The sequence below is a fragment of the Carassius auratus genome, unplaced genomic scaffold (assembly GCF_003368295.1).
Source record: "Carassius auratus strain Wakin unplaced genomic scaffold, ASM336829v1 scaf_tig00215205, whole genome shotgun sequence".
In the NCBI taxonomy this organism is placed as follows: domain Eukaryota; kingdom Metazoa; phylum Chordata; class Actinopteri; order Cypriniformes; family Cyprinidae; genus Carassius; species Carassius auratus.
This window is the reverse complement of record NW_020527982.1, coordinates 1,035,678-1,179,856: the sequence shown is the minus strand read 5'-3', so window position 1 is coordinate 1,179,856 and position 144,179 is coordinate 1,035,678. Positions and strand designations below refer to the sequence as shown.

Below are 144,179 nucleotides of genomic sequence, written 5' to 3'. Positions count from 1 at the left end.
TCTTCTGTGTTTCTCATTTAAAAGTCTTCATTACCATGTTGACCAAACAAGCTTTTTTAAAAGGATGTGGAGTTTTGCCTTGTAAGTGGAAGTTATTCAACTCTCATTGGTCTAAATGGAGCCTTTCACAAGAAAAGCAAAGCACTGACTACCAAACAGTTTATTTATTCATCAAGAAAACCTGCCTCTTTTAGAATACACCCACATTTATTACTGCCACAGTACAGCTCAGGTATGTAAAAAAATAAAAAATAAAATACTATTATAGCCGGCAGCCATATCACCCTGGAGCTTAAGACCGGTTTCCCACTGAAGCTAAGCAGGGCTGAGCCTGGTCAGTACCTGGATGGGAGACCTCCTGGGCAAACTAGGTCGCTGCTGGAAGAGGTGCTAGTGACGCCAGCACGGGGTGCTCACCCAGGGGTCTTTGTAGGTCCTAATGCACACGATACTGTCAATAAGTACCCGTCCTTCGGATGAGACGTTAAACCGAGGTCCTGACTCTCTGTGGTCATTCAAAATCCCAGGATGTCTTTCTAAAAGAGTAGAGGTGTGACCTTGGCATCCTGGCTGAATTCGCCTATTGGCCTCTGACCATCATGGGTCCTAACAATCCCCATATCTGTTGATTCTCCTCTCCACTAATAAGCTGGTGTGTGGTTTGCATTCTGGCGCACTAAGGCTGCTGTCGCATCATCCAGGTGGATGCTGCACACTGGTGGTGGATGAGGAGATACCCCTCTGACAATGTAAAGCACTTTGAGTGCCTAGAAAAACGTTATATAAATGTAAGGAATTATTATTATTATTATTACTATATTCAAGTATATTATTAGTATAGCTTGCTATTGTATTAGCGAGGGAACTTCCAGTAATTGTGTTGCAAAAAGGAAGGTTATATAAGGCTGCTGGTTGTGTTTGGTTTACATAATGTTGGAGGTAAGTTAACTGAAATGAATTGCCACACACAAAGACGCACAGAAATGGCAAGTTCCTGTTCTGGTTGCTGGAGGCTGGTCTCATTCTGCTGCTTATGTTTTTCTGCTTCACACGAGCTCAGTTGATCATGTCATGTAGTGAAGTATCAGTTTCCTTCCTTTAAATAGTGTGCTGTGTCCTCCTGCAGTCCTGCTGGTGCGAGTGACTTCTGTTGTGATGCCATCATGTGGTGGAACTATGTGAGTGCAGCATTAAAAGGGTATTAAATGCGGCCTGAAACGAAGAGATTTTTCTTTTGCAACAAATCGTTGGTAAAATGTTGGTTGTCAGCCTCAGGAGGACAAAGTAGATATTATGTGAGCTGTTTTGTATTCTATTTATTTGATCCGAGGTTTACAAATTGTGCAACCCTGTGAGGCCTTTTTGTTAATGGTTTTACTTCTTTCATTTATTTTTGCTTTTTATTTAGCTTATTTTTTATTAAATCTTCAGTAATATTTTATTGGTTAAGCCTTTTTTTTATATATACACCTTGTTTTTTTCAAGTTGATTTTTGTAAAAGCATATCAAATGGACATTGTCATATAAAATGGATAGAATATTAAAAGAATTTCTAAATTGTTACTCATTCTGGTGATTTATTAAATTGTATTTATCTAAAAAAATGAGTACAGTTTAAAGCATTTATTTTCCTGCTTTCTAAAAACTGAATAAACATGAATTAAATGTAAAAAATATCCCAATGGATAACAGGGCTGCATATTAGGTTTTAGTTTCTTACTTTTTTAAAACTCACCTGTTTTCTCTTTAGGTTTTCAAGCTTTCAAAAAAAAGAATAGAATATAAAATAAGAATTATTAAATGATTACCATTCTGGTGTGTTTTATGTTTATTATTTTATTTTATTTTTATTTTTATTTATTTATTTATTTTTTTTAAGCTATGAATAAGATTTTGTTTTTTATGTGTGTGTGTGTAATTTTTTTTTTTTTTTTTTAACCAACCTGTATTCTCTCAACAGGACCGATCAGCAGTATTCTGGTGAATAAGTATGGTAGTCGGCCAATCATGATTGTCGGGGGCTGTCTGTCTGGCACAGGATTAATCGCCGCATCCTTCTGTAACACAGTGGAGGGTCTTTACTTCTGTGTGGGAATTATAGGTGGTAAGTACACTGAATGACATGCATCATGTGGGTACAATTAAATAGTGAAAGTGTCTGAATCGTTTTTCTGAATCTGTTTTCTCCCGTTACTAGGACTGGGTTTGTCATTTAATCTGAATCCAGCATTGACCATGATTGGCAAATACTTCTACAAGCGCCGGCCAATAGCTAATGGCATCGCGATGGCGGGCAGCCCAGTGTTCTTGTCCACCCTTGCCCCGCTGAACAGCTGGCTGTATGATCAGTTTGGGTGGAGGGGCAGTTTCCTCATTCTGGGCGGAGCTTTGCTGAACTGCTGTGTTGCGGGGTCACTAATGCGACCCATTGGACCAAAACCACAACCTGCCAGTCCAAAACAGAATGGAGAGCTCAAACCCCAAGAGAAAAAAACATGCATTCAGACCATCAACAGCTACCTGGATCTGACCCTGTTCACTCACCGAGGCTTCTTGCTGTACCTGCTCGGAAATGTCATCATGTTCTTCGGCCTCTTTACACCCCTGGTGTTCCTGAGTAACTATGCGAAGAGTAAAGAGATTTCCAAGGATAAGGCTGCGTTCTTGTTGTCCATCCTGGCCTTCACTGACATGATCGCTCGACCGTCCATGGGCTTGGTGGCCAACACTCGCTGGGTCCGTCCACGTATCCAGTACTTCTTCGCCGCATCTGTGCTGTATAATGGCGTCTGCCACTTGTTGGCACCAATCTCCACCGATTTTGTGGGTTTTGCCATTTATGCAGTGTTTTTCGGTATGGCATTCGGCTGGCTGAGTTCCGTGCTGTTTGAGACTCTCATGGACCTGGTGGGCACTCAGAAGTTCTCCAGTGCTGTCGGGTTGGTCACCATTGTGGAGTGTGGGCCTGTGCTGCTGAGTCCTCCGTTACTGGGTAAGACTGAGTGTAAATCCTTTTCACTTCATGGTCCACACAAAGTTGGCAGTTGACATTACCTTCATGTCATTCCAAACCAGCATGACTTTACTTCCACAAAAAAAAAAGAAAACATTATGGTTACCATTGACCATTTTATGTTCCACAGAAAAGTCATGCAGGTCTTTACATTAGGGTAAATGATGATAAAATAAATAAAATAAAATGCACGTTTACATTTAATATATAAAGTGTTTGAATATTCAGTTTAATTGAATTATTTATGATTAAAGGAGTGTCATTTTAGTTGAACATCAACATTTTTAAGGATACATTTTATATTTTCTTAAATATTAATATATAAAATGAAATATTAAAATGAAATAACAATAATAATTTTATCATTTATAAACAATTTTTATTATTTTATAATGTGTAAAATGCTTGAATATTTGGTTTAATTTTGGCTGAATTTAAAGTAGATTTTTGTGAAACATATTGCTATATAACATTAGATACCGTTACATTAATATTAATAATGTTAATATAAAAATGAATGAATGAATTTCGACATGACATTATTGACTAAATATAATATTTATAAAAAACATATTAATATATACAAATTCATATTAAAATGAAAAATAATCAATATTTTAAAGTGATTATTACTCAAATTACATATGTAAAATGCTTAAATATTTGCTGTAAAATGCTAGAATACCAAAACTAATAAATATGACAAAATATTGACTAAATGTAAAAAATACCCTTTTATCAAAAATATAAACATATTTGATTTTATAAAGTTGTATAATAAATATAGAAATATATTAAAAGTAATTTTAAGATTAATTAATGTTATTATTACTGTTAGAACCTACTTAAAAGTTACATTTAAACTTCAATTGAATTAATCACTGAATTTCATAATATATCCTGTTCCAGTTCATGTGTAAAAGAGCCTGACAAACCTGTTTGTCCTTGACTTCTATTTCTGCAGGAAAACTCAATGATGATTATGGTGATTATAAATACACATATCAGGCTTGTGGAGCCATCCTGGTGATTGCCAGCGTATTCTTGTTCGTGGGAATGGGAATCAACTACCGGCTACTGGACAAAGAGAAGAGGGAGGAGGAGAGAAGAACTAGACAGGAAGAGAAGGATGAAGAAACCAACATAGACAATGTCCTGAACGAGAAGGCAAGGGAGGTGAATGGAGGCGCACTGGATGCTTGATCTGACGTGGCCAAATTGAGAAGCACACAATATTATGTGGACAAACACCAACAATCCATGTCTTTGGGTTTTGGCCATCCATTCCCCCTCTAATGCATTACTCAACGATTCAACCAGTGTTTAAAACAGCACACAGGACTATGATGCCAAGAAATTCTCTTTATTCAATCCCACACACACCTCAGGCATTACTTTCACCCTCCCGAGATTCATATGAGAGTGTCTCTGTACCTAATGTCACAAGTCACCTTTTTGTGGTATATATTTTAACCATTATGAGAGCGCTCCTAGTTTTTGACTCCAGAATAACAGAGGTTATGCACTGTTAAAAGAAGCCACAAAACACACATTTCAAAACTTTTAGAGTATTAATGAAACATGCACACATATAGTTGAAGACATAGAAGTAAGAGAGATCTTTGACTCTTCTGTCTGTCTTCCATCTTAGAAATATAGTGTTTTTGGACTAAAGGTCATTATTATATGTAGGATACACGTTTCTTTTTTTTCTTTTCTTTTTTTTTAGTTGTGTGTGAAGTTGTTTTGCTTTAGGATGTCTATGTAGTCTTTCCTGTTCTGAATGGAAATACTCCCAGGCTTTGCTAGACTGCCATTTAAAGGCAAAACACAGAAATTATCAACTTTTGTGCTCTGAACATAGTTTTGGAAATCTAGTCTGTTACGGGACATGTCAAAAACTTGTGAAAATAGGGTATGAAATAGGGTAAATGCTTAATTACTGTTTTTTGCCTTTGCATGGCAGTAGAATTTATGGTTTAATTCAAATGTTTAATTTCTCTTTTGACAGGCTGCTTCCTGCTCTGGTGATATCATGATTTCACTTTGGTTATCAGACTCTCTGTACTGTAACATGAAGATTTCTGTGGTTACAATTTTTACAGACACAATATTGCAAATGTCTTGTTTTCATTCGAGACACTTCGCATGAAAAGTCTGCCAGTGATGTGCTTCAGCTTCTCCGTTTCATGTGGCATTTAGTGAAGATGATGATGATTTCACTAGGTTACACTACATTCCAACAGGGGATCCTTTTAAAATTGTGTTCATTTGTCTTTTTGACCACATTATTTTTAAATGTCTAGAAACAGTTTTAATATGGTTGCCATTGCCTACAGATCCTGTGCCTTACTTAAGTGCCTGTCTATCTACATGCAAGTATTAATATTTAACAGCCATACATGTAACAATACAACCCCTGACCTTTTTTCAGGAGGATGTGTAGTGTCTGCGATTAATTAGCTTTTTTTCTTTCATACCAAGAAGAGAGTAGTGCTTCATTTTAAAACTGAGCCAGCAACAAAAACAGCACTGAATCTGTGTTTGCTAGAGATAAAGAATATGAATATAAAGTTCTGCTAGTGTTATCTGCAAACGCGTTTATTTGAAAAACTAAGGTTCTTATTCGTTTTACAAACTCAAATAGGTGAAGGAATATTTTTCAGCTGTTTCTCAAGCCATCTTATTCTTTGTAGATTCTGAGAACAAAACAACATGACTTTCTACAGCGAGCCAATTTAACTCGAAAACATTGAAACAAAAGGGAGGAAGCACCACTACCTTCTGCCAGCTGTCATTCATTGTGATGATAAGGTCAAATAAGTGAATCAAAGATGCTGGTTCACAGCAGTTTCTGCAAAGGAGTAGATCTGTTCAAGCGTTGTTGTTTAGTCACCTAAGATGGCAGTTTTTTAATGTGCACTTTAATTCTGTACATTTTAAGGTCAAATTCACACTCTTGAGTTCTGCACATGCAGCATTCACAGTGTAAGGCTATTTACTTGACCTCTTTCCTAAATAGAAATGTATCTGTATGGTCCTGAGGGATGAATGCTTGTATACAGTTCTCTGGTGATGTGATCTCAGAGCTCTGCCGAATAACAGCAGCTGTTAGACAAAACAGCAGAAAGAGAATCCGAGCAGTGTTAACAACTCGTTTTCAGTATCTCAGAGTAGATCAGTATCACTGCTCTGACTACACTTCTCTTACAGGATCAGAGCCGTCTGAACTCCACTAGGTGTGCAGGTAGATTTCTTATTAGTGTTGGTAATTGTGTGAATGAAAATACTGCTGTATAGAGAAAATGGACCACCCTGAGAAAAAGGGGTAAAGCTTTTCAATGCATTTAAACTCTTCTCATTTTTCCATCAGTGTATTGCCAGAAGTGACACTAACCAGCGTGCTTTTAAAATGTCTCCTGTCAGAAAGATTGAGGTGAAGAGAGACAGGGGTATGTACTTGTGTGTGTTTGTGCACAGAGATTTCCATGCAAACTCACAATTTCATGATTAATTTAGGAGAGCGTGTAGAATCTGGCCCTTACAAGGCATTCAGGACAGAGGAAAAATAAATTCATCTTTTAGGTTTCTTTTTTTTAACCATATCACGTGTGAAAATTTGTATGTTTTGAATTTGTGTGTGTGTGGATGAGCAAGTCAATAAACTTTTTAAAAATATAAATGTGTTATTACTGTGAGAAGTCTAGAAATTCAGAAAAAAATAATTCCTTGGTGCAGCTTATAGGTCATGAAGAAGCTGAGTGACTATATTACTTTTAAAAAAATATAATAACTAAAGTCAGTTTCTATGTAGACATGTACCTCTTAAGTCTTAAAGAAAGTTATCGAAAATTTCCACTATTATTTCCCAGGGTGTGGATATATGTATAATGATAATGAAGCATGTGGTCACTATATGGGTTCACAACAGAAGGTGCCAATAAACCCAGGCATTACAGCTCAGTTTTAAGTACAGCTAGTACTTAGTCGTGTGACACTGAAGACTGGCATAATGATGATGAAAAATGCAGAAATAAATTTCAATATAATATAATTTTATTAAAATAGAAAAACAGAATTGTTTTTTATTCTGTATTTCTGATCAAATAAATGTGGCCATGATGAACAGAAGAAACTTCTTTAAAACAAAAAAAAACAAACAAAAAAAAAAATTAAAATCTGAGTGATGCCAAACTTTTGAACAGCAGTGTATGTATATATTTTTTATTTATTTAAAAAAAACAATGCACTTACCCATCTGCTGTAGAATGTTTCTGTTATCTGTGGAATTCATTTTTTATGGTACCACTATTTGTATAGTCTTACTTTAACTGTTTCCACTTGTATTGTCATTTGCAAGTCGCTTTCATAAAAGCTTCTTATGAACTGAATGTAAACTTAGAGTATTCATAATATTCGACAAGCAATATTAGCATGCCTGAAAACCTTTATTGTACAGATGGAGGACAGCATTTATGTAAATGTATATTGTAAGATTTGAAAAACAAAGTCAATGCTTTACATTTTAATTGATCGTTTGACTGAAAACTTCAAAGTACCTACCTGACAAATAACCCTTGTAACAACTAACCCCGGTCTTTCAAATGTAGTGGTCAAGAGGGGAAAACTTTTCAGTGAAGTTTCCAGACAATAGCCTATGTACAATGCAGTTATATATATAAATTCAATAATAATGCTATTGTTACAAAACTACACATCGTGTATATAAAAAAACGAAACAAATATAAAACATAAAAATCGCAGGTGCAGACAAATCCTCGTCAGCTGCCCCGAGGTCGTCTCCATGGGAACTAAAATGAAAAACACAAACTCAAACACAAAGGAAGAGTTACTGCGTGAGCCGACTTGTAATGAGAAAACTGTTGAAACATCTTGTCTGAAAGAAAAACTGAAGTTCTTAATAAAAGTATTAATATCAGCACATTTTAAAGGCTGAAACAGCTGCGAGTAAATTTATATGGGATGTCGGCAAATATTACCCCGCTAGCAAATCCTAAAGGAGTAAAGAAGCTGTGCGAACTTTGCCAGAAACCTGCGAAACTGCAGTGCACAAGATGCCTGGTCACCTTTTACTGGTGAGTCTGGAGCCTTCGAGTTATTCAGTTAATTTATGTGTTTTTGTCTTACAATATTAACCAACCGACCGCAGTGCTAACTGTGTAACTGCGCGGACAGACAGCAGGTGGCGCCAAACACGTCACGCTCACATTCTTGGCCGTGTTACTGCAGAGATGGAAAGGTTGAACGAGTTCAAACAGCTGGAGGAAAAATTATATGCAGGGAGAAGAGAATAGCCAGCCACGCGTGCTTAAAACCAACCAGGAAAAAGGGAAAGAAATATGACTGGGAAAATGTGTGTTTTTTGTGCATGCTTGGAGTTTTCACTTGCTGTTTTTAAAGAAGCCACAATCCTCACAACGATCTACAGCAGGTTTATTCAGTTCCAAGAAGTCCGGTCTCTGTTTTTCCTTCGTAAAGGGAGAAAAATAGTAATCAAAGATGAAGACATTGGGTCCTCAGAGTCAAAGGCTTCTGAGAGTTTTCTATTTAAAAGAAATAAATGTTTTAATTCCTCAGTTAATCCCAATTAGATATAAATATTATAAGATCAGATGCTTTATCTGTTTTATACATATGTAAGACAGGAGGCAATTTGCAGAAAAAGTTGTTACGGGTAATGTTTTATCAAAAGTATCGATCTATTTGGCTAGTGTTTTAAATAACCGCGTCTTCCGCAGTGATTAATGCTTTTAGTGACTATAGAAGAGAAGCAACGCACACGTGTCACGTGAAGGGCTTGAATGAAGCACGTTTGACCCTCTCTCTCTCTCTCTCTCTCTCTCTCTCTATCTCTCTCTCTCTCTATATATATATGTTTTATAAGATAACACCGGCAGATCATTACAATAATATATTACACTTTATTTAGAAATGGTAAAATGGTGCAGCTGTTGCCATTATGTCTAGCAGTCCTGTGTCAACATGCAAATATCTAAATTCTTTCTTTGACGGGCAGCTCTTGATCCGATAGTTAAATGAAATATGAAATATGTTCCAAACCTGTATGGCTTGCTTGCTTTGTTTTGTGTCTGTTTCACAAAAGTAGATTGTTGCCAATATCAAGTTTGTTTTATGAGGACACAAATGTGTGTGAATATGGTTTTATAAGTATTCTTCTGTGAATGACCAAACCTGCCGAAATAATAAATAAATAAATAAATGACTTAATGAAAACAAATTTAGTTAATTTATAATCAGATTTAACCTGGAATTTATTTAGCTTCCCGGAATACAATTTTTACATGCTTTATGTATTTTTCCTTTGTATTATATTTTTAAAATTTTATTGACTTATTCATTTATTTCAATATTTAATTTATTTATTAATGTTTGTATGTATTTATTTTAAAATACATTTATTTATTTCAGTTTAAGTAAAAAAAAAAGTTAAAATAAATAGAAATAAATACATATAGGAAAAATGTAATAAAAAATTTGAATTAAATTTTATTATAGATGTACTAAATTTGTTTATTATGTCATTTATTTCTTTATTTTCCTGTTATTACATTTATTTATTTATTTTTAATTCTTGCAGGGTTGGTGCTCTATTCATGTGAGCTCCTAAACCAAATGTCATACTAAACATTGTTTTGAAAATCAAAAAATGCAGGAGGTTTTGTGTGGGGGGTGGGTTTAGGGTAAGGGGACAGAAAATACAGTTTGTTCAGTATAAAAACAATTATGCCGGAGAGTCTCGGTAAACCACATATACCAAAATCTGCATGTACACGTGTACCTATTTATATCTTAAGGACAAATTTGTGCCTAGAAATTAGCTAAATCTGACAAGAGCTCCCAAAAACCAAAACTATTTTAATTGTAAAATTGCATTAAAGGGTTAGTTCACCCAAAAGAGTTCACCGATCACCCTTATGCTGTTCCAAACATGTAAGACCTCCATTTGTCTTCGGAACACAGTTTAAGATATTTTAGATTTAGCCTGAGAGCTCTCAGTCCCTCCATTGAAGCTGTGTGTACGGTCTACTGTCCATGTCCAGAAAGGTAAGAAAAACATCATCAAAGTAGTCCATGTGACGTCAGAGGGTCAGTTAGAATTTTTTGAAGCATCGAAAATACATTTTGGTCCAAAAACAGCAAAAACGACAACTTTATTCAGCATTGTCTTCTCTTCTGTGTCTGTGTGAGAGAGAGTTCAAATCAAAGCAGTCTGGATATCCGGTTCGCGAACGATTCATTCAGTTCACCAAAACGAGTTGAATCGTTTTAAACGGATTGCGTCTCTAATGCGCATTAATCCACAAATTAATTAAACTGTTAACTTTTTTAATGTGGCTGACACTCCCTCTAAGTTCAAACAAACCAATATCCCAGAGTAATTCATGTACTCAAACGGTACATTGACTGAACTGCTGTGAAGAGAGAACTGAAGATGAACACCGAGCCGAGCCAGATAACGAACAAAACATTGACTCGTTCACGAGTAAAGAACCGTTTCTGTCAGACGCATCCGATTCTTGAACCGAGGGGCTGATGATACTGCGCATGTGTGCTTCAGCGTGAAGCAGACCGACACACAGAGCGTCTGAACTGAACTGATTCTTTTGGTGATTGATTCTGAACTGATTCTGTGCTAGTGTTATGGATGCGGGTAAACCGAAGGCGTGAATCAAGGGCAATCATCGCAAATGACGCCATTACGTCGAGCGCAAAAGATCCGGTGAACCGTTTTCCTCAACCGGTTTATTGAATTGAACTGTCCGAAAGAACTACTGGTGATCCGAACACCAATGCAACCGGTTCTTCACTCGTGAACGAGTCAGTCTATTGTTCGTTATCTGGCTTGGCTCGGTGTTCATCACAGCAGTTCAGTCAGTGTACTACTGTTTGAGTGCATGCATTACTCCGGGATATTGGTTTGTTTGAACTCAGAGGGAGTGTCAGCCACATTAAAAAAAGTTAACAGCTTAAGTCATTTGTGGATTAATGCGTATTAGAGACGCGAATCATTTAAAACGATTCAGTTCGATTTGGTGAACTGAATGATTCGTTCGCTACCGGATATCCTGCTTTGATTTGAACTCTCTCTCACAACAGACACGGAAGAGAAGACAATGCTGAATAAAGTCGTCGTTTTTGCTATTTTTGGACCAAAATGTATTTTCGATGCTTCAAAAAATTCCAACGGACCCTCTGATGTGACATGGACTACTTTGATGATGTTTCTCTTACCTTTCTGGACATGGACAGTATACTGTACACACAGCTTCAATGGAGGGACTGAGAGCTCTCAGACTAAATCTAAAATATCTTAAACTGTGTTCCGAAGATAAAAGGAGGTCTTACATGTTTGGAACAGCATAAGGGTGAGTTATTAATGACATCATTTTCATTTTTGGGCGAACTAACCCTTTAAGTTTTCTATTTGAGTTTGGTTATAACTAGCTGTATAAAAACAATAAAAATCTCTGGAATGTATGTGTTTGTGTGTGTGTGTGTGTGTGTGTGTGTAGTAACTCTGACCACCAGCAAACTGATTGGACCAGTATTCATGGAAAAGTCTGTTCGTTGCTGGTATCTATCCACACACCTGCACCATTCGGCACACTGCAGTCCGACAGAGAGCATCACCACAAAGAAACACTGAAGAAACAGGTTTGAATGTACTCCATCAAGTAAACTTGGTCATATGTTATGCCAATAGGGCAGATGTGTAATTAGTCTGTGTTTTGCATGTTTTTGACACTAGAAACATCTAGTAGAGATTGCTCATTTAGAGTCGCAGAGGTGGGTGTCCAAGAAGAGGTTTCAAGATGTGTTACCAGCCGCTCTCCTATTCCTGCGCTGGGCCACGCGAGTGCACGGATCCTCTGCTGTTGAACTGGTGCCAGCTTATCTACTGCTCGCACAGGCTAATATAGGTGAGGCATGCATTGAAACACAGATGCAAAAATCAACACAGTGCTGTGCTATAATATTAAATCTCTCCAAGGTATTAGATTGTTCCAGGTTCCATTAGATTGAGAGCCACTGATAGTTCTAGAACCTCTCTAGAGGCTGACCAGCAATAACTTCCACTTTAGAAGAGAATGGAAACAAACTTTTGCTAAAATCTGAAGCTGGCAGAGCCCGGTTTACTTCCTGTGGGATGGTCTATGGATAGGCTCTAGGGCGGTGCTTGGACATGAACTGAGTGGAAAGGCAATTGTTATGTAATTCAGCATGTGGCAGACTAGTCATGCAGATGTGTTCTGTCTCAATGAGAAACTCTTGCATTGAAAGCTCTTCGTCGTGAGCTCCATCTCCATTTCTGTGACAAGAAAATCCAAAAGTTAGTTTTTTAAAATAAAAATGAATACTTTTATTCAGCAAGGATGCACTAAATTGATCAAAAATGAGAGTAAAGACATTTATGACATTATAACATTTCCTTATAAAGATGTCCATTTTCAAACAAAGGCTGTTCTCTGAATTTTCTTTTCATCAAAGAATCCTGACCAAAAACCATGGTTTTCACTAAAATATTAAGCAGAACAATAATCATAATAATAAATGTTTCTTGAGTATCAAATCAGAATATTAGAATGATTTCTAAAGGATCATGTGATGCTGAAGACTGGAGAAATGGCTGTGAATTTACAGACCACAGGAAAACCACAGACCACACAAAATTGCAGAACATGCATAAATTAACAAATAAATAAAAAAGATCTATTAAAATAAATTAAAACATTTTGTTCAATTAATCTTATAAAAACCCTTAATTGATTTATAGTTATTAAAAGTTTGCAGGACTGTTCCTTTCCATGCATTTTAGGAATACACTTGCACTCATCTTCTCAGAACTAGGGGAGACTGCAAACATGACGGCATTTTCAGTAAGTAAATATAGTGAGCAACTGATTCTCTCTGTATTTTTTTGACTTTGATGATGAGACACCCCTTAGAATGGCCAACTCCCTGGGAAGTGCACTATTGAATTAGGGAGCGGATCGAGACACACCTCTTATAATTAAGCTTCTGTCTATATGTGTAACATGGGGAGTATGACAGCAGAGATGAGGATCCAAATGCAAGCTTTATTCTAAAGACTGGTCAGAACAGACAGGCTCAAAATACCAGCAAACAGTAACATCCAAGGCAGATGCAAAAGGGTAATCCAGATAACAGGCAATAGTCAGGGCAGGCAGCAAACGATCAAAAACAAATAAACAGTCCAAGGTCAAAAACAATAGGCAAGGACAAAAACATGAAGACACGGAAATGAAACAAGCTAAACAATAATCAGCAATGTGAGTGTGGATGAGTGCAACCCATATAGTGTCACTGATAGGAAACAGGTTTGGTGTGATAATGAGTTTCAAGGCAGGGGTTTTGGGAAATGTAATCTGGGTTAGAGTGGCAAAATTAAGTGATGGCTTGCCCTCTAGTGGAGCTCATGAGCACTCCAGCTGGTGATCGTGACAATATGGATAGAATGAGAATTCACTGTGGCTGCTTTCAACTTGTTGGACAGATGAACAAACCAGGCATGAATATTTAAAACATTGGATGTGTCTTCCAACAGAAACATCAAAGATGGCTGTATTGAGTAGAGAGACCTTCTAATAGGCAGGCTCACTAGAAATCAAGAAGCATCAAGGACCCTTTGTTCATACATAGCGATTGTTGTTTGTGTGTGTGTGTGTGTGTTAAGGTTTAGGTTCTCTCTCCCAAGCACATGAGTATCTGTCAAAGGCCGAGTGGACAGTAATGAAAACACCAGGCTGCAGTCACACTGTCCTTCATCAGCTACACAGGACCCTGGGCCGCCTGCATGCTGCCATGGGAAAATACACATCTGCTCTCACTCACTTTGCTAATGATGTAAGTACTAAAATGTGTGCATTTGGACATAATTGTACAAGAACATAATCTTCTGCTATGACTTATTACTGATGCGTGTTTGTGTGGTAATAAACATTAGGATTTTGTAGAAATATTGCAAGGCCCTTTGAAACAGTTAATTATGATTGGTCAATTGTGGCGTACTGGCATGAATAATTTTAACTAAAAATCTAAATTGTATGTTCATTTATTGATATCATTTGTTTATGTGTGTATTAATTAAAAAACTGACTGTACATATATATTTTTTCCTATGTGTAGGTGTACTATGCAAGTGAAATGTTTGGTTTGGGCAGTACTGTGACATCTGGAGGATATTTCCTTATGGCTGATGTGTTTCTGAAGCAAAACAAGCCTGACATTGCCCAGTCGCTGTACACAGAGGTGGGCATACCCACCCTCAGCACACAGTGAGACATCTGTCTCTGTAAAATATCTCTCATCACATTGCGTGCATGTGTACAGGTGGCAAATTCATGGCACACTCACCTGTGTAAGCTGATGGATGGTATCAGTCAGAGCAGCACTCATCCAGAGAAGTGTTTTGGTAAGACAGTAAACCTATACAAAGACACGTCCGCAAACATTATTCATCCAATCCATTATTCATTCAATCACCAATCAGTGAAATGTGTGTGTACTATTAAAGTCAGGTCAGTTTTTTTTTTTATGAGTATTTTAAATGTGCAAAGACACATTTAATTGACCAATTTGGAATAATAATACATTAATAATAACTTTTTTTTTTTTTTTTAGAATTCTCTTCGGCTCACCAAGCCTGCATTTGTTTGATCAAGCAGTAGCAGTAATATAGTGAAATATATTTACTATTTAATTATTTACTATTTAATTATTTGAATATATTATCAAATGTAATTTATTCCTGTTATTTCAAAGCTGATTTTTAGCGGCATTACTCCAGCCTTCAGTGTCACATGGTCCTTCAGAAATCATTCTAATATTCTGATTTGCTGCTCAAAAAACATTTATTATTATTATTATTATTATTATTATTATTATGTTGAAAATATGGCTCGGCTCAGAATCATGAGTTTTATCCCTGGCTTTTTTCCTCCGAATTGACAAACTCGCAACCGTTGAGTCAAATCGAGTTAAAAGTGAGAACTAGGAGATATAAAAAAAAAAATTGTGAGATAAAATGGGTCAATGTTATGTAAAATGATACAGGTTTAAATAGTTTTTCATGCTGTAACTCTATAATACAATATGTCCCCTATGAACTGCAAATGAGAATATTATTTATTTATGCTCTGAAAGTAGGGCAATCATAGCAGGTTTCATCCATAGTCTGTCTGTTTAAACCTGAGAGTCAATCCATAATCTGCTACAACATGCTGGAAAACAGGTGTGATGTCACATTAATAAATTAGATTTAGAATTTAATATATTCAAATAGAAAATAATTATTTTAATTGAATTGCATTAATGCCCATTAATGTTTAATAAATAGAATCAGCTTCTCAGTCTTCACACAAAATCTGTCCAAAGTGTTTTGATAATATTCAAGTCATGTGATTGAGCTGACCAGGGCAGATGTTGAAAATGCTTCCAGGTTTTATGATCAAGACAGCATGTATGTGAGTGTGTGTGTGTGTGTATATATATACACATATATAATATATATACATACATTTCCACATAGATGTCTGTGAGTAACGAGTAACAAATTGCAGCTTTTTCATGAACGCTGGCTTTGTGAAGTTGTCTGTGGTCGGTTTTTTGCGGAAACAAGGTTCAAGGTCTTAAAGGAATATTGACATTTGCTGTCACTTTGCAGAAGTAGTTCTCTGTTGTTTGAACACAGTCCTTCTTAGTGTTTCTCTATCTTTCACTTTCACTGTTCTTCTTCTCTAATGAAGGCTTGTCATGCTTTCTGTATGTAGTCATAATCATAAGACTGTTATTAGGTCATTATGCTCCTGTGGATTTAATTTACCATAAGCTTTTAAATCAGCCTGTTCCGGTTATGACATGATTGGATGTTTATGTATTAGTTTGTATGAAGTAAGCATTATATTTAGAGTCATAAGGTTGTGTCCTAGAGCAAAACCTAGTTGATTCCACTGATAACTAAGATCAAACATGACACAGCCGTGAGGACATGGAGCACTCCTGTCCTAGTTCTCTCTCTAAGCCAATTAACCTCAGCTGTGTTTTGGCAGAGTCTTCCAGTGACGTGGATGGCTTTGCTCAGTGTGGCTGGCTGGTCAGTGGTCAGTACGCTTGATCCTTTCTGTTGTCTGGCCTCATACTGACTGACCCGAGGTCAGTAGACTGGCGCCAGTACTGCCCTCTGGCTAGCCACATCATATTATAACTTCTGAGCAGATGACGCTATAGCAGGAAACAGCTCAGCCAGCCCTGCTCTGCATGTCCCGGTGGATGCGACTGCACAGAGATACAACAACAAGCATGACCTGATATCAATCAAGGACACATGACTAGCCAGACTTTTATTCTTTCTGTCTCTGGAGAGCAGACAGTCATATCGTGTCACTGATCAGTGAAGTCAATCATCCAACTGTGCTCACTGTTCAGTCAAGCAACTCAGTGACATATACAGTTGGAATTTGAATGGTCGGTAATGCAGTAGGTATAAGCAAAAAAAAAAAAAAAAATGTATAAATGAATACATTAAACGTTTAATAAGTGCAATGCTAATTGATAAACATTCTACTGTTTATTGTGCATTTGTTTGTTCGTAACTCATACAATAACAAAAATGAATGATATGAGCTAATACTTTTAATATTTTAATATTCGTATTTTAATAATATTATTACCTTTTAAATTTATAAAGTATATTAATTTTCTTTTTTATTATATCCTAAAAATGATTTGTTCCTGTGCTGGCAAAGCTGAATTTTCAGCAACTGTTACTCCGGTCTTCAGTGTCACATGATCAGAAATCATCCTAATATGCTGATTTGCAGCTCAAGAAACTTATTAATGTTCAAAAACCTAATACATTTTTTTTTTTTTTTAATTTTTGATGATTTTAATTTTTTATTTAAAAATGTATAGAACTATTTATATATATATATATATATATATATATATATATATATATATATATATATATATACATTTGTCACTTTTGATCGGTTAAATGTGACTTTGCTGAAAAGTAATATTGATTTCTTTTTTTTAAATCTCACTAACCAGACTTCTGAACAGTAGTGTAAATACAATAAAATAAAATGTTATGCAATAAAATGATTTGCAAACAAACTATTCATTGACTAGCTTGTTGGTGGAATTCTGAACTGGCACTAGGGAGTGTAAATGCCTCTCCTAATGGACCAAGCTAGCATGCTTATAAGCCGATTCATCTCAAAGAGTGGTCAAATATTGGTTGAGTTATCAGTCTGGCCAACAATGTCAGATAGGAGCAATTCCCTACAAGGGGATAGGTTTCAAAGCACTAGATGCTAGATCATGCTTCTCAATATCTTCTAGAGATCATTCAACAGAATTCATAATTCAGCCTCTTTCACAGCTAGATCTGGTTTCTCAGAACCAAACTACTGCACTCACCTGTGAGTAGCTATTATAGCTGACATTGATCTTCCTCTTTTGTGTGTAGATGAGGCCCAGTGTGTGGAGGCTGATCAGATGTTGGGATGTATCTTAGAGTTTGAGGAACAGTGTGTGAAGCCTCGCCCTGAGCAGTCAGCCATGTTGGCACATTCTCTGGCTATGCTGTGGTTACTATGCAACAACTACACCAAGGTAAACAATAAAGATTGACTCATTAAAATATTCCACTCAGATGCTTCATGAGATGCATTTACATTGTTCTCCTGAATTCAACACTCACCTCACCAGTGATCTGCAAAATCAAATCATAGCGAGTAACTAAACCTTAACCAAAAGTCAAATTAAATTCTTGCTATGAACATTAAGTTCTTTTGACTTCAGTGCAGCTTAACACTAAAGACTAAAGCCATGATGGAAAATGACAGTCAGACTGTTGCACTGCTATTCTCGTTGTAATGGGATTCTCCTTTAGCATTCCTCCGACTTCGGTTTAAATCCGCAGTTCTTATCGCAAACTTGTTCAACCTCCCAGCTCTCATATCAAACTACAACAAAACCCTCTACTGTATCACTTCACAGCTCCTCAGCTTTTAGATCAAACCGGTAACATCCCATTATTTGTAGTGTATAACTACACTACGATCCCCGAATTAAACCCCTAAACTTACCACACTATCATATTAAACGGGTGTTATTGTTCAGCTGTTCATGTGTAATGTGAAAATTAAGTTTCCTTTTTTTGTTTTTGGTATATATTCCTTTTGTTTTTGTGTTTGTGTATATAGGCATTGGAGTATGGGAAGAAGGCTGAGGTGTTGATCCAGGGGTTACGTGAGCAAAACAGACTGAGAGAGTCGATCCATAACCTACTACAATATGCTGGAAAACAGTTGGAATGAGACTGGCCTCTAAACTACATAACACAAACCTCCACAAAACAAAACAAAAAGACCACAATATACAGCACAACAGTCAAACTTTGTATTTACACTGTACAGTGTTCATATTCATTCATTAAAACCATGGATATTGGGAGATATTGATGTATAATTAAGGTGCAGTCAGGGCCAAATTTCATGGGCAAAAAAGGTCCATTGTCTTGTTCAACAGTGATGTATGAAGCACAGCTCACATTTAAGTTACTTTTGAACCAAGCAGCTGTCTCTTGGTCAACAGTCAGTTTGTGAACTCCAACCTGTCGTGAAATCTGTGTGTGAGGAGTTATTTTACCCTCATGTAAAATTCCTGAGCGATTCCTACTGAAATAACTGGATTTTGCCCATGAAAATTCGCTGAACAACAGTATATGTGACAACACCTTTAGTGAGGCAGACCACAGCAAAAATCTAATAAAAGACCAGTGGAGAAGGCCTATCAACTGTGATGTGAGATAAACAGACAAGCCGACACAGTTTCATGTTCTGGACATTTTTAAAATGTCTTTATTGGTATTATTACGTAATGACACATAACATCAATGTTAGCGTTCTATCACTAGTAATTTCTTGTTTTAAATTATACAACATTGCTTGGTTTTTGGCATTTAGGTTCCCACGAAAAAAAAGAAAAAAAAAAGGCAATGAAATGACCACATGGAACCTCAAAACATTTCCCTTTTCCATACCAGAGAGATAGTTGTTCATTAGCAGCAACTGTTGCTTTTCATTTTTAGTTATGTAATGCTACGTTAATTGCCAACTTGCTCAAGTCAGAAGGGTACAGTGGTAGAGCTCATCAAATCAGATCGAGTACTACTTCATATAGACCGTGTTTTCACGGTGTCCAATCTGATGATGCAATTTTAGCTCTCAGTTCAGAGGTGTGTTTTTGAACTGCTGTCATGGAGGTTTGACCTCTCCATTCTGAATTAGCATTTTATTACGTTTTGAAGTCACACAGGTTCGATAAGTGGAGAAGAAACTTCCTGTTGTATCCTTGAAGTGGAGGCAAAGCTTGTAAGTCCGACAACCATATGGTGTGTTATCGCAAAAACACCGAAAAGTGTCAGGAGTTTACAGGGACACTCGTTCTTGCGTGGGAAGAGGTGGAAGGTGCAAGTCTCTGGTTGCATGGAATGATGGAACACATCACACACACAAGATGGCAAATCACAATGCTTGAGAAGAGTGTGTGCGAGTGTGTATCAGGTGGTCAACAGCTGTTCAGTCAAACTTGCACTAAAACCCTTCATCACTCTTCAGTCTTTCTCAAGCAAGATTATCGCATATAAACCAGTTTGACCTTTTTCTCAAAAAAAAAAAAAAAAAAAAAAAAAAAAGATAAATTAGGAAAACAATAAGACAACAGAACACCAAATATTATAAAACGCACAAGAAAAGAGTGTAGTAAGCATCAGGTCTCACAGCATCCATTTCTTAATATTTTATAACGCTTTGTTCTTTTGTTTATTGATACACATAGGCAGAACTGTCTAGCATGAATGTGTCACGTTACCACGGAGAGGAATTTGATCAAGGCTGCTTCCCTGAGTTGACTAAATTTCAAATCTATATTGCATCTTAATGTAAACTATTTATCTGAAAGTCCGAACTCACATTTAATAGATCTAAAAACTATGACGTCTAACACTGTAAACCATTCCGAGCTGGTTTGGATTGTGAGCTTGGTCCACTTTAGGTTTGCTGTATGGAATCCTGAAGACTAGATGTGGCTTGCCTTCGATGACAATATGCTGAAATTAAGAATTTTTGGATTTTGAGAGACTCCCAGAAAGAGACATTAGAGATGCTTAACTTTAAATAGAAGAATTAGACTTGTAAGAAATGTGTTGTGTACAGATATAACGGAGTACAACAAATACATGTCAATTTAGCTCAAATCAATACACTTTTCCTTCAGGTTCTCATTGGCTTTTAGACCACTGGGCTGAATTAAGAACAGTTGTAGCACCCGTTTGAGTTGACACTTCAGTTTTATTGTTGCAGTATTTTTGTACAAACAAGTCGTTGAAGACAAATAGCTTATTCATCATCAGCGCTTAGTGTTGGCAAAACGTTCAGCCCTTGTGGTAAAAACATTAGTAGTTAAAAGTCTACTCGCTCGGATTCTCTGCAAATCACTGTTCAGACTCTATGTGGGAAATTGCTTTTGGGGTGGCACACATGCAGATTGGCGTATGGTCATTAGCCAATTTGAGTAGTAGACGTTGGTATCTTTTTCCCGCTCACAATATCTTCCATACAATTGATCCGCAAACAGATTGCTTTAACCAGTCCAAAATGGAGGATTTCTAAAATGGCTGCCTCATCGCAGAATTAACAGACAGAAGATGCCTGAGAGAAAGAAGTTGTTCCTATGGGCCAAATCCTCGCTTTCACATTAAGAAAGGTAATTCAAAACGGGTCCCACATCAGTCATTCAATTTTACTGACACCGGCAAAGCAAATGAAACCTTTACGCTTGTCTGATCGTTAGTAATTAATTTACTACAGGCAGCAACTGCAACAGACTAAAATAACTCATACTCATTCATGCTTTTAAAAGAGTTAGGATGGATAAGAATTTTCACAGCTTTCCAGTTTTTGTTCTTGCTTTCCCTCTATGTGTCTGTGTGGGCTTTTCGAGGGCAGAGAGGTATGTGCCTTAGTATCCTGGTCCTGTCCATTCAGTTTCCTCTTTCTCGCCCCATGCATGCGATGCATTATACCTTCAGCCAGGCTTTACCACAAGGTTTGTAACAGACAAAATTTATTCATTCTCTCTCTATAATACAGACTTTAATATGTCCTTAAGTGTGTGTCAGTATGTGTGTACCCTAACCCAGAGTATGTACATCAGAATCCAGTTGGTAGCTGAAAGGTTACATTTGGGAATCGCGTCCTGGTAAAACCACTCTACAGTGCATGCACCCTCAAATTACAGTGACAAACACATATCCAGCTGGTGCACTACAGCCAGGCTGGAGTGTACACTAGCTAGTGCACTTCCAGCTGCACTGTACACTTGTATAATTCTATAGTCTGTCAATGGAGAAGAAACATCAGGGGAGCAGCCTCAGACGGGGGTTTACAGGGAGGGTTAGTATGATTACATGTGTGCATCTCTGTGTGTAAAATGTCCACTTCAGTATGTTTTCGCTCTTTGATGTTTGTGTATGTGTGTGTATGTGTATATGTAAGTGTGCGTTTGTGGCTGTAATTCCAACTCACTCAGTCAACAGTTTTATCTCACTCGCGAGAAGGGAGTTGATATTGTAGGCAGGATCTGCAGTGACGGGAGCGGGGCCTGTTTCTGTTAGATCCACCTCGCTCTCGCTAGAGGTGGAGCTTGTGCTCATGGTGGAGACGGCGTCAGTGATGGCACAGGTAGCGCCGGGTGGGCAGATCTCATTGGGAATACACACCTCCGTGGGGATTATCACCTCGGTTGGGATACACACCTCGGGCTCGCTGCTGGTTTCGCTGGTGCTGGAGACCACAGAGAGCAATGACATCTTCCTGCTGAGGCGGCTTGGCAGAAGGGAGAGGATGTAGTCAGCCACGGTGCCTGCCACGTCCATCCCACAAGCCTGGTCGAACGCGATGAAGCCCACGTTGGCGTTGACCTCGCACACCACAAAGGAACCGTCGTTCAGCTGCAGCAGGTCGACTCCGCAGACGTCCATCCCCAAAATATTGCACACCTGCACAGCCAGCTGCTTCCCCTGCTCACTGAGGGGGCACATCATTCCCACCCCACCTATCAAAAAATAAAAAGAGCAAAATCATGAGCAGGTAGGCTAATGGGAAATAACGGGCAGTGTTTTTGTGTGTTAAAACTAAAACAATAAAAAATGGTAACTGAAATGAATGAGAAATCTGATGAAAAACTTTAATTACTAAAAATGCAATAGATTTTTTTTTTTTTATATTTTAGAGGAGGTGAGTGTACGATTGCATACCCAGTGAGCAGTTGCTCTGCATGCGTCCGTCGGTAGAGCAGCGCAGCATGGATCCGATCACTCTCCCCCCGACCAGAACCACTCGCACATCCCGCCCATGGCTCTCCTTGACATACTCCTGAAACAGGTACGGTGCGTCATGGCGAATCAGATGACACAGGTCTGAGAGGTGGGGCTTATCCCGGGCCAGGAACACAGCTTTACCTGTAGATCCAAATGTGGCACACTGTTAAAGCCCAACTATGATCAAGTACAAATTTATCAAAAGTAAGGTTTTACCAGAAAAAAAAAAAAAAAAACGTGCACCAACTTACTCTACTATTCACAGAATTAATTTTAGGAACTACCTAAAGCAAAATGTGTCTTCTGCTACTTCAGGAAGTTATGAAACATTTAAGTGTCATTGCCAAAAGCTCAACTAATGATTGATTTCTCTGCATAATGACCAAACAGAACAGGAGCAACCTGTAACAGTCCAGGGTTAAATGCATGAAGCTTCATGAGACATTTTACACTCTTGATACACAGCCAGGTCGTAGGATGTATTTGTACACATGCAGAATGCCCTACTTGTTTTCAATTAAGGTAACAAAAGTAGTAAGCGAAGGTAGGGAAGAGAATTGCATAACTGTCAACAAGGAGATGTGCAAGACACTAATTGCAGGGAGAGGCTCCCAAGAGCAACTAGGGGTTAAGTGACTCGAGTCGCTCAAGGGCACAAAGGTGATACAGCAGGGCTGTGAACTCTCCAGATGTTCAACTATCAGGCTGTCACCATTCCACCCAATTACCCAATGGGCCTTTTAAAACATGTCACTGCCTGACAACAGTCAACATTGTGCCAGTCAACAGGTTTTATTTTCATCTGTAGCTCATCGACCCAATACCCTTTTTAGCAAAGGTTTGACTGAAATGTGTGCGCACAAGACTTGCACATGACCAGAGTTTCTACACCTTTAAAAAGAGAGAGAGAGTCTAGCCAATGTTTTTAGAAAAGAAATAAACGCAATTCACAAGAAGAACTTATTCTTTATTACTTTTCTATTAATAGATTTGTATCAAAACATTGAATTAATATTCGGTTGTTAAACAGAACGATAAATGCCATTAGAATTTTCTATTAATAGATTTGAATTAATAAAATGGTAAATTAATATTATATTGCAAATTAACAGTACAATACATACTAATTAAATTGTTTGTTTTTTAAGTTCACAAGTTCTCACATTTCTGAAGAAACCTGCATCATGATGCAACACTCCATTTCACAATGACTTCACAAAACGATGAACGTGTAGACATGAAGTGCATCATATGACACTTTTTCACTGCATGATACGGCATGATATGGCACACTGAACTTGCGACATGAGACGCAACAGAACTGCTAGATTTAAATCAGCACAGTCAACGGAGGATTGAAACGCAACTGTTTTGAACAAGTTGAAAAAAAAACTTTTACAACCAAAAAATGGCCGTTCCGCTATCTGTTGAGGAAGTACATACATTCCTCTCGTTGATAGCAGAGGAGCAGAAACAGCGAGAGCTTGATGGTGCGACGGGGAACGAAAATGAGTCGAAACAGTAGAGGCGGCACAACTAGAACACCATGTGAATAATCCTGCCCGCTCTAAAGCGCTAAACTACTACACTGCAGTGTAAACACAAACCAAGCCAATCCGTACCAAACGGTAGAATAGAGCCAACACAGACCCGCTCCCGCAGGATTCGGTCCCGCTCCCACAGAAATGTTGTCTTGCCTGCAACATTCATGTTTTGTCCAGCTCCCATGTGCATAAATGTAGCGTATAGATTTTTTTTTAGTACATCCATAAAATTCACATGAAACATTAAGTTCCATCTTGCCTAGCCACAAAATCCCAGCATAAACGCTCCCCATAAAATATTTGTAATTAAAGTATCAACATTCATAAACCACTGTTTTTTTTTGTTTGTTTTTTTTTACAGAAAAGCAAACACAGGCTGAAATGCATGGTTTGGAATTGCAGAATGCGAGCAAAGAGCACTCCTTCATATTCACTAAAATGCTGACATCTGAGTTCAATCGCGATCTCACAAAGCTCTGTTATGAAACACAATACATGCACAATGAATTAGGGCTGAACAATTTTGGAAAATCTAACAGCGATAGCAATTTTAAATGCTATTTTTATTTAAAGTTTTATATGTTCTGTATTATTCAACAAACTAAACATCATTGTTTAGCATGACCAACACAATATTGGATAGATTAATCATAGATGTTCTTTTCTGTAGGCCAGGCTTACATGTTACGATGAAATTTAAAATCAAATCTGTTGTTTTACCACACTATTTTAGGCAATTAAAAGTCACCGTAATAAACGTATGTAAACGTGGACTGCAATTTTTAAACACTGTTAACTTTAGAAAGATTTTGAATAAATAAATAAGAATATGTATTAGCACGTGACCGACTGTAGTCGCACAGTTTTTTTTTTTCATATCATGATATTGACGCAAATGCAATTAATCGTTCAGCCCTACAGTGAATCTTTCATAATGTCTACGCTTTATGTGAGTTACAATAAAAGGAATAGTGAGCACAAATTTTCAAATTAAATTTGAACAAAATTTCAGCAGTTTACTAAAACTCATGTTGCTGTGTCATGTTTAAGTTGGATTCCAACTTAAACACCTCTAATTGTCTATGAGTCCCAGAAATCAACAGATATGTCTGACTGGCTACATTGCTCAATTCTGCAAACGTGTTATAATTAGAAACTCTGCCTATGTTTGCGTCTGTTAATCATTTTTATTTTGTATTAGTTATTGTTGCTTTTGTGCAATAGATGAATAACAATATATTTGTTTTTTAGATATTTCTATATTGAGGGAGTCTTGCAAATCATTTTATTCTCCCACGTCCTGTACACACAAAGTGTCTCCCCGCATCTGCCCATCAAGTCTCGCCCTGTGCGATTTTTCCATCACCGAAAATATTAATACAGTATTTATCATCATAAGATAATGACATTGTTTAATCATTTTCTTCAGGTGTGGCTGCTAGTCATCATAGAGAGTTCTTGTCTGACCGTGAGACTCGATTCAGAGCGGTGTGTGTAATTCTGTAAGATTGGTGATCAGAAACTACCATTAAAACAAAACAGTCGAAAAGAAAATTATGCTTTCAGCACACACACTTCACATGTTCTTGAAAAAAAAAAAACAGTGTGGGACAAAGATGCCTTATGTGCACTGGGAGAGAAAAAGACAGACAACCATTGTTTCCAAGGTAAAAGAGATGATGTTTCTAAGCTTCCTGATTTCTTCTTTTGGAGAGATCCAGTGTGCTTTATAACTTTGAGGCGTTTGTGTTCTCAGGGCTCCTGAAGGTTTGTCAGCACCCAGATCTGAAGTCTAATGTGGCCCGTTTCTTTCAATCCCCAAAGGACCCATTATGCACACCGGCTGTATTAGAATCAGTGATATACCTCGGTGTCCACGAGCATTCTTCACCACCACGGGGTAACCAAGCGGCTCGGCTTCATCGATCATCTTGCGGAAGTTGTCATGTCCTCCTGGAGACACACACACAGATTTTGGTTAGTGAATATGTAATGAATGTAATTAAAATTGAGATTTAATTTGAGTGCGAGATTCCTGAGAGAGATGCAAACAGCTCTAATGAAACAAGCAACGCTGAGACATTCAATATCCACATGAGAAGGACTGCAAGACTGACAGATTTTTTTGCCACGCACAATGTTTCCCATTTCCTGAACGACATTCTGTCCAACTGTGTGGCCAGTTTTTCAAGGTTAATAGCTCAAAGATGTTTTCGGAGAATGTGTGCTTAAGATGAAACATGACAGCCACATGTTTGACCTAGAGGCAGCACTATAAATTGTCCCTTTGTTTATAAAAAAAAATAGATAAAAAGTTCATTTGAAATTTTCCCCTGTTAATAATGTAAATATATGCTGTTCTGTTTTGTGTACATTTTTTATCTCCGTATAACAAATGTAAAAAAATTTAATTGACAAACAACAATAACCAGAGTACAGTAGGTCTGATATTCATGCTTTAACCCCATTTAATTTGAAAGTCTGTTTATGAATTAAACAACCTGAACTTGGCAAAACAAGCTACAGATGTTTAAAGAGGGAAAATAGCTTCAATGTTTTTTCCTGCCTTGTACTTATATTCAAAATCCTAGGCAACATTTGAAATTAACCATTAGTGTTTGGTTAATGACTAAATATTTTCATTTAACGCATCCTTTGCTTTGACCGAACGTGTCCAAGAAGAAACAAACAGAGAAAGCGTATGGAAAGAGTATAAGGAGAAGAGAGTGGGTGGAAATATAATTTAAGCTCAAACCCAAACCACAGTAAGAATAACTGCTGGATGTTTTTGTACCATCTACATGCTCAAAATATTCTTCATGCTTTTGAAGAGACGATTCTTTGAGATGCAGAATCTGTTTGGCTGGTTTGAGCTGAGCAGATGAGCTAGCATTCAATGGGAGGGGGCGCAATAGAGAAAATGCAGGGTATTTCAGACCGGCTCTGCCAGGACCACATCACTACAGCAGCTGGAAGTGCTGTTATACACCCCCTCCCCTTTCCACTCTCTAGGGTTTCATTTTGGTATTCTTTAGTCAGTCACAAGGGCTTCCCCTTTCATTCTGCAAACAGGAGACTGCCACATAAACAGCCCTTGTCTGTACGAATGAATGAGAAATGCAGGAGTGCACACAAACGGTTCAAAAGATTGTGGATAAAAAAATAAAAATAATAATAAAAAAAGATTCACGTACAAAAGGCTGCATTTATTTTGATAAAAAATACAGGAGGGAAAAAAAAACTGTATAATTGTGAAAATTACTACAATTTAAACCCACTGTTTTACATTTTAAATAAAATAATAATGCTATTTATTCCTGAGATGGCAAAGCTGAATTTTCAGCAACCATTAGTCAAAAATTTTCAGGACCCTTGAATGAATAGAAAGTTCAAAAGAAATGCATAAATAATGCCATATTTAAATGTTTTTCCTGTGACATAAGATATTTAATTATTATGTATATATAGATGTGTGTGTGTTTGTATATATATATATTTTTTTTTTTGATTAAGTGGTGGTGTGTTTCAGAGATAAAGATGCTCTCTCACCATAGGAGTACGTGTCTGGCAGAGGCACTCCATGCCCGGCGAGCTCTTGGAAGGTCCAGAACTTGTTGACACAGTTGAGGATAGCTTGAGGCCGGTTGACCAAACGACAGCCCATCTTCTCCAGGTGACGCAGTACAGTGATGTCGCTGTCCGACTGGACCCATGGGGTCGGAACGCGCATCACAGCAACTTGCGGGAATGATGTAACGATTTCCTGCCCAACCCTCAGACCTGAAAGAATGAAAGAAAGGGAAGATAAATCACAATGCTGCAGTAGGGTCAGTGCAGTCTGTGTTTTGGCCGGGACAGTATTGTGTGAAGGGATTACAATTGTTGTATCTGGGCAACCAATGAGAGCCAGACTTTCATTTGGATGTGTCTCCCATTACTTTCAGTAACACACATACACACACAGACACTCAGTATGACAGATGAGCTGGGCTTAGTTTCCAAAATGATACACACACAATAGCATCTCAGCAATACTGAATAGCTGATCTTCTTCTGAGAGCAGTTACACAACACTGCAGAATGTCGCTCGCTCGCTTTGCCTCCCTTTTTCGACGTTCATGCTGACCCACTAACCCAGTTTGCACTGCTTTCTGCTTTTAATTAAGATACCAGTTAGGTTTTATGCTCACTTAACACCAGCCTTCACTTAGTAAAAACTAAAATCAATACAGTTCTCATTGGATTTTACTTCACAAATCATCATCACATTTTGACTCGGATTATGAAGAGCAATCAACTTACAATGGCAAATATGTAATTTTGTTGTTGGGATGGAACAGAACACACTAAACAGCAGATGATGACACAAAAGGATTTTAGAGATTACATAAAGGCAAGCATGTGTTTGAGCATTCGTGAGATAACAGGAATGTAAAACAGTGGATATAAAAGTAGCCATGAAAGAACAAGAGAAAGACAAAACATGAACGCGTCACACAACTTCTAATATCTCCAGCTTCTCTGCCATCTTAGGATGGAGCAACACACACAAACCCACGACTCAGCATCTTCACTAGCAACTGCTACATCAGCACTCCCTCTTCCTCTCATCAAAGCCGGTGGGACTTAAATGGATGCAGTCAAAAACTGTAGGACAGGACTATACAGGCATGACAAGATGGATATTATTGATTTTCAAAAAGAAATGCAAGTATATAACATTATTTGCTGTATTGACTGAATAGACAGTTAGCTGCATTGATTTTTGGTATCTTATAGCTAGGGCAGCACGATTAAAGGGTAACTAAACCCCTGACTCAACCCACTGGTAATATTTGAAAAATGCTGAAAAGTGGGCAGAGCACAGCGGAGATAGAGGGGACAAACCGAGGGCGGGGCGTGAGACCCGCAGTGACGGATTAATTGACAGCTCCTGTCAGAGTCGCTAAAATGGAGAGTGACTGTAGTACCGCAAGTAGCTTTGCAACAGAGCATCCATTTGAAGTAGAGGATATTGAGGTGTCTGTGGACACGGCTAGGCTCAAACTGCAGTCTTAACTCCCGGATCGCGATCAGCACTGCGTCGCTTTTCATCGTGAGCTGTGTGGAGAAGCCCATTACCACCTCTATTGCGTTGGAGAAGCAATCCCGCGTAAAATGCAGTTTGCACTCTCCATCTCTAGGCGGGAACTCACGGCCTTTCAGGCCAAGTGCATGCAACCACTGGCGCCTAAGTTTAAAGTCTGCTTGAAAATTATGCAGTCCAGCAGTGCTTTTATAACCAGCAACACTACACCTACGTACCACCCTGACCACTGTAAATAAATCTACGCTAACTTGAAGCTATCCTAACTGATGCAATTCTATGCTGCTAACTAACTATGCTTCTAACAATACTAATGTTACGGTAACAACTACACTAATTAACTACATAGGCTACACAAAATGATCTAAATAACTATATAAAAGCAATGCTAATTGGATTCTAAAATAATCTATCCTGATCGTTTTCAATACTGGAAATTCCAACTCCTGACTCGCTACAGTGATTTTGACGGAACAAGATGGTTTTATACTGCCAGGGGTGTGGTAGCTCATACCAAGGGGCGTGGTGGGCTGGAAACTGCTTACGTCACCTGCCACCGCTTAAGTCACGTTCCACCGCAAACATCCAATAGGAAAAATCAATTGCAGTAGCCACCGTTCAACCTGAAGAGGGCAGCACTCAGACGTTTTTTACACTATATATTGTAGAATTACTCAATGAACAGCACTAATAAAGCCCCATTCTTACAGATCATTAGCAAAAAAAAAGTTGGTTTAGGGTAGGGCTGCACGATTATGACAAAAATCATAATTGTCGATTATTCCCTTGAAATTGTAATTGCGATTATATATTACGATTAGCACAATTTAGATTTAATGATTTTTTAAATAGCTTTATGCCATTGTTTGAAGCCACTGCATGCCATATTGTTATATCAAAATAAACCAGCGGAAAACACTCTTCCTGAAAAACTTTTTTTTTTTTTAAGCCTCAAATATCATATATATATATATATATATATATATATATATATATAATTATTATTATTATTATTTTATTTATTTATTTTTTCTGAGAAACCAAACCAAAGTAAATATATGCATGGTATTATGTTATATTAAAACAAAGAAATTCAAACAATTGGGAAAAAAACCCTTAAGATAATCTGTAGAGAGAACAACAACATATCTTATGCACACAGAATGATGTAAGTGAACTTTTTTTTGTGTAATTGTGCCTTTAAACGATTACATAATTGTGTCATCTGTAATTGTAATTGCGATTACAAATTCGATTAATTGTGCAGCCCTAGTTTAGGGTTTAGTTAATCTTTAATTAAACATGATTAATTGCAATTGCCATGTCCATTTAGTCAGTAAAGCCGGTTCTGTGATCAGCAGTAAATCTCCATCACCAGCTTTCAGGTGGAACAGCATTTACTACACAGAGCCGTAGTTCTCTGACCAGCTATGCAAAATCATGTTCGTAAGCATAGACAATATAATTGTATGATTTATGAGGTCACAAAATCGTTCAGGATAACAGCTGTTTGCGTTTCTTCTCAGTGAACTATGCCTCTGTGTAGTAATGCTGCTCCATCTGAGAGCACGTGACAATATCACATGTAATAAGTTTTTACTCCAAACTCACTTCATAACGTCAGTAGAGTGTTTAAAATAAATCCCTGTGTGAGATAATGTGGTTTATTGAACAAAATTATTAAGGCACACACTATTTTACTGTATTCTAAGCAGTGAAAAGGATGTCAATTAGCATTTCATTATAGATATACTTTATGATGATGAAATTATAGTAAGAAGAACTCTATAACCATATATTGCTTTAGTTGTCTGTTTATTAGTCACGTTGAATCAATGAAAGCAGTTGAATCTTCTGTTTATTCAGCTGCAGCAATAGGCATTTCCTGGATTTCTTCTTTGGGGCATATATTTGGATTTTCAGCACAAGGGCACCCTCTGGCCTTTGGATGGATAGTAATTTTACTGCTGATCACAGAACCATGCTTCACTGAAAGATACGCATGACAATCGCTGCTTCTGCCTAATCGCAATTTATTGCCTTTGCAATTTAATTTCAATTAATTGTACAGCCTAACTTATAGCCCTGTTCTAAAACTCCCTACATAGTAGGATGTTCCCTACATAGGCAGCATCCTAGACGTCATAGAACCTTGTAAGTTGTTCTACACAGACAATAATTATTCACGCTACACAAATAGCACTCACATCTGGAAACTCGGAATGTGTCATGATTGATTTTAATAGAATTCGCGTTTAGCCTTATTGCTAACCTAAAAGCATAACGCTTGAAAAAAAAAAGAATACAAAAAACACAATTATTGGGTGTATTACAACAAACCACGAAATAATGAAATATCTACACAATAATTGAGTGAAATGTTATTACAAGTTGAAATAAAATAAAAGTTATCTATCTTAATATATAAAATAATTCATTATTGTGAAGGTAAAGCAGAATTTTCAGCAGGCATTACTCCAGTATTCAGTGTCACATGATCCTTCAGAATCTAAAATGTTGATTTGGAGCTACAGTAACATCTTTATTTCAAACTTTTGAACAGTATACTCTTGCCATGCCCACCATCTTGGATGGTGTCAGTGGCTCACTAAATTTTGAAACAGTAGATTTCTCTTACTCAGTATTTCTAAACACTATTTAACAAGGCAGCACATTAATTTTTTTCATTGGATGGAATCATGCTATTTTATTAGCTTTTCACTTTTTTTTTACCCCACAACCTGGGGTAAAAGGTACACTAACACCTTATTGTACACTAACAAAAAGGTACACTGACAGATCAGGCTCATACCGGTCTGACTAATTTCCGGAGGAAATGACAGTCATACACTCACTGTGACAACAAGAAATCAGCCCTCAACCACTTGTAACTGTACACATCTTTGTTTGTTTTATCTCGCATGCATGAGTTACTAAAAGACAATCAAGTTTTTGTGGGGGTTTTTTTTTTGCCTGAGGGCTCAATCAGTAAAAGTATGCGGGTTAATAAACACAACTGAATCTCAAACTATATCCAGAGCAAGTGAGAATCTCAGGCTAACCTTCTATGTTAAGTACAGTAAAGACGCAGGTTTAACCTACTTTAGAGGAGTGCTTTGAGGGTGAGGTGAGCTAGTATTAGATACAGGTAGGTAAACAGACAAAAAAATTCAAAACTCAAATTTCTGTAATGGTGTAACAAATTTGCAAAAACAATCTAATTGGCTGGTGCTCACCTGTTATAGTCCCGGTTTAGATTTCAGCAAATCAGTTCGAGCGAACGCACACAACCTGATTAATATATTAATGAAATGAATCCACCAGATTTTAATCCTTGGTCCGTTTTATATTGTTCTTATTAGTAGAAATACATTTTACAAGAACACTGAAGAACCAAAAAAAGCAACAGCCCTCAAGTTAAAATGACTGATTTGTATTCATACATGGTTACAAAGTTATAATTTAATTTCTAAACTTCTATTATTAAATAATACTACATTATCATACTACAGTCCTTTACTGACTGATGTTAAGACTGTACTTTTAGATATTTAAAAAGCTGTGCCTGTAGCATTTTACAAACATATGTGTGTGTTATATATAGACAGACAGAGAGAGAGAGAGAGAGAGAGAGAGAGTAAAATATAGTATAATATTGTATTTCAGTCTAGCGAGTAAACAAAAAACAGATTACTAGCCAAATGACGATTCAATGGCCAAGGTGTCCATAGAGGGTTGATTATCAGTGTTAACAATGAATAAAAGTATTAGCCTAATATCTTACTAATTCCAAACTTTTGAGTAACAGTAAGAGAATTGAAAATTCATTGATTTGTTTTATTTAATTGAAATAAATTTCATTCAGCTGCCAATGAGAGCAGATTAACACCATTACATGCAGAACTACAGATTTTCTACCACAATTATCACACACACACACACAAAAAAAGTCAAGTTGGCCTTTCATTCATAAATAAGCTAGACTACAATAAACCACTCACATTTTAACACATACAACCTATTCTGTGTGCAATACGGGTTAGAACAGGCAATCATTCTTGTATGATTACATCACAGAAACCCTACATTCAGTCCTGAAAGCCAGTGAAATCACAACAATCCTAACGCACAACAGATACCAATGCCATTTAAACTCTACACCTCTCCATCCTCATCTAGATCTATAAACTTCTCCCAAGGATTTTATTTATGTAATGAAATGTCTTGGGAAGTGGCTGATTAAATTGTTCCCATCTGAAGATTCACTTACCGCCAATTAGTTTATTTTGTTTGCTTGTTTCTTTTAGCATGCTTCCATTTTGTGCATGTGTGAGACTTTAAATTGGTGTTAGATTTTGCATCTCTTAGAGGAATGGACACTTGACATCAAAAAGGAACACACACTTCAGGTCACACCATCAATGAAGTGAAAATAAAAGTCACAAGTCTTGAACCCTGATTACCTATTGATTGTTTGATTGCTGCATGTGGCGCAACACACACAGCAGGTGATAAGATAACTATACACACTCTTGCAGTGCCTGTCAACAGGTTCACGAATGGATTTGCAACAATTTACATAAAAAAATATTTAGAAGTATTAAGTTTTGAATCCCCTAATCAGAACTCTCCATTTGGTCTGTAGACTCTGAAGTAATTGCCTGCTGCTATGCTTGGCAAACTGTTGACAGCCTACATCCTTCATAGATGGACGCTCTTATGATTTAGGTTAAAAGTGCATTATAGAACATATCAGTACAAATTATCTATAATAACAGACAAAGCAATAGTGACCACATAATAAAAAAACAGTTACTCACACTTCTGTGATGCGAAATTACTGTTGGATCCAACATAGTCGACTCCGCACAGTATCTTTTACTTTCAATCTTTCTGAAAATCCTGTGTTGAATTGTGCCTTGTTTGTAAACAAATCCAAAATGAAATGAAGTGACCAAAGGACCAAGTTCTTATTGACGTGGTCTGGAACTTCAACAACAATAAAGTTCATCCACTCTTTCCTAATGTTGGGATCAGATGGAAGGCAATGCAAATATTGTACTTTTCTACAGCTTGGCACTGCAAAGCATTTTGTTGTCTTCAGAGCCATCTGTATCATTTGGTTTCGGAGTAGACCTGTGTTTGTCTCTCTCGTTATTTACATACTACATGTACAAATTGGTGGGCGGGGCTAAACAGGCAGTGATGTAGGAGCAGGTGTTGATCTGTAGTGGTGAGTTTAGCCACATTATTACGTCATAAAGTGGCTCTTTTGACAACCATTTCATTTTGACAGACTTCAATATAAGCAGATTTTAGACCAAGACATTTTTACATTCTGAAACATACAGGATGTTTTAATAGTACAAGTAACCGCTTATGTGTCAAAAGATCAAGATAAATGTTTTTGCCTTTTGATATGGCTGCATGTGCTGGTATTTAACTGCAATGTTTTTTCTGACACAAGAGATAATGATCAAGTGTTGACCTACACTGTTCCATGCGTCTAATATATTGATGATGTAACTCAGCAGAATGTCAGGATCTCTGGGGGTCAAATCCCAAAGCTGACCAACTGTCAACCACCTCTTAATCAGACCAAGACAGGATCCGGGCCAGCAGATTAAACACAAGCACACAAATATGACATGCCAACAACCTGCACCAGTTGTGCTGCTCTCCAGGCAGCGGTCTACCTCTGCGTTAAAGTAGGTCAATATGGTTTTGGCCTGTCTCTCCTTTACTTATCTTGCCTCTTTGTGTCTTCCTGTTAGACTGGCTGTCCTTCATGTTGTTAAGTCACACTACTAAACTTAAAGCAGCTGATTCAAAGCAAAGCTGCATTGGTGCATAGCCACTCCCTTTACCTCAGGTCCATGCAAAATGTCCCAGTCCCCATCTGCCGCCCCTAAAAGAAATGCTGTCACCTCAAAGCAAAACAGCCCCACCCACAATGGCAACACTGGTGTGAATGATTCCGATCATTGTCTTAAGAAATATTTTGCAACTTGCTGTTAGTTGAATATTAAAGGAACAGTTAAGATAAAAATGAAAACATCATCATTTACTCGCCCTCGTGTTGTTCCAAACCCATATGTCTTGCTTCCAAAAAGGCGATAAGCAGAATGACCAACTCAGTCACCATTCACTTGAATTGCATGGGGGAAAAAAAGATGCAATTAAAGTGAATGGTGACTCAGGCAGCCAGCCTCAAACACTATGCTTAACATCTCATTTTGCAGGACACTGAAGAAAATCAGCTTGGAACAACATATGGGCAATTAAATTAAAGATGTTTTTTTTTAACTGTCCAATTATTTAATTTAAACGGCATGACCACCACAAATGTTTTCTTCATATTCCAGTGGGTTCTACACACTCCAAATTCACACACTAGATCTTAGTCACCTGAAATCATCGTTGGTATAAAAACCACTGTTGTCTCATATGTTCAAGTGGTAAAGTAAATAAGGGGCTATAAAAACTAAACTGGTAAAACAAGATACATTTATCAATGACGAAGAGGATTCGACATAACGTAAGGTGTTTGTATCTTTTTGAGCATCCCAGATACCTCAAGTTCATTAGATAATATCTGTATCTTTAGTATGGCTACCAAACCGTGATGCTTTTACATTAAAAATCGTCTTAACGACGATACAAACTTCGTCCGACTGATTAAACGTTTTAAAAATCGTATTTCAGTCGAGGTTGACACGTGGCGAATCGATAATTTCGACGCAAGCTCTTTGTATGTGGAATCTCGCGCGAATGCGTCAAACATCTCAATTCAATCTACTGAACAAAATCCTGCGCATTGAATATAAATACCCCAAAAATCTAAAAGCTAAAAATCAAAAATGATCCCGTAAAATCTTAATATAACAGGTCTTTTGTGAACGTCGCGCCATCTGCGCTTGAGGCTTTATGTGTTCATAATGAACGCGCTCGCGCCGCACGCTCGTGACTGTGTCCCGCGCTCACATAGCTGCAACAATAAACACTGATATAAACACGTTTAAGTCAGTATTTTTTATTATATATCAAATGTTCAATATAATATAACGGCAATTTCTCAACGATTTTAAACTACCTTTCATCTATCGGCTAGGCTATGGTGGCTTACTGGCTGAAAGTGGGTTATGCGGTCACCCCACGCACATCTAACGTTGAACAAAACACGCTCACACGGTGATGTACATCCGCTCAATGCAAGCGCGCTAACCATCCACACTGACCAGCTATTTAGCCAACTCAACAGCTTAAACAACCACAATTCCCGTGCTCGCACAGAAGAAATGTGTATGTGAATATATATGTCTGTGTGCGGTTTTTACCGAGGTGTCCATCCGTGATGGTCAGGACGATCTCATCCATGAGAAGATAGCGGAATTCAACATCGTCCTCGGCGCAGCGCTCCTTCAGAGCTCGCAGGATCTGGACCTGCGGGTACTCCTGGCTGATCCGCCGGTCTGTGATAAACCACACCCTGGAGCACATGTTTTAGAGCTCGAAGTGCAGAACTTCTGGAAGCTTGCAAACAGAGACACGAAGCAGAAGCCACACAAAGAGCCACGACACTCCTTATTTATTTATTTTTTTAAATCCCAGGTAACTTAGTCCGGTTTTACCAGATGCGAAATTACGCAACAACACACCTAAAATCGATATTTAACGAACACGCTGTGAGAGGCTGCAGATTTGCCTCCCAAATAACCGAAAGATGATAACGCGCTCCCCCGCTGAGGGGCAACAGTAACTGGCCCCAACACGGGCTAACAAAAGCCTAGCTGCGGAATTCGGGCCTATCGCTTCCTACAGTTTAGGCTTCAACGATAAAAACGAAAAAAATCTCAAATAAATGGAGAGCAGGCGGATGGGAGGCTGGATGTTGTTAAGAGAGATGCCCCTGCTGGTCCCCGGTGCTCGCGCTGCTCTCAGCTCTACGCCTCGGCTTTTCCAGCACGCGCTTTGCGTTTACAACTCTTTCCCTCGCGCTCATGCACGGCCCCCACCAGCCAATGAGCGAAAAGGGCTCGCACTCGCATCGGCCAATGGCAGGACAGAGTCCTCACCGCGAACCAATAAGAGACAAGAACAAGAGGAGGCTCGAGATGTCCGCAGGAGCAATTGGGGATGCTGGGGGAGAGTGAGGCAGGTCTCTGCAGGAAAGTAATGGGAGTTACCAGATCAGGGTGTTTTTACACCATGATACCTGATTGGTTAACGTTATAGTGACGTTAAGTTTAGGGGTGGCGTTGGGTAAGGGGGATCATTTAGATTGCATGACTTAAAACGCCCAGCAGTTTGGAAACACCCACAAGGTGATAAACGCCCACTTTTGCACTGCAGAAGTCTCGAGCAGAGGGGAAGGGTGACGTATGCGCGGAAGCGCGCGCTCGCTCTCTCTGGTAAGCATTTTTTGTGTTGTGTGTAAGCGCGTGGCAGGAATTTCAGCAAGGGAGAGGGGAGGGAGACTCCAGGAGCGCGCACTGCCCCCGAACCGGTTCAGACCGGGCGCGGGGAGGTTTGGTTTAGTTTGGATACCAACGCCTCTCGCTCATGCTACGTGTTGAAACGGTTAAAACGGTTGAAGAAAAGAATCCATCCATGCGTCTGCGAAGCGCATCCTTGCTCTTTTGTGTAGCTCGATCAGCTTAGTGTCGTGGCAAACACAATAACAAGAAAACACCGAAGATCCTTTTCTTGTCAAGGCAGATGTCGGATATAGATGGCTTGTCGGTCGTCAGTCTGGAAATATGAGTCAGTGTACCACAATGCTTTGTTTAATTTCTTATGTGGGTTTAAGACCAAATACATCGACTCTGTACGTGATGTGTCAGTGATGCAGAACCTTTACCAGATCATAACATGACAAATGACCCACATCGGCTTTGTTTACACCCAGAGAGGCAAGGAGAAGAAGAGAAAACAGGCATCATAGATACAGATATTATCAAACTTGCAAGTAAATAAGGGAGCTTCAATCAAAACAGCCCTCTCTCATATGAATACGTGTTCAATTCGTTGTGAAATGTGCTCAGTGAAGTTCACAGAAATAATAACGATGCAGTAGATCCTAATTTCATCCTAAAGGACTGTTAGTCACACCCTTATCTCGACCGAACACGTCCATCAATCCCAGTGCCAAATTCCTTAACCAATCAGCTTTCAAGAAACATTTTCAGGGCGGAACCTTTATGGTGTGATTCTCATTAATTATTTCTTTTCTGTAGATAAACCTGTTTTTATACAGTCTATGGTCGAAACAGACAACATACATTGTGCAGCCTGAATGATGTTTATAAAACTAAGACTACGCGCTTTAATATGATGGATTGTTTTTTACTTTTCCTCCAGCAAAAGCTTTGCAAATTGCATTACTTCTAAACAATGAAAACTAGAAGACACCAGTGATGTCATCGACGGAGATGTTAATGTCGTTGTGATGCGATCGTAAGGCGAGTCAATGCTGCCATCCAGTGGTTATTATTAGTATAACATCAACACATGCTTTACATTACTGCCAGATTGAGGCCTATTAGCATTACAAAATTATTACGTGAAATATTTATTAATACATATAACATGTATTATCCTAATATTCATTGTGTGTTTATGAGGCTTGTGAGGGCTGTTGAAATGTCACTGAAATCCTTAACACTTGTGATGCTATTTTTTTGGGGGGGGGGGGGGGGTAGTAAGAAAATACATATTTTTTTTAATGTTTATGATATAGTGTCTGTTGTTCAGATTGTTTGGCTTGTACTGTAATTTCTTTCTTGTGACATCATGCAATAAGGCAAATTGAAAACGAAACAGATTCATCAAATGAACTTTAAATCAGATCAATTTATTAAATCATTCGAGAACAAGGTTTCTAAACTATACAGATTCAACTCAACCCTGGAGATGTTGAACATTATTTTACTAATTGCCAGACCACACACACATTTCACATTAAAGAAGCTTCTGATCCCATTTAATCCTTAATTTTGTGTGGGGAGATGAACAGTGGATTGAATATGTACATTTTAGCAAAGTTACAAAAATGATTTTTCCGTATGCCTACAATATTTCAAAGATTTTTTCCCCCTCTCTCTCTGCCGAGTATTAAGCCACACCATCATGAAGGTGTAAAAAAACTGCAGTGGAACCTCTATGTGTGATGGTTAATGACAAAATTTCTATCCTGAAGATAAGTTCTGATATTATTACTGTAAATGTCTCAAACGGGCATGCTTTGGTAACATTTTCAGTCACAACATTCAATCAAAGTGTAAACAATTCAGTTGTTCGTATTAGCCTTTTCCCCGTTAACTTTTTTTAAAACATTGGACCTAATTTAAAAAAAGGATTTCTAATTAAAAGTAAATATTATTCTGTAATATTTTTCCTAAACAATGCATCTTCATAATTATTTATAAATGATTGATCCTTTAAGGCCTTTTGCTTAATCTAAATACCATGTTTACCATCAGAATGCCACTTGGCAAGACACAAATGTGCAAACTCAAACTATTGAACAATCATCATTTTAAGCTACATTTCATCAGACCTGATGGCAAATGCTTTCTTATTTCGCAAATAAATATCTTCCCCAATGCTTCCTCAGCATGTGCATCAAAAATGAGACCAAATAAATATGATGTCTCATTTGACCACTAACCAAATATGTTTATATTACATAGGATGATTGCACAAAAAAGCATCAATGAGATTCATACAGACACTTTTGACAATAAGTCATGAATATTATTTGTGAACAGGATACACTTTACTTCTGCTCCTTGAGGTGTAGATGTTGACAGGTATGACCCTTCTGTTTCCACTTCTGCTGCTTTTTTGTTATAGTGCAGAGTCTGATATATAAACACTCACTCTCAAAAATGAAATCTCTGGCATGCATGAATAGTCAAGTCTGCATTTATACAACAAGTAAAACGCAACTAACACAGTCTACAAAAGTAGAAGTGAATTACCATTACAATAATACCTGTCCTTCAGTGATCCTCACTGAACACATTTACTTTTCAACACAGAAAAATTACATTAATAAATAATTACTTGTAATGGGTTCATTGTATTGCAATGCTTTTAAACCAGGTAAATATAAACTAAAGTATAAAGTGCACAAGTTCAGGATTTAATGTAACGCACCTAAACCAGCATTTAAATGTCATTTGAAAACCCCAGGCAGGTGTGTTAGAGAAGAGAATAGGAGCTAAATACAGATATCCAGCAATATCGCTCCCTGTATTCGCACATTAAAATTGTTCCAGACAGCAAATGCATTTACAAATGAGAAGTTGATATCTTGATGTGTAATGGGATTTCATAATTCTTAGAATGTATATTATAGCCTGCTGTGCTTAAGATTTAATGTTTTAGTTATTTAAATTTAAAAAGAAAACAAAAAAAATTAAGAGCTTTCTTATTTTAGCCATCATTTTAAGTTTGTTTAAACGGTGTCCAATATTTAGATTGATCATATTTACCAATAACTGTTGTATTGAGGAGGTATTTTAAGAAAACAGACGGTCAACATCAATAATCATTTTTTGTTTATTTCACGAGTCTCATTTCTTGAGTTGAAGAACGACAGGGCGCATGACGATGTTGTCACTGTCTGTTGCTGTGGTGCTGGACTGCTGCACACTGCGAGTAATGGGTCCTCCTACTCTCTCTCTCAACCTCAGAGACAAACGGTCATCTCTTCTGGGCTGTATCTTTATATCACCCACTCTCTGCTCCAATTTTCTTCCTAAAACATGTACTCGAACACCAGGCTCCTGAGAGTTTACCTGAGCGACAGGTGAGAGAACTATCTGTTTTGAAGCCAGCTGTGGCATAAAGCCACTCTTTGAAATAGGCTTGCTTTTTTTACTAGACTGAACCAAAGATGTTGATAGAACTGCAGATCTTTTAAGCCTAAAATCATGTGTGGTCTCAACTGCTGCATTTTGCTTGATGATCTGATTCTTTGTTATTGTTTTTGGCCCGTGGTCTGACCCTTGTGGCTTTGTGCTCAAATTTGCAAGTTGTCTGCGAAGGCTCCCGTTGTTCTCCTGTGCTGAAACAATGCTGAGTGTGCTTTTTTTGGAGTTTCTACAGGTTGGTCTCATAGGGCAGCTAAAAGCTACGTGTTTCTTTAAACTGGCATTGTAAGTAAACTCTCTCCTACAGTGAGGACATGCAAAAATGCCCAGGTCATCCTGAGCAAAAGCCTTTCTTCCCCCAGCAGGTCTACCCCTTTGAACCAGCTGAGGTTTCTTCTTATTCAGGATACGCATTTTTATCTTAATTGGTGATTCGTGAAAGTTCAATTTTTTTGGTTGTCCAACCTTTTGAGAGAGATTCTGCTTACTATTAACAATCCTTGCAGGTGATAACACCCCATTTTGCGCTTTTGCAAACTGCTTAAGTGGTATAGGGTTCTTTTTAGGAGTGTATCGCTTCTTGTCACTAGCATTAGCACAAGCTAAGATGTGCTTGTGCAGTTCAGGCATGTTGTCAAAGCTCTTACCGCACTTGGTGCAACGAATGGCTGTGCTGAAGGTCTGAGGGATGTTGTGGGTGGTAAAGTTGGTGGCCGATGCTGCTGTTGTCCCAGTTGGTGTGCGATTGTGGTATGGAAAAGGAGGCGGTTTAAAACTTGGGTAATGTTGGTTAATGCCTAGACGTACAACTTGGCCTTTTGATTTGACTCCCCCTGATGCCATGATTTTTATTGTTGTGAACAGCTGCTGAGAACTGTTGTCCAAGGCATCCTTCTCTGCTTCTGAGGTTGTGTTGTCAGATTCTTGCTTAATTTCAGTGATTGGGAGGCCTGGATCAATCATGTCAGTTTTGGGACTGTTGTGGTTTTCAGGTCTTAACTTGCCATGTACTGCTTCGGTGTGTGAGGACTCTTGACCAGGATGGAGATCTCGCTGATGCTGTTCCAAGTTACAGAGAAAAGCAAATTCCTTGGAACATGTTTTACAAACATAAATTTTACCAATGCCATGATAACTGGATCGGTGCTCCAGCAAACCTGTGTCACTCTCAAACAACTGCACACAAAATTCACATTTAAAGGGCCACTCCTTTGAGTGCTCACCTACATGTTGACTAAGAATCTTCATGGACTGGAAAGACTGTTCACAAACATTGCACATGAAGTTCTTGCAAAAAGGATGCAAGGGAGATGATTCTTCTTCAGCTTTGTTTTCCTGCTTGGAAAAATCAGAGGACTGGACATTTTCTTGTCCATTCTCATTTCTCTCTGCCTCAACAACATTGGTGGAAGCAGTCAGAGTCAATGTACCATCTGTAGAACTTTTTGACTGCTCTGTAGATGCCAACTGTGTGGAGGTTTCAGGTAGTAGGGAGGTTTCAGGACTGAGAAATTGTGGCTCAGATGGGACATCAAGGTCTTGCTGTAATGCATCGCCAGAAATTTGATCTGAGAGACATTGAACCGAATTATGCTGGAGAGCTGGAAGAATATTTTCTGTAGATTGCACTGCAACTGTATACTCTATAACAACAGTGTTTGGAGGAAAAGCCAAAGACGTGACGTTGGACTGGTTAACAGGCAGAGATGGAGAAAATATCTGTGCATCAGAAGCTAACACAGAGTCGACAACCAATGTCCTTTGAGCTAGTTCACATACAGCAGGATCAGCAACCCAGTGAGAGCTTTGTAAATTTAGTGAAGGGACTGCATGTATAAGGGTTTCCAGACCTCCAGGAGCAGAGGACCCCCATTCAGGGATTGTAACTTTTGAATCTCCCTGTGAAAGATCAGCACACTCTTCTACACACCCTGTGGGTGGTTCATTGTCAGATACCACGAAAGCTGAATGAAGAGTCTGAACGTCCTGAGTGGGTTCCACTGTGGGAGTCGAGAGAAAGGATACAAAAGTTGGAGGTGAAGGTGAACTCTGAGGTGAATGGACTGGGGTAGCTGTATGGATACTGACAGGAGCGAGCAATGGAGGGGTTGGACTGATTGAAGCAGGAGGAAGAGCCAACTCCAACAAAAACTTTTCAGGTTTTGGTGGACCTGCATCAGACACTGCCACGACTACAAGATTTGTTATGTCAGGGACGCTGAGGACACCTGCAGTAGCTGGACCTTCAACTGAAGGAATGTCTTCCCCACCATACTCATTCATAAGCACCTTCTGAAGCATACTAGAGTTAGGTTTACTCTTCCTTAAACCAGGCTGACTGAGGTAGACTCCAGCTAAGTCACAGTCTAAACTCTTTCCACTAATACTTAAGTCCAGAATGGACTCTGCTAAGGCATTGCTGCTCTCTCGCTTAACCACAGAATTTGAGAGGTCCAGTGGCTGTTGATTACAGGAGTTTCCACCAGTTCTTGATACAGAGCAGTCCAACGGTAAGATTGGTTCCTGGATTGGAGCTCCATCAGAGCTGTTACTGGGTGAATTCAAAGGCTCAGGTTCTTCATTGGCCAAGAGGCTCAACCCATGGCTCTCCAACTTTGACTTCCCGGCATTTGTCGAATCCTGATCTTGCTTTTTAATATTCACATCAGGGGTTTGCTGTGGTGAGCTGGGAGGGGAGGTTGTCCTTCTCTTATATCTAGTTGTTGTTTCAGGTAAAACAGTTAAGGATATGGGAGGACCCAGTTTGTGGTCATCGGTAATCAGTGCAAATGCCGGTTTACTGCGATCCTGATTCTGAACGATCTGCTTGAGTTGAGGAGAAAGATAGATTGTTTTTTCCTTGTGAAAGGCAACGGTCTCAATGCACTGAGGTAAATGAGCGGTGACCAGCGGAGCTCCAGATGTAGGGCACCGTGTCAAGGATGACAAGGAAGACGAGGAGGTACTCGAGATGGATTCAGACTCTAATTCTGTTTTTATTTGTGGGAGTAAAGGTGGGGTAGAAGTCCTACGTCTGGCTGAGGACTGCCCAGACAGGTCAGAGGTAAAACTGCTAGTACTGGTTTCTGATTTAAGAGCTTGTGCAATTTGAGCTGGACTTATTATAACAGCATTTAATCCTATCACAGCAGAACTGCCAGAGTTCATCTCAATCACCTCGCAGTTACTTATGGCACTTGTTGAGACAATTTTCCCATCTATGTAGAAACTGAGATTCTCTGAAATGTTACTGGAGATGTCAACCATGTACTCCTTTTCCTGATCAATGTCCTCTGCACACTGTGAGATAGCAGTATGGTTGTCTTGTGCCTTCTCAACAAGCTGCTGTCCTTCAGGTTCTTCAATGATTTTGACCTTCTTATAAACTCCTCTAGGAAGAAGATGGTGCTCATGGATCCTGCGTTGATGTCTCCTTAGACTAGTATGAGACCTAAATGTTTTTTTGCAGTACTTGCAGACAAATGAGGATTTGACATCACTGTTTTTATCATCCTTTTGTTCACCATCAGCTGCATTAGTACATTTGTTTGGCTCTGGGTTCTGTGATGTTGTTTTCAGAGGTTCAGCACTGCCAGGCATATTCTGACTGGCAGTGCAAGGGGCACCTGTCAGATCATCTGTCTTCCTATATCTATTATCATGTCTTTTCTCATGCCTCCGACGACTAAACAATGTACTGAAATGTCTTCTGCAGCGACTGCATTTAAACCGTTGTGTGTGGCAGGTTGAAAGAGCATGTGTTTGTATGTGACGCTGTAGGCCTTGACAACTCGTAATCCTTCTCTCACAGTGAGGACAGGGTAATTCACCTTGGGGTTTACTACCTGGGTCAAGGTCACCCTTAGTACCATTTAAAGGTAACTCAGTCCCATAATTCTGTTCTATCATTCCAACATGCTCAGTCTCACTTGTCTGACAGGCTTGCTTTTGATTAGTTAGATTTTGGGACACAGGCTGGCTTGCATTCTGTTTGTCTTTGCAGTCCATCTTCACATCTGTTTCTCCTTTTATTTCTTTTTCTACCTCTCCCCCTTCTGGCTCCGAGGTGCTATGAAGTGCCATTTCATCTTGGGCATCTTGAACCTTGGGCTGCTGGAGAAAAACCTCTGATGGCATACTAGGCCTCTCCTCTTCCACAACTGAAACACATGAACATGCTCGACACAATGAAGAATTTTTATTTGCTAAAACAACAATAACTATATTAATATATCTACTATGTGCAATATTGTCAATCATATGTCTCATACATTTCTAAATGTACTAAATGAAGATAAATAATAATAACTTACTGTCATCTGATTTCCACATCTCTTAACTGCCCTCTCTAATGTTTCTTCTGGGGTATAAAAGAGGCCCCCTGTTGGCTGAGGGGAAAATAAATGCAGTAATATTTCTTGACAATTTATATGATGTAATTTTAGAATTTAACACTCAAAGAAAATAATTACTTAAAATAACAAAGCATAAAGGATATATTTATTTAAATTACACAGTTTGTTTAGTAGAACTGTTTGTGTGCAAGATAATTAACCAATTGGGTGACAGAGAGTGCAGTTGCTGATTCATGGCATGCTGCAATGTCATCTTAAACTAACCAAACTCATACACATAATTGCAATATTACTTATTTTCATGTCTGAAAATTAGTAAACAAAGGTTTATTAATTCATATTTACATGACATAATTATAATGTAAAAAATAATAATAAATAATTCTCCCAAGAATTCTGCCGTTCAACGAACAATAATGATAAATAATGCAAAAAGAAAAACATTTACATTTTATTGTGGAAACTGCTGATTGTAATATGGTTATTTATCAGTTTAACCCATTTAAAATTAGTTAGGGTGTAAATTATTGTGAAAGTCCATAATGAGGTTACATAGAAGTATTGATTTACGATTTGATTTGTGATCATGTTAAAGGATATAAAATGACAGGCAAAACATCCAACGTGTTTTAATTTGGTGTTACAACCTACCCCACACTGGAATAAACATTTGATCATTAAACACAAAAGAAAGTGAGCTCCTGTGTTTATTTGGAGTCCACCTGTAAGACTGTGGAGGAGTGGGTGGGGTCAGATAAACTTACCTAAGCTAATATTAAATCATCTCACTTTACAGACGTGTCTTAGGGTAACAGGGCGTTTTATCTGAGAATTTATCAACACAAATTTAGTAACAGGATCAGACACAACTCGTTGAATGCGATGCTCAATAAATAACGTAATGCACTCATAACTGCCGCATACCTGCTGTACATATGCGGAGAATCGATTTACCATGCAGCAGTTGTTTATAATATCAGGCATATTTAGATTTATAGGCTACATGTGCGCAAATAATTAACGCACTAACACAACATCAATACATGGTATAGGCTAATAGATTAAACTGTTTAAAACGGTAATAATCGCACAAAAATGTCCACTGGACAGTCAGGGAGCACATGTTGCGGGTGTCTGACAGCCCTTTAAATAAGACAAACCCTGTTTGGCACTGTCGCTGAGCGCAGACGAGAAGGTCACTGGCAGAGACACACGACACGTTTCTCGTTAAAGTGCTTCGACCTCCATTTTGTTAGTGCTCCTATATATCGCTTTGATTTTACGACGTAATTACGTGCAAAAATAATAAAAATACATACATGGTTAGTCTCAGGGATAACTCTCAAACAACATAAACGACTGACATCGCAAAGCTTCAGCGAGCCATTTTATGCCACATGGTTTTGATTTGGTATGACCTTTGGTCTCCGCATTAAATTGGCTATTCCTGTGAATTGCTTACCAGCTTTGTTGTGACGCTTCGCTGTTTGAGTCTGGTGGGCACGCGCAGGACGCTCGCTACTGCAGACTTCACTGATGACAAGGCGCATGTGCGAGATCTCATGCACCTGTATAGTTACATGACATATTACACGTAAAGCACAGGGACAACAAATTTAAGATTGAACTGCATGGACTCAGGGAAGATTTTTTATTGACTAGAGGTCTAGAAGTATATTTTGTTTGGAATACTGCTGTATGGTAAAGTCACTTAAGTGATAAGTTTGATAAGTTTGCATCAAAACGAAACTTAAAAAGTTTATATTCCCTCAAAGAAACAACAAACTCCTCAAGATTATCCAGTTATTGCATCTAAATGATTGTCATTAATACACGTTATTAATGTTTTAAGCATCTAAGGCTATATAATCACAAATGTATATATCCTATTTGTTTACAAACAAATATTTGCATATAAATGTAAATAGTTTTATTTATTATAAATTATAAATAATGTACACAATAGGAAAACCTTTATGCGAATTGTGCAAATCATATTTTATGCAAATTGTGCAAATCAAAAATAATTTGCAGTAAATGCATTCCAAATTAGACAACACCCACGATTTGCTGTTTTCATCATCCATTCTGTCACATGACAAGCCTCACTGTAGAGAGAGACAATAGATTTCTGCAGAAACAAAGCACACTTCCAACTAAAAAAATGTTCTAAGAACGTTTTGCTAATGTTCTCGCTCTAAACGTCCAGTTACTTTTTATTATTTATTATATTTAGCTACTTATTCTTCTTATTATTATCACTTATTATTCCAAAACGGTTTTGTTGGGAAGTCGTGGCCTAATGGTTAGAGGGTTGGGCTCCCAATCAAAGGGTTGTGAGTTCTAGTCTCGGGCCGGATGGAATTGTGGGTGGGTGGGTGGGTGGGGGGAGTGCATGTACAGTTCTCTCCACCTTCAATACCACGACTTAGGTGCCCTTGAGCAAGGCACTGAACCCCCAACTGCTCCCCGGGCGCCGCAGCATAAATGGCTGCCCACTGCTCCGGGTGTGTGCTCACAGTGTGTGTGTGTGTGTGTTCACTGCTCTGTGTGTGTGCATTTCGGATGGGTTAAATGCAGAGCACAAATTCTGAGTATGGGTCACCATACTTGGCTGAATGTCACGTCACTTCACTTGTTCTGCTTATGAGAATGTTAAAGGAACATTCAATTTTAGCATTTTGCACACATTATAGGTGTATGTTCTCTGAAACCAGAACAAAAATGTTTCTAAAAAATCATTCCATGAACGATGAATAGCTAAATAGTTATGCATGTAATTAATAATAATATAATATAAATTATCCATGTTCTACTGTTTTAAGAACCTTAATATAGACCATATAATTTTGAACGTACATTCTGTTGCTGAACTTATGTTCACAACTTTAAAAGAACATTGTCAGGACATTGGTCAAAGTTCTGAAAATGTGCCCTGCTTGGACTTCTATAACTTACTACCTCGATCCCTAATTTAAATGTAAAGCTATATTTATAAAGTTTATCAAATGAATATCAAAGGGGCACAGTGTTTTATTGCCAATATGTGTGTTCATGTTTGTGTAATATAGGCCTACCGGAAAACCACACACACATATATATATATATATATATATATATAATATTTAGAAACAATGCCTTAAGGGTAAATATCATGAATGTTTCGATGCAGTCTGTCCACTTCCAAAACCTACTTTCCTGTAGTTATTACAAGTGACCACTAGAGGTCGCAGTGTCCCAATTTTTACTGAAAAGTGATGCATTAATCAAGAGCTCGTTTTGTGTCTCAATAACTAGGGATATGCTTACTATATGTTGAGAGGATATTTAAAGAGACATAAGAGAAGCCGCTGGATCACTTCTCTAACTGACATCTGATATGTGTGTGTTGGTGTATGTTTATGCATGTGATTGTTTCTGTCAACAAGTAGGACCCTGGGTCACATTTTTGTCTAAAGAGGAGTGAGATAAAAGTCTGCAGCAGGCCTGGCTCCAGATATGAGATGAAGGGTGGGCCAAGTGATATTCCTTAAGGGGTGTGGGGTAGTTGGGGGTATAACAAGAGTGGCGTTACATTAACACTAGACTTGCTACAGTAGTTGATGTTACACAGTGTTTGGTTATACACTGATTACATTACTTGCCCACCATGGCAGCCCCCATGTGGACCCAGGCATGAGTCTGCAGTAGGACTTTATTGTGAAATCACAGGACCTATACGAGCACATGGGCCATCTGTGGAATGTATAGGCCTGCTTTTGGTATCTGTGGTCAGCAGGTTTCTGTTCTATTCAACAATCACCCTTGACAGAACTGTCACATTGCTTTGCATTAATCTTCACCTACTCGTCCATCATCTGTGGGTTGTCCCACTCTTATTCCATCATCTGCCTTCCACCCTCAGACTCTCACCATCATACTAAACTGTATTTGTGTAAGAGTGAGCCATGCATATTCTCTCATGTTAATGAGCGAGATCATGCATGACCTCAACATCCATGGTTATGCATACTGTGTACTGAGCTTTAAAAAAAGCATCACAGTATCTGCCCTCTATCACTTGTATTTTATTTCATTGCTAAGAAGATTTTATTTCTTAACATATAAAAAATAAAAAACTTTTTTTAGTTTTTAGTTATTACAGAGTTAAACCAAATTATTAATCTATTATAGATACTGCTTATTTAAATACAACCTATTTGTGCAACATTTCTTTCAGCATTAATAGCAGGGAAATACTCCACAGTTTCAAAACAATTTCACAACAGTGAGAATCTGAGAACTGAGTGTTCACCATTTTCTCACTATTACCTGTGAGCACTAGCAATTACACATAAGCCCAACATATTCTCATGAAACCTCATAATTACATCAACTCTTATAAATACTCACTTTTGAGGTTATGTCATCACTGACCATATGTATTTATTTGATAAGCCTGAATCAAAAATGTGTGGAATAAAGCAAGATATTTCTTGAATCTGTGAAACGTCAGTTTTCAGCCAGATTCCATCTGCACTTCCACCGAATTCCAACATAGAAGTGAAGCTGTGAGAAATCTTCTGTGCGGAAATACACAGCGCTGATTAATTTATAAGATAATGACTGCATCCGAGATCAGAACAGAGACTGTAAGATCATGGTGGCACCAGGGGAATTGCAAAAATAACAGCTGCTTCCAACTTTTTATAAAACTAGTTATCTTGGATTTTTAGTAAATGATCTCCAGAAATATAAGAGAATGGCTTACAATGACTTGTAATTTGGTGTTTTATACAGTACATATAAATACAATTTACATAAATGAAGTGCTCTCCGTTAGATGCTGTTGTCACACAATAAACATTGTGGTGTGGGGTTTTGTGCGTAAGTTGCTAAAGGATTTGTCTCAAACAAACAGTTCTTGCTCAGCAAGAGCAAAAAATGTAATTTCCCATTATTTCTTTTATAACAATTTAATTAATGCACTGAAAAGCCAGACATGAACATAGAACAATCTACAGGACTCATATCATTGCGGTAGATATGTTTGTGCCATCTACTGACCATTGCCACACACACACACACACAGACGTACTATACAATGGGCACTTCTAAACTGCCATTAATGGCACACAATACATGTTCCGTCTACATGGCACAAAGAACTGCTTAACAAAAGAGAGGGAGTGAGACGTACATATCACTGAACACCAGATGTGAACTAAACAGCCTCCATCCTGACACCCACCCAACACACACATACACATCCACACACACCCAGCTCAGCTGTCCAGTAAATTCAAATGTCAGCCTGGCTCCTGACATCAGCTTCTCATGTATTGTACATTTAGATGGCATTTAACCCCACCAACCCCCACCCACCACATGTATGTAGTACCCTTTCATCTGAATGATTACGTTCACACACACACACATGTTCAATTTACACATTCACACACGAAGTGGAGATTGTAAAGATGGAGCCTTTTTTTTTTCTCTGGAGAAATTTCTGAGAACCAGATAATGAAAAAGCTCCATTTAACTCCATTGATGTTTATTTTTAACTCATTACAGTTTAGGAGAAATAACTTTGATACAGTGGTTTTTCTCTACTATAGGGAAATGAGTTCCTCACAATAACCATGAAACAAATATATATTTTATATAAATATTTTATTAACATTTATTTGTGATTTTTACAGAAGCCGCAGAGAGGAATGAGACAAGATAATGTAAAAAATAAAATAAAATAAAATATACATGATTAAAGATTAAGTGTAGTGTGTATAGTTTAGCATGTATTTATACGTCTGTGTTTGTTTTAGCAGGACTTCATAGGATTGTCATAGGGGTTTGTGTTCCCTATTTTCTGCAGGCATTTATTCAGTCTACCTAATCTGCTTATAAACCTGTGATGTCACTGAGATTATATTTTTACACTTTGCTAAACTGTGTGTATATTTGCTTTTCAGTGTGTGTGCATATCCAGACATTTTTCTTGTGTTCTGGCACTTCTGGGTCTCCTGTGTGTTCATGGGAGTGTACATAAAGGCCTTTACTGGTCAGGAAGTGCCCTTCTCACTAGCAATGTAGAAATCATTGTATCACAAACAAACTGTTATAAAGCTCAGACTGTGAGCAGGACGTCAGAGTGGGACTCACACTAAAAGAGTCCATTGTTCATACCTAGAGAGAAAGAGAGAGAGAGTAACAACTACTACTGCCTAAAACCACATTCAGCCTCATACATGCTCACTAACAAAAACACACACGCAGAAATGACTTTAATCATGTACGTGTTTAGAGGGCTTTCAATTAATAAAGAGAGAATGAGATATTTATAGATATTTTTAAAAATAATTTTTGTAAATTATCAATGCTGGAGGACTAATCTCAAGACCAAAATAAGCAAACCACAATTAAACTATAACATAGGTATAGTGCATGCATATTAAATATTAACATGTTCCACTAATATTTGGCAAGCAGAAAATGTACAAAATGATATATTTAAAAAAAAAAATTTTTTTTTTACATTTTATATTTATAAATTTGCTCAAAAGTTATGTGTGTATTATATTTCTTTATAATGACTTGCACTTAATTTTATATTTTATTTTCTTATCAATGGACGAAGACACTCGAGTACAAAAGATCATGTGATTTTCGCTTCTTGGCTCATTTCGAGTCGGACATTCACTGATTTAAGTGATTTGTTATGTTGAGACTCACTCAGACTTTGGGCTGGGCTGTGTTTTCCAAAAGCATTGTAAGTGTCAGAAAATCACAGAGATTATTTGTGCCAAGGGTTTCTACGATCTATTAAGTTTTCATAGGAAGCTTGGGATACGCCATTTTTTATTAAACATAACACGGTCAAAAAATACAATTAAGCATGGAGAATCGCGATCAATAAAATCTACGGTACAACATATGTTTACAAAATAGTTGAATTTTCATTTCATGCCGACCTTAATAAAAACACGTGCGCATTATTAGTGAAGTGAAACATTTGAAATCTGAAACGGAGAAGTAAAATCATCTTCAAAAATAAAAATAATCTGATAAAGTACAGCTACTTGAAAAATGTATGGAAAGAAAACACTTTTTTATGATCCACTTCCAAATGAAAGTCTAAATGTCCAAATACGTTTTGGGGGCAGCTGTTTGGGACTCTTGTGTTATTTACTCCACTTAACCAGAGATATCACTTAAGTACATAGCCTTTATTCATCAGCTCTTCCTCGCTCTCCCTTGTCTTTTACAGTCTTTATAACCTAAGGGATTAGAGAGACAGAGAGAGGGAATGTGCGGGTGTGTGTTTGTGTGAGAAAGAGACACAAACATGGGCGGAAATTTGTGTGAGAAGCTGGAATGCTGATTGAAAGGGGCTGAAAAAGTAAACACCGATAAACAGACAATGTAATCTGGGATCCACAACAACACAATATGGAAGTGCAACATACTTTAGAACTTTTTTATTTAAACCGATTCAACAATAAGAAAAAAATAACACCACCCTCAAAATACAAAGACAAACACTCGGCTTTAACTGGATTCTGACATCAAATGGGAAAATGCAGTCATGGAGTAACGGGATATAAAGAGGAATCTGGCAAGAAGAAAAAAAAAACACAAATATCGTTGCAAACAGTTGCAGTGTCTTCTAAATATTAAACTTCTTCTTCATCATTCATTGCACTGATCTCTTAAAGCAAAGCCCAGGATAGCAACACTCTTGAACGTCGGTAAGAAACACAAACCCTAACACTGACAAAAAGAAATACAAAAACAACTACCACGCAAAATGTCTGTATGCTGTTAAAATGATATAGTCCAGGCTGAGCAACATCAGAATTTTAGAGATACATGCCAATAGCAGCTGTGCGCTGGAGCTAAGCTGATTGGAACCCACAATAAAAGATGTGTTCCAGAGGAAGTGATGTCACTTTTGGAATGGGTGACAGTTAAGAACAACACAGTCAAGTCACTCCGTATTAATGCACTTCAAAAAAACGTAATAAAATATGTGAGATAAATATTGAAAATGAATCCTTTTCTATTAGTTTTTTTTTTTCTGTACGTGATACTCAGTGGAATAAAAAAACATTCAAGCCTTTGCTTACCTGGGCAGCTGTTTCTTTGTTTTTTGTTTATTGGGCCCTTAACAAACATATTAATTCATCTCCTTTTATATTAATATGCATTTTCAAAAAAAAGATACTGTAACTCCCACTGGTGAGAGATAATTGAGGATTTTAGGAGGACAAAAAAAGGGGAGGGCATCTTTTCAATGGGAAAGGGGATGGGGCACTCTCCTGCGCCCCGTGTAAGTCCTGGATGGGTGGTGAGAGTGCTGCTTGCATTGTTTTTAACCTCAGAACAATAGTTCAGAACTTCCCAAACTTCTTCTTTTCTTCCTGTCAGGCCTTTCTTTTCAGGGGCTTGAAAAGCAGGAAAGAGGAAAAGCAGTTTAGCACAAATACATCAGCATCAGACACAAATCTGTTTTATCCATATAACAGACAAAGATAAACAAAGAAAAAATCACAGTACATTACAATATACATTAAATAGGTTATTTAACATTTATATTGCATTTATGAGTTTTGTTCATGAGTCTGATTCAGTAATGAGCCAGACACACTCACAAAATGTGTAAAGTTTTCTAGTTTAGATCATTAGATAGCACGAACAGCACTGTGCTGAATCTCCATTTAAAAATTGTATATTTGCAGTGTGATTTTTCTATGATATTTGCCATTTGGTTTGACATTTGTGGAAGATTACTTGGAGTTGCAGCATAGTTTTGTTAACCTCTAACATGTTTAACATTTTATAAGCAATTACACTAATTTATCTGGGTTATCAATGAAACAGTAAGACAGTTACACAGATCAAGATGCTCTCTTGTTTCTGACGCTTTTGTTTCTTTGTAGTCCTACAATGTAGAAACCAGTTCCTATTAGCATGCAAAATTTCACCTCAAACATATATATATACAAAACACATTTTTAAAGCAGCCAGCAACATCTGTCACTCATCAGTATCAATACAATGTTGGCCACCATTGACTTTCATTCTATGGGCCAAAAACAGACATTTTTTAATTACTGAATGAAGAAAGAAGATCTTATAGGTTTGGAATGGCATGAAAGGAAGTAAAAATGACACATTTTTATTTTTTTGCACTAATCTCCTAATATATTTATGAAAAATACTTTAACCTTGAAAATGTTATTTAATTTCCTATATAATATAATATAAGTACTTACGAGTATTGGCCCTTTCTTTTGGCTACCAAGATGATTACAACAATGACAACAATCACCGCGATCAAAGCGCCAAAGACGATCCCCACCAACTGTCCTGTGCCCATAGCTGAAATGAGGAAAATCAACACAGAGAAATGATATCATTGCTATCCTTGTAAAGAAAAAAATTTCCAGATGACTAATGATAAAAAAAAAAAAAAAACTTGGTCTAACCAGACCTTTACTCTCACTGCATTTACACTCTGTGCCTGTAAGTATACTCTATTTCTAACCTTCATCCTCCACCTTTACATCTGTAAACTCTGATGGAGTTTCTGTTTCTGCGGCTTTCAAAGTTACTCTTCCAGACTCTTGAATGAGAGTAGAGGATTCAGGGCTGGGCGTCTCTTTAGGTCCAGCTTCTGTTGAATTTGCTGTATCTGTTGGGGCTGTTGTTCCTGATGAGGCTTCTGATTGTATCACTGGTGGAGTTGTGGAAATCACTGGCACCACTTCTGTTGACGACGCTGTTTTTGTAGCCTCAGGAGCAGGCGTTGGCGTTGAGACCGCAGCTTGGGTAGCTGATCCCTCTGTTTTGGGTGTGAAATCAGACTGATCTGAGACAAGATTTGGTTCTGTAGCTGAAGTAACATCTGTTGACATCACCAGAGTACCTGGTAAAACAATAAAAATGTTCGTAAAAATCTTACACTAGAAACCCTTATATGTTATATTTCAAGATAAGAGGAGAGAGTTGGAGGAAAATTGAGAAATTCCGGTGACACTGATGCCGTTTGCAACAAGTTTTGGTTATATTGGATGGGTAAGTCCGAATTTTCTCATGGCCTGCCATTAATAGCGAGAACATTCCAGCCTTTTCCATCAGCCCAGTAAACACACACATTACACATTCGCTCAAGACATTTACGTACAAAAACATTCTGCCTCTCTCGCAACAGGGAAAGTCATGTCCTGAGTATTCGGCCTAACTTAAGATCACATCCTTTCTACGTCACACCTTCAGCCCGACTAATTGTCTCACTTCCGTTGTGGAGCCGGCAATGACTGCACAGAAGGAATTAAAGCACTTGGGAAAAAGACTGGCAAAAATGGCATGTTTCCTCAGGGGCTGATCTTAGATATTTCTGCATCACTCACAATTACCTCAGCAACCATTAGAGACCCAGCAAAAAATCATCTCAGATCTGTGCTGTGTCTAAGCCAGATGGACTCCATTTGAGAGACTTTCTCTTGGCGATCTGAGGGAAACCTCCCTTTACAATAACACCACCTCAAACTCAGCGTGCATCATCAGTTCTGGGTGAATATCAAATTAATGTTTTAGTCCTTCAGTAGTTTGGAATTTAAAGAGTTCTTCACCCAAATGAAAATGTGTCATTATAGCCTAGTCATGAGGATGAGTCGTTTCAAACCCATGTGACTGTCATTCTCCTCTAGAACCCTAAATGGGATTTTTTTTTCTTCTAAAGGGCCTTCTTTTTATAATGAAAATATATGACAAATTACAGTGTACATTGAGTGTGTGTGTGTGTGTGTGTGTGTGTTTGTGTGTGCAATATCACACGAATAGCCATACTTGCTGTTTCTATAGTACTAGGACTTTCTGAGTGAACGTTGTTTTTCACTCATTGTAACTGCATGGAAATGTGTCTTTTTGTAATCAACAGAAGAAAGAAAGTTATACGGGTTTGGAACAACATGAGTAAATGAGTATGTGAGGAATTGACAGCATGTTCATTTTTGGATGAAATATCCCTTATAACTGTCCCTAATAATGAGGTTTCCCCTCACTTTGTTATTTGAAACTCACATTTACATAACTTAATTAAGTGGACTCCCAAAATAAAACATTAAAAGAAGTTAAGAACTTTTATGTGAGAGGAGAAAATAATTTAACTATAAGTGGCAGTAAAAAAAGGAAACTGCTGCTTTTCATAGTCCCACAATCAAGCAATACAGTAAAACATATTTAAGGGTGGGGTGCGGTCAGAGATCACATTGTCACACATTGTGTGTTTGTGTGTAAGTGTCGGTTTGTGTGTTCATATTAATGTTCTCGCCGACTGCTGCTAACAATCAGCTCATTATGTGTGAGACCCCAACAATTAGTTCTAAATATGGCTCTCTTCCCGTCCAGCCACTACCACACACACTCACATAAATACACACGATGTGATGGGAGGAGTGGAGCATGGAGAAGGAACTGGCTGTTCTCTCCCTCTCGTTCTCTGAGTTGTACTCAGCAGCATGGCCAGTGATTGTAGCAGTCAGTTATGTGAAGAATAATGTACAGTCAGTCGCTCATTATTGGTAAATAAACCCAAACTGGGAGATTGATACTTATAAAGGCCACACATTATGTTACCTGTATATTATCTTAAGCTTCTAAGTGGAAATAGTCCACTTGGGCATGACAAACACTACAAAAATAGTACAGTTATTAATTATGTAGTGATCATTTTCACTACATTCCACAAATGAGATCCAAGATGGTGCCAGTTGCATTTGTATTATAGTGAAAGTGACATGACAGTAGTGTTGGTTTGGTTACCTGGACAAAATATCCACATTATTTTTAATGTAAGAAGAAAAAGCGCAGCCATTTTTACCTAAAGCATGCAAGACTTCTGGTGTCTGTCACATCCAGTTATTTTAGCAGTATTAAAACATGAACAAACTTTTTAATATAAACTCTAGCGCAAATAGTTTTACCGTTTACTGCATTTTATTATTCTTGTTGACCTATTGTGTCTAATGAACTGAAAGTCTCACACGTTTTGCACTGAAAAATAAGGTGGATCCAACTGTAGATGTTTACCCAATGAAGAGGAAGTCTTGAACATTCACAGGAAATTTCTTCTGCATTGAAAAAATAAGATGGATACAAAATGGAAACTTGCAACAGTACATCACGGATCGGCAGTGGTAAATAAAGAATATCAGACCACCAAATGCCTTGATTGAGAAACAGCTGTTGCTTGACTGCAATGAGTCAAAACCCACGAAAATAGAGCGGGTATGTGTGTGTCATTGAAAGCCTTACCATCAGATGATCAAATTCAAATCTATGACCAAGCCTGAAGCAGTTTCCTGACAAAACCAAAGCCATAAAAGGGAAAAACAAAGAAAAGGAGAGACAAATAAAGAGAAAAAGAGCAGAGAACAAGGGAAATAGGCACAAGAGGCCAGTATAGGGTGTCTGTTAAACAGGGAGACAGAACTGTTTTCCCAGGTTATGGACAGGAAAGATAGACATCTCCCTTTACCCTAATTAATCACTCTGACTAATCTCGATCTACTCCTTCAGCATGTGTGTGTGTAGGGTGTGTGTGCATGCTGCGTGGGAGTATGAAGCTGGAATGGTTTAGTTCAGGAAGAACAAGTGAAGAACATCTCATTAAGGCTAATTTACTCCTACAAACATATAAACACATCACAAGGTATGCCATGAGTGGACAGTAGAGGACAGAGCAAGTGAAAAATCACTCTTATCACTAGAGCAACACACATATACTTAGGCTCTCACACTCACAGTCTCCAGGGAACAAGATATCTCAGACTAACACGCACATGCTTATCTAAATACAGGACGTAAGAGTCCAGACCCGAGGGAGACGAAACTGTATCGATATTTACTTGAACTCCCCACAAATCTAAATTCTTCACAACCAAACTCGAGAACATTTGTGAAGTTGATTTATATTTAAGACTAGTTCCCAAAGCAACATTTTTAATTCAGATTTTCCATCGAATAATTATATTTTATTTTATTTCAGCTTTATTTGTAGTAAAGGTGCAGTAAGCGATTTCTGAGAAACGAAAGTGGATCAGACTGAGCCCCAAAACACACTTGTAGCCAATCACCAGTAAGGGGCGTGTCCAGTGGTGATGGGGGAGGAGCCTGAGTTCTTCATAGCATGTTCCTTAAATTAAAATTTGGGGTGGAGGCAAGATAGAGGTGCAATACTTTTGGCTAGAGGCGTGTTTGTTTTGGTGATTTCAAATATCAGCAGCATTTCTCAGAAATTGCTTAATGCACCTTTATTAATAATTATTTTAAGTTATTTCAATTATTTCAATATAATTGAAGAGTGAATTTGGATTATGAAGATAATTTTCCTTGTGTTGTATGGAATTAATTCAAATGAAGCACAAGAACGTCAGTTCAGGTTATTCTCTATTAGACAGCACTTCCAGGAGCTGATTCGGACTGGATTTCATTTATTTTGAGTTGTAGTGAGCTAAAGATTGAGCATAACCTATTAACTGAGCTCTTGGGCTGAGTCTGTGGTAGTCAGAGACCCTCAGAGAGTTTCAGGGTTCATGTATTAACAGTCAGTACACCCAATACCTTGATGTGCTCACGTGTCAGTTTACCACTACTCTATTCATAACACACACAACACATAACAGACTGACTGAGAGATCTGAAAAGGTAAAAAGTTCACAAAACAACACAAACATTAATCTATTCCTCAAAATAACTGTATAAATGAAACTGCATACTAAAAAAAGAGAGAGTATGGAGTAGAAGCGTTTAACTGTCTGCCCCACTTTTAGAACAGGGAGTGGCACCATCAGACTGGGAAAACGGGAAGAAAGGGAGACAAACGGCAGCAGGAAAAAGAATACGAGAGACAGAAGGAAGTCTGGAGAGGAAGAGTGTGCGTTGATGCTCTCCTCTGACAGCAGGGAGAGAAGTTTTCCGAAGTTTGAAACTTGCTGAGCATTTTAATGTGATGTTTAGAGGGCTGTAACTGACCCTGAGCAGTGAGTCAGAGGCATCAGTTTAAAAATAACCCACATGCAACCCATCTCTGAGAGGGGTGAAAGCTTCATACCCCGCCAAAGATGGTTACAAGTGAAGGGGGGTGAAGAGAGGGAAAGAAAGACCTACAAAATAAGTGCCTATGGGGCGTCTCTCTCTCTCTCTCTCTCTCTCTCAGGCCTGCTCTGCCCTCAGACGTAACCAGCCTGTGTACTAAATGCTCAAATGCTTCCCTTAAATATAGAGTTGGCTCTATTAATACACATGTAACCCTGCCCAGAGTGAAAGAAACAGGGAGAAACCGAGAAATAGATCAGTGCTGACTAACTCAAAGCAGGTATATTAACAGCATAACACTCATTGCACCATTACATAATTTTCCCAGCACTAGGTCCACATGAGAGAAACACTGTATCAGCACATGCTTGGATGTCTGGCTAATGTTGATTCATGAACAGAATGCACTGAAACATCATACATAGATTTACATACTTTCATTTAATTTAACTATATACGTAAATTTATGTATGTATATATATATATATATATATATATATATATATATATATATATATATATATATATATATATATATATATATATATATATATACATACAATAAAATCATTTCAAATCATTTAAAGCAAAACACACATTAAAAGAGAACAAACATCATTTAGTGGACCTGTGCTGAAATGAATGAAAGATATGGTTGGAAACAGATGGAGAGAATGGCCAGAGAGTTTGAAAGAAAGTAGAGCACCCTGTATGGATGTTTACTTACTTGCTTGGGTAAAGGAAGAGAAAGGCCCTGCCAGGGTGACCAGTAACAGCAGGATGATCCTCATCATGGTCAATTTTCTTCAACTAAAACTTTAACAAATTAAGAGACTCCTGAAAGTACAGCAGGCTGTGGATGAAATGCTGGCTCACACGCTCAGAAGTGTGGCTTAAAGTTGGTTTAAATGGAAAAGGGCGGTGAGGTCTGAAGCAGCAGTCTGGACAGAGGGACTGAGAGCCAAAGTGAGAGAGAGTAAATGTGTATTAGTGTGTCTTCAGAGGGTGAGGGGGTTGGGCATTGGTGTTAGAGTAGGTGGTCCTGCCCCTTATGCCTTAAACTAACTCTCTCTCAATCTCTCTCCCAAACAGCCCCAAAATCACCTTTTTATATTCATTTTTTCCTTGATTTTTTTTTATTTTGACCATTGCATTTTTTTCCTTAAAATTAAAAAACATAATAATAATAAATAAACAAAAAATCAATCTTATGGAATAGGTTTGTAATACTATATTTAATCTTATGTGATTATAAACAGGGCTGCGATTGCTAGACAGATTGAGCAATGGTTTGTTGCCTACTGTAGTAGCCTACTGAATACATGCCTTTCCAAAATTTTTCTGAAAATAAGATGTGTCTTAAGACATACAGCCTATTCTACAGACTGATTGTATGGCCTTCATAGCCATGTTGTGTAAAAAAAATTGTCTAAAAATAAATATAAATATAAATATGGTGCACACCCTGACTAAAGGTTTATTGGATTATGGGAATTTGTGAATTTAGGATGTAATTTTGGACAGATTGCTTATTTTATCCCTGAAAATGAGAGTCGTCTACTGCCACGGGTCCTAAGCAAAATCCTGCAGCACATTGGTTTATGATTCCGAAGAATTTGAGGGGGGAAAACTTGACACCGAATTATTTTAAACCGTTAAAAAAGTTTGAAATGGCCTGTGAGGCATTTGCTGGGCGTGAATGCTGCCATTTTATGCTGCCATCTAGTGGCCAATTAGTGTAATTACAGGAGCACAATGTTCCTTCTGTCTGACAGCAGCCACATCCACACTCACACATCAACAACAAGACCACACAGAACATGTACATGTACAAGACTGAGTGTAGTTATATGGATTTTAATAACAGAACATGTAAAGTTGTGTAGGTTCATTCCTGTTATTTGATACATTTTCATGCCTATATGTGATGTAAAATATTGTATATAAAGTAAAAGATGGTCTTAAAGTCTTAAAGATGGTAAATTACTTTTATTAGACTGCAGTATTACAGTTAGGTGAACCGAGTGAATTTTAAATATGCTTTTTCTTCATGTTTTCCATTCCTCTAGTGAAAATGTGTCATGTGCCAAAAACATGATTTAACAAATTGTATAGGTTTTCCCATGTCCTCAATATCACATTCCTAATTTTCTAATTGTTTGTAATGTCCCTTTAAAAACCAAAAGCTTCTTCCATGATGACATGAAGTGGCAGGAAGTTACATAATCCTGGTGGGGAAACAGCTGCACTGGCATTAGCAATGGATTTGATATTTTCTTTGATGATCTGTGGTATTCGTTGTCGTGTCACCGTCAAAGCATACCATCATTTTAGATAAAACGACAGAAGTTAATATCAATAGTTTGACTCTTATAAGTATCTCTTATGCTAAACTCTTAGTATGCAACATTAATCTCTCTTAGAAAGTTCAAAAGGTACTGCATAACAGGAACGACCCTGAAGTATTTGAAAGACATTCTTTCAACTTATTCAAATGGGTTCACCTCATCAAAATGTAAAAGACCAAGAGACAATAGGCTACACACATTACACATAAGACCCCAGGAGGAGGGCACCTAAGTAAAAGGAAAGATAAGTCAGTTAAGGTTTTGTATTATTATTTTTAAAATTAGGGAGCATGAACATATAATCAATAGCTTATTAGTATTTTAGCTTATTAGGATTTGTTCACAGCTTGAGATGCTGTTTGGACATGGTGATTTTTATTTAAAGGGATAGTTCACCCAAAAATTTAAATTCTGTCATCATTTACTCACCCTCATGTCATTGCAAACCTGTATGAGTTGCTTTCTTACGTTAAACATAAAATATTTTGAAGATTGCTGGTAACCAAACAGTTTGTGGTTCCCATTGTCTTCCATTGTATTTATTTTCCTGCTATGAAAGTCAATGGGAGCCGCCAGCTGTTTGATTACCAGCAATCTTCAAAATATATTATTTTATGTTCAACATAAAAAAGCAACTTGTACAGGTTTGGAACAACATAAGGGTAAGTAAAGGATGACCGAAAGTTTCATTTTTGGGTGAACTATCCCTTTAAGCATGGCCTTAAAGGGTTAGTTCACCCAAAAATGAAAATTATGTAATTAATGACTCACCCTCATGTCGTTCCAAACCCGTGAGACCTCTGTTCATCTTCGGACACAGTTTAAGATATTTTAGATTTAGTCCAAAAGCTCTCAGTCCCTCCATTGAAAATGTGTGTATGGTATACTGTCCATCTCCAGAAAGGTAAACTGACCCTCTGATGTCACATGGACTACTTTGATGATGTTTTTCTTACCTTTCTGGACATGGACAGTATACCGTGCACACTCAATGGAGGGACAGAAAGCTATCTGACTAAAACTAAAATATCTTAAACTGTGTCCGAAGATGAACGGAGGTCTCACGGGTTTGGAATGGTGAGTCATTAATGACATCATTTTAATATTTGGGTGAACTAACCCTTAAAGCCTTCATAGATACAATCAAATTAGCCTGAGAAAAAGAAAGAATTAGAAACAGGGTGAAAAACAGAGATATTTGCTGTTTTATTTGATTGCTTTTTGTTTATGTGTGTTTGTTTGTGTGTGTGTGTGTGTGTGAGAGAGAGAGAGAGAGAGAGAGAGAGAGAGAGAGAGAGAGAGACTTTCTCAGCTTTTCTGTGGTCTTCTTCGACTTTGTGACTACAAATGTTGAAGCAGATTATTCCACACACACACTTTGTCTTTCCAAGACTGTGGTTTCTTTACTCTCTGTAGATTTTGGATGTCAGCACACTCATTCGCCTGGCTGCCTTCACTCCACTCGTTTACCCTGCAGGCTTTTACCCCTGAGCGCAGCAGGAACACTTCAGCAGAAGCCTCTTGGATACATTTTTTGCTGCAGTGACAGGGCCTTCTATCCAGATGTACTCGAACGCCCAGCCGTGCAGTGACGAGAGGGCAGCAGTTAAACATGACATATCGCAAGGATCCTCACTTCACTTCAGATCATTTAAATGCAACACAGCAGGACGTTTTTTGTGGATCTCCAAAGAACAGAGAGATAGGGAGAGAGATGCTTCAGTTCTCTGACCTTTGGTTTCAGCTCTCATTATATCAAAAGCTTTATTTAGTCTGCCAGACACCAATGTGTACTCTCTGACAAATACTCACACACTTGAGCACAGAAAGACTTGGTTTCAAGATGGTTTCAAATGCAGTAAAACACCTAATCTAACTAATCTGTCTCTTTAAATGATTTCCGCTGGTGTAAAATAATGTAGATAATTAAATATGTCTAGCAATAATAATACATACTATTTTATATTTTTAGTTAAACAGATGAACACCAATTTGGCTGTAACGGGTGACTATATGTAACATATTAAACCACCTTAAAAGAAATGAAACTTTGCTGAATACTTAATCACCCCCAGGCTATACAAGATGGAGATGAGTTTTTAGAGTCTGTGATGTGTGAGAAGTCTATCACTTTCTCACTCTTTTTCAAAATGTGTCATAAATCTCTTCGCTGCTGTTTTAACGTCCCTCTTGACACTTGACGTGAGAATTCAATTAAGATGTTTCTGCAGGAATTAAATGTGAGAGAACATTGCCATTTTTCAGCTTTACAACATTATACAGTAAATCGAATTTTGGTTTCATGATGTGAAAATATGGAAAAAACTGTGTAGTATGTCTTTCTGTCTGTATGGTTATGTATTTTGCTACCTTATATTTCACTTTTTCTGACTGCATTATGATGTCTGACTGCTAGATGATTAATTGTAATAGGCAGTATATTATTGATTGTAGTATATGGAAGAATCCTGTATGATCGCTCTTTGCTCTTGGTTTGCTCTTGTTCAGTGACATATGACCATTAGAGGGCGACATAGATACTCAGTGTAACCTTACAGACCCATATAGACACCATGTATTTACCACTGAATACTTGCAAAGTCTACAATCACACACATGAACAGTATTGTTTAATAGCAGTATTTGATCTGTTTTTTTTTTGTTTTGTTTTTTTGTTTTTTTCAGTGATGGTGAAGTTAAAATTAGTAATGTTCACAAAGATTAGGACTGACAGCCAAAGTCAGTCTTGGTTGTCTAGCATGTCTATTTCAGCAGACTTACACATCTGATGTTAGAAATACTAAGACGCCTTTGCTCTGAACCAATCTTCTTCTTGTTTATAGTCTCTTTGACAGATGTAGCTCATACTAGCATTCAGTGACATTCATTTCATCCTCCTCCCTGTCGCACGTCCTGATATTGCTGAGTTAGATGTGTTCCTAGGTCAACATATTTTGATGGCCCTGGAACAACATTTTACTCAAAAAATGTAGTCTTGACCATATCCCCACACCTAAACCTAACCTTAACCATGAGTGATCCTCAAAATCAGAGGAAATGATAGATGAATGACACTGATGTACAAGCACCTAACAGTGATTGTAAGCGTAAACTTCACAAAATCTATAAACTGGTTCTTCAAATCTGATTGGTTAATCACAATGATGTTCCAGGGTCAACAAAGATGTTGTCCCAGGAACATGTCTCACTTGGTAAAATCAGGTTCTGCCTCCCTGTCAGCACCGTTTAGATTAATCAACATGCATCTATTAAAGTACTCTAGAAGATAAGTGGTATAATTTCACTTAAGCATCTGTCATCAGCTAATGAAATGCCTAGAGCGCTGTAGTAGTTTGTAAACCATACAGACACAATAGAATTAAGATATTCCTTTAAAATTTATCTTTTAAATTGGTCTTGAAAGAGAAAGACTTTCTCCCTATTTGGCTGTTTTTATTAGATATTTATGTATGTGTTCAGGTTCAGATCCACTTTGAGATATAAAAGACAGATGGAGGATGACAGTGAAGGGTTGTGGGAGAAAGATGACTCCAAAAGCAATAATGTCTGTCTGAATATTTATGAACTGATCTCTGAACGATTCAGAGGATGGGTGTGATAAATCCTGACCTGTGAACTGTTGTACAATTTAGATTTATATTTGAAGTCTTTCATTTTATATTCTGAGAAATATTACTGCCTGTCATTGTGTGTATTTGTCTTGAGTTCAGTGGTATTAATATGAGCAGGTCCTATTTTGACTAATTTATTAATGCCTTCACAGACACATACATTTCAGTGTTTAAGTATTTCAGAAACATTGTCATCCACTGAGCTGAATAATCTGTAATTGACTGGCATATTATGAATTATGAAAAAAATTGTGAAGTATTAAAAATGTAATAAAAAGTGTGAATGGAAAACACTTAATATGTTTTTAGCAATACATTGACTCAGCAATTTTATGGTTATCAAAGTTAAGTATTTTTTTTAAATAAATCTAATCAGATAAATATTATTTAAATTAATAATATCAATAATAAGATATAAATTATTTTGAGTTTTACTATGTTTAATTCCATTTCACAAAATTCTTATATTTTCATCCAAAATCAATGTAGAATATGATGAAAAAGCATTCAGAATCAATTTTAATTATATTAATTAAACTTTTTAAATTTATATTTTGTGTTCCGCTTAAAATGTCAAGTATTTGGAACATAAAGAGGTCAGTAAATAATGAAATAATTGTATTTTTGGAATGAACTGTCCCTTTAAGAATTCACAATCTCCTTGTGACAAGGAGATTCTGCTACTGGCCTAGATGTGCTCCTCATTTAACTGTATCTTAATTTAAAACTCATTAAATTAAACAGAGTTTTAATCCTAATTAACTTCGACTCCATCAAAATGGAAAACAGCGATCACTCAGGGACTATCAGTGTTAATACTGCCATTTATTATATTATGGCTTCCCTTTAACTGTGTTTGAACGTGCATATGCTTGTGCTTCTGCAGAGGGTCAGGTTCCATTGTGTGAGTGGAGGCACAATCTGGGAGATGAAGAGCAGATATAGCTGCTTATCAATAAGAAGCACTTCAGAGAGCCATGACACGCATGACACACCTGCAGCTCAATACACAGGTACAGCCAATCATGTTCCTTTATATACTGCTTCTGCTTTACAGTTTTTCATTTCTACTCAATATACACACTACTGTTTAATATTTTTTTTGAAAGAAAGACTTTTTTTTTTAGTTGAGGGACCATCACCTTCAACTCAACCTTGCCAAGACTCTTATATATATATATATGATAATAAACTTTGCAGTTCACAGTTTACTCAATTCAATATCTATAGGATATTAAATTGTGTAGCTTACATTCTTTAATCTTAAATGGTTAGCAAATCTCAAAATAAATATCCTTTATTTTTACTGTTATGATATTAATGCCTATATTAACTTGTAGCATTTGAAATGGCTCATTTTACTTGTGTTTGTTATTTAATTAATTTACACAAAATAGTATAGTTTTCTTCATAATCTATAAAATTCTCAAGAAATGTTAGTGATGGTCAGTGTGAATGTGTTCCAGTGTAGGTGTGAGTATGTGTTTGTGTTTGTTGTGTGTGTGGTTGGACAGACAATTTCCCTGTCCCATCTGCTCCTCCGGACCGAATCAACCCCTGATGAGCCGAAACCTCCCCCCTCTTCCCCAGACCAGAGATCCATCAGCCGCCCTGCCACTCAAGGCCTAGGGGGGCTGGAAATGATAATGTTGCTGCCATGTTCCTTTCTTCTTCCTGCGATTTTTAATAACCCGAAGCACACGCTCACATCTCATGCTTTTGCCTCACACATAAACACATTTTTTTGTGTGAGCTTTTAATAGGGTTACAAGGTTTATCATAACTTGATGATTAAAAACCTTGCAGATTCAAACCTTGCGCTACACATTGATAACCCTCAGTATGAATCAGGAATAGACGGACCAAGCAGGTTCCAGACTAATCTCACCAGTGAGTCCCTGGGGGACTGAGAGGGTCTGCAAGGGTCAATTTGCCATTCCTCATCAAGCCTAACTCACCACACACACACACACACACACTGGTCAGCTTGCAAAGGCCCAGCCACATGTCACAAATGACTAATGTATCCCATAATGCCATCTGCTTCCGATATCTCAGAAAGCCTCCCACCAATCAAAGACACACGGTCACTAAAGAAACACCTGATTGACATTAGAGGGCCGGCTGTTACCATGGTGATGAGCCCAGCTTGGATGAGTGCTTCAAACACTACAACAAATTGTTTTAGTGGTTGCACGCATATGTGTGAGGTTTGTGTTTAAGGTTTGAGAGTCAGTTTGAGATCAGACTAGATCCTTAGTAAGTGTCTCCATAGGTGTGTGTGTGTGTGTGTGTGAGAGAGAGAGAGGGTCTGGCTGGTCTATTGTGTCTGGATGTGCAAGAGCTACATTAATTGTCTCTCCTTTCCTCATTTTCCTGCTCAGCAGAGCGGAGAGAGAGAGACGGAGAGAAAGAGAGAGGGCAAAGGACAAGGGGAGAGGAAGACTCAGAGGGGCATAGAGAGAAGAAGACAAAGAAAACCAGTGGAGATTAGACCAAAAGTGTAAATATGAAAAATGGGATCTCAGTCTTCCTCTTAAATCTCATTACAGCCAAGCTGGAAAGCAGTAATTAAAATTAGCATGATGGAAAAACTCTGTTTCTTAAATAGTGAGGATTCTTCATATCAGTAAAGTAGCTGCTGGATGAGAGATTTTAAAGGCCCGGTTCTGTGATTTGAAAGTATTTAAAGGGATAGGTTCCTCAAAAATGTCATTTCGTCACTCACCCTCATAATTCCAAACCAATATGACTTTATGTGTGAACACAAAATATATTTAAAAAATGTCTCATTGTTTTTTTAATAACCATAATGTCAATGGTAATCAAAACATTTTGGTTATCAACATTCTTCAAAATCTCTTCTTTTGTGTTCCTCTTGCAGGTTTGGAATGACATAAGGGTGAGTAAATGATGCCAGAATGTTGTGTTGCAGTTGTTCAAGAACTGGAAAGGTCATTGGAAAAAGTCCCTCCACAAGGGATTTTCAGTGTTGTTTGTGACTGACAATAAACACATTGAGGGAGACGGCTGAATGTCACACTCTCACACCGCTCTGACAGCAGCCTGGAGGAAGTGATGTCATAAACCGAGGGAGGTGTTGTCACCCGCTCCAAAATACAAGCTGAATGCATGTGCTATATTTCACACAGTATGTTGCTCACCTGCATTTACAGGTTACTGTCATTTTCTTTAATGCTAGTGTTTTTCTGCTTGATTTATGAACTCATCCATGATCAGCAGGTACTTATAGTTGGTGGTCAGCATTGTGCATCCTAGTGTGGTCAGTGAAGGCATTGGTCAGGAACGTGGGACAAAATAAACCCAGAAAAAATTGACTTGGAATGAAATACTGTCTCATTGCATGTACTGAATACTGCACAGTGTATACAGTATAGTCTCTACAATGTTTTTTGATAAACTGAACACATTAAGATAAATTTTGTGGCAAGAAAAGGTTTATTTTCCACTGTCATTATAGTGATGCATGAAGCACAGCTCACACATACGTTATTCTAAAGTTTTTGTTCAGTACAGCAAATTCACATGACCAAATTAAACCTGATGTGAAATCTGCATAGGGAAAACATGTTAAACTCACGATTTTGCAGATTCGTAATAAAATGACTGAATTTCATCCAATTTCACTGAGCAATCGTAAATGTAACAGCACCTTAAAAGCAGATAATATTGAACAGGCATCCCACTGGAACAACTTAAAGATGGCGATGCATGTAAAGAGGATGTTTTCGGATTGTTTCTGCATTTGGGTGTGGTCAGAAATCTTTTAAGCCAAGTCTCATTGAGTTTAACATTACAACATGATTCACATGAAAGAGAGAATAAGCAGATGATCTACTGTGAATCCACCCAGATATGACAGGACAGACCGCAGTCATGAAACTCACATTCAAGAATCATTTTGTTTATACAGAGGAATGAAGAAGAAGCCTCCCCTATTTAGAAGAAAGGGGATTTTTGAAATGAGTCCTTTATTTAGCTTGGCCCTGGTTCACAATACAAGCACTTGAACATCCTTACACACACACATTCATGCCATTCTTCCAAAACCACACTATTCTGCCATCTCAGAGATGATTGAAGTGAAGAATTTGAGTGGGCACACTGAAACGATACATATGCTCTTTCTCTTCCTTTCACATGAATACCAGTCTATGTCTCACGAAAACTTTGAATGTGTCAACATTATCTCTTCTGCTTCATAGATACAATCTATTAATTCATACCTGGCTTGACATTAAAAAAAATATATATCTATACAAAATAAACCTAAATGTGTGTGGGAGAAGTATGAAAAATTTATGAAAGAGCAAGGATGAGTGTCACACAAGTCACAGAAGTTAGAAGTTATATTACGGTCTCAACTGCGTCTCACAGAAACAATATTTTTCACATTAAGATAATGATATTTACCATATCTTACACTTTAACCCTCACAGAGTCCTGCTTATTAGATTGAAAGCAAAGCAGCATTTGGCAGATTTATGAACCTTTCAAACAGCTAAGAACACTTCAGATATCCTCATAAGTAGGTTTTCTATATGTTTTACTTTATATTTATGAAGACATTTTCCAAATTTGACCTTCAGAAGTGTAGACTGGTAGCCTACAAAAAGAAAAGCAAACAGATACTGTTTGAATTCACTCTGTGTTAAACAGACCTATATTTTAAACTAAAAATGAGAGATAAAATTAAATAATAATATTATATCAACGATTATTTAAAAGATAACTATTAAGCGAGTGTTGTCTTAAAAAAAAGTTTATTTACTAACTTATTTCCTTAAAACAATGTTTAAATAAATACGTTTAAGATGCAAATGGCACAGTCCTTTCGACAGGTGCCCTCCTCTTTTCGTTCTCAGAATGGTACAGTCCGTTTAAAGAGCCGATCGGAGTCTCTGGTGGTGAGTTGAACTCTCTCCACGAGAGTGCGCGCGGAAAGTCTAGCACGCTGTTTTATTCTCTCTTTAAAGTCTCTGCGTCTCACTGTCTATCTTTCTTTCTGAGAGCCCCATCCGAACATTAGACAGTATGGGACTCTAAATATATTTTCTCACCTTGTGGACTTTGGGGGATTTCTGCCTTTATAAAATACAGGACATAGACAGAATGGGATTTTAGTGAGCTTATGATGCAGCAGGCAAAATGACTCTCTCCGTGGGTTCAGTGGATTCTCCCCGCAGGCGAAGATCAGGAGAATGATGGACGAAAATAAGCAGCTTGCAGAGCGGATCGATGGCGCGATACAGTGCGCGAAGCAGGAGGTGGCGAACCTGCGCGCGGAGCTGACAGCCACCGGCCACACACTGGCGGAACTCGGCGAGCTGGAAGAACCGGGCGAACCGCGGGAACATCAGCAGCAACAACAGAACCATCACGGTAAGGAACCGCACCTGGGAGTCTGTGACCGCTCATATATCACTTACCTGTGTGCCCTTCGAGTGAATGGCAGAACTCTCACTCTTCCTTCGATTCATTCAGTGGGTTAGGGTTTCTTCTGACAGCTGGTGTGTTTCAGGGCAATATGTTTTTGTGTGAAAGTGTCAGAATGCTTATGTTTCTATTTAATTAAGAGAAAGAGTGTTTATATTCATCAGCATTTTTTAGATCAGCATCAGAAATCAACTTCTTGTTATTGTAAGACATACTGTAGGCTATTTCCCCCAGTGTAATTGGTTTTCAGTGACCGTTTTACCTTTTGATGGCAGTCAAGTCTAGCATCAATTAATTCTGTTCATTGAAATGGTAGTGTCAAAACAAATGGGTAGATATTATAAAATGTTACAATACATGACCAATACCAGAAAAATTAATTGCAGTGCAAATCTGGCCCCAATTTTTGGACATTCTGTTTTTTCTCAGTTTGGCTGGTATTTTAGGTCTGCTCCTTGCTTGAACAAGACTGTCTGTCTCCAGTAGATAAACTGTTTTACAGAGAACCCAAGTAATGTAATCGAGCATAGCTCGTGTTTCAGGAAATGGTCCTCCATTTCATTTTCCATTAATGCTGTCAGACTAAGTGTAGCACACTACAGAAGAGACAGTATGGCTCTCCTGCTGTTCTGTGTGCTGTTGTAGCCGCCGCCATTGATTGATTGGTCAGTCTTGTGATTGTCTCTAAGCTGCGTGGTGTAGTTTAGGATGGCTTTGGTTTAAGTCTCTAGGGTGTTCAGAGTGAATCTCTGTTTCTGATCCACCTGTGCTCACTGGGTGGAGTGGAGACTCTTGTTTGGGTTATAACATTTAACATATGCATTTTATCCAAAGCAACCTACTGAATGCCAAAGCCACCCTGGGGTTGTATGCTTTGCTTAAGGTCACAATGATGATCAGGATTGTGATTTCCATAATTACTCAACAATCTCATATAATTGCTGATGAACTAGATGTTTCCCTGAAGTGACAGCGAAGCTTTGCTTCACTGTAAAAACACATTGCCATCAATTTGAACTTCTGTTCTTAGATAATCATAGAAGGTTGTGTTTTTGATCAACACAAATCCAATCCAAAAAATGTGATTTTCACAAAAAAATTCTACAGTAAAATCCTGTTAATTGAGTGTTAGTTAGTTACTGTAAAACTGTAAATGGACCGACATCAGATGCAATTTTATTGTAAAATACTTTCAAATTCATGGTTTCGTAAGTAAAAACTATAAATTAATGTATAATCTAGGATGTGATAAAATGGACATTCCAAGTAGTCCCTGCATGACACATCACATATGATTATATATTTTTTTAAATAGTAGTAAAATATAAGTTGTAAAATATACAGGCCCCAGTATGCCTTATTGTAATACCAGAAACATTTGTGTGGTATTTTTAACTTTGAATGTCTGGCAAACACAGCTCCTGTGTTTTTGCTTAAATTTAACAGGATCATTTTTACAGTGTGCACTTATCATAGGGCTACTTGATTGGTCAGTTGTGGTGTTCATTTTGTACATTGATTACTAAACTGTATATATGACCCATGTATATGCCAAGAAGCTGTATCATAACTCTTTATTTATTTGGTAAGCAGTTGTATAACAAGTGGAATTATGTAAATTCAGCAGTGATATTGCAAAACAAGCCCCTTCAGGATATACATTACAGGATGTTCGTTTTGTGACGATGCCGGCTAACTGTACATTATGCATTACATACATTACTGCTATATAATTGCATAAAAAAGCATGTGGAAAGAACAGTAATTTTTCTGTTCCTCATCATTTCTCATTAGAAATCCATCTCCTAACTGCCGATGAATCCCAACACTCAGAGAATCACTGTGAGGCTCACTCTGATTTCATTCAGCACTTCATTGAGAGCTCAGCAGATTGCGATCTCGTGTCTAATGTCCCACATCCACTCCAGGAATGGCACTTTTCGGCCTTGAGTTTGGCTTGCCAAGTCACTTGAGGCAATTATATATATTATATATGTTATACATATTATGTTATACGTATTATGTTCATTTATGCATTTGGCAGGCACTTTTATCCAAAGTGATTTAGAATTGCTATATATTTGATCATTACATGTATGCCCTGGGAATCAAACCTATGACCTTGACATTGCTAGCGCCAGTTAAGATTCAGTGTTTCAGTCTGGCCAAGCTGTTTTCAGCTAATCTGGGACTTTGTTGTTGGATTTTGACACTTGTCAGAATGCAGGATGTGCGTTTTGACAAAAAAATTACATATCAAGATGGAAAATCACACGGACACATGCGCCCAGACATAGCCTGTCGGTGTAGATGAGAACAGTGCTTGTTTATCTCTTGGAAGAGAGAGCAGCAGTGCAGATGGTCCTACAAAGAGCCGCTGCTAATGAATGACACACTAAACGCATACAAATAAACACACACACAGCCTTGTCCACTTGTAGTTCATTTCCCAATTATGGCATAGTATCTAAATTAACTATGGGTTTTAATGAAATTCTGAAAACAAAGGGTCTTAAGTGCACTTGCCCATATATTTGACTTGTGTGATGCTGATGTTTCTAAATTGCTTTAATGGCCTGGCGGCATAATTGTTTAGATGTTAACAATGTTGGCTGGTATGAAAAAGGCTGGTTATTTCTGTTTATGGGAATTACACTTGAGAATGAGCTAATTAGTTAGGCTAAATCACTAACAAAGTAACTGCTCTTCTTTAGTAAGTCTTAAGAGACAATACCAAGAGAAGACTGGCTCCATACAGGTGAGCTTGTGTTCATCTTAGATTATGTCATGGGGCTGTTCAAGTTCAAATTCCCTATCTGTCTGTCTCTAGGCAGCAGTGTGGGTTGCTAGGCAATCTCCTCTCATTATGACATCACAAAGGGGAGGACTGATAATGCAGCTAAAAGCTTTTCTCCTTTCTCTCCATATACACTCAGAAACACTCCAGCTGATCAATGCTTTTAGTTCATCCATACTTTATGAGCTATTAAGCGGGTCATTAGCTCTTCAGATTTTGATTATGTTCCATGTGTTTTTCTGCCTGTTATTAGCATTCAAAATAAATCCAGCTGTTTGTATCTCAGCAAGTGTGTTTATAAACGTGTTTTGTATATGTGAGAGCGCGATGTGATGGGAGCCGGCAGAATGCAGTCCTGATCCTGATCTCTCAGACATGTGAACTGCCTAATTTAAATGCAAGGCAATAGATGAAACATCTCGATGTATATCCACATCAAGCCTCTGGATTGAAGTAGGCAAGAGCTCCGCTCACTCAAAAAGACCACTTCCATGCTTGGATCAAAAGGAATCACCATAATTTAAGACGTAAGGCTTTAAATGGCACTAAAGCAGCATTAAAGGTCAGACTAAATCACCACTATCAAGTTATAGACAGTTCCGGACTACGTTTTAATTTAATATTATTAGACATATGAGTAGGATGTGCTCTCAGCTAATCCATGATACCTAATTCGCTCACTTTATTTGATCCTGCTTGATGTCCTGATGGTGCTGACGGAGGTTGCACCTGCTTTGATTCCGGCTCCTTTCTGAAATGATAGTGATTTAAAGTCATGAAGAAAAGGAAGTATCGACAAATCTTTTCGTTCATTTCATGAGTTACATCAGAATATAATGGATTCAAAAATATATACAGATGGCTAAATGATTGGAAAAGTCATAGATATGTCAACACAGAGAAGTCTGTCATTTTCACCTTACGGTACAGTTATGATGATTTGATTAGACATTATACTACGTCAATAAAAACATGATGAACTGATCACAATAAATCTATAGCATGCATTTAGAAAGGAGTGACATTTTATTTCATGCCGACATAGGCCTGTATTCTCTTGAATAATGCAGACTCATTTTTATTTTACTGATAATGGTGCCTTACTCTATTTTCTGATGATCTTGCTGATGTTCACTCCCTCTTACCACACCAGTGATTGTGACTCACTTGTTTTCAAATCGTTGAACAACAAAACACGCAGTCTGAATGTAAGTGTGCTTATGAAAAACATGACTGACTTGCTCTTTCTTTTTTTTTTTTGAAGAGAAGTTTACAGATATCTAATTTTTTCAGATGTTTTAAGAGTTTCTATTCATAAGACTCCTGAAAAAAAAAACACTTTTATATCAAGGTGTCCGCAAGAAACATTGATATATTAATGAAAAATATTTTTTGAATGAAACTTAATCATTATTTTCAGTTATCTTAATTTTCATCATTATCACTAAATAGTTACGCTGCTGTCTATTAAAAAACTTATATGTATATACAGTGCAACAGCTACCTAGAATATTATTGCTTGTTGCTGGTTTAATATGAAGGATTTTACAGGTATCCACACGCTGCATCGTAGAAAGCTTAGAATCTGTTGTTTTTAAAGGGGAGTTTTATGAAAGCTACAGTCTGTCATGAGACCACAAATTGAGGAAATGTTATATTTTGCTGCAGTGTACTCTGCCGTAGGCATCCATTGAGCAATGAGAATCTCAGACATGCAGGTCCAGTAGCAATTTTTTTCTTCTTTACTTTCTCTCTGTACCCTTCTGCTTTTTCTCTCCTTGTCTTTTTCCTTCATTTCCCCTCGACAGGTACCCACCTTTGTGCTGAACTGATGAAATCTGTAATCATAAATCTTTCCCGCTGTGTTGGTGATGTTTGGCTATCACTGTTCAGAAAGTGTTCAGGTCACCTGACATCTGCATGTCCCGCTGCTGCTCTAATGCCCTTGATTGAGGCTGTTTACTCCTCAAGAGCATTACAGTTCGTCTGATCTCTGTATGAGTCACATTGCATGAATCTGTGTGTGTGGCTGTATTCAAACATAATAAATCACAGCAGTCAAAATCTGAAAAGAATGTTTTACCTGCCAAGGGTGAATTAAGAATCTACCAGTCATGAATGTATTTTTTGTGTGTGCCATGAATCTGTATGTGGCATTACATTTATAGAAAATATATTTTTTGGGGGAAAAATATGGGTAGGTCACTTTTAATGTACTTTACCATCTACACTAAGCCCTAAACCTAACCAAAACCTAACCTTTTGTGTTAACAAAAGCAAACATTAGATTAAAATGAATTTGGTGTGCCAGGATGCCGTTTTAGTTTGAGCTCTTTTATTGTGACTCTTTTATCGTGACTTGTGCCCGACATTGCCCGACTTCTAAGCAAGTTCACAGAAAAGTCAGAAAAGCCATAAACATGTGATGCAAACATCAAAATATTAGTTTACATATCATGCACTATTGCACAAGTGTTTTAAGATCTTAACGTTGTGTAAGGAACCACATAAAAATAAGTCTTTATTAATCAATAATCAGCAGATGTGCCTGTAATCATAATTTGTTTAAAAAATAAATAAGTTTTACTTCCACTGGTGTTCATTTTAACTGGAAATTTCAGTTCATTTTATGTATAGGTATGTTTAAAGAGTTTAGCAAAAATATACCAATGAGCCAGTGCTGGTCGAAACTTGTCTTTTGATTTAATCTAGAGAATAGATTCAAGAAAGGCAGACTATCAGTCTAACACTTTGATGCTTATTTGCAGCTCCTAATAAATGCACTGTTCAGCTGGCCTTAAAGTGTTTTTCTTCCCTACTTGCATTAATTGCTTGTCAAATTTTGAATCCCTTATGCAGCACAGCCATAAGCTGACTTATGATCTATCACAGTTACTGTATAACACATTTGGTTGAATCTCTGTAAAAGTGTGTGAGTGTGTGTGTGTGTGTGTGGGAGAGGGTGTAAAGGGCAGTCTGCTCAATCTTTGCACAGCATAGTTTTAAAGTTCTCAATGAACTCACTTCACTCTTATGCTCTCTCTCACACACACACTTCAGAGAGTGTCATATTCCACCTGCTCTTTTCGTATGGAAGATCTAGAGGAGCTGACAGGACAGTTTTGCCTCTCGCTCTCTCTTTCATTTCAGTAGGGCTTCAAAACAGAGGAAAAAAAGTGAGTAGCAGCTTTGTCTGTGTGAAAGAGCAAATTCATTTGTAGTCATTCCCACTGTGACCGTCATTAACCCATGAAGCATGTGAGTTTTACTCTTCGTCATGTAATATAATCAGCCAAATTTGAATGTGCAGCCATATTAAATGTTTATGTGACCTGTGATAGGGTGTCAGTTTCAGCTATGTTGTGAAAGTATGCAGCAGTGTTTGTTTTATGGTATGAGGCGTAGTGCTTTGTGATACAGTTTCGAGCATCTGTGTGTGATTACATGTTGTTTTGAAAATTACATTTGTGCATTATTTTTTAAGATCATCACCGTATGTCAGGAAGTAGATAAATCATAAACATTTTTGTGTTAATGTTTGAGTTGTAAGGATGCAGTTTGTGTTTGTTGGTGTTTGCCAGTGTTCACTATAATGTTAAACACAGATGTCCAGAGCGAGCTTATATCTGTTAATAGTTTGGCATCAGAAAGACCGGATGGGGTTACCAGCCAGAAAGAGAGAGAGAAAGTGTGTGTGTGTGTGTGACTGTGTGTGCATACAGTATGTATTTGCTATTTGCAGCACTCAAAGATGATATGCTTCTTGAATAAACCCTGTTCCCTGCCTGCAACTAGGTTTAAGAGGTTACAGCTAGGTGTCAAACTCTGTCTGGATAGACTGGAATTTTTGGTAATGGATTTTATATGCATTTTGGATCGCAGACATTATACTATGCAGTTACAGACTTTAACCCGACGTCTTACTTGATGTCCTGGACCAAAATCAATTTTCCAATATTTAGGCTGTTAAACCAGATGTGTTTATCATTGCTGTGCCATCTGGACATTATTTTACTGTGATTCATCATGAAACAAACATGCATGCATACTGATCAAGGAGAAGATTGGGCTGGCAGAGTTGTGGCAATAAAGCTGGGAGGTTAAAAAGGCTAAAAGCTTTATTAAAAGTACTGACAGTTTTCACGGTGGTCTCTCTACACTTTAAAATCAGCAGTACATTCAAATTCAGCAAATAGCAGCTTGATGAAGGCCTGAAGAGACGCCTGTGAGAGCAACATTGATCGCTTGTCATTCAGGGAATGTACAAGGCCATCAGCACAGCTTAAGCTGGTCGCTTTAAACAGATCTCTCTGTTATTAACTTGTTTGTATCCCATGAACATCTCATTCAGTTGCTTTATTTTTTGTTGCTCATGGCACTTCCAAGCTTTCTTTTATATTGCATTAATAGTTTCGCAAAGTCTCAAGTCTATTAGTGGTGCACACAAATGTAACCATCATAAAGTCATGATAAGAACTGAATGGAATGGTGTCATGGTTTGATGTTTATTGTAGGTATTCCAATTTATGTTTGGCCTCATTCCCAGGCCAAATTTATTTCATTCAAGTGCCTCTTGATTTTCAGTCTTTGTTCATCTTGGCCAATATATCAGTCGATATTTGCCATTTTTCAAATATTACCATCGGCCGATAAGTTTTCTGCTTGGCCGATGTGTTAGAGACGGGACAAATCTCCATATGGACCAGTATCTGTAAACGTTAAGCCGCAGAAGTTGGTTGAAATATGAATCCTGCATGTTCTGCGCGTCTCTGTGTAAGTGAATGAATGAATGGCAGAGACATGCGGGTTTGTTTACTACATATAGACTGAAGCGCGTGATGCTTGCAATAATTTCAGCATCTGTGGTCTCAATGAGGACATAAATACATAAACAACATCGCCAGAACTGTTCTGAGTCACTTCATAGACATTTTACTGTTTCATTCGAGCAAAACCAGTGTCAATTTAAAGGTACTTCACGGTAAACCGTCAAAATAAAAAAAAATACATAAAGGGATTGTGCTAGAAATATTACTATTATTTAGAAGAATGTATGTGATACTGCTACTACTGTTGAAAAAATTAATACAACTTTATTTTTTAAAGAAATAAATCACACAATATGTCTTAGCAATTCACTGGTATCAGTACTGTGACTACACTAAAAGAATTGTATATATTTTAATTTTTTGTGAACAGTAATGTACATTAGAATGTTTTTTATTAGACATTTGATGTTATTTATTATTAATAGGATTATTTTAATGACATATGTTGGTGTTTTGGGGTTGTGCATATTACCCTGTCCACCATATACCATGTTTTAGGCCAATTACAGTGACCTCTAATTCTTTATATTGGCTTTATATTTCACCACTTGCATTTGGTGGTTATGGCTACATTTTAAGGTAAAAGCACATTTTGGTACTTCATAATACCTGAAATATTGTCATCATATTTATTATGATGAATTTCTGTAAACCTCAGTTGGCTTTCTTTTTTTCTTTTTTTTCCATAAATGTAACAGGACATTTTTTTTTTTAAATACTATTGTCAGTTGCTGTTTTTTTTTTTTAATTGACGTAACCTGGAAAAGTATTTTGCCCCACTAGTGTCTCCTATTTCCAAATTTAGGCCCCTCTGATGAGCTTCTGCCTGAAATGGTTTTGGATGCTGTTACCTTGGCATCAGTTGCTTAGCAACCCCTGGTCACATCCTGAATCAGTTCCAGGCGTTCTGTCAGAGAGACGGAGGAGTTTTGACCCCTGAATGAGATTTCAAACTCCATAACCTCACAGAGCACACAAACCCAATGTTAAATCTGGTTGGTGAACCGATTGTATTTAACCGCTCTCCAATCATCCCAGTTAGTTCCCATGGTGACGGGATGCTTATGATTTACCATGTGAATTCATGTGCTTCAGAGGATGTCCCTTTAAGGATTTACAGGAAAACCGGAAAAAAAAACTGTTCGTATTCTGTATTTAAAGTTCCTTAGCTGCCTTCAAGTTTTGACAAAGACATTTTCATCCTGCTTTTTGTTCTTAGTTAGAAATGTCATTCCTCTGCCTCACACTCTTTTAACTTGTTTTGTCTCTCTGTCTGGAAAAACAAAACATTTCATCTATTCAACATCGATCTGTTAAACTTCACCATGCAGAAGAGCCCCAGAGATGGGGAAAATGCTTCACGCAAATTGCTATGCTGAGAACATAATTTGTACCAAAAACATTGTATAAAATAAAATAAAAAGTAGCATATAATGCTGTAATGCTTTTACAGCTAAAGCGTTTGAGAAAACCTGAAGAGAGAATGATAAAAAAGGAAACCAGACATATTAGCGCTTAGCACTTTAGTGATCTTATGTCACTCACAATCACAAAATCAATACTTTTCAAGTATGTGTGTGTGTGTGTGTAAGTGTTATAAGTTGCTGACAACTAAAGAATCTTATCACGCTCATCTGAAGGATGTTGATCTTTGACACTGTGGCATCTGCCGAACAAATTCTCAGTCAGTGCTGAAATTAAAATTGAGTGATGGATGATCATCAGAGGACATGAGTGAAAACATCTTCAGAGACAGAGAGAGAGAGAGACATTTCCCCTGCAGAATAAAACCTGATTTAGTTTTTTAAGATCATGCTCACTTTAATTTGGTAAAGGAGCTTTCTAAGCATTGAAACCTATCCTGAAGCATCCAGTGGATGAGCCTCTATTCTGTCATTGGTTTGTGTGTTAAATGCTTGTAAATGGTGTGATATTTCAGCCAGATTAGAGGTGAGACACACTGAGGACATTCAAGCTGAACTCTAGACACTTATTTAACTAAAATGTGAATTTTCAACCGTATGTAGTGATCGTGATGAAACCAGAAGAGTGAATCCTACTCCAGTGTTAATTTTGACATGAAATTTTAATTTAGTTTTAGTCTTAGTCTTTTGACTATAATTCTTTTTAGTTTTAGTCAAGTTTTAGTCATCTGATTTGTTTTAATTTTAGACTTATTTTAGTCGACTAAAATAAGACTAAAATCAATAACAGATTTACTAGACAATTTTTTACAGCTGGTATAGGAAACAAACTTAACCAAAATATATAAAACACAAATTCAACTTTATTTCAACACAACTGTGTCTTTATTTCGATTCAAAAGCTTTTATGCAGCAACAAACACGGTCATGATAATGTAAACAATAACTAGCTGCCAATTGACCATCAATAAAAGAAAAATAACGTTAGGTCCAGGACCTTAAAGCTTACAGCTGAGCTGAACAATAAGTGCATACATTTAAAGTAAATATTTAATTAGTTGGGTGGATAAAAAAAAGTAACAAGATTTTATAAGGTATTCATTTGTCTAGCAATATTGTATGTTTTAAATACTACAATATTGCTAGATTAGTATGTATAATGATAGGATGTGAACATTCACGTTTCACATGACTAATATATAAATATTTGTGATATTGTCAACAAAGTAGAACATTATAAAATATACTAAACATTAGTATTAATCAAATGTATGTATCATAATATTACGTATTAGTATTGTGCTCTCATCTAACTTGAAGAAGGGGCTATTTTACAGTACTTTTCAGTTCGTAATATTTAATGCTACAACATCTACGCACTGCAGTCTTCCAATTTTGCTTAGCTCAATAAACAAAAGAACATCGTTGTGAAATTACATTTGAGAAAATGTCCAGGTGGCTCGTCTGTAAATGTCTTTTCAAATTGGTTGTGTTCTTGCCACGAATGAGCGCTCTGCGTGCTTTACACTTTGTTTTGTTTTGTTCATCGTCAAACGTGAAGTGAGCTGTGGACATTTTGTCGCTCTTATAACATCACCTCTTCGAATGCCGTCTTCCCGGGAGCTCATTTAAAAACTGAAAAAATTCGCTTCACGTCTCAATAAGTCAGGCTCGGATTGGTTCTCTTCTCTCATGCAGTCTCGCCTGTTCTGCTTTGCCGGTTCTTTTGTTCATTCCTCGCATCTCTCCCGTCTGCTGATTTGATTTTCGTCACAGTCTATTTTCGCCTCGTCCTTTATTCGTTGACGATAATGTCAATCAATTTAGTCATAGTTTTAGTCTCCATCAGTGCCTTCTTTTTTAGTTTTCGTTTCGTTTTCGTCCGCAAAAATATATTCGTGACGAAAATAATGACGAAAATATTTAGTCAACGAAATTAACACTGTCCTACTCAATCACACATTGTTTATAAATCTAATGCAATTCATCTCTGTGTTTCTCTTTCAGATGCACCAGTGCAAAGACCGAAAGCTTTGACAGAGCTGGGTCAAAAAGGTGACACTGTTGTTCAGGAGACGTCATTAGATAAAGGTAAGAATAGTTTGCACACTGTAAAGCATGTAAGGAAATCCAGATAAACACAAATTCTCTCGCGCCACTAAAATGCACCACTGACTAGTGGAATGAAAATGAATGTGTGTGTCAGATTGAAACGCAGAGTGATCTATGAAGCTTCGCCTCAGAGAAAGTGGAGAATTTTCCAGAGCCAGAAGATGAACGAACACACACACACTAGTCTTTAACATCAGGCTGCACATTTTACAGAATATAGGTTTTTGCTAAATCATAAGCTTGGATCTGATTGTTTGGCTTGGTCTGGGAATTCACGTTTTCACATGAAAGACAAAACAAGGCTTTCCGCCCCTGACCACCAGTTATTTTATGAGGTTTGCATCAAGCAGTAATGTAGTAACAGTGATATTTAAAGGCCAAATTCAGTATATACCTCATTGAGGATGCATACTTTGTACAGGCAAACAGATGAACCCAGAATATTAATGCAACGTGCAACATTTCACACTGAATATTTTCCCAAAGAAAACCATTATAAAGAAAACACTTAGCCCACCATTTAGCACATTGCATTCATATTCCGGGCCTGTGTAAAGTATGCATCATCAATAAGGTGTGCACTGAATTTGATCTTGTAATATGAATGATTTAAAGGCACTTTAATGTTTTCGCATTAAATGTTTTAGAATGTCTGAAATATTGTGGCGATGTGTATTGTCATGTGACTGAAAACTATGAATTGGGATACACATTTTAGTCACACTATATTTTAAGGTCCAAGTCTCGTTAATGATTTACTATTAACTGACTTTTGCCTTAAAAAACTCCTAATTTCTGCTTTGTAATGTAGTTGTTAAGTTTAGGTATTGGGTAGGATCAGGGATGTAGAATATGGTCATGCAGAATATGTGCTTTATAAGTACTAATAAATTGTCAGTATGCTAGTAATATGCATGCTAATAAGCAACTATAGTGAGAATTGGTCCCTATACTGAAGCGTTATCAACATTTTAACAATACTGTTCAAAGGTTTGGGGGTGGTAAGATTGTATAAATGTTTTTCAAGTTCTGAAAATTTATGCTAAATTTATCTATACAACTTTTATGGGAACTGCTGTGCATTTGAACGAGCTGTCAGTTTGTTTTCTTGGGAGCTTGTTTGTTTGTTTTTGGAGGGGTTGGGGGGACTTTTTTGCCTTTATTTTTACATGACAGTGGAAAGTACATGACATGACCCAGACTGAACCTGATTTCCTGTGAGTCGACAAGCCTTATACATGCTGAGCGGGTGCACAACTGAGTGCAGCATGGCTCTGATGCCTTTTGATTGTGTTTTATCAGCTTTACAGCACATAAAATCTACTAAAAAGTTGGCAACTTTATGCATCAGTCAGACAATTTTACCTATTTAAATGGTTCTTGGTCAAAATAAGATGCAATGTTGACCTGGCATTATGCTAGTGGTCCAGTCTGGCATGCAAGACCACACATGTTCACCCTCAGCCCTTCATCATGTTTGCAGTAAGTTATCTTTTCCTATTATATCATACAGGGAGAAGAAAGGAGAAAGAGATGGAGTGGTAGAGAGACAACAGGTTGACTCTTAAAGGTTCATTTAATTCAGATTCTCTGATCACTGACTTTTATGAATAAAAGGTTATAAATGATGAATCTGTTGATTCATCATCTCCACAGAGGGATTGACTATGGCTGCAGTTCTTAAACAAAGCTCTTTTCTTTTATCACTCATTTATTCTCTTCATTTTTTCATTTGGTTCATGTCATCAACTTATGTTGGGTCTTGTTCATTTGTTTATTATACTTCATAGTGTAAAGGTTGCTGTTTCTTTGACTCTAAGACTAGAGTAATGAGCTGTCAGAAGATGATGCCAGTCTGCATTTGTTTGTCTTTGGCTATGGTGTGCTTGGCACAGCAGCTAGACACACTTTACACTGCTTTGTGCAAGTGGGATTGTAATATTTGTACTGTATGTGTGTGTTGACAGGTGTAATGCGTGTGTGTTGACTAACCATCCTGAGGGATCTGTAAAATTTAGGCCAGTGCTGAAATCAGATTTTGTGTGAGTATAAGTTTTGGTTTGTGAATACCGGAGTGAATGTGAGTCTGCGTGTACATGTAATTCAGTGAGCTCTAGCATTTGGAGTATTTCATGCCCATAATGCTGTTTTGGACTGGGTCCCTTGCACACTTTTTAGACACAGCCATTTGTGCATGATGATTGATATATATATATATAAATAAATGAAAATAGCTGGCAAAGGTGACCTTTTTTGTCACCATAACTCAGACTACTACAAATCTGCCTGCATTTTTTTGATAAGAGACATTTATAAATTGGCATATGAGTTCAGTAAGATTTTTTAAGAAATGTGTTATTTTATTCAACAAGAATGCATTAAATTGATCAAAATGAAAGTAAAGACATTTGTGATGTTCTAGAAGATTTCTGTTCCAAATAAATGCGGTTCTTTGGTATTTTTATCTATCAAAGATTCCTGGAAAAATTATCACATTTTCCACAAAAACGTTAATTAAATTAATATACTGTTACTGTTTAAATATTACTAAATAAACAGTTTTCATCATTGATAATAAGACATGTTGTCTTGTAATAATATATCACAATATTACAGTTTTTACTCTATAGGTGATCAGATACAGTAAATGTAGCCATGGTGAGCATAGGAGACTTCTTAAAAAAAAAAATGACTAAAACAATAAAGGAATAAATATATACATTTTTACAGACCCCTAACTGTTAAATGTCAGTGTGTGCAGCAAAAGTAACCATACCATTATTAGGCTTATGATGTTCACATAATATCATAAACTATTTAAAATAAATTAAATATTATTACGGAGGTGTTTGTAACACTTGACAAAATTATATGAACCCACTGTATCTCCATTAAATGTATTTTTTTTATTTTTTATAGTTTTGATAATTTAATATTACTCAATAGTTATAATTTATCAATTATATTAGTTGCTTTAGCTGTTTGGAATATATGGGTTTACATTATGATTAACTGATGTGTGATAAATCCTTCTTAATATAATATAAAGGTTCCATTAAAGATTCAGACTTAAAAATTGGATCTTTAAAATGGAGATGACTAGTTTATATTTTATCATAATAATAATAAAATCTTAAATATTTATTTTATATATCATTTTAATATTATTTTTAATTTAAAACAGCAAAAGAGAAATATTGTCACACTTTAAGGTTCAGTTTATCAACATTAGTTAATTTACACTAGTTAACATGCATACTTACAATAAAAGTACTTCTAAAGCATTTATTAATCTTATCCACCTTGTTTTTCAACGCAGAAGTGAGCTATTTTCTTTGAATGTGCGAGACTTTCGGTTCATTACCCACTGTAGGAAAATAACAAGAAGAATAACAAAAACTGTAAAGGTAAAACTGTTTGCACTACAAACTGTGTTCATAATTAAGATAATACACTAAATTAATATGGTAAGACACACCAGTTTGCAATATCAAGCACCAAAACAAGCTGTTTTGTACAGCTAAAAATAGCTGGAAGCGGATGACACCGGAAGCCAGACACATTAAAATTATAAATGTTTTTTTCTCTTAGGTGGATATATTATTAAAATCAAATGTTAGCTAATAATATGCTATAAAATAAATATAATAATAAAACAAACAATGCTAAATGTGTTTCTCATTGTAATTTACACATTAACTGACTTTAACTAATAAGATGTTATTGTAAAGTAATAGCAAATGTAGATCAAAGTCAGTTTTTATTACCAATTACTCACAAAGTGAAATTCTTGCAGATGAACTGCTTGACAGCATGTGCTGTGTTAGTGTCATATTTCAATTTAGTATGTTACAATAAATTGGAAGACACACACACAAACTGAGATACTGGGATCAAACCTGATTGAGAAAAACAACTGAATGAAGATGGATGCCAATACTAGGGGTTTTATGAGAACAGTGTGTTAGCTTTTGATTGTTAACTTCAGAGAGAGAGAGAGAGAGAGAGAGCGAGAGAGAGTGTGTGTGTGTGTGTGTGTGTGTTTGTATGGATGTATTTGAAAAGATTCATTACCTGCTTAAAAATTCTGCACCTTGACCCTAGATCCTTCCCTCCTTTCCTTTAGCCCGGTTTGTGTGTGTGTTTCAGTTGTGTGTGTGTTGAACAGTGGTGTCAGTTGTAGCTCCTGTTAAAATCTGTAAACCAGTGGGAGTCGCTCCTGTCAGGTGAAGAGGGAGTTTGAGCTTTTGAATTTGGCTTGCTCTTGGATTCAGTACAGGAGATGATAGCTGAGGTTCTTTTAGGTCTGGAGCATTTGACTTGTTGTAGACGACAGTGAGGGATGAGAGGTGAATGTGGCTGAGTAAATGAGTGATAGTGAGCATTTCCCCTCAGGCTAGAGAGAAACGGAGAGCAGCAAAAGTTTCTTTGTAGCTGCAAGACTGGTTTCACTAGGAGAGGGTTCATGTGTGTGATCAGATGATGTATTTGCTGATAGTGGTTTTCAAATTCGTTGTTGTGAATGCAATGAGGCATCAGAATAACCTGTTGCATCATCAAGAGTGTTTATTTTCAAACACACACACACACACACACAAGTTGTGTTAACAGATGGACATGAACTTTAGGCTAGGTTAAAGTAAATATTTGCATACAATATATTTTAGATGCTGTTGCAGAAGACTTCCTAGAAGAATTTATAAAGGTTAAATGGTGTGCACATAATAATAATAATAATAATAATAATAATAATAATAATAATATTATTATTATTATTATTATTATTATTAATATTATTATTATTATTATTATTATTATTATTATTAATAATAATAACAACAATAATAGTTTTTATTTAAAATGTATATTTAAAATATTATAGTATTATATTTAATATTTTATAATAATATTTATATTACACAGTAACATAATAATGTCCAATTTGTTTTCTCATTTTATGCTTTGTACCAAAACTCCCTCTTTGTGTGATGTGGAAACGTCATGCACATAGGACTAACTAAATGAACATTTTAATTTCTTAATCAATAGTAGGAAGTTAACTTGAAAATGTCTTATATCCTTATTAAATAATTTTTGTCAGTTACTCCACAGGACTGGATTGAGGACAAAGTGTTAAATGTTTTTTTTTTCTTGTCTGTCCAGTTAAATGATTAAAATATATTCGAGAAATGGCTTTTTTACATGTCATCAGCATTCTGTTTATTGTAAAATCCATTTGTGAAAGCCAGCAAAACATGGAGTGATGCAATGTCGTAGAGCTGTTTGCATCAAAATTCCCCACCTTCAGAAGATGGTTAACACTGAGCATGGTGCACGGTGGTTGTGGGACTTTGGGAGTTGTATTTATCACACAGGACAGGCCTGTCATCACTTCATCCCAGTCTACTTAAACTGAAGCACAAGCTTTCCAGGACAGAAACCCACACACAGACACACACACACATCACAAGCCAGCAGTCTCTTCATTATCAAGTCCAAACTTCATGTGTACGAAGCAGATGTTTATCTGATAAAAGGGAACTTTTACTGCAGACGATCAATGTTATTTTTTGAAATGCAGATTATGATGCTGTGAGATATTCTGCTGTATGTCAGTGATCAGTCCTTCTCTAGTCTTCTCCCTAAGGCTGGCAGACTTCTTTTGTGGTTGACTACACTAATAGAATTAAACTCTTCAGAAAGTGGCTATCAGATGCCCTTTTTCTGTAATGTCACCAAAGGCCAAAACACTCAGGACTCTTTAAATTAAATGAAAATCATTGCACGAGAAGCCCTTAGATGCCTCTCTCTATGTTTTACGCTCTTGTCACAAAATGTATTCATGTCATTGCCTTGGTTAACAAATCATTAAACCAAGTGGCATTTATTTTAAAGAACTTAAGTGGAACTGGAAGGAAAAATGGCTTAGTGAGTTTAAACTAGTTCTGAATAAAGGTCAAGTGTCTTAATTGGTTTGATTTTTTGTTTTTTGTTTTCTAATGCAATGAACATGGTTTAAATGGCATTTTTGGGCCACTTCATACAAGATGAGCATGCATGATCAGGACAGCCTTGATATCCTCTTTTCGAAGGGACAAAATAGCAAGCACAAAGAGTCCAGGTGAATTAATATTGAACAATACTAATTTCCTGTATGCACAAGAAGCTTCAGGCTAACTGTAGCCCTTCTCTGAACCCAGCTAATCTAGAGCCGCATCTGCATTCTAGAGGCTCATTGTTGGATTAGTTGATGCAGAGGTCTTACAGCTCTAATCCGTATAATACAGCCTGCCAGATCTGTAGTGCTGTCTCGTATTTGTTGACTGAAAGTAAACGAAAGCAGATTCTAGAGCTGCATTAGATGCCTGTGTCAAGCCTTCAGCCCGCTCTGACAAGGAGGAACACCAGGTGTTCAGGATTCCTCATCGGTTTCAAATCCCACATTCAAAGCTAACTATGATGTGAATGTTTAGATTGTTTTGCTTTTAGACTCATGTGACCATCGCCTTGCTGAGAGAATAGAGAATGAATCAGACTTTAAATGAAGAGCACACGTGACTGAACTGAACTCTTCAGAATTTGGCAGCAACTCAAACAAACCTAAACGCACCACATAAATGGCTATGAGCCAGAGAGACACAGGTCAAATCTCGTTATGAATGACACACACACACACACACACACCTCACTGCTGCTGTTTTTTGCTGTATGATTTTATTCATGCACTACTGTACATTTCTCTTTGTGCAAATCCAGAAGTGCTATTTAAAAAGTTAAAGCATAAAGATCATAATAAGTGCAGTTCATGTTTGTGTGATTCTTGCACATGTGCATTATGCATATATATACAGTATGTATATGTAATTTTTAGCTTTGTTGATTCTGTGTGATTTTGTCATCACTAGCCTTTTAAACAATTTATTTGACATTCCATCTCACCCTTTACCTACGCTTTTAGTTTCTATAGCTTCGCAGAAATGACAGGAATGCTCTCATGCTTGTGTCCCAACACTTAAGATGATCTACCTGCTTTGCAAGTAGGTGGTATATTTGCATATTGTTCATGGCGTTGAATTGATGGAATACTTTGAAGGATTTTCTTTTCATACTTCAAATTATAAACAATAGTTCTGGTCCTGGCTGCTGATTGGCATTCCAGTAAAACACTTTAGGCATATTGTGTGTTATAATCGTGTGTGTGTGTGTGGTGCTGCTTGAGTTTGTTAACCCTTTAGAATTGTCTATTAATATGACCCAAAGCATGATTAGATTTTAACACATCTGCGATAATGAACGCGATATTGCGTCATTTGTCAGCGATCTACGGCTCTGTCTATTAAATGCCACTCCAATTATAAGCAGGTGATGGCGATTTTAGCTGTGATCACGGAAGCAGCTTTACTGATTAGATGCGCATGATCATATCGTTAGATATATCGCCCAGCCCTACTAAAAAGCAAGATGTATAATAGTCTGCGAGGTTGCAAAGTAATCCGGTAACTTCTACAGTGTAAGTTACTAAAACCCTTTCTTGTGTTGACTAATGTTAATGTTCAAGAGAACACTGAACAACTATTCTGCGCATGGCAGAGTTGCGAGGAGAAAGTCTCTACTCTCAAAAAAAAAAAAAAAAAAAAAAAACATTGCTGATTCTCTACAGTTTGCTAAAGATCATGTGGAAAAGACTGAGGAACATTGTAGAAAGGTTTAATGGATGGATGAGACCAAAACCTAATTTCAATATTTTGGGTTAAATGAGAAGCGTTATGTTTGGAGAAAAGAACACACTGCATTCTGGCGTGAGAAGCTTATCTCATCTGTGAAACATGGTGGTGATGGTATCATGGTTTGTGCTTGTTTTGCTACATCTGGGCCAGGGCGGCTTGCCATCATTGACGTAGCAATAAATTCTGAATTATACCAGCACATTTTAAAGGGAAATGTCATAGGACATCTGACCGAGAACTGAATCTCAAGAGATAGTGGGTCATGATACAGCAAGACAATGACCCCAATCACACAAGTCATTCTTCCAAAGGATGGTTAAAGAAGAACAAACATAATGTTTTGGAATAGCCAGACTGGTCAAAGTCCAGACCTTAATCCAATTAAAATGTTGTGGAAGGACCTGAATCAAGCAGTTCATTGGAGAAAACCCAACAACATCACAGAGCGGAAGTGGTTCTGTACTGAGGAATGGGCTAACATTCCTACCAGTCGTTGTGCAGGACTTACAAGAAACAGTTACATAGAGTTATTGCTGCAAGAGGGGTTCACACCAGATACTGAAAGCAAAGATTCACATACTTTTGCTTCTCACAGATATGTAACACTGGATAATTTTTCTCAATTAATAAAAGACATTTGTTTTATTGGGTTCTCTTTGTCTACTTTCAGGACTTGAGAGAAATTTTTATGTTTTGGGTCATATTTATGCAGATCTATAGAAAATTATGAAGGGTTCACAAAATTTCAAGCAGCACTGTGTGTGTGTGTGTGTGTGTGTGTGTGCGCACACACACACACACACACACACACACACACAGTGCTGCTTGAAAACATTAAGTGTCTTTACTGTCAAATTTGATCAATTTAATGCATACTTGCTGTTTCTTTATGTATGTATTAATTTAGCTGTTGCATTTAAAATCCACTTGGTTCAATTCCACTTCTGATAACAATAATAGTAAATAATTTAATAATAAGAAACATTCAACTATTGCAAAACAAATCGGAAAACCATCACAGTGATGCGTTATATTGTTCAGTTATTCTCTCTTTGTCCCTTTCTGTGTAGTGCTGCTGCACGAGGAGGTGGTGCGTCTGCAAGAGGAGGTGTCAGTGCTGAAGCAGGTCAGGGAGATGTTGAATCGCGAGCTGGAGGAGACAGGAGGAGGCTGCTCTGTGGAGCTGCTGTCTGTCTCACAGATCCGTGTGCAGCTAACACAGAAAGAGCAGGAGCTTGACAGAGCAAAGGAAGCATTACTAGGTAGGAATGAATGCCATGAGCATAACCTTTCACCCCCAGCTCTCAGCCAGCGCAAGACCTGGCATTTTGAAATGAACAACAGACAAACAAGCCCAAACCCCTTTCTAAGTGAAAAAAAATACTGTGTTCATAAACTGTTCAAAATTAATCAAACCAGTCCTTAATTCATTTATTTAAGTAATGCATTTATTTTTTGGTACATTTTAGTTTAATTTACAACAATTGAGTTATATTATATACCTACATTGGGTATAGAAAAGATTCACCCCCCTTTAAAACAATCACATTTTGTTGTTTTGCAGCCTGAAATGAAGACGGACAGTTTTGCTTCATTTACTAGTTATAGTGCAACTTATAACATCCAAGTGAAATTGTTTCTTTATATGAGTCTCAGGCAAGTGATTTGATCCAATATCATGACCGCTCTTCAGGAGCAGAAGGTGTTTTGACTGTACCATTTTAAATCTGCAGAAACTGAAATTCCTCGAAGCCATTTGGACCTCATCTCTCCTCCTCTTTTATTTTGTCCTGCAGCTCATTTTTCAGCTCTGGAGCTGTGAAATGCAGAAGTAATAAGAACAGCACTGACCACAAAACTAGCATAATGTTCTCCATTTTTAGGTACCGAGGGATTTTGCTGTCCTTGGTTTGTCTTAGTTTTGAAATCTACTTTCTCCGGTGACCTTCAAAGCCCAGTGTGAGAGAGTAATGCTGTAGATGTTCTTGTGTTACACCTGTTAGATCAGCTAGAGTTAAACTGTTAAACTGAACGACAGTTGCACCTAAACAGCTTTGCATTGTGGGTGCTGTCTTCTGTGCTCATTTTAGCAGTAACTTTACCCCAGTGCTGACTGTGTGTGTGTGTGTGTGTGTGTGTGTGTGTGTGTGTGTGTGTGTGTGTGTGTGGTGTGTGGTGTGTGGTGTGTGTGTGTGTGTGTGTATACAATATATGTGTGGCAAAACCTGCTCATATCACCTGCTGCGTTGTCGGGAATGGCCTACTGAAATCTCTAATGAAAATTGTCAATTTGAAACAACCATCATGCATTTCTGCTATAGAAATCCATTTCAGCAAAAGATGGAAGGATAAAGAAAACTCAAATAACTAATAATGTGATTTGTGTGTGAGCTAATGGAAAAGGGACATCCAATATTTAATTAAACACAGTTTGGGAGGAAATTGAAAACCCTTGATCTTCCAGGATTTACTGATCTGAATGTTCACTGCTATACACAATCTCTCTCCACCTCCTACCAGGTGTTCCTGTGTGTGTGTGTGTGTGTGTGTGTGTGTGTGTACATTAATGTGAGTAAAAGGCTTTTTGTGTGTGTCTTTTGGCTCCTGTATAATGAGTCTTTAAGTGGTGGGTGAATGGACTCAATGTCCTTGGAAAACACGAGCTGCAATTTGCAAGTCAGAGCAGAGGCTACAAACAACCTAAAACAGTCAATTACTGCCTCTGTTATCACATAGTATTAACCACAGCCAGCTGGAGGAGGAAAAAGAGGGGGGGGGGGTGAAAATGGACATCTTGGACATCAAGAGAATAATAGTAATGTGTAAATGGGAATGGTTTCATGCAAATTAAACCATATTTATGTATTTAAATTGACGGAGACCACAATCCGGATGGCAAATGCAGAGCATTTTTGAGGCGTAATATAAACTTCACAGACAGGTGAATTCATAGCAGTCTTTAATCAATATACATGCAATATTTTATCAAAAGAAGTCTCTCCATTATAATGGGAAGATGAGTTAATCTTTTTCTTGTTCTTCTCCGATATCGTTCATGTTTTCTGTCTGCCTCTCTGTAAGATCTTTATGAATATGATTTTAATTCATAATGTTTAAAGCAGAGCAGAAGATTGTCGATTGTCAAGGTTGTAAAGCACTTCTGATTTGTCAGGACAAGACAGCAGGGGAGCACAGAACAGCATTTTAGACTATAAAACACAATGCAAAGTTCAAATGAGTATTTTCATTTTATGTAGAGACAATAATTATTGCTTATTTTATTATCTCCTTTTTTATTTTGGTTTGTTTTCTTTAATTATTGGTGCTTGCTAAGTATCAACTAAGGATTGCTGTTGCTTTTACTCCGGGTTAGGACTTGTTACAAACTCTAACTCTTATGTATTCAACTTTGGAATTAGTGCTACAGACATAAATGATACCTATAATCATATTGCTTGAGGAAGTACACTATATTTCAAACGTCTGGGATTGGTTAAGATGTTTAGTGTTTTTGAAAGAAGGCTCTTTTCTCACAAAGGCTGCATTTATTTGATGATAAATTCAGTAAAACAGTTATTACAATTTAAAATAACTGTCTTCTATTTTAATATAATTTAAAGTGTACTTTATTTGCTGAATTTTCATTTCTCTGCATTGTCTTCGGTGTCACATGATCCTTTAGAAATCATTCTAATATACTCATTTGTGCTCAAGAAACATTTGTTATTATTAATGTTTAATCAGTTGTGCTGCATTTTTTTTTTATCTCCAAATTTTGATTTTTAACCCATAAGTTCTTACAAGCAACATAAGTAAACAAAAAGAGTGTGTGGGTATGTGTGCGCATATATATATATATATATATATAGATGGAAGGATATATATAAATTTTTAATGTTGTTTTATTTCTAGCAATGAAGGCAGACAGGAAGCGTTTGAGGTTGGAAAGAACTGATCTGGTGAATCAGATGCAGCAGCTCTACACAACACTGGAGAGCCGTGAGGAGCAGCTACGAGACTTCATTCGCAACTATGAGCAACACCGAAAAGTATTTTACGCACATACATGTATATCTCATGCATTCATACTAGAAAACAACTTTAAAGTGCATGCATAAATTCCACACACGCTTCAGTATTACACACACTTCTCATTTATGTGTTGCAGGAGAGTGAGGATGCAGTGAGAGTTTTGGCAAGGGAAAAAGATTTGTTAGAACGGGAGAAGTGGGACCTACGCCGTCACACCAAAGAGGCCACAGAACATGCAAGCTCACTCCGATCTGCACTGGACCTGAAAGAGAACAGGATCAAAGAGCTGGAGGCTGAACTGACTATGGTGAGATACACAGAGTTTAGAAAAGCAGGGTATCCTACTTTACGTCTTCTAAGTGGATGAGTTGAGTCTAGAGATATTTGAAGTGTTCATCTTATATAGAATGTCTTCATGTGTCTTCAAACAATCTGTCAACTGAGTAGCTCAAAATGTCAGTGTTGAGTTGTGTGTGCGTGTGCGCTTTTGTTTATGTGTGTGTTTCTTTAACAGATGAGTAACTTTATGGCTCAGAAACTAGAGAGTCGCGTGTTTGTTCGATCTCCGGAAAGACCAGCCTCACCTAAAACAGTGTCGGTAAGATCAGCCAGGCCTGTCACTCTCCCCCGAGTCCTTCATTGATTGGTCTGCAGTGTTGACTCCTCATCCAGTATGGTCAACGTGATTGGTTGCACGTGTATTTTGTTTTGAGAACAAACTCATAGTGTAAATGGAATGGAAATGGCATGAAAGGGTTCTGTTCCATCACTGTGAGTGTTCTTCTCTGCATGCTAGCTCAGTAGAATGTTTAGGAGCTTGGGAATCATTCTAAACCAATGATGATGAAGATGTGGTGGTGGTCTTCTTTTGGGCTTGTGTTCTGGCATGACTGTGATTTAAAATTATTTTAAACTAGGCCCACCATTGATTCTGCCCAATTTTTCAGCATTTTCTGCACTGATCATACCCAGAAAACAGACAAATGGAAATATAAATATTTCTATAAAATGCACACACACACACAGACACATTATAAATGTAAAAAAGATAGCAAAATTAAATATGAAAATAAAGTTGGAACAAAAATTGATTTTAGTTTTTCACAAATCTGTATTCAGCAGAGACAAACAACTAGTGAAGTTATGAATATTTTATTGGTCAAACTACAGTATGTAGTGAACACATAAGGGAGGAAATAGGCTTGTAGAATCAATGTTTATGGTTCAATTTCAGACATATGTAACATTTTCTGTATGAGTGCAGATTCTGTTTGGGCCTATTAATAACATGACTTTAGCTCCAGACTGGCTCTACTGTGAAGCATTCGGAGCAGTTATTCTGGGCAGTACTATACATTCATTTTCATGTTTTACATTTGTTTACAATACTTTCTGTAGACAAGGAAGTAGAACATATTGGATTAAATCTGTTTGTGTGTTCCAGGCAAAACAGTCTACCCTCACTAAGGATGTTCCTAAGCGGCACTCACTAGCCATGCCCACAGAAACAGTCATCAACGGCAACCAAGAGTGGGCAATGCATGCAGAGCTTCCTCTGACTGCGGCGATACGACAGAGTCAACAAAACCTTTACTACTCGATGGACAGACAGGGTACGCACACATACATACAGAAAAGACCTGTCTGTTCAGATCTAAATGGAGTTCAAATCAGCCTCCTAATTCTCCTGATGTTTGTGTCTGTTAGTGCTGAAAGCATCACCATGCGTGTGCGATGCTGACGGCATCAGCGTGATGTCATCAGCCGCAGCCAGGATCAGTCCGTGTCACTCTAAACAGACGTCAGTCATCTCAGACACCTCGGTGACAGAGGGAGAGAGATCCTCAACACCTTCAGATTCACCACGACACAGAACAAACTCCCTCTGCAATGTAAGACAGACACAGCATTCCACTCACTGTGACACTCTTTGAATTGCAAAACACATGCACAAATGGACAATTGAAATACAGTAGTGTGGCCTGGTACTGTTTACCTGACACCTAAATCACAATACATTTACATGCACATTTACATTTACTCATTTAGCAAACTCTTTATCCAAAGAGACTTACAAACATATCTAACAATTTTAGGGTTAACATTATTCATAGTATACTGTATTTAACAATATTCATAACATGGCAAGAATAGGAAACATGTTAGAGCAGAGGTAAAATGCTGTTTTATCTCTGTTATTTGTAGTGCATGCCTTGGTTGTGAAGTGCTTTGCAGACGAGATGCACAAATATATATATATATATATATATATATATATATATATATATATATATATATATAATTATTATTATTATTATTATTATTATTATTATTATTATTATTTATTTATTTTTTTTTTTACAGTATTTTTAATCAATGATTGTAAATATGGTGTTATCATAATTTGCTGCATGCCTGGAGCTAATATTCTTTACTTAGTATTGTTATTAATTTTAAATCTAAAGTTAAAGCAATATTATTAGGGTTACTATTATAAAAAAAATGTATTATCACATACATGGTTTCTAATAGTATTTCTAATATTATGACAAAAAAAGTAATAAAATAGGGACTTGTTATTACAATAATAATATTAATAATAAAATCTATTTAAACTGTAAATATTTAAAAACACAGCAGAGCACTCATTTCACATCTTGAGTGGTATTTCGATTCTTTAGATGTTATTGTACTGTGAGATGAACCATGTATATTGTGCCATGATACAGAAAAGTTTCTCTGCTCATTTTTGATGCATCACCTTCTATTGCTTATTATTTCTTTCTTTATCCCTGTCTCCAGTCTCTAGAGGATCTAGAGGAGCAGAGACGCAGAAAGAAGAAAGAGAGGATGGGTCTGAGCTCTCTGTCGAGGGTGTTCGGTCGAGGAAAGCAAAGAAAGTCTCTGGACCCCACTCTGTTTGATGGTACTAACACACCTGAATACTACATAGAGGAGGATGGTGACTGGTGACGCTGCTGAGAGCCCCCCAAACACTTGTTTCTGTGTGTGTGTGTGTGTGTGTGTCCCTTCCTATCGCTGCCATCTTTATGAGCACAAGCTTGAATGTACAATGATTCCAAACTGTGCCACAGTAGACCCAATCCTGCCCAGAGTGTGTGTGTGTGTGTGTGTGTGTGTGTGTGTGTGTGTTCATTTTTTATCCACTTAAGCATCTCACTGGAAACTTGATGGACTGCTGAATGTGTAAATAATAGTCATTGTGCACTCAGTGCTTGTAAGTGTTTCCAGATGCCTTTTATATCATTTAACGCTCATTGTCTGTTTTTAACCTTTGTGTTAAACATATTGATGGAACTCTCCTGTCGGAAGCCAGCAGGACCCTCGGCGTGTGTGAAAACCCCCAAAAAAGACATTTGCTATTACACACAGTGATACAAAAGATATCTACTCATCTAACTGCAGCATATTCTGATATGTGGACATTTTATGTAGTGTTTGACTTGAAGTGAGCAGTGGCACGTCCTGCCTTTCCCACAGGAGAGTTTATAATCACTGTTACACACACTTAACTCTGACAACTGCCTTCAAACAACATTAACCAGGAGGCCAAAACTGATCTGAGAACTGTGTGGAGATACAAAACCCAGATCACTGGTTATAATAAAAACTTAGGATAGATGTCATGGAAATGATTACTGTACCTTTAATAAAGCAGGGTATGACATAGAGCGCTACAGTAGTTTCTCATGTTGCTTTACAAGTGGGAACTAGATTACCTTTACTCTACAGGGCCTTTCAACCATTAAACTTTGTATTTATAGTCTATTATTTTTATTTTTCTGAAATCAATGCTAGCTATCATTCAGTGGCAGATTCCTACCATTGTGTACATTTCAATATTGCACTGACATGAAATGAAGAAATAAATGAGTTTTCAGAGAATGTAGTGTGTTCTTCATCAGCTGGAGATGGAGAGACGGCTCTCGTTTCCCTGCTGCGTTTGGCTCAGGCTGCTGCTGAATAGCATGGAACTTTAAATGGCATGGAAATGAAAATGGGAATAAGTTATATAACTACAGACTATTTTGAAATAAAATCAAAAACACTGAACAGTGTGTGGCTTCTTTGCTTTTTGTAATTGTGTTTTGACACTTGAGCTTGTCTTTTTCTACTTCATCAACTGCCTGATGGCGCTCAGGTAGTAGAGAGCGTGTGATCATAATGAACTAACTCATGACTAAATATCCTTAACCACATGGAGAATTATGTGTGTTTGGTTGTGTCCTTTTTTTATCTCACTTTGAAGTCTTAATGGGGCTCTCAAAGTCATTTTTGTCTCATTAGCGCCTGGTGATGTGCAAACCCTACAGTCCTGATAATTATGCTTTATTAGAGGAGGAGGAAAAATGTTTTCATATATGAATTGCTTGTGTAGATGAGCAGTATCTTAACAGGCAAAACCAGTTGATGTCTTTTCCAACGACATTTACTCTAAACAAGCACTTAGCAGTAGCCATCTGTTTTGTCAGTCATTAATTTACAACCTCTGGAACCATATGCTTTAAAAAACAACCCTATTATGAACAAATGTATGGGCGCTTGGGTTTATTGCAGTTTTTGAAGGCGGTTTAGTGCTGCCGCCTACTGGTGAAATTACTTGTTCGCACACAAGACGCTTGAACAGATGCTTTAGTGGCAGGTGTTCAAAAACTACGATGTAAATGTAGGGGGGGGGTTGTTTTCCAGAACATTTGTCTAACTTCTTAGCTCTGAATTAATATTTTGTGTTTATGGTACCGGATACATACTTGTTTTCACCTGAGAGAGCACGATGATTATACTCGAATACAAACTCGTATTAAGTTCCGCCCCTCTCCCGTAATCCACCAATCTAGACTCCGACAGTTTATCAAGCCCCGCCCGCCTCAGTGTGAGCCTATCAGAATGCGAGGAACATCTGGATCGGCTCCAGCAGGTGGAGCTCGCGCGGACGGCCCCCATGTCCCGTTGGCGTGCAGGAACCGTGCAGGCTTGGCTGGAGGTGATCATGGCCATGCCGATGTACATACGGGCCTGTGCAGACAACGTTAAAAGTGGGAAGGTAGACGTGACTTTGTCAGTATGATACATGAACACTTATCTACACAAGTGTATAAAATTTAGACCCTAAAATATAAAACTGATTTTATCAACTCTGAGTGCTTGAGGCTATTTAAACAAGCAGTGTTTGTGGATTTTAGAATTAAACACTAATCTGTGTGTGTGTGTGTGTGTGTGTGTGTGTGTGTGTGTGTTTTGTTAGGTCTTGTTAGGTGTTACGGATGAGGACCTGGAGTTTGTTTTAGGTATCAGTAATTCAATGCACCGCAGGAAACTCCGTCTGGCCATTGAAGACTACAGGGATGCAGAATCAGGACATGGGTGAGACACACATCATAAATAATAATAATAATAATAAAAAGATTATATCATAGAGAGGGTCTCTACAGATTTTCTTTACAGTGTGTCAAGGTAAATAAGTCTCTTAAAAAATATCAGGCAATTCATTATTTTTAATTACAAATAAAGGTTAAGATTGTAAATTATAAAGGAGATAGTTCACCAAAAAAGTATATCTTATCATTTACTCACCCTCATGTCATTCCTCACCCACACGCCTGGTTAAAATTCAAAACACATCATTTTTAAGGTATTTTATTTTAAGAACACAATATATTTTTTTTACAAAACCTAAATGTTTCATTCCCTCCAATGAAAGTCCAGGTAACCAAAACCTAGAAGATAAAAAAAGGCATTGTAAAATTAATTCATATGAATCAAAGTCTTCCGAATAGATATGGTTGATTTATGATCTGAAGGTGAGTAAATGACTCACTAGTCCATTTAATGTTAAGTGTTGTGACTCCCCAAAAACTGAATGCTGCTGTATTTATGTTATTAATAATTCATGATATTTTCAGAAGTTATTTTATAAAAAATTTAAATATTAGTTAAGTTCAGTCTGTAAAATTTGTGTCATAATGTTGATTACCAAATAAAAATAATGTTGCCTTGTCACTTGTTTTCTTTTTAGATTCATTAAATAGTAACCTTTCTTGAAAATGGTGTCAAAACCATATGAAATCAGCATGAACAAAAAGAGTGCATTTCTAAGAATTTATTGCTAGATTTATACATAATTTTTTTTCTTTATCGTGGTCATGTTTTTCAGCCTTTCTAAAGCAGCTGATCTGGATCACCACTGGGTGGCTCAGGCCTGGCTGACTGATGTGGGACTCCCTCAATATTCCCAGTTCTTCCACACTCACCTTGTCGATGGACGTCTCCTAAGTACACTCACACGCACCGACCTTGAGAAGCATCTGCACATGTCTAAAAAAGCCCACCAGAACAGCCTGCTGCTGGGAATACAGCTGCTACACACACTCAACTTCGACAGAGAGGTAAACACACACACACACATAAACCAGAAGAACAGCATAATGGGAATTCCTAACATGGCACCAAACCTTACCAAAAGGCAACAACAACCATCACAAACATAACAGCCCAGTTTGGAAAAACAAACTCGGATTTTATAGAGATCTCTATATAGTAAGTTAATGAAGCTTATCAACAAATAACCAAAAAACTGTTCTGCTGCAGATTTTGCAATCCAGGCGATCAGAGTGTGAGAATCAGAACACAGACCCAGTCGTGTGGACCTGTCGTCGCATCATCAAATGGATCAAAGAGATTGATCTGAAGGTATCGCTGAGAGAGTACAGAGAAAGTGTAGGCGTTGGTATACTGGAAAAACTCAAAAGAAAAACACATCTTTCCATATTTAGGAGTTTGCCGACAATCTTCAGAACAGTGGGGTTCATGGTGCCATCATGGTTTTGGATCCCTCCTTCAGCTCTGACACAATGGCGGCAGCTCTATGTATTCCATGCAACAAGCAGATGGTCCGTCATCACCTGAATGAAGAGATGAAGGCACTTGTCAGTGTAGCCAGGTGAGAGAACAGGAGAGACGCACTGTCTGTTAGTATTGTTGTAGAGTTAGACACAGTTAGTGATGCTGTACTGTATGTGTCTAACTCTACTGCACGTCTCAATGAATAAATGTATTGTCATACATGATCAAGAGACGGTCGAGTCATGCAGATTTCTCTGATGTCTGTGTCAGCAGGGCAGGGCTTGAACAGGAAGTCGAACCTTTGGGGACTCCGCCCACACTTCACCGGCAGGGTTCTCTTAGTAGCTCATCACCCAGTTTTCATGATGATCAGCAGTCTTTAAAACGGGTCAAGGTAGAACAATTAAGCTGAATCATACATTTTTAAAACTCATACAAATTAAGCACTAAAAACTTAAATACTTAGACTTAATAGGATATTTATTTTCATAACGTCTGTAACAAATATTGTTCATTGGTAATGTTAAGGCATTAAATAACGTTAAAAAATAATTATTTTGCACTTTAATCTGTTTGACATTTTTTTTAAATACTTTTTATGTTTAGTTTTTTGTTGTTTTTTTGCTTTATTGTATTTAAATGTTAGTGTCAGTTCTGTTTGTTCTAAATAAAAAAGTTTTTAATCCTGATAATACCATATTATATCAGCAATTTCACAACAAATTTGATACCGTCACATACTTAGCCACATTTAAGGGTAAAGTCGACATCTAGAAAGAAAATGTGTATTCTGAAAAAGAAGTGTGTTCCATAGTTTGGAATGACACACAATGTAAATGATGGCAGAATTTTCCTTTTTGGGGAACTGTTCCTTTAAATGTAGTTAGTTAATGCTTTATCCTTTGCATAAATCTCTTTGCACAACCACTGTGTGCTCTCTTTTCAAGGTATGGAAGTGTAGTTCTCAATAACAATGCATCCTCAGAGACTGAAGATTTGTAGTATGGCTTGAATAATTCTTAAAGGTCAAATGTTTGTAGCACCAGTGAATCCGAAATCTGATAGATCAAATTTACTTTCTACAGGAGCAGCTCGGTCTCAGCCCAAATAATTTCACTGGACAGAAGATCAGTCACCAGAACCGATCCGGGTCATTTCCAAGGAATGGACTTCAGGGGGTCTCGCTACAACCAGAGCGTTGCCCAGTTCGACATTTTTCTGCTGCTGAGCTCACCAATGTCTGAGTCATTCTCCTGTCAGGATCACTGTTGGAAAACATGCCACTCCCTAATGGGGGATTTTATTTCCTTTCTCAAGATGAATGTTGTTGAAAACTCAATGAAAGTTCTCAGTTTGCCAGTAGGGGTCTTTGCTTTGCTTTGTGGACCTTATGATGTTGTGTAAAACTGTGGACTCCTTTGTCTCAAAGTGAGACGATCTTTAGAATGCATTTGAAAGGGCACACTAAACATTTATTTCTCTGTTTAGATGTTTGATGAAATTATTGCCATGTGTGGGTAAGGAATGTGTGAGGATTCGGGGTGAATTATAACTAAGTTTTGTGAGAACTCCACCCTGAAAATTGTTAAAGTTGGACCCCCCCCCCCCCAATAAATGTAATATTTTCACATTTAATGGGTACAATTTAGAAAACAGACTCTGATAACATTAAGTGTAGTACTACAAAATACTGTACTAAATAATGTTAAATGTTTTGTTACACAGTAGATTGTTATTTAAATTAGATGATTATTTGGATTTACTTGGATGAACATTATATCCACTATGTTTCACTTAGTCACGTGGTCAAAATTCACAGTAGGTTAAAAGCAGGTCCATTTCTACAGCTTAGTACACATGCTCGTCCAGACACAGTTTTGTATGATATGCAACATCTCTGAGAACTCAGTTTCAAATTTGCCTCTACTCCTACTTAACCAAATGGTTCATACTTGTTGTTTTTGTGTCCCCAGCTGTAAAACAACATATACATTTTCAATACCATTTAAACATAGCTAGTATGCTACCAGCTCCAAGGTCATGCACAGTGCTAAACTGTAGCAGGGGCTAGGCTAATCGTCACATTAAATGTGCAAAGATCAAAGATATGACTTGTTTATTTATGCCTTTATGAAATTACTTTCTGAAGCAATTCATAGGGAGGGACATGTTTTACAGAGAAAGACAGGACAACATGTTCTCCATATAAAAATGGTCTTAAATTTTATTTAAATCTTCTCTCCGGTATTTTATCCCAGGACATTAAGACAATAAACTTTTTTTTCTCTCTTTTACATTGTTGTATTCTTGTTAAGTATTTGTTTCACATATTTCTAGTATATGATACAGATCATACCTGTAATTCCCACAATTTCCCACTCATGATAAATAATGCACTTCATTATACTGAGAAAAAGACGTAATACACGTCAGAGCACTCCTTGTTCCCTTTATTATAAAAGTTATATGACGTTCCTGAACATAAACAGACACAGCTAGGAGGAAGCACCTCAGCTATATGGTCAACCTTTGTCCAACATTAATAAGACTGCCAGACTCACAACTGCCCATAAAATAGTTAAATATTGTTGAGCATTTGTTCCGCTCTAGGAATTTATGTTTGGACTAACTCTGTTTGACATATTTATATTTATGTGGGTGATGCTCATGGTGATTTGATGTGCATCACCTGACTGCAGACTGGTGTGGTAAATAATGCTAGTATCTTGAAAAATGTATAAATATACTCCATGTAATAAATAAACTCCATGACTGCAGATCTTCCTAAATGTTATCAATAATTATTATACAGTTTATATATATATATATATATATATATATATATATATATATATATATATATATATATACACACACACACACACACACACACACAAAATAAAGTACGATTAAGACTTAAAACTGGAAAACCTGATAGTTTATGATTTAATAAAACAAAAAAAAACAAACAAAAAAAAAAATATATATATATATATATATATATATATATATATATATATATATATATATATATATATATATACACACACACAAAATAAAGTACGATTAAGACTTAAAACTGGAAAACCTGATAGTTTATGATTTAATAAAACAAAACAAAAAATATATATATATACAAATATATATATATATATATATATATATATATATATATATATATATATATATATATATATATATATATATTAGAATGCCTCGAAATATGGTTCTCTAAAGTTTTATGGACCATCAGTGGATGGGAAGTTTACCCTCAGAACACATGGGCGGGGCAGGAGCCCGAACAGGTCTTTTAAAGGGTTAATTCTGGACTGCAGAGACAGGACGATGTTCATGTCTGTGAAACTCAAGGCCAAACCGCTTTAAGAAATTCAAGTTCAGTTTCTTAAGGAATGTTACAAACGCTCCGGTGTACGTGTACATCATTGGATTGAACGTGGTTTTATCCAGCATTTAAACGGGGTCGGTCTCCTAAACACAAGGAAGAGCATTTGTCTGGGTAAGGCTCATTACATTCCCAGTGAACTGGAAGTTTGACTGGTTTTCCTGGAACTTTTGTTACTGTTTACATGATGTTACATAGCGCGTTCGGTTTTTAAGACGCATGTTGTGCGCAGCGTAATTTGTTGTTTAAAGTGTATCTTAATTTATTTAATCATAGATTTCCATTTTTACGCCAGTGTGATCACTCAATAAATAATAATTTGCCTTTGCTATCTTTTAAGTGTTTAACAGTACTTTTGTTCGTGTTATAGTTGCATTAATAGCCTACATTTAATGTTTGCGTTAAAAATATTTAACTTATCAATATGTTTTGTTTCCACTGACACGTATAGACGTTTAAAATCTAGATTTTCAGACGCTGATGATTAAAGGGACACCAAGAAAGAAAATTTAGCTTTACACATTTTTAAACGTTTTTGCATGGTGCATAAAAACATAAGGTGCTCAAGTTAAATTAAGTTTAAAACCCATATGGAGACCTTTTGTCCCTTCCACTATGCCTTTTTAAACATGAAAGCGAAATTCAGTTTGAACTGCCCCTAGGGTGTCCTTTTGAGTACTGTAAATGATGACATAGTTTTTGGTGAACTATCCCGTGAAGTTCACTGATGCTGGATGTGAGTGTACTTTTCCCTCGAAGAGACCACTAAGTAGGCTGTTGCTATAGTTTCTGGGCCCCGGTACACTTTGTTGTGTAATATGTGAATTTATGTGGCTCTGTTATTTATTTATTTTTTTTATTTGACTGCAGTGGCTTTTGTGAGGGAAGGAAATTCCTGCCTTTCCCCAGTGCGTATTCACTATCATAATTCAATCTGTCTGCATGCTTAGACGTGCTAGGTAAATTCTGTGTTGTGCATCTATTTCAGGCATGTAAACTTACTAAATCCTGCTTATGCGTAGAAGTAATTGAATTCAGCAAGTCAGGTGTGCTGGAAATGTAATAATGTCTGTCCATGGAGACTTTAAAAACCCTGCAGGAATACAAACACAAAGCTCATGAGCAACTGCCTATATTTTTCCATACACACAGTATAATGAATCACGGCTCAAGGAAATAGATTCCAATATAAACTACCTGGCTCTACGTTTAGAAGATTTACACTGATCTGAGAGCATTGCTTAATAGTGCTACCATGCTGAGAAATGATCAAGGGTGCGGTAAGAGCGCTTATCCCAGACCTGCCTGTAGAGATAACCAATACTAGGAGCTGTGTAGAGATATGACACAGCAGAGTTCTGATGTGCTTTCTTTAGTATGTGTGTGTGTGTGTTAAACAATATCACATTGTTAGTGAACGACATTTGTGGAGTTTTGGAGCTGCATGGTTTTCAGTCTAAAGTAAACCTTCCAGAGCACGGATGAAATTTCACCGAAGTCTGCATTTGTGAAAGCCGTGAACTCTTTCACTTCACTCTTGAATCAACCTCTTTCTTCAGTTTTCGTGCACCTGTAACTAAAGCTCAGTTGAAGGGACACCTGCTTAATCTCATGAAAGGAATTTAGGCAAGTCTAACATGTCTACCAATGAGTGTGCACACAATAAATATGCTTTGATAAAAACCTTATCACTGTGGAAGCACAGGCTGGGTTACTGCTATGCCATTTTAACACTGGCTTTACTGGAGGGACTGCGTCTGGATCTTGGACGCTTATTGATATATGACTCTCTTATGATAGTCTGTCTGATGATTCAATCACTTTTCTGCTGATTCACCTTTATTTGATTTTCTGTTTACAGAGTGGGTCAGCTCCAAAAAAGACAGGACAAAATGAGATAAGGTTTTTTGACAAGCACAGGACGACAAGCAACGTGTCCGTAGGAGATTCGAGTCCACGGGAAGGTTTGGAAGCATGTCCTGCAGCGACCAGACTCCACCCAGTCCCAGCAGGACCAGCGGCAGTAGCTCTGGGGCACAGTATGCTACTGCTGCGCTGGGTGTGGGCCTCATCGCTCTGGGGATAGTAATGATTGTGTGGAGCGTGGTGCCGGCAGGGTCTGGAGGGAACAGCTCCAGACCCGGCATGGATCAAGGTCAAGCTCGAGAGACCTCATCCGTGGCGTTCGTCCTAGTAGGGGGAGGAGTGGCGCTTCTGCTGCTGTCTGTGTGTCTGAGCGTACGAAACAAACAGCGGGCAGCCCGGGGACAGGAAGCTGGCAATACACCTGCAAACACACAGGAGGAGGGGGCAACGTGAGTACATACTGTTAAATACACACCCAGGTGCAGCCACATTCTTCCACTTTATGATAACAAGTAGGCCAATGACATGACTGAATTTTTTTTCTTTCTGGTCTTTTAAATTTTTTTTTTAATTCAGACATACAGTGACTTAAATTCACTTAATGACTTTTTGTTGTTGTTTTTGTTGTTGTTTCTGAATTAACATTCTTTTTTTTATTTTATAACGTCATAGCTGTCAGCTCGACGCAACTCTCCTGATATCATAGTGGGGGAAAAAAAGCACAATGAAAATAATGATGTTCTCTATTAAACATTATAAAGTAGTTTGGCATAAGCTTGTATTACTATGTCTTAGAAAAAAAGATTTCAACAAAACTGCTTTACTGCTAATAAATATTTGAAAAACTGTGTCTGCCATATCAATGTGGTCCAACAAGACATGCAGAAAAAAAGACAGGAAATTAATGACTGTCTCTGTCTCATTTTGAAGGCTGCACCCTCCTTAGGTCGCATTTGTCAGCCACGTATATCATCAAGGAAGTCTCATTTTTAGATTATAAAGTTGTCCTTTTGAGGTGCAAATTATTGTATTTTATTTCAGACTTTAGAATGGAATGGTTACCTTTCTAACATGAGGATTTTTCTCATCGATGTTAAAAACAGTTGTGCAGCTTAATATTTTTTGTGAAAGCCATGAGACATGTTTTCAGGATTCTTTTATGTAACCATGTAAAAATCTTTGTTACTTCTAATCAATTCAATGCATCCTTGGTAAATAAAAGTGTTACATATTGATTAAATCTTACTGACCCCAAATATTTTGAATGATGGTTTAAATAACAATGAGCTAAATATGCTGTGAATGGTTGTAATTTATTAATTGGCATTTATTTTTTCATCTAGGATGGAGCAACTAGATCAAAACCACATGGTCCCCACTTATGAGGAGGTGGTAATGAGTGGCCAGTATCCCATCAGTCAGTCCTCTGAGCGGAACAACAGCATCACCCAGCTGCCAGCCTATGACGAACTAGAGGAAGATCAGCGCAACGTGGAGGATGGATTCAGCCCAGCACGCAGACCTTCATCCCAAATCGACCCCAGCACTGGAGCGGGCGGCCGAAGAAACAGCCGTCCCGGGCGCAAGCTAATTCCCCTTAAAATTAGACGCATAAAATCAGACAACCTTAGAAGGAAAAGCTTAAGCGATATCCAACAGAATAACGTGTTCACCATCGAACCCCTCACCCCGCCTCCACAGTATGACGATAAGGTCCCTCCACTTCCTACAGACACACAACAGTGAGGTTTACACTAACACTGCGGTGTGAAGTCTGCTAACCTCTTTTACGAATTACTACTGCACTGAACTGCATATAACTCCTCTGGACAGGACAATCCACTATCAGCAGCACAGAGAAGGCAGAAGTGTGTCAAGTTGGAGAGCCTTCATTATGTCTTCCTGTGTTGGGTGTATATTTCCTGTTTCTCAAAAAAAATTAAAATTGGAGCTGATTGGATTAAAACTGACCTGGAACTTGGAAAGATGTTTACTGAACAACTGCTGGTCTTGATTTAGGCTGGTCTTGTCAGACCTGAAATTCAGCATCCAAGCTGTGCAGACCTTAATTTCATAGGACGTCCACAAGAATTTCAGAAGAGATGTGATACTGTAAACTGTGAGTCACATCAGCACTGTTGCATTTTTTGCACTGATTTGTTTGTGTGTGTCGGGTGTGAGGGGATGTGATGTTTTTTTGTTTTTGTAAATTTTCTATGAACTTTGCTTTTCCTGTGTTGGCTTTAACTTTTTGTGTTTGTGTGTAAGTACGCTTGTTCTTGGTGACCTTGTTGCCAGAGTGACAAACCGTGAGGTCATCAGTATGTGTCTCTTCGACACAGAGAGGTTCTTTGACCCTGCAGCTGCCTTATAGCACTCTCTCACCAACACGCACCACCAGACACTAACTTGACTTTTCCACTTACTTGATTACACAAACACTCATCCCTTTATTTTTAACTTTTCAATGTTGATTAGTGTGAAAACAACTGTGTTTCTCATAGGGCAGCTGTGGCATCTCCATGCTGTGAGGTTTAAGCTCCCATTCATCTGTCTGCACTTGTGTTACTGCTCTAAACACTCCAGGATTTTCACAGCTAGTTATTACTGAAATCAGTGTTTCTTTTTTTGGAAAATTTGCTGATGCCACTGCAGTTAAAGACAGACATGGATGGAAAAATGTTGCCAAATCTCATGTGCAATTTAAAGATACGTTGTATGTTTCTTCTGTTTATTTTTTTCTATTTTGTTACATTCTAATTGTAAGCTAGTATGGAAAGAGAAATAAAAATTATTTGGCATGTGGATGCGTTTGCTCTAGAATATTACAAATATATATTTTTGGTTTTCCTTTTGGATGATAAATGCTCTAAAAATATATTACAAATTTCCATCCTGAAATGATGAATTCAGTCTCTGAGTAGTAGGATCAGTTCAATATAAGGATTAATTCATTTTTGTGTACTAATTTGAGTGAGTCAGTAGGTGCGTTTGACTTGAAGCATGGCTACAGACGGCAGTCATAAAATAATGACATAAATCATTTTTTCTACCTATTAGATTGTTTTATTAAAGTCTACACCTACACCAACTCCAGAACATCACACCAACTCTGGATGATTATACAGAAAGATCAAGTTAAGTGCTTTAAAATGGACATTCATTTTGCTTAAATGTATATATGATGTTTGTAAATACTGTAAGTTTTAGCATGTTCTAACTGTACTTTCTGATATCATCTTAAAGACTATGGTGGTGTTGCAACATAGAGACATGCTTTTCTATAAAGCACCTTTGAAATAACATGTACTGTGAAAAGCGTTATTTAAATAAATGTGAACTGAACAGAATTGAATCGAAATAGCCATTGTATTTTTGGATAATGTACCGTTTTGAATTCATGGACACACTGACGAATACAGTTAGAAGAGCTAGTGCAGTGTTTGCCCAATTGGAGGCGCAATATCTCAGCTGACTTTGAGGGTGCATTAAAAGTTCCATTGAGGCCTTATTTCCAAGGTACTTGTCTGTTACCATGCAAATATTCAGACATTTTTACTGTAGCATTTTAAAGTTATGGACCCATAAATTTTGCAGATATGACAATACGATAACAGGATAAATTGCATTATTGGCCCAATTGGAGGTGCCATATCTCAGCTGCTTTAGAGGGTGCATTAAAAGTTCCACTAGATCTTATTTCCAAGGCGTTTGACTGTTACCATGCACATTTTCAGAATTTTTTACTGTAGCATTTTAGAGTTATGGACCCATAAATTTGGCAGATATGATAATACAATAGCGGAGGAAATTGAATTATTGGCCCAATTGGAGGCACTATATTTCAGCTGCTTTAGAGGGTACGTTAAAATTTACACTGGGGCATTATTCCCAGGGCAAATTGATTTTTACCATTAATAATTAAGATCCACATACTGTATCTCGGCTGCTTTAGATGGTACGTTGAAAGTTCCTCTGGGTCTTATTCCCAAGGCACTTGACTGTTACCATGCTAATTTTCAGACATTTTTATTGTAGTATTTTAAAGTCATGGACCCATAAATTTGGCAGAAATTACTATACAGTAGGAGAAATTGCATTATTTGCCCAATTGGAGGCGCTAAATATGGGATGAAAATAGACTCCATATGATTAAAAGATGCATGCAAAAATATTAATGTACTACATCAGTTTTATACATGTATTTTAAGAACCACAAACAAATGCCTTTCAATTTGATTTAGGATTAAATGATTGTGCAGCGATTTGTAAATGTACAGACATGTTTGTGAATAAAAATGTTCTGTTCTGCATTAATGCATCATAAATTGCTCGTGCAAAAAGGAATCCATGCATATGTGGATCGGGTGACACGCGTGAATTAATTGACATCTGGTTCGAGTCGATCTTGTTCGGTTCATTTGGATTTTGAGACTTCATTTTCACAGTTCTCAGCATTTCACGTGCCACACACACACAACTACTAAGGAACAAGGCCCGGTGCAATTCAGGAGCATGTACACGATTTGAAAAAAATGCGAATGTGTGTCACTCAGAGGTGGAAAGAGTACAAAAATATTCTACTCAAGTAAAAGTACCATTACATGAATGAAATTTTACTTAAGTACAAGTAAAAGTACCAGTCTAAAAATCTACTCAAGTAAAAGTACCATTACATGAATGAAATTTTACTTAAGTACAAGTAAAAGTACCAGTCTAAAAATCTACTCAAGTAAAAGTAAAAAGTAGCTAGTTTAAAATGTACTCAGAGTAAAAATTACTTAGTTACATTTTAACAGTGGTGAGGAGGCAAAAATGGGACCAAGGGTGTCAGACTCAGTTCAAGGATTGCCACAGTCCTGCACAGTTTAGATATAACCCTAATTAAACACACCCGATCCAGCAAATCTAATCATTTAGGCTTATTTGAAAACTACATGAGATGAAATGAGCTTTCTCCGTAGGGTGGCTGGGCGCTCCCTTAGAGATAGGGTGAGAAGCTCGGTCACTCGGGAGGAGCTCAGAGTAGAGCCGTTGCTCCTCCACATCGAGAGGAGCCAGCTGAGGTGGCTGGGGCATCTATTTCGGATGCCTCCTGGACGCCTTCCCAGGGAGGTGTTCCAGGCACGTCTCACTGGGAGGAGGCCCCGGGGAAGACCTAGGACACGCTGGAGGGACTATGTCTCCCGGCTGGCCTGGGAACGTCTCGGGGTCCCCCCGGAAGAGCTGGAAGAAGTGGCTAGGGAGAGGGAAGTCTGTTCGTCTTTGCTTAGACTGTTGCCCCCGCGACCCGGCCCCGGATAAGCGGCAGATGATGGATGGATGGATGGATGAAAACTACATGATATGTGTGCTGGAGCAGGGTTAGAACTAAACTCTGAAGGGCTACGGCCCTCCAGGAACTGAGTTTGACACCCCTGGCACAGGCCTATTAATCTCAAACTAGTTGTTTTTAATTAAAGAAATCAGTTATTTAGAATAATAAGACATTTGGGCTGTTACCAGGCAAATCAGTATCAACAAACTCATTTTTTCAATGCAGACGAAATGCAGAAGCTTCATCGGAAGTGGCATTTAGATGTATTTACACACTGTTTAGTGCAGGACAAGAATGCATTTAACTTGCAGTTACAAATGCATGAATAATGTTTTGATATACAAGGCATAAAATGTTGAATACTCATTTGAAATGATAAGAAATTAATTATTAAAAAAAAAAAAAAAATCAAAGGATACTTTAAATGTGAAATTAAAAGTCAGCAAGTCACTTTTAATAAGTGAGTCATTGCGATTGAACCGAATCATTTAAACGGTTGATTCATTCAGAAACGAAACACTGTCATGTTGCTCAGAGACACAAAACTGTGCTTTGGTGGCTGTGTTTGGAATTATTTTTTTTGTGGTAAAAATAAAGCAAAAACAGGCAATATGGTGTCTAAAACGCAAGTCTCTTAATTAACTTGTTTACTGACCTGTTTTTAAAAAAATTATATATATATAAATCATGATTTTTGGACGGCATTCTTTGTGTGATTTTGATTTACTATATGAAATGATATAAATATGTAAATTTTCTGCCCCTATATCTTCAATTTTGTGATCATTCTAAATGCGCTTTACAAGACTGAATCACACAGTGAAAGAACGCAATGTAAATGCACGCACACATTGTTAAAACAACAATGATATTATCGCAGACGATATATATCGCAAACTCCGCACCAGTCTTTTTGGCAAATTTGTGCAAAACCTCTTGCTAAAATGTCAAAGCTTCATTTTAACCACCAATGCAACGTTGCAATTATTTAGCTTACCTCTACATGCTTGCGAAGGGTTGATGTCGAGATTTTATAAGCTGTTAGTTTGGTCTCTCTAGGTAAGCACAGCTTACACTGCATAATAGAGCATAAATATGGCCAGGGGTTCACTTCATTTCCTTCGAGTTCAACTTCAGAATATGACGGGGTTTCGTTTTCAGCGGTGTCTGTACCACTAACGCCTGTTCTGTTTTTGTTTTTTTTTACTCAGTAATTAATGTGTTTTAAAATGTAGCGAAGTACAATACTACAAAAAACATTTACTTAAGTAAAAGTACAATTACAGATTTTAAAAATTACTTTAAAAAGTAGAAGTACACAAAAAAGCTACTCAATTACAGTAACGCGAGTAAATGTAATTCGTTACTTTCCACGTCTGGCGTCACTACACTGAAACAAATGCTTTTCAACCGGTGTCTGCAGAGTTTTTGTTCGACATATTTGTGAATACAAACGTTATAGTTTTTTAATTTGTTAATTTGTGCATGTAGAGATTAAAATGTGCGTGTAGGGATTAAAATGTGCGATTAAAATTCATCCGCGTCTATTCTGAGCTTCTGAGTCGATTCTATTTGATTCATTTTAATTTTGAGACTTTCATTCCGCCCTTTAAAGGTCCCCTTCTTCGTGATCCCATGTTTTAAACTTTAGTTAGTGTGTAATGTTGTTGTTAGAGTATAAATAATATCTGTAAAATTCTAAAGCTCAAAGTTCAATGCCAAGCAAGATATTTGATTTAACAGAATTCGCCTACAAAAAACGACCCTTTTGGACTACATCCCTCTAGTTCCTGCAGTAATGACGTCACTAAAACAGTTTTTTGACTAACCTCCCCCCACATGAATTCACAAACAGGGGGCGTGGTCTTGTTGCGCACCGACGGAGAAGGAAGAGGTGCATTTGTGTTTGTCGCCATGTTGTTTGAAACGCTCTTATTTTTCAACTCTGAATCCAATCATTTTTGTTTGGGCTTCCCAATGGACGCTGTACTTGGAAATTAATGTTTACAATTTATGTTTAACTCTGTTCCCGAGAATTATAATCCACATGTAAAACTATGTGCAGCACATTTTGCTGAGGATAGCTTGCTGAGGACAACTTCCTCAATCTCAATCAGTTTAATGCCAGATTCGCACAAAGATTATTCTTGAAAGATGGAGCAGTTCCCTCTTTGTCTGGAGAAGACGTTGTTTATGGACCACAACCGGTAAGTGTATTTTATTATTATGTAAATGCTCGACATGCCAATAAAGCTTTGATTATGCTGACTGGAATTTTTGCTGGAATGGAGTTTAAATTTTACATATATTTCATTTTATTTCTGCAACTTATTAGACCATAACTATAAATACTTTAGTGTTTCTTTGAGGAATGAATCATTCATTAGTAAATGAAAACACTACACGCTCATTTATCAGACAATTATGCCAATAAAGTTGACTTTATGATTGTATTTATGCCCATGTGTGATGTGGCCACGACATAATATCACGCTCCCACAGGTTAATATGATGTGCCCTCAAATTAATATCTCGTGGCTATGACATATTATCATGTTCCCATGAGTTATGTCGTGGCCACGTCAAAACTAAGCAAACCGACCATGTCACCCTAGGGGCACCGTAGGATTTAGCCTTGCTGGTAGTGTAATAAGGGAGGAGTTACTTTATCCTAAACATGAAACAACTATTGTAGGTGTCATGGAAGAGCCCTTTTTCCGAATGTTTTCGGAATGTTTTTAAGGATAAAACAAAAGGATCGGTCAGTCATTATATCACTCAAATTAGATTTGGTCAGTTTGAACACACCTGGAAGGATTGACTTCTTGAACTTTGACTTGGGTAAAGAGAGGTTTTGTTAGGGGAGGAAAGAAGAGGTGCCTAGTCTTGTCAAGATTAAAGTGATATGTCCATGGGGCATGAAGAGATCCTTTCAGGAGTTGAATGTCATCATAGCAGAGGTGTGAGAAGTTTCAGGAGCACATCTCCTCGAGTCCTATATGGAAGCCAGTTGCCGCCACAGAATAAAAAAAAATGTATCTCACGATTATGAATTTTTTTCTCACAGTTCTCAGTTTACATCTCATAATTCAGACATTTTTTTCTGAGAATTCTGAGAAGTGCAGTTGGGAGAAAAAATACTTTTAAAACATTTTTTATTCTGTGTCTCAAACAAGAAAAAGAAAGTCAGAAATATATACAGTATATCTCAATTCTGATGTTTTTCTCATAATTCTGATTCTACAGTATAACACATTTAAAACAAAATAAAAAATATGAGCTTCCATGTGAGTTCACCCACCAACTCTTCTGACTATTGTAGCCAGGGGTGCAAGTTTATTTGAAAGCAATATGTGAAAAATTAAAACTGAGTGTGTATTTGTATATTGTTGTATTTCATTATAATGTTAAAGGTGTTTTGCCAATGACCATTTTATTTATTTATTTGAATATTTATTTTTGCTAAGGCTCAGGAAAGCGGCTGTGCTTTCTTATGTTATTATGATGTACATTTTCTGGGATTAGTAACATGACTGCTCCGGGTGTGTATTCACAGTGGTCCCCAGGATTTGTGTCACCGTTTGACAAAAATCTGTAATTTTGTAATTAAAATCAGACTGATGACATCACTTGACTTCCTCCTTCCTATTTTGTAAAGATCTATGAAAAAAGCCCATGTTAATTCCACTGTTTCTTTTCAATTATCAGAAATGTTCTCATTTAACTCACAATTTCACATGAAGCTTTTAGTTGATGCCACTGGTATCTATTTATTGTTAGGGAATTGTAAAAAAAAAAGAAAAAAAAAACACTATAATAAGAATGGATTAAATTACTTCATTAAGTGAGTATGCAATGGCTGACAACATATGGTTTGATACCTTCAAGCAGGCATTTTGTAAAATGCTTTTTTCATGAAAATTGTAACTGGTGTTACTGTGACTGGTGTTACCTTCCTTATGGTTAAAAACCAGTGAAGATCAGTATATTAGGTTTTATGTCACTGGTGATTAATTGTGTCACTGTTTTTACCGTACTTTTTTTCTTTCAAATTAAATAAGACATAATCTCCTTATTTCTTCAATTTTCATTATTTTTCTGTAACTCTGACAACATGTGCTTAAAAAAATAAAATCAAGAAAAAAATATGTAATAAAATCTTTTTTTATATTGATAAAGATGGTAACACCAGTGACAAAAAAATGCTTCATTTGGTCTTGAAATAGTTTCACAAAAAAAGCTAAAGAGAAAAATAATTAAGCTGTCATTTATATGTATTCATGAAGTCAAAACGTAATCTAATAATGTGGTCTAATCTTAAATGTTAGAAAAATAAATACATTTAAGATATTTTGCCATATCAAAAGTGGACGTTTCTGTGGAATGACCCATGTATACTGTATATTGTTATTCACGAAAAGCTGCTGGCATCTGTAACATTTCTGCCATGCGTCATTCATCCAGTAGGTGGCAGTGCGTTCACACCAGAGCAATACACTCAAATCAATTCCAGTCAGTGTTACTGCGACAGAATGGTCACTCAGTTAATGAAGAGCTGAAAAGACCGGGGGAGGAAATGGAAGACAGTACTGCACTGTAGCATATTCAACACTGTGGGTAGAATCTTTTGTCCTCTTTACGTACTGTGTCCCATTCTTTAGTGTTAGCTCACTTGTTTAAGTGTGTGTAGGATGGTGTGAGGTCATACTGCGTGAGATATGAGCCGCTGTGGGGAATTCAGACAAACTGACCAATACTGTGGGCAGTGGACGAAACAATCTCTCTCTCTCTCTCTCTCTCTGCCGTTCTATCTCTTTCTGTAAGTCTCAGGATAGCATAAAGAGCTGTTGTAAGTACTTGAATGTGCTCAGCATGATTTGCTACTGTGGAAAACCACACATGCTCAGAGAGTTAAGTGTTACAGCTTTGATTTAATCTGAGGAAACCCCAAGACTCTGGTAAGCAAAGTAAATGTTCACACGTTTGATGATCATTACTGCATTCACACCTGCATATAGAAAACAGTACACTATTAATTTGTGCTTTATATTAAAAGGTACATACATTACACATTTAAAGGTGAAGTGTGTTTTGGGATGGATGATATATTGGGACCATTCAAATATAAATGAATGATGGTCACTACTATTTTGGGGACAGTAACATGATTTTTATTTATTTTTTTAATTAGTCAGTTGATATTTTCCGCTTGTTATGTCTCAGTACATCTGCATCTTTATTGTGTGCTGTTTTGTTCATTGCAATCTTTGGAACAACTTTGCAAGTAACACTCCTCGAACATGCAGTCAGTAAACTCTGTTTTGACTGTCCCGTATTTGCCTTCATTTCACTCGTCTATGAGCTGCTCTCGTCCTCTCTCTTTGTCTCCTGAGCTTGAGAACAAAAACACCAAACATTCACACAGGCCTGAAGAGCAGTTGAGAGGGGAGGGCAGCTTTAAAAAGCCCTTTTCAGTTTGGACAACATCCTCTGCTTTATTTTGCCCATTTTGTGGGCACTCCACCGCCTCCATTCCCTCCATCCCTTTTCATCCTTTGATTTCGTTCTGCCTTTCTTCTCTCCATCCACAGGCTCTTTATTCTTTCTTTTTTCCACCAGGTGACGCACTGTGAACACAATACAGCTGAAGAGGAAGAAAGACAGATGACTTTTGACTGCCGCCTCCTCTCTCTTCCTCCCTCCGTCGAAGGGCAGACATCAGTGTGTTCCGCAGTGAGCAAGCTGGTGGGTGTTACAAAAGTGTGTGTGTGTGTGTGTCAGTGAAGTAAGGGATTATGTGTGCATTTGATGGTAGCTCTTCTGAAAAGAGTCAGTTGAAACAGGTGCACCTGTGTTCCTTCAATGAATAATGAAAGAATGACTGAAAGAGAAACATGAAGAACTCCGAAATAAGGGGGGAAGGGGGTTTTGTGAGGGCTGGCTGGGTATGTGAATGTTGCATGAACTGCAAGAAATAATTTTAAGTAGTATTTTAGTCTTGTTTTCCAATACAAATATACCCAGACATCATTGAAATAAGTTACATTTACTGGAAAAATGGTGTATGTAAGATAAATTGAATCAATAAATTCATAAATAATAATATAAATAAGATGTAGACAGAGTATATCATGAAATTTTGATAATTTTGTTCTGGTTTGCAAGCATAAAGCTAACAACATGAAAACCAGTCCAAAAAAAAAAAAAGATTAAGAAAACTTTTTTTTGTTGTTGTTGTTGCAGTGTGTGTGTTGTGTGTCTGTCTTTATCCTGATCACCGTGTGAACCTTTTCCTGTGTCCTCTGTTTATTTTCCTTCTCTTCTTTCTCACGCTTGCCACATTCTGCCAATTGGATATGGTGTTTTTATTCCTTTCGTATGCTCATCTCTCTCACTCTTTCTCTCTGAGAGTATGTGTCAGAGTGTGTATTTGGCAGTAAACAGCATAGATATGCTTGATTGTGCCCGTAGTTACTGTGCCTGCAGTGTCATTGTCCTGGTTGGCACCAATATCAGGTTTTATTTTCATACTGTTTATGGTTTATTGACCTTTCAAAACATCACCTCATTTGAGTTTATAGTTGACAAAATTATATTTCATTTAAAAATAATAAAAACTGAAAGGTTAAATACAGCTGGATCCATTTTGAGACCACAAGATAAAATGCTGATATTTTGTTATTAACATACTATACTACAATAAATGTTTTTCATTACAATATTATTATAAGCTTATCAATTTGAGTGAAAAGTTACACTGAAAAACTGTTTAAAATAGGCATGTGCAGGTATTCTGTAATGCTCTATAACACGTAATGAAAGTGCACTTTATTGTTATCGTGGGCACTTAAAATACCATGAGTAAACCTTATCCAAATAAAATTTTATCATCATTAGCTTCTTTTCCATCAACTGGGTAAAATTTACAACACTGCATGTATGGATGTCAAAATTCACCCAATTATCACAATAAAAATAAAAAATGAAAATAATTTTTATATTCACTATTATGTTTATCAAGTACTTTCTTTTCAGTTATTTGTTCATACTTATACAGTGCATTTTTACATATATACAGTATGTTGTTCTTTTGCACTTGAATCTGTTTGAAAAATATTTTTACTTGTATACTGGTTAATTAATTTAATTTATGTACATTAATTTTGTTCTTTTTAAAAAAAGTTACTTTTTTAAGAAGAAACAGGTGAAATTATTTTGTTTGTGATGTAATTAAGTATTACAGTGATACTGTATACCATATAATAATAATAATTCAAAGTGACAGTAAGGACTTTTACATTGTAACAAAAATATTCTCTTTAAAATGCTGTACTTTTAAACATATATTCATCAAAGAATCCTAGAAAAATTTATCACCATTTCCACAAAAATATCAAGCGACACAAGAAGATTTCAGCATTGATGATAATAATTTATTGAGTAAGTCAGTATATTAGAATGAACTCTGAAGGATCATGTGCCATTGAAGATCCTAAACATCCTAATGGCTGCTGAAAATTCAGCTTCATCATCAGGGGAATTAAGTACACCTTAGGCTTGTTGAGCATAAGAGGGAAACCCCAAACTATTGGATGGTACTGTATTTAAAACAATTCTAAAGTGAGTATAAAAGTTATGTTTAATTGGGTGTGTTACACTATGGCAGCCTCTAGTTTAGAGCTGTGCTTAGAAGGCCAGAAGTCATTTCCATGGAGAAGTTAATGTGTAAGTGTGTGTTGTGCTGTGATGTCTGGGGCATGCGGCTTTACCCCGCCCACCTCAGTGACCCCAGCATTCTCCTGCCAACCTGGCCAGTCGCCATAGTTACTTAAAGGGATAGTTCACCCAAAAATGAAAATTTGATGTTTATCTGCTTACCCCCAGGGCATCCAAGATGTAGGTGACTTTGTTTCTTCATTAGAACACAAACTGACAGACATGGGGACTTGTGACTTGGTGACTTGGACTCGAGTCGACTCGAGTCGCTATTTTTAGGACTTGAGACTTGACTCGATATTGGAAGTTAAAGACTCGGGACATGACTTGACTTGAGACACGATGACTTGAATGACTTGAGTGTTAATCAAATCATGTTTTCAGTTTGAATATAAAATATATAAATTATTTTTTTAAATAAAGTTGATTACTCAGCTGGAGCGCAGGCTGAGAATAGCGTCGTGACTGGATCAGGACACTATCATCAGTCATGCCCTCTCTACCTTACACACACCACGCCCACTTAAATCAGATATCACATCACATCAACATGTCAGCCTGAGAGGTACCGAGGGTCATCGCCTTCAATAGTTCGCGACTAAAAACGAGTGGAAAACGCTAGTCGCGCCGCTTTCTCCTTCTTTCCAAAGCGCTCGGACAGAAGTGCTCCTCGGGCGTCTGCCATTGCTAAGCAACCATGACACGCTCTCTCTCAATGAAGACGTAGAAATTTCAGCAAAGGATAAATGGATTTGCAGCACTTAAAATCGCTCGCAGTAGCTCTGCTACTAAATTCATTTCAAAATGGCAATCCATATACAGCTATGAACAGCTGTTCCTTCATGTTAGCTGAGCTTTCAACGTTGATACGGGAAAGGATGAAGCTGATTGGTTAGTTATTGTCACATGACCTGCAGTGCGCTTGCAGCATTCTGAAAAGTTTAGATGTTTTTAACTCGATGCGGTGCGACGCGAGCGCGTTGCTTCCATTATGAGCGCGCATACTGCGCGCCTACATTGGAAATAATGAACTTGCGCGCTAAAGACGTGATGTGAACGGCCCCTAATGATCCGCTAGCAGGCCGTCAAGAAAACGCATTCCAGGGGCGGCGCTAGGGCTGGGCTAAGGGGGCATAAGCCCCGAATATTTTGTTACCTTGTCTTTCTCATAGAGCAAAACAATTAATCAGAAAAACAAATTTAGCTGCCGCGATTACCCAATCATGAGAAGTGCATATTACATATATATATATATATATATATATATACGTATATATATATATATATATATATATATATATATATATATATATATATATATATATATATATATACGTATATATATATATATATATATATATATATATATATATATATACGTATATATATATATATATATACGTATATATATATATATATATATATACGTATATATATATATATATATATACGTATATATATATATATATATATATATATACGTATATATATATATATATATATATATATATATATATATATATATATATATATATACGTATATATATATATATATATATATATATATATATATATATATATATATATATATATATACGTATATATATATATATATATATATATATATATATACGTATATATATATATATATATATATATATATACGTATATATATATATATATATATATATATATATATATATATATATATATATATATATACATATATATCTATATATATATATATACCCCATCACTCTCCTTCTTGGTCAAATAGCCCTTGATGCCCTCAGTGTGAATCTACAATTTTCATAGTCATGAAAATAAAGAAAACTCTGTGAATGAGAAGGTGTGTCCAAACTTTTGGTCTGTACTGTACATAACAAAAAAGTATGAAACAACTGAAAATACCTCATATTTATATTCTATACTCTGAGAGAGAGAGAGAGAGAGAGTGTGTGTGTGTGTGTGTGTGTGTGTGTGTGTGTGTGTGAGAGAGAGAGAGAGAGAGAGAGAGAGAGAGAGAGAGAGAGAGAGAGGTGTTCAGAGAGGAGTCTGTTGGATGTTTAGTTTTATGGACTCAATGTTGAAAATGTAAAACATTGCAAACACTGTTGGCAGAAGTGAAAAATAGATAATTTTAGGAAGTTACAATTTTGTTTGATTCCATGATGTATTTTACTGAACATGAGTATTTACAATGCAAATCCAAATTATTTACAAATTTACTGACAGTTATTTATATCTTGTCTTTTAACTTTATTAAGATCAGATTCTGCAGGTAAATAACAATATTAAGGTGACTTGACTTGGACTTGACTTGACATAGCTTGTGACTTGACTTGACTTGACTTGCCCAAGAAAAAAATACTTGGGACTTACTTGAGACTTGAAGGTTAAGACTTGAGACTTACTTGAGACTTGCACATGTGTGACTTGGTCCCATCTCTGCAAACTGAGATATTTAACTCAAACCGTTGCAGTCTGTTAGTCATATAATATTAAATGGATGGATATCATGGCTAAAACATACAATAAAAAAAAAAAAACACAAAACCAAATTACACCCCGTGGCTCGTACAAATACATTGATGTGATGAAATGTAATGCACGTCCTCGACACAGCCTTCCATAAGGCATCTTCTTCCCTTGCTTGCTTTACGGTGGATCGCAGACTTTTACAGGTAAGTGTGATGGTTGGGTTATGGGAAAAACACAAGGAGAGGGTAAGATCCAATTGCAGGTAAGGTTTATTGCACAAACAGGTTAAATACAAAATAAAACTGTCTTGAGAGACAAACCAAACAAAAAGGGAACCGGATGAAACGGATAAGAACTCGAATGAACAAGAAGGTAACGAGAAGACTCGCGAGACAAGCACAACTCACACATAGGGTAACATAGGGTAAGGACTCCATACAGATGACAGAGAAAGACAGCTCTATATAGGGAGACTAATGACTGAGGATAGTCAACACCTGTGCGATTTAATTGGAGTGCAATTACTGTGACGACATGACCAGACTAGCGGAATTAAAGTGCCTATAGTGAAGTGCCTAAGGAGAAGTGAGCTCATTACGGGACACCCAGGAAACAGAGACTGACAGCATGACAGTAAGTGCATTACTGCCACCTATCTCTCAAGTGGTCCATTTGAAAGATAGGTGGCGGTAATGCACTAATAAGTCTGCAATCCGCCATAAAGCAAGCAAGAAGAAGAAGATGCCTCCCAGCAGGCTGTGTAGAGGAAGCGCAGTACATTTCAGACAGTTCAGGCTTTTTAGTGCATCAGAGGTAAAGAACGATATAAATACTGTTCAGGTTCTTGCACAGACCGATCGTTTTATGTCTTTACACATCAATGTATCGTCACGAGCCACAGGGTTTAATTTGGTTTTGTTTGTGTATGTTTTTTTGTTTTGTTTTATTTTATTGTATGTTTTAGCCGTGATTCCCATCCACTTGCATATGACTGCAACGGTTTGAGTTTGTGCAATATCTCAGTTTGTGTTCTACTGAAGAAACAAAGACACCTACCTTTTGGATGCCCTGGGGTAAGCAGATAAAAGTCAAATCATAATTTTTGGGTGAACTATCCCTTTAAAGCCCATAATAAAGTGTGAGATGACTGAGTAGCAGGTGGCAGGATGGGTGGGATTTTGGTATGTCACTGACAACAGCTTCCAGTGTTGAACGTATGTGTTTTGAATACAGACAGATACAGGAAGAATTGTGAGAGAAACTGAAAGACAATTTTATGAAATATTTCCAGTCATTTCTCATGTGTTTTGGATAGGTAAGATTACTTTGCTATCCTATCAATCTGAAGAATGGCCCATTGATCATACAAAATCATCTTAATACACACACACACTCTTGAGATACACTCACACTTCACACCACATTGAGTTTGCCAGTGTCTACTGCGCTTGGTATTTGTGCAGGTGGGTGTGGGTGCAGGTATTTGGTGTGTCCACATTGTATGTGTGAATGAATGCACATTTGGTAATTTGCTCCTTACGGTCTCCTGTAGCATAAGTATATATCATCTTTGTACTGTTACTGAAGATCAACTTTCACTGCCACAGAGAAAGAGTATAATTTAACTTACTAGGTGAAATCTGGTATGCACTTGAAGCTGCTGAGGGTTTTGTAAGGGTTTTTAAACAGGACCGTGCTAAAAAGGCTGATGTGTGTGTGTGTGTGTGCATAAAAGCAGACCTTCTCAGATTTACACTGCTTGTCAGTGTAAGTGTCTCAAAACTTTCACTCTTCAAAATAAAGGTTCCAAATAGTTTTGTTTGCTCTGATGCTATACAAGAACCATTTTTTGGCTTCCCGAAGATCCTTTGAGTGAACAGTTGTTAAATATAATGTTAATGTTAATTTAATTTATAAAATATATATTTTTTTAAGTATGAAGAAAATTTTAATAATTTTAAGAACCCTTTTCTGCTATAAAGAACCTTTGTGAAATGAAAAGGTTCCATCCATGTTAAAGATTCTACACAGAACTATTAATGTCAATAAAGTACTTTTATTTTTTAGAGGTGTTGAGAGCATGATCTGTTGCTGACTTCCAGTCACATGAGCAACAGTGACAAGTTTGGCATTGAAAAGTTTAACTTTAAGGTGCAATAGGTGATTGTCTTCAGAATTTTTTTTTTTGTTATGCTGGTTGAAAGTCTTTTCACATCCCAATAGCAATCATTAAGTTCAGATTGCAGGTGAATGACACATGATGTAGCCCAGCGGTTCCCAACTCCAGTCCTCGCGCACATATTTTGCATGTCTCGATTAGTTAATACACCCGATTCAGATGATCAACTCATTAGAACTGATCTACGTGAATTAATTGTGTTCCAATTGATATGATCCCTACACCGTATTCATTGCTCCCTACTCCCTAAGCAGGGGTTTACTTCACTTTGGAACATGGGCTGGAATTGGGAACCACTGATGTAGCCTATTGTAGTAATGTTATCTCTGGTATTCTGGTCTGTGAAAATAAGTGCGTCCTGGGTGGCGTGACTTTGGATGGTGATTGCAGGTTGAGTGGGACGTTCACTTTCAGTGCTATCAAGCCAATGTTAGCATTTTCCAAGATCTCCTATTGCACCTTTAATGCTGCAATAAGTTGCTCCACATTTGCACCTGTCAGTTGGAGGAAAGATGGATGTCCCATGATTCATCCCCTGTCAGTTACTGTTGTCGTGTCAGCAAGATGCAGTGTAGTCAGGAATTTCCTGAGTAATTTCATTTTAATATACAGTTTGGACCAATGAGATTTCTTAGTGAGTGAGGCAACATGGCAAAAAATGGGCTGTTGCTTGCTGTGGCGTCTTAGGACTAAAACTCAGATTTGAAAAATGTCATGGGGTGACATGATGTAAGAGTTACTGCTGTAGGTCAGTGCCAAGTATCATGTGGAGAAGTTAGCCCATAGATTTTAATATTAGGTTTAAGAACAGCTGCTATATTATAGACATTTCTTATCTTAATTCTTGACTTGAGATTTGAAAAAGTTTTCTAAGTGGAGAGACCAAAGTATTTTCCAAAGCAAGTCATTTGGAGCATTAGTAAAGTATTCTGTGTGTTCCATAAATTTAGATACAGGTCTAACTTATGTAAGTATTTCCTCAGATCACTTTTATGGTCAGATCAAATCAGCCACCTTCATCAGCGTTCGATTCATGATTTTGATTTATCAGCAGCACAGATTAGAAAGATCTTCTTGCGTTTCCTAGAGTGCAACATTTTTTCCTCAGAAACTCCCTGGGTGTCAGAGTCAGCTGCTATCTTGTTTCTCCATGCCACCATCCATCTATCTGCTCGTCCATCAATCACAGCTCCCAGTCATCCCCAGGGTATGCATAAAGACCAATCGCAAAAAAAGCAAAATAGTAGCAATGCATAGTAGTAGCATGTCATGTTATGGTATAGGAGAAAATATATAATACCATTAATATGTTTACATAGCTTTCTAAAACACTGACTTAAAATGCCTTGACTGCCAATATTGTGTGTTTTTGTGTTAAGCGTGCACTCTCATATACACACAGTGTGCAGGTCAAAATGTGTTACCTAGGCCTTAGGTTGGCCATTAGGTTGGTCAAGGTGTGCTTAACCCTGAGCTAAAAAAGGTTGTGAGAAACAGTAAAAGAGTATTGCATCCATTAGTAAAAATCTGAAGTATTTTAAAATCATAGTCTTTAATTTCTTTATGAATTTCTTTTTATATATTTGATTGTAGTATTATAACATTGGTATCTTTCAGACAAGCTCTCAGTACATTCTTAAAACTCAATTATTTGTGTGTTTTTCTTTTTTCTTTTTTTTTGGCTTATGAGAAAAAGCCACAATTCTGCCCTCACTTCTAATGAGCATGTTTGTGTGAAAGTGGAAAAAAAGGCTGTCCATTGAATATATCTGATCTGTAGAGTGTATACACACACAGCCAAACACACACACACACACATACTGATTTATATCTCAGAGAGGAACTGCAGGTCCTCTGGGCCTCAGAAACGGCCTGCACATGTCTACCTGCAAGTGTAATGCGCCACGCTGGCTCTCTCTCTCTCTCTCTCTCTCTCTCTCTCACACACACACACACACACACACACACCTTGTCCCACATACTCATTACAGCTCAGAGGCCACTGTCTTGGACTGAAAGAAAGTCAAGACTTTGACCCACTTAAACTTATCACTTTTGTTCTCTCGCTCTTTCTTCTGATTTCTCTTCCTTTCTGTCACACTGAAGTAATTATTTTCATTTAATATAGTTTCTGACATCCCATGTTAACAATGCAGGCAGAGAAAACTGTAAGTTAGCCATTCATAGGATTCTCCTTGTATAATGTAAGGAACTTTGTCTCTATGGAAAAACATATATCAAAATATTGTTCTGTTTCTTCATTTCTGACAGAAACGATGGCTTAAACAATGGTGTAAGTTTGGGGCAGGACTTTTTGTTTGAACAGGGTGATTTTCAGGAATCATGTTTGTAAATGGTCATTATTTTTGGAATTTCTTTATGATGATACAGATATTGCACACTTCAGAATTTAAATCTTTAGTTGGATTATCACTGTGAGCAAAAAAAAAAAAAAAATCTGCAGCAAACAGATGTGCAAAAACTCAACATACAAACTTTCTTTTTCTTTTTGTGTTCTATTTATGGAATTTTTGATTTGGCCCCTTTGTGACACCCAAGAGCAAAAACAGTAACTCACACACACACCAATTACAAATAAATACATCAATATGAAACATAAACAAATCCACACTCAGATTTTGGCATTTTGCATTTGTCATCGGCCCAGTGACTGCAAACACAGAGAGAGGGACAAGACCAAACACAGCCTACCACACACTCGCTCCACGAACACACACTTGGATACGTGTGTTCATGTACATGCCAAGGGTGAATCACATGAGTTATGAGGAAACTATAATGTCAGGGTGAATTTAGAAATGGATTTAATGGGTCCTTCTGCCTTAAAAGACATAGAGAGAGGAAGAGATGGAAACAGAGAGAAACCAAAATATCATAGAAACTTGGGGGACACTTTTAGAAACATCTAACATCCTAGCAACTTAATAACAACCACTCATAACACCTTAGCAACCACGGAACACACTGGCGAGCACCAGCGAGAATTTTGCCCAGGCACTTTGTAATAAGAAACATAATGTGAGTGTTAACCTTCAATACAGTTGTGAAATGCAGAAATATTCTGGAGGATAATCTCTCTAGACCTGCTAGCAAAACGGCTACATTTCTCCAACAATGGCTAAACCACTAGACATTTAATACATCATAATGCTCCAATACTGCCCGAAACAAGCTGCTTATCCCATTATGTGATATAAACCTCACTCTCTTTCTCTTATTGGATCAGCTGATATTAACACCACCCCTTTGCCTCAGTTATTTGGGTAACCTTCTAATGTAACATTCTGACTCTATTCCAGAACTTAGTGAGCTTAGTGTGCTTTTTCTTACATAGATAGCTGACTTCTAAGACATTTAACTCATGGGGATGCTATTTCATGCATACTGAGTTTTTTACTCTGTTAAAGAGTTGGATTCCCATGCTAAACATGGACAAAGTTTCAAATATTAAGTTGTACGTTTGAAGGAGTATTTCTGTTCCAAAAATACCTCTTCTGGTTTGTCACAAGTTTCGGAAAGTTTTTTTCGAGTATGGCTCTGTGTGACGTTAGATGGTGCGGAATTTCCTTATATGGGTCCTGAGGACACTTCTCCCGGAAGAGCGCGCGCTCCAGTATAGCACAGCACTGAGAGCACAGACATTTCACTGATCAGAGCGATTCACTGATCAGAGCGAGAGCGTCGCGAAAAGTCACAAAAGGAGTGTGTTTTTGGTTGCCAGGGCAAGACAACCCTGCACAGATTACCAAAGAAAAAACAGCATTAAGGGACCAGTGGATGGAGTTTATTTTTACAGAGCATCAACGGAGTTGTGCAAGTGTTTGTGTTTGTTCCCTGCATTTCGAAGATGCTTGTTTTACAAACAAGGCCCAGTTTGACGCTCGTTTATTGTTTATCGTTTATTTCTTAAGGATGATGCAATCCCAATGAAAAAGGGTCACGATCGTGTGTTGGAACCGCAGGCGGTGAGTATAACTGCTTAAAATATCTCTGCCTCCTTGTTAGTGCGTCCGCCTCCCATGCCGGAGACCCGGGTTCGAGCCCCGCTCGGAGCGAGTCGTTGCTGCTGCTGCTCTCGTTCAGTTTCAGCCTCGGGATCTGATTCTGGATCATAAATAAACGGCTGAATCTGACTGTAGCCATGGTTTATTTTGGATGATGGTTTTTTTCCTCAAGGTAATGTCAGAGCCGTTAAATATGTTTTTCAACGGCTCTGGGTAATGATTAGTAAAGATTCTAATAAAAGATTAACAGGATATTGAGTGAAAATGAGCATTTCACCCCCCCTTTAAAAATGAATCCACATCAGGGTCGGAAATTAACTAGGGCTTGTGGCAAAAATGCCACCAAAATGAACAAAGTGCCCAAAGATAAATTAGCAAAAATTGCCCCTGAACTTTTTTTTTTATATTATGCCTAACAATTTTTTATGTACTTTTCCCTGACCTTTTAAACTGACATTTGTTCAACTTGCTTTATCTGCTGCTTTAGATTTATGTTCTTCGTTTGCAGTGAGTGCATTCTGGAATTGCCTTCTTCAATGGGGGCTTAGGATTTGACCAAAACGAGGATGTTTTTAGGAGACAGCATAATCTAGAAGCCTACCTTATGTTACAAACTTTGGCTGTGTCAGAAATCACATACTTTCTGAGTAGGCACATCCTTTGAATTATTTTGAGGAAATATCTTCACAAGCATGCACTCTTAAAAATAAAGGTTCCACAAAGGGTTTTCTGCAGCAATGACATACAAGAACCATTTTTGGTTTCCAAAAGAACCAGTCAGTGAACAGTTTTTAAAAATAACAATTTTTCTTAGTGTGAACAAAATTTGCGTAATCTAAAGAACCTTTTTTCCACTGTAAAGATACTTTATTTAATGCAATAGAAAGGTTCAATGGACATTAAAGGTTTTACTGTATCTTAGGCCCATGTATATGTACTGTATGTGTGTGAGTTGAGGAGGCAGGCCCAAACAACATGGCACCCTGAGGGTGCATTCTCTCCTCGTCCTCTTCCTCTCTCTGTCCTCTTTCTGTATTTTTCTCTCTCTTTCTTGCACTTATACTATTGAGTCATAGATTAGGAATGGAGAGGCAGAATAATAGAGAGCGACAATTTAGGAGTGAGGTGGAAAGGAATGAATGAATGTCGAAGTTTGAGAATGTGTTTACCCATTAAGATTACCACAATTACATGTTTACACTTGTGTCCTTGGTACTGCTCTGAAGAAAACCACTCAAGACCAAGGATACACAACTAAATATTCCTGTATGGGGTGCCAAAATTAAAGAGTTCAAGAACTGACTATTGTAAAAACCCATATTTATTATTAATGCTGTTTTAGTTATATCTTCCTTGAACAATCTCTTGGAAATAACTGCACTGTTATCGCACTCTTATGTGAGACCATGTAAACACCATTCCCAGCACTTGTCCTTCAGAACAAGCCCACACCTGTCCAGGTGAATGGAGCAATAGAGAGAGGGGCAGAGGTTTATGCTGATATATGTGCTAATATATTGCACATTCACATGTGCTGCAAATGCTCCCATCAATCTTTCCTTCCCTCGGAGTGCACATTTTATCAGTCTCTTTTTCTCCCCTGAGGATGGTTTATTGGTGACATGTTGTCCTCAGCATGTTCTATGATAGAGACAGATGGGAACAGGGGTCAGGTGTGCGACTTCTGCATAAAGCTATTTTGATATTTTGATGCCTGCATTTACAAAAAACACAGTATATATATATGTTTAGTGACTGCTGTATGTTTAGTGAGCTCAAGTTATTCCAAATCCTTTTGAACCGCTTTTTTCTGTGGAACACAAAAGGAAGAAATGTCTCAGTTTTTCCATGGTTTGGTTACAAACATTCTTTAAAATATCTTATTTTGTGTTCCACAGAAGAAAGTGATACATATTTTTGGATCCACAAGAGGGGGAATAGATGATGCCAGAATGTTCTTTTTTGGATCATCAATCCCTTGACCGCTCATTGGTGGAGTTTTGTACATTTAGAAATTTGAGAACCATAATTACAGTATGAGCTGGTATGATTAGAGATGGGAATCTTAAGGAATTCCGGTTATTTAATGTTTTCACTAATGAATCATTTGAATCTGAGAAAGGCATATTTAAAAAAAACATTGCCAGATGCTTGTTTAATTCATTAATTTTTCATTCTCGATTCACATTTAATTTTTTTTCAGGAATCATGTACATCACTAAAATGAACCAAAATGTGTATATTTCACTGGTTGCATTGGTTGTTGATTGCTAAATAATGCAGGAAATATTTTCAAATAATTTTAGTACATAAAATTATGTACTATATATATGAACCAGTTATGAATAAGAGCAGTTTCCCAAACCTGCTTATTTCTTACATAATGACTGATAAAGCCTTCTTACATTTATCATGTATGCCTTATTTTTATAAACATTCATCTTTTACATTCTGTCCTCCCTCTTTCATTCTCCTTATTGCTTTCTCCCTCCTCCTTTAGGGACATCTGCCAAGTTACCTTCAACCCCTCTCATGCCCACTGTGCTCTGTGGTCGTATGTGTGTGTGTTACATTCTATGAACTAACTTTTAATCGCAAACCACATTTTAATCTCCTCCTTCCCTGTTGAGCAACACACACACACACAGGGTTAAGCACATACCTTCTCAAATACTCTTTCTTCCGCATACACCACAATATACACACACAATCTAAGTGCACGCTCTCAGAGATTTCGAATGGGCCGTTGACTCGGTTCAGGGCCATGTAGCATGAAGGATATTTTCCAGCTCTCTTTCTCAGTCTTTCTCACTGTTGCTGACAGGTGTGTTGTGGCAGTGAGATCTGGGTATGGCTGAGTGTGTGTGTGTGGGGTCTCTCTTTACTAATTTGGCACATTGTGTGTTCTCTGTGGTTCACCGCTCTGCCAGGTAATGTTAGACAAGAGCAAGCATTAGCAACAGAGGGTGAAACTGAAAGAAATCCCTGGCCTTTGAATGAAAGTATTGTGAGTTTGTGTATGCCATACTGAAAAGTCTGGTGCAGTGAGGGTATCAGATGCTAATACTGTTGTACTTGTGAATAATTCTATATGACTAAATGATTATTGTATTCATGTTCCTATTTGCATTTACACGGTACCCCAAGGGTTAACCATAATCTACTCTCTAAATCAAAGGAAAGTGACAGATTGATCAGATTTGTTGAAGCCCCACCCTCATCTGTAAATCTGACCCTGAAATCTGATTGATTTTGATTGGACCAATAAGAATATTGATCAGTAACAGGTCTTATTTTTAGTTGACTAGTATAAAACGGCAAGAGTATTTTTATTATTTTCTATTTTGTCTGTAGCACTGCATATAAATTAATAGTTTTCATATTCTTTACGGCTCACAATAAAAGCCGGTTTTATATTGAAAAACATTAAATATAATGTTTCAGTTTTGTTTGATTAAGTAATAAAGATAACTAGTTTTTTTTTTTTTACTACTGTGTTTTACTTTTTTCCCTACACATTTTGAATGTATATTATTTTATAGTTTACTCCTATATTATGTTTAATTTATGGTATTTAAATATAGCATAATATCATGCACATTTAATACAAATTAAACATTATTATATTATATTATATTATATTATATTATATTATATTATATTATATTAATTATATTATATTATATTATATTATATTATATTATATTATATTATATTATATTATATTATATTATATTATATTATATTATATTATATTATATTATATTTATTCATGGTCAAATTCAAATGTCTTCAGTTCACCATCAGTTCAAGCAAGTCAAGCTTTGTTGGATTTAGAGTGAATCAGAACTGTGTCACATTAATTGTGAATCTAATGAATCTGAATCAGAGTCATGAAGTTCAAAGGCAGGTTAAATGGACAATCCATCATTGTGAACTCCCCCAGAGTCTCTCAACACTTCTTTTCTTCTTTTCCTTTTCTTTCAGTGGCTCTTTCTCTCCAGTGACTCTGGCTGTCCCTTTGTGTTAACTACTAGAGACACAACATGAGCGTGTGTGGCCAAGGACAGTTCAGATGGAGCTCTTTGTTTTCGTCTGTGTGGCCACTTGGTCCTTGCACACCTCATTAGCTGTAGCCACCGCTTGTTTGTCACAGAAAATGTGTGTCGGTGTGTATGTGTTGTTCCATTACCCGATCCCCTGAAATGTTCAGTTTTTGAGGGACTGAGAATAGGTGGTTAAAAAATAGAGGCCAAGAATCTCTTCAAGAGCTCTGTGCAGTCTCTTCAATTTCAGACCACAAAATAACATTGTCATGCACACACAAGCACACTGTAGATGTTTGGCTGTGTGTGTGTGTGTGTGTGTATGATTGAGTTTGCAAATTATAATAAATAATTCCATACTATTATATAATATTTAATATAAATACTATTAAATATAAATATTAAATAACATTTAAAAAGCAAATAAGATCATATTAATATTACTATTTTAAAATAAAAGCTTATATTAAAAATACACACTAATGTTGCTTTGATATTTACAATGTTTTGTCTTTCAGCTGTACTTTTTTTGGTGTGCAGTGAAAACGATTTTTTACGTTTTATTTTGTTTGTTTGTTTGTTTTGTTTTTTTTCTGCGGGGTCTGTCTTTGGGGCCTTTTTGCAGGCCAAAGATCCCTTGGTGGATAGAGAGATGGTGCCCTGTTAAATATTGTGTAAAAATAAGTATTACATGCCTGACCTATAGAAAACATGTGCTTAGTACCAAAGTAATGTAATATACTCTATGTTGCGATTATAATTTTTCCTTTCTCTGCAGAGCGTAACAAGCTCTTGGTGCATGAAGAAGATCTATAAAGTTGCAAAGACTAAAGTCTCTAATCCAAAGAGATATTCTTTATCAAATTAAAGTCTCTCCCAGAATGTGCACGCAAAGAAAGAAGGCATGGTTTCAGTCACCGCACTTAGTGTTGAAGCAGCCATGTCAGAGAGATGCTGAGTGTATCTAGGCAAAAGCAAAAGCACTTTATTTGGCTTTCCGAAAGTAGATGCATTTAGGAATCTTTAAGATTACTTACAATAGAACAGCAACACATTTTATGGACGACCGTTTCATGAACCTATGAGAGAAGGTGATTCTGAATTTGCTACGACAATCTGCCGATTCTGAATCAGCTGCTGTAAGTATGTTTTGTTATTAGTTTGAGTATTTGCTAATGAGCTCTGCACGTCTGTTGTGTGTGCTAGGGATGCACCGGTTGACCGGCCATGAATCAGAACCGGTGTTCTGCTTAAAATACACGATCGGCAATCGACCGGTTTCTGGTCTTTTTTCGGCCAATTTTTCCGAAAGTGCGACCGCGTGCACAGACTACATTGTAATCATTCGCTTTCATGTCATTTGTTTGGAAGCATTTTGAAATCTGTGCGCAGGACGCGGGCAGCCGTTCAGCACTGGAAGTGCAGAGCTACATGTCAGAGACACAGATAGCAGGAAGTGAACAGCTGTTGGTGTACTGGCGCACAAATAAGAGCCCCTTTCCTGGCTCACTGCAGTTGCGCGAGCGTACTGTACCTCTCCGCGCCTGCACAAGCAGAGACAGTAAAGGGATGTTCAGCTCAACTTCTCGCGTGTTGGATGAGAAATGAAACCGACTAAACTGTGACAGAACTAAAATGATTTTTTTTGTAAAGTAGAACTTGCATACACGCTTGAAAAACCAAAAGTAAACGTCAGTTCTGAATAAATTGATTATAGTTATTTATTTTTCATTGGCTTAATGTAAATATAGATGTGAATCATTACCTTTTTTTTATTTTATTGGACGAATGAAACACTTTTCATCTTTGTTTTATTCACACCAACATTATTTAATTTTAACATTTTGGAATAATTTATTTATATATCATACTTTTATTTAGTCTCACTGGTAAAGACTTTTTTAAAATTGAAAACCAAATTTAAAAGCTAAAACAAATACTGAATGCTGATTAAAAAACTCTTATTGAATGTGTGTTGATTGTGTTTGGACTGTAGAACTATGCCATTGTTGCCTTTCATTTCACATGGTTACAGTTATTTTTTTTCATTTAAGGCCAGTTCTATGTAGTTTCAACTCAATTCAAAAACTGATCTCTGTACCATCTATGTTTGTATTGAAATGTAGGCTACTTACTGTGCATTTACTGCTGTTCATTTCATATGGTTACAGTTATTGTTTTCAATAGCCAAAAGCCAGTTTGGCCTATTAAATACCAAATAAACACCTTGTTTATGCACACTTTCCTTCTTTCTTGTTTATTGCTTAAAGAAAAAAAAAATTGAAATCGGTATCGGAATAAAGCAAGAATCGGCCAGTTTGCTTGTAAAAAAATCGATATCAGAAAAAAATCATGATCGATGCATCCCTAGTGTGTGCGCACGAGCGTGTTTGTGTGATTGTATGTGATAAAGAGAGAGAGACAGGGTCACACAGTGGAGTCAGCTGTCTTATTTGTCCGTAGCTTGTGTACTGCAAACACATACGAGCTTCATCGCTGTGTCTGTCACATGAGTCTGTTCCCCTTTTGGACTTGAACTGATGGTAAAACTAAGGACATTATTAACTGTCTTTACATTGATTTTGAAATATGTACAGGTAGCTCACAATTATGGAAAGGGTCGTTACATTTCCGATGTGTGCTTGCAGTGTTCGGCCAATCACAACTCACGGGGTCAGTTGGTCAATCAGGGTAGACCTATGAAGACCCCTGATTTAACAGATCTCATACCTAATTACAAAGACCTGTTAATTATCAACTTACAGTCACCTGCAGCTTTAATCTATGGCAGCGGTCATTCCATTACCCAGAGTTCATTGCTGTCCCACGTGTTCAATATTAAATGCTCAGTCATTTTAGTTTCCTTTTTCACACACAGACACACACACACACACACACACACAGCAGCTCATACCGATGGAAGAGCCAGACAAACATCTGTTTTAACAATGAACAGGAGGAAAGATATAGAGAGAGAGAAAGAAAGAAAAGGGAAAGAAAGAGAATGAGGAAATAAAGTGAATTTGGTGTCAGTGGGGAAACAGTTCAGAAAAGAAATGTGTTTCACTGTTTAACAGACAGTTAGGGATTTGTATCAGTAAAAGAGTATGAAAGAGTAAAAAACTTTTACTAAACTTCTATCTTATGTTTGTGTTTGTTTCTGTGTGTTTGTGTGTAGGACTACACCAAAGAGCAGCTGGCATCTGTCTAATGGGCAGCTTTTATAGCTAATATGAACGTGTGTGTGTGTGTGTGTGTGTGTGTGTGTGTGTGTAAACTTGAGAGTGTGTTTTGAAGAATGATCGTGTGCTTACACTTCATTTTTATAAATGATATGGCAAAGCGCATCAAAGGGTTTGGGAACAGATCAAACAAAAGTGAGAGAGAGTTGTTTCAGAGCGGATGAAAAATGGGATGAATGATGAAAGAGAAGTTTCTTCTTTTGGTCACTTCATTTCTGCATGGTTTTAGAGGCTTTACCAAAACAAAGATTTGGTCATTTTTGAACACTGTTCACCAAACCAACCGCATAATTGTTTAAAAGTATTTTTCAACAGTGGTTTTGCTTTAAACCCAGGTTTTGCAATGGACATCAAGTAGTGATCCTATGTAAGCCAAGCAACAAGCAAAAATGGACAAGTTTGTAAACATGTAAAAGGCTGCAGATGTGTGATTTGCTGGCTTTACAGTTAGATTGTTTGATTTGTCTCTTGAATTTCGACGGTTTCATGCTCTCAGCAGCCAACAAATTGTGGCCAAAATCGTGACGTAATCTTGGTCATATTTACTTTTTTCATTATTTCGAGAATATCATGGTGTCTGGCTAATTTGACTTGTTTTTACCAATTTGTTGCACCAAAATATCTTTTTTGATCCAATATGTGACTTTTCATGTCAACAACATGTTAGAAATGTTGAATATTGTTGTGAAAATATTGTTTGTTTGTGTTTTTTGGTTGTTTTGTTTTTTGCAGTCCCAAGTAACTTCTACAATTATTCGGTTAGGTACATTTATACGGTACATTAGCACTGATCAGTCGAACATCTCATACTGTATCTCATTTTTGAATGTACTGTATCACTGTTGACTATGATCTTATGCCGTTCACTAGTTGCTAGTATTGTATGTCTTGATGCATTTGCATTTATTTGTCCAAGGTTATTTCTATGTTGTATCATTAGTCCCGGCTGTTCCTCGTCCTCCCCTCATCAAGTCCTGTATACAGTATATGTGCTCCCTGTTCTAAGTTTCTTCATTGGCTGTTATATGTCTTCTGTGAGTTCTTGTGTTTTCCAAGTCTTTTTTTCAGGTGAGCCACGACCCGGTCATCTTTGCGAGGGCGTTTGTGCCACTCACCCTCGCCAGCTCCCTCGAGGGGGAAACCCTCACGGTGCTGTTCCAGATCAGGATGACGTTCCTTCATCTCACTGAGCTCCCAGATTTGAAGGAGACAGTGATCTGGAGAGTATCCAATCTGGAACCCCTCCACCGGCCGTCCCCAAGTCAATCCCGCCACCATCCGTGGCTTACCCAAGCCCGGCGCCGGTTCATATGCAAGCCAAAAGGACATTAATGTGCCAAGCCCAACAAACATTAATGCGGCAAGCCTGTCAGCCCCAAAACTTACTCCAGTACACGCTCCTCCAGAGCTCACTCCAATGTTGGTCCAGGCCCCAGAGTTTGCTCCAGTGTTGGCCCAGAACACATCTTTTCTCCCGGATCCAGAAGAGGAAATTAGGGGTGAGGACAAGGGTGTCAGCCCAGGCGCCAGAGTCTGCTCCAGTATCAACCCAGCCCCAGCACGTAGCCCATGGAGGGCTCCCGATTCCCAGTTAAGCCCAGGATGGTCTCCTGTTCACGAGTTAAGCCCAGGGAGGGCTCCTGATCCCCTGTCAAGCCCAGCAAGTGTTCCAGGCCCTGAGTACAGCCCCGTAAATTTCCCCAAGTATTTTTTTTTGGTGGGGGAATAGTAAGGTTCCAGCCGTAGAGGCTAAGGTGGGGGCTGGGGTAGGGGCCTTGTAGGCTGCTCTGCCATGGCCTCCTGAGTCCCCTGCTCCACCATGGCACCCTGAATGGGGCCACTGTCCTTTGTCTGTCCTGAAGGACCTTCAGAGCACCTACCCAGGTATTCCTCATCCTCACCTCATCAAGTCCTGTATATATGTTCCCTGTTCTATGTTTCTTCGTCGGCTGTTAATACGTCTTTGAATTAAAATTCATGTTGAAGAAATCTCCTGCATCTCCTCGCTCCTTGCCCCTGTGAACGTTTCATAATTTGTTAATTTTATGTTTATATTTCACAAAAAGCAGCATATTAACATAAATTATATTTATAATAACGTGATCAGTATTGATATAGGGCAATCTTAGTTTTAAAATATTGGTGAAAATGAATGACCTCAAAAATCATGTGCAGTTTTATTATTTGTATTTTATCATTGACCCACCAGCTAAGAGCCACTGGTTCAGCAGATAGGACAAAAGTTCAGAAAAAGGGAACTTTGAGCTATAAAAAGCAGACAGGGTAAATTTGCAGATGGCAGGATGAAAGGAAGAGAAAACAGATTGAGAACAGATTGAGCTGATTCTATGCAAGTCGTTTCAGGGCTTGAATGAACTGTTTGTCTGTTGCATTATTGTAGCTGATCTGATACAGTAATAGAACAAGTAGCAATTCATCAGATGACAATATATGTAATGAATGATGATGTCACAGTGATGTAAAAGGTCAGACAGTGCTAGTCACACATAAGTGATGCCATTTAAATATCACTCTCAGATTGCTATTCCTGCCCTCCTTTATTAAACTGAATTCCCCTTTTTCATCTTTCTTTTTTCAGTTCATATCTTCAGCTCCTAAACATTAATATGCACTTAGTTTGAACAAGTTTAGACATTTCTCTCAAATTGATGATTCATCTTGCACTGATCATAAACGTTGCTACATTTGCATATGCTTATAGACAGTACATATTTTTTTGTAAATGCAGAACATCAGTGTGTATGTTGAATGTACACTTACTGATTCAGTATATTAGAATATTCAGTATCAGAGCTATGTGCTGATGGGTTTAGCTTGATAATACAGGGTATAGGGAGGAGGAAGGGATTTAGCAATAGGTAAAAAATAATTTATGTATTTGTTTTCTTAATTTATTTATTTTCTATTTTTTGTAGATAGGTATTATGTAAATATGTTCATTAGTGAAAACTGATTGTTTATTGAATAGTGGAGAAGGGGTAGGTTTTAATAAGCTTATGCTTCATCCTACTCCTTTTCGGACATGTTGGTTTCATATTATTATTATCATTAATTGTTTGGTTTGTTTGTCTTTTTATTTTCAGTTTACTTACTTGTTTTATGTTTATGTTTGAAATAAAGCATTCATTCATTCATTCATTCATAATCATTAAACCCAGTTTAGCTGCAGTTATAATGAGGCCCTCACACGTGGCTTGATCATTTGTGTCTGTGAATCAGTGTGTGTGTGTGTGTGTGTGTGTGTGTGTGTGTGTGTGTCAGGGAAAAGCCCAGTGCTTTAAAGTCTCTCAATTACAGTGTCTGAATAGCAGAGGGAAGTCCCGAACTTTGAGCAAACTTCTTTAAAATGTCAAATGTGTGTTATTTTATAACTGTCATAAAGTATGATTAGAAATCACAGACAGACATATGTTCAATTATGTTGCATGAATATGAAACTATTTCCTAAAAAATGAACTTTTCTTTCCATTTCATTCTCATTGAACTATTCTCTCTGTTCTTATTCCACATCTCGCAGCTCATTATTTTCTTATTAAATGAACTTTTTGAGTGCATGAATTTTGTGTGTTTTGTATGGTTTCCAACGACAAGCACACATCTGTAACAGGAAATAGGTCTGTGGATTAAAACAGACAATTAAGGGCATAAGCTACTGGGTTGTGTTTATAAGGCTGGTAAATTAAGAAATGGGCTTCAGACACACTGAAAGCACATAGGCTACATTTGCCTGGAACTAAATAACATCACTCAATTTGATTAAATGTATTTTAATTACCACTTCACATCTATGAACTAAAACACTCCAAAAATTAAATTACAGGACTCCGTTAGTAATAAATAAATGTATATATCTTATTAGTTCTTAAATGCACTACCATTCAAAAGTTTGGGGTCTGTACGATTTTTTTTCTTTTTCTACAAAGTATTTTTTGTTCTCAGTGCTGCATTTATTTGATCAAAAATACAGTTGAAACAGTAATATTGTGAAATATTATTATAATTTAAAATAAATTGTATTATATAACCTTGTTTTTTATGATCATTTAAAATGTCATTTATTCGTGAGATGGCAAAACTGATTTTTTGCAGCCATTACTCCAGTCTTCAGTGTCACATGATCCTTCAGAAATCATTCTGATAATCTGATATAATATGCTGATTTTGAGTAAAGTTTCTTATTAATTATCACTGTTGAAAACACTAACGCTGCTTGAAATGTTTGTGGAAACGATGATACAGTTTTCATGATTCTTTGAAGAATAGAAATTTTCAAGGAAGGACTATTTGTCTGAAATCTGGGAACATTCTAATCTTTTAAGTGCATCCTTGCTGAATAAAAGTAATTTTACTGAAGCCAAAATTTTGAATGTTAGTATACCTTACTGTTCTATTTTTTCAACTTAGCAGTTTAATAGTTAACACGTGTTTTTTGAAGTCTAATTCTTTGGTTCTTTCAAGGTATTTGTTGTGGTGGCAGTTGTTATGGATGGTGACTTTAAGGACCGACCTCACGGATTGATAGATAACAACAGGCTTATATGCTAGAGCTGAGTGATGCATACACACGTGCATAGATACACTGTATCCAAAACACATGCACACACTCAAGCATGTTACAGCGGAATCTGCTTTTGCCAGGAACCGCAGTGTACCTCTTCCACTGTTTTTTTTTTTCACATTCTGATCCCTTCCTCTTTAATTCCAACACAATCTTCTCTCTCTCTCTCTCTCTCTCTCTCTCTCTCTCTCTCATCCTGACTGAGCTAATAGTGATTGATAAACTGTGTTCAAGGACTTGGCCACACTGATAGCAGATGTGCCACAATGCTTGCAAAAACCTTGAGTTGTGTTTGTGTGAACACATTCATCAACTTGCTAATGAACTATGAAGCATCACTTTGTTGTACTTTGTTGGCAGGTAACAAGACAAATTCTTGTCCCGCATCAACACACACTCAACTTGTGCCCTGGCTGTAGGGTCCAAACATGCAAAGCTTCATCTAAAAGGTCATCTGGTGGGAACCATACTGACCAGACATTTGGCAGTAAAACGATTCACACACAATATAATAATGCATTCGCTGTCTAAAGTGAGAGGGGGCTCAGCTCTGCATTTTGAAACAACATCAGAATTCCACTGCACTTTGTGTGTGCAGAAGACTTTGGCCGGAATGCCTGAATTCCACTCAGTCCATCAGGAATGCTGGCTGAAGTCAATAACAGAGAGAGACAGAGGGATCAGGTAGGGAACATTTTAATTTGATTCAGCTCTCTGGCCGGAGAACTAGGTATTAAGTATCATTAATTATCACAGTCATTGAGGGATCTGCAGAAATTACAAAATATACTACATCTCTGGTCGGCTATACTATGGCTCACTGTTCCCCGCTTCAGTTGAGTTGTTTACTTTTTAAATCATGCGAGTACATAAGTGAAGGGGGTAGTTGTATGTTCTTATGATTTAGTTGTAACAGTAAAAGCCATTACAACTATAAAAGCTCTTTAATACTTAATAATTAGAGTCTTACGTGATTTATGATGCCATTGAATATACTATGTGATCTTACTGTGATTTGTACTAGAGCATGGCATTTTTCCACATCCGTTTTTCTTCAAATAACATTCACAACTGAATAAATTACAGTAGCAAGACTATGTAAACTTCTGTTGTAAAAGAGATTCACAACATAAAGGGCAGACTTTTAGACTGAGTCATTCCATTATAAGCTAGCCAAACTTTCCCTACTCTTTTCATATGGTATTTCACAAACATTTGAGCGGAAAAGCCTTCACATGAGACTGAACTGTTTTTCCCAACATTTCCAAATGATTATGAAATGATTAAATGGATTTCATAATGTATTTATTCCCATAATGCAACAATGCAGATCATTTTGGAAACAACGATGAAGTCACAAGAAGCCACGTATGACGACATTTGTGAGAATGAGGTTCTGTTTAATTAAGTTTAAGTGCCACATGTATTATTCATGAATTTAGAAAACATTTTAATTTAATTAAATTGGTTACTAGACATAGTTTAGTTGATACAGAGATAACATTATACATTAGAATTATTATTACATGTGGTAACATTAGGAAACGTATGTAGCGTTTATATACAGTTTTGTAGGCAAACATTAATGCCCTGAATTTCTATACGAGCAGGTATTAGTGGTCAGAGGTGTGATGTGCATTATTTTCAGCTCATTAAAAATTAATCTTGCTGTGGTGTTCTGGATTAATTGTATAGGTTTAATAGGACTGGCTGGAAGACCTGCCAAGAGGGCATTGCAATAGCCCAGCCTGGACAGAACAAGAGTTTGAACAAGGAGTTGTGTTGCATGTTCTGATCTTCTTGATGTTGAATAAAGCAAATCTGCAGGACCGGACAGTTTTACAGTAGCAATGTGGTATGAGAGTCAGCTGGTCATCAATCAGAACTCCAAGGTTTTTGGCTGTTTTTGAAGGAGTTATGGTTGATGTGCCTAACTGGATGTTGTCGTGATGAAAAGATGGGTTTGGAACCACATGCAGTTCTGTCCTGGCAAGGTTGAGTTGAAGGTGATGGTCCTTCATCCTGCAAGAAATGTCTGTTAGACAAGCTGAGATGCGAGCAGCTATCACTGGATCATCAGGATGGAATGAGAGGTAGAGTTGAGTGTGATAATTTTTCGTGTAATTCACATGAGCATTTAAGAATAGGTAATGGAAAGCAATGCATCTATAAAAGACAATTGACTCTTAACTAAAAGATGGGACTACTATACATTATTTTAGCTGACATTTTCAGCATTATGATTTCTCACATTCATTTTTCTACCAGTGATATGCTGTCCTCTTTATACTGTCTCTGAAGTTAGATGAAGATGAGGAGTAATGGTTGTGTGGAGTAACAGCGCTGATGTGGTAACAGAGGTCAAAGGTTTAGTCTCCAGTTGGGACAACCCATGAAATGAACAGTTACCAAGACGGCCATCAAGTTCTGTCACCGCAGAACCCTTGAGCGAGCCTCTCAACTCATGGTTTTACAGGAATACTTGCATAATTACAGGAACCTGTCCTTTCTGTAAGATAAAAGCAAGCGATATTAACTTGGGAATTTAATGCAAGTTTTATCTCTCAGAAATAAGACAGGTTAAATGAACACACATTATTTTGTGATTGTGTAATTTTGTGTGTGTTTAGTTCATTTAGGGTGGTCCTGGCCTTTATGGCTCTCACAGCACCAGTCCCATTTCTTGATTTGTTTCTCCACCTGGACCATTCAGGCCTGTACACGCACACACATATGAATGTAGTCTGGAGGGATCGTCATCCTTCAGCTCAGAGGAAAAGAGATGGTGAAAATGTGCTTGTTTCCATTTACACTCAGGTTCTGAAAGGGGTTTTTCAAAGTGATGCCATTAGAAGAACCATTTTGGGTTCCCCAAAGAAACTTTCAGTGAATAGGTCTGAAAATAAACTTTTTCCACTGGAACCTTTTGTGGAATGGTAGAGTTCCATGGATGTTAAAGGTTCTTCATGGAACCATCAAGGTCAGGCATGTACCTTTATTTTTAAGAGTATGTGCAAAGGCCTGATAACCACTGTCAACCTATTTCGAAATGAAAAATGTGCATTCAGTGTGCATGTTATTCCAAATCTAAAAAATGTCCTTTGTGATATTTCATCCAAATATTGAAAAAATGAAGTTCTTTTTTTCTCTTTTACTTTTTTCTTTTTTTTTCTATATGGACTAATGGATAATGTTACCCAATAGTCAAATTGTTTCAGTAAACTTACATTCAGTTCTGATAAAATAATGTCCTGTCTGCCCTTTTTTGTCTCATTGAATTTCCTGTTTCAATCTGAAATGTGTCGATTTAAATTGGTTGTGAATGGCTATTCACTTTGAGTGTAATAATTTGTAACTTTATTCATTATTTTTCTTGCTTAAGATATCCAGTTACATTTTAAATCATTCTTACACCTGTGTATGTGTGTTATTGTCTGTTTCTCTGTGTGTGTGAAGCAAATGGAAAACAAAGGTTTACATTATATGCTGCTGACGACATCAGGTCTCCATGACAGCTTATGGTAAGTATCATATAACACGGGCCATCTCTCTCTCTTAATATCTCACTTCCTCTATCTCTCCCTCTGACAGTGAAACTTGTTACAGAAGATCTCTGATTATTGTGATTTCAGGTACCAGACACATAGAAAAAGATGGTCTGTTGTGTGTTTGTGAAACAGATGGAGGGAAAGAGAATAAAAGCAACAAGAAATAGGTATTTGAGAGCTTGATGAAATCATATTTGCTGACTGTTTCTCTCTAGAGTGTCTCTTTGGTGCCATAATGATGCCAATCATCACTTGTAGTGATAAGTTAGATTCATGGATACACTGTTTTATATATAGAAGTAAAGGTATAGTTGAAAATTCTGTCATCATTTACTCATTCTGGTATTGTTTCAAACCTTATGACTTTTCCTTCTGTATTTCTGGAACACAAAAGTAGAGACTGTGAAAAAAAATGCACTGGTTGTTCTTTTTCTTGCAATTAAAATGAATGGGAACTGAATTTTTCATGCTTCAAAGGCAATTAAAAAATATATATTTGATTCATATGATATGTGCACTATACTTCACATCATCTGAAGTAATACAATAGCTTTTGTTGACAAACCACAATTAGAATTTTTATATACTGCAACCAGAATGACTAAGGGAGAGTTATTTTTGGGTGAACTGTCTCCTTAATAATTGACCTCATTACAATCCAAAGGTGAGCTAAAGTACCATTGGAACTCTTCCAGAATTAATAAACACATTCCAATCTAAAAAAAAACACATAGTGTTTTCATAGTGTACATCCCTCACGAGATGAGAGAGAGAGGAGAGAGAAAGTCTTTTACCTCTGACCAGTCTCCACCCATAATAGCCTGCCATCCAGGAGGGAGTGGCTGACCGAGGGAGGGGACAGAGAGAGAGGGAGAGGGAAAGCCGGAGAGCTATGCGGTAGCAGTCAGCACAAGAACCAAAGCAGAGAAGGCGAAAAGAAGGCAGACGGAGAAAAAAAAACACTGGAATTAGGAGATAAGAAATAAAATAAAGGAGAAAGAGTGAGAAAGAAGACTGGACAATAATTTCAGACCGGGACAGAGGAGACCGAAAGAGAGAGAGGGGGGAAAAGACAGAAACACGAATTAAAAGAAGTCTTGGACTTCACATTGGAGACAAATGTCCACGTGTGGATTGTTGCTG

General features: G+C 37.3%; 7 protein-coding genes and 1 long non-coding RNA gene across 14 annotated transcripts in view; 5 read left to right on the top strand and 3 right to left on the bottom strand.

Annotated features, from left to right (window-relative positions):
* LOC113093947 (monocarboxylate transporter 1-like) overlaps window positions 1-6,601 on the top strand; it is an 18,642-nt gene extending 12,041 nt beyond the window's left edge. The window contains exons 3-5 of the mRNA XM_026259560.1: window positions 1,961-2,104; window positions 2,198-2,992; window positions 3,978-6,601. Of these exons, the coding sequence (XP_026115345.1) occupies window positions 1,961-2,104; window positions 2,198-2,992; window positions 3,978-4,216 (1,178 nt within the window). The 3' untranslated portion in view covers window positions 4,217-6,601. The remainder of the gene's footprint in view (window positions 1-1,960; window positions 2,105-2,197; window positions 2,993-3,977) is intronic.
* A 1,130-nt stretch (window positions 6,602-7,731) lies between these two features.
* On the top strand, window positions 7,732-19,078 carry LOC113093918 (zinc finger MYND domain-containing protein 12-like). Its single transcript, XM_026259516.1, has 8 exons — window positions 7,732-8,109; window positions 11,569-11,710; window positions 11,805-11,976; window positions 13,752-13,921; window positions 14,204-14,326; window positions 14,408-14,489; window positions 17,550-17,695; window positions 18,289-19,078. The coding sequence occupies exons 1-8, from the start codon at window positions 7,997-7,999 to the stop codon at window positions 18,400-18,402; spliced, it is 1,062 nt and encodes a 353-aa protein (XP_026115301.1). The 5' UTR covers window positions 7,732-7,996; the 3' UTR covers window positions 18,403-19,078.
* On the bottom strand, window positions 12,312-37,104 carry LOC113093917 (beta-citrylglutamate synthase B-like). 3 transcript variants are annotated; one of them, XM_026259515.1, is made up of 7 exons: window positions 36,434-37,104; window positions 27,560-27,790; window positions 25,877-25,963; window positions 22,404-22,607; window positions 21,673-22,201; window positions 14,432-14,503; window positions 12,312-12,365 (listed from the first exon to the last, which is right to left on the bottom strand). In XM_026259515.1, exons 1-6 carry the CDS (start codon window positions 36,594-36,596, stop codon window positions 14,470-14,472), a joined length of 1,248 nt encoding a protein of 415 aa, XP_026115300.1. In that variant the 5' UTR covers window positions 36,597-37,104; the 3' UTR covers window positions 12,312-12,365; window positions 14,432-14,469. The 3 variants fall into 3 exon arrangements, with proteins under 3 accessions (XP_026115300.1, XP_026115298.1, XP_026115299.1); XM_026259513.1 differs by lacking the exons at window positions 12,312-12,365; window positions 14,432-14,503 and adding an exon at window positions 18,916-19,750; XM_026259514.1 differs by lacking the exons at window positions 12,312-12,365; window positions 14,432-14,503 and adding an exon at window positions 18,916-19,744 and having other exon boundaries at window positions 36,434-37,103.
* A 1,824-nt stretch (window positions 37,105-38,928) lies between these two features.
* Window positions 38,929-46,898, bottom strand: LOC113093926 (PR domain zinc finger protein 2-like). Its single transcript, XM_026259526.1, has 3 exons — window positions 46,793-46,898; window positions 45,289-45,363; window positions 38,929-45,135 (listed from the first exon to the last, which is right to left on the bottom strand). Exons 2-3 carry the CDS (start codon window positions 45,305-45,307, stop codon window positions 40,676-40,678), a joined length of 4,479 nt encoding a protein of 1,492 aa, XP_026115311.1. The 5' UTR covers window positions 45,308-45,363; window positions 46,793-46,898; the 3' UTR covers window positions 38,929-40,675.
* A 5,866-nt stretch (window positions 46,899-52,764) lies between these two features.
* LOC113093952 (endochitinase A-like) lies at window positions 52,765-60,398 on the bottom strand. 2 transcript variants are annotated; one of them, XM_026259566.1, is made up of 5 exons: window positions 60,140-60,398; window positions 54,860-55,240; window positions 54,588-54,693; window positions 54,205-54,253; window positions 52,765-53,756 (listed from the first exon to the last, which is right to left on the bottom strand). In XM_026259566.1, the coding sequence occupies exons 1-5, from the start codon at window positions 60,204-60,206 to the stop codon at window positions 53,736-53,738; spliced, it is 624 nt and encodes a 207-aa protein (XP_026115351.1). In that variant the 5' UTR covers window positions 60,207-60,398; the 3' UTR covers window positions 52,765-53,735. The 2 variants fall into 2 exon arrangements, with proteins under 2 accessions (XP_026115351.1, XP_026115352.1); XM_026259567.1 differs by lacking the exon at window positions 54,205-54,253 and having other exon boundaries at window positions 60,140-60,397.
* A 9,907-nt stretch (window positions 60,399-70,305) lies between these two features.
* On the top strand, window positions 70,306-102,183 carry LOC113093911 (kazrin-A-like). Of its 4 annotated transcripts, none has more exons than XM_026259492.1 (17): window positions 70,767-70,795; window positions 81,907-81,990; window positions 83,979-84,053; window positions 90,809-91,000; window positions 93,651-93,787; window positions 93,907-94,077; window positions 94,285-94,368; window positions 95,215-95,383; window positions 95,478-95,662; window positions 96,573-96,696; window positions 98,630-98,835; window positions 99,037-99,155; window positions 99,946-100,177; window positions 100,380-100,481; window positions 100,565-100,731; window positions 100,908-101,028; window positions 101,720-102,183. In XM_026259492.1, the coding sequence occupies exons 4-17, from the start codon at window positions 90,874-90,876 to the stop codon at window positions 101,876-101,878; spliced, it is 2,103 nt and encodes a 700-aa protein (XP_026115277.1). In that variant the 5' UTR covers window positions 70,767-70,795; window positions 81,907-81,990; window positions 83,979-84,053; window positions 90,809-90,873; the 3' UTR covers window positions 101,879-102,183. The 4 variants fall into 4 exon arrangements, with proteins under 4 accessions (XP_026115273.1, XP_026115277.1, XP_026115276.1 ...); XM_026259491.1 differs by lacking the exon at window positions 70,767-70,795 and adding an exon at window positions 76,723-76,822; XM_026259488.1 differs by lacking the exon at window positions 83,979-84,053 and having other exon boundaries at window positions 70,306-70,795; window positions 101,720-102,182.
* Window positions 102,184-103,935: 1,752 nt separating this feature from the next.
* Window positions 103,936-107,842, top strand: LOC113093944 (transmembrane protein 51-like). Its single transcript, XM_026259557.1, has 3 exons — window positions 103,936-104,151; window positions 105,899-106,352; window positions 107,247-107,842. The coding sequence occupies exons 2-3, from the start codon at window positions 106,012-106,014 to the stop codon at window positions 107,647-107,649; spliced, it is 744 nt and encodes a 247-aa protein (XP_026115342.1). The 5' UTR covers window positions 103,936-104,151; window positions 105,899-106,011; the 3' UTR covers window positions 107,650-107,842.
* Window positions 107,843-115,676: 7,834 nt separating this feature from the next.
* LOC113093905 (uncharacterized) lies at window positions 115,677-136,893 on the top strand. The gene is made up of 3 exons (XR_003287944.1): window positions 115,677-115,833; window positions 116,840-116,965; window positions 135,978-136,893. It is a non-coding gene; the product is annotated as an uncharacterized LOC113093905 (long non-coding RNA).
* The last annotated feature ends 7,286 nt before the right edge of the window (window positions 136,894-144,179 follow it).

What these genes read in the sequence shown, in the direction of transcription:
- LOC113093911 (XM_026259488.1), top strand. Translation starts at nt 70,615, where the DNA reads ATGATGGACGAAAATAAGCAGCTTGCAGAGCGGATCGATGGCGCGATA. An exon ending in GGAGACGTCATTAGATAAAG is followed by an intron (nt 81,991 to 90,808) that starts GTAAGAATAGTT and finishes CTTTCTGTGTAG; the next exon opens with TGCTGCTGCACGAGGAGGTG. An exon ending in ACAACGTTAAAAGTGGGAAG is followed by an intron (nt 98,836 to 99,036) that starts GTAGACGTGACT and finishes GTGTTTTGTTAG; the next exon opens with GTCTTGTTAGGTGTTACGGA.
- LOC113093952 (XM_026259566.1), bottom strand. Translation starts at nt 60,206, where the DNA reads ATGATGAGGATCATCCTGCTGTTACTGGTCACCCTGGCAGGGCCTTTC. An exon ending in CTCTTCCTTTACCCAAGCAA is followed by an intron (nt 55,241 to 60,139) that starts GTAAGTAAACAT and finishes TTGTTTTACCAG; the next exon opens with GTACTCTGGTGATGTCAACA. An exon ending in AAGAGAGCATCTTGATCTGT is followed by an intron (nt 53,757 to 54,204) that starts GTAACTGTCTTA and finishes CTGCTTTTCAAG; the next exon opens with CCCCTGAAAAGAAAGGCCTG.
- LOC113093918 (XM_026259516.1), top strand. Translation starts at nt 7,997, where the DNA reads ATGTCGGCAAATATTACCCCGCTAGCAAATCCTAAAGGAGTAAAGAAG. An exon ending in TGCCTGGTCACCTTTTACTG is followed by an intron (nt 8,110 to 11,568) that starts GTGAGTCTGGAG and finishes GTGTGTGTGTAG; the next exon opens with TAACTCTGACCACCAGCAAA. An exon ending in TATGCAACAACTACACCAAG is followed by an intron (nt 17,696 to 18,288) that starts GTAAACAATAAA and finishes TTGTGTATATAG; the next exon opens with GCATTGGAGTATGGGAAGAA.
- LOC113093944 (XM_026259557.1), top strand. Translation starts at nt 106,012, where the DNA reads ATGTCCTGCAGCGACCAGACTCCACCCAGTCCCAGCAGGACCAGCGGC. An exon ending in ACACAGGAGGAGGGGGCAAC is followed by an intron (nt 106,353 to 107,246) that starts GTGAGTACATAC and finishes TTTTTCATCTAG; the next exon opens with GATGGAGCAACTAGATCAAA.
- LOC113093917 (XM_026259513.1), bottom strand. Translation starts at nt 36,596, where the DNA reads ATGTGCTCCAGGGTGTGGTTTATCACAGACCGGCGGATCAGCCAGGAG. An exon ending in CATCACGGATGGACACCTCG is followed by an intron (nt 27,791 to 36,433) that starts GTAAAAACCGCA and finishes TCATTCTTTCAG; the next exon opens with GTCTGAGGGTTGGGCAGGAA. An exon ending in GAATGCTCGTGGACACCGAG is followed by an intron (nt 22,608 to 25,876) that starts GTATATCACTGA and finishes TTGGATCTACAG; the next exon opens with GTAAAGCTGTGTTCCTGGCC.